At 53.9% G+C, this 137469-nt stretch overlaps 5 protein-coding genes across 16 annotated transcripts; 2 read left to right on the forward strand and 3 right to left on the reverse strand.

The window, feature by feature from the left end:
* Positions 1-17785: 17785 nt before the first annotated feature.
* On the forward strand, positions 17786-71343 carry CHKA (choline kinase alpha). 7 transcript variants are annotated; one of them, XM_058526227.1, is made up of 13 exons: positions 17787-18284; positions 35444-35555; positions 45741-45770; positions 46813-46866; positions 54643-54756; positions 57784-57917; positions 58286-58390; positions 59874-59932; positions 61484-61571; positions 62106-62214; positions 63700-63806; positions 65241-65322; positions 70632-70779. In XM_058526227.1, the coding sequence occupies exons 1-13, from the start codon at positions 17950-17952 to the stop codon at positions 70689-70691; spliced, it is 1389 nt and encodes a 462-aa protein (XP_058382210.1). In that variant the 5' UTR covers positions 17787-17949; the 3' UTR covers positions 70692-70779. The 7 variants fall into 7 exon arrangements, with proteins under 7 accessions (XP_058382209.1, XP_058382208.1, XP_058382210.1 ...); XM_058526223.1 differs by lacking the exon at positions 45741-45770 and having other exon boundaries at positions 17789-18284; XM_058526221.1 differs by lacking the exons at positions 45741-45770; positions 65241-65322 and having other exon boundaries at positions 17789-18284; positions 70632-71343.
* Positions 71344-74033: 2690 nt separating this feature from the next.
* Positions 74034-86625, reverse strand: TCIRG1 (T cell immune regulator 1, ATPase H+ transporting V0 subunit a3). Of its 3 annotated transcripts, none has more exons than XM_058526228.1 (20): positions 86539-86625; positions 84069-84189; positions 83621-83699; positions 82512-82732; positions 82337-82422; positions 81893-82019; positions 81729-81811; positions 81445-81538; positions 80739-80951; positions 80016-80160; positions 77006-77145; positions 76773-76930; positions 76608-76698; positions 75954-76072; positions 75661-75874; positions 75188-75316; positions 74907-75011; positions 74714-74831; positions 74276-74453; positions 74034-74198 (listed from the first exon to the last, which is right to left on the reverse strand). In XM_058526228.1, the coding sequence occupies exons 2-20, from the start codon at positions 84183-84185 to the stop codon at positions 74120-74122; spliced, it is 2496 nt and encodes an 831-aa protein (XP_058382211.1). In that variant the 5' UTR covers positions 84186-84189; positions 86539-86625; the 3' UTR covers positions 74034-74119. The 3 variants fall into 3 exon arrangements, with proteins under 3 accessions (XP_058382211.1, XP_058382212.1, XP_058382215.1); XM_058526229.1 differs by lacking the exon at positions 86539-86625 and adding an exon at positions 85341-85786; XM_058526232.1 differs by lacking the exon at positions 86539-86625 and adding an exon at positions 84565-85313.
* A 2428-nt stretch (positions 86626-89053) lies between these two features.
* On the reverse strand, positions 89054-93240 carry NDUFS8 (NADH:ubiquinone oxidoreductase core subunit S8). Of its 3 annotated transcripts, none has more exons than XM_058526235.1 (7): positions 93152-93240; positions 92038-92095; positions 91898-91948; positions 91286-91375; positions 91022-91194; positions 89323-89451; positions 89054-89237 (listed from the first exon to the last, which is right to left on the reverse strand). In XM_058526235.1, the coding sequence occupies exons 2-7, from the start codon at positions 92093-92095 to the stop codon at positions 89106-89108; spliced, it is 633 nt and encodes a 210-aa protein (XP_058382218.1). In that variant the 5' UTR covers positions 93152-93240; the 3' UTR covers positions 89054-89105. The 3 variants fall into 3 exon arrangements, with proteins under 3 accessions (XP_058382218.1, XP_058382217.1, XP_058382219.1); XM_058526234.1 differs by lacking the exon at positions 93152-93240 and adding an exon at positions 92624-92757; XM_058526236.1 differs by lacking the exons at positions 91022-91194; positions 93152-93240 and adding an exon at positions 92624-92758.
* Positions 93241-94477: 1237 nt separating this feature from the next.
* ALDH3B1 (aldehyde dehydrogenase 3 family member B1) lies at positions 94478-111349 on the reverse strand. 2 transcript variants are annotated; one of them, XR_009216230.1, is made up of 11 exons: positions 111270-111349; positions 106746-106908; positions 103333-103443; positions 103103-103223; positions 102732-102817; positions 102148-102229; positions 99309-99695; positions 98458-98624; positions 96636-96735; positions 95431-95619; positions 94990-95075 (listed from the first exon to the last, which is right to left on the reverse strand). XR_009216230.1 is itself a non-coding variant. In XM_058526233.1 (10 exons), exons 2-10 carry the CDS (start codon positions 106905-106907, stop codon positions 94885-94887), a joined length of 1407 nt encoding a protein of 468 aa, XP_058382216.1. In that variant the 5' UTR covers position 106908; positions 111270-111349; the 3' UTR covers positions 94478-94884. The 2 variants fall into 2 exon arrangements, 1 of the variants encoding a protein (XP_058382216.1); XM_058526233.1 differs by lacking the exon at positions 95431-95619 and having other exon boundaries at positions 94478-95075.
* A 12450-nt stretch (positions 111350-123799) lies between these two features.
* On the forward strand, positions 123800-134258 carry UNC93B1 (unc-93 homolog B1, TLR signaling regulator). The gene is made up of 11 exons (XM_058526237.1): positions 123800-123931; positions 124066-124207; positions 124836-124989; positions 127589-127750; positions 127971-128103; positions 128453-128546; positions 129063-129187; positions 129718-129900; positions 130361-130634; positions 132458-132576; positions 133444-134258. The coding sequence occupies exons 1-11, from the start codon at positions 123836-123838 to the stop codon at positions 133768-133770; spliced, it is 1809 nt and encodes a 602-aa protein (XP_058382220.1). The 5' UTR covers positions 123800-123835; the 3' UTR covers positions 133771-134258.
* The last annotated feature ends 3211 nt before the right edge of the window (positions 134259-137469 follow it).

Raw genomic sequence — 137469 nt, forward strand, 5'->3', positions numbered from 1 at the left:
TCCAAACGCCCGGCCCTGGAGCTGGTCTCCACTGTTGACATGGACGCAAAACGATTCCAGGTCTTTCCTCCTCTGGCTGATGCCTCTATGTCAGCCAAGCCACGCCTCCTCTGCCCACCCGGCACACTGCTCCGTCCCTGTTCCTCTCCTGCTTCCACAGGGGTCTCTCTGGACTCACCTGCTCCCTTGACAACCTTCCCTACTTGAGTGCCAAAAAGGTGCTAGACACTCACAAGGCATGGGGGCTACGGCATGATCGCAACCCAGTCCTCTCCCTCACAAACAGCAGATACACAAACATCGAGAAAGTGTGACAGATGCTTGAAGAGACGTATGTGAGAAGCACTGAGGGAGTACAGAGCAGGGGGACCCAATTTCTGCTGGGGAATCAAGGCAGGCTTCCGGGAGGGGGTGAGATTAAAAAGAATCTTGAGGGATGAATAGGAGTTCATAAACCCAAAGGGCAGAGAGGCAGCCAATAGGTGCAAAGGCCTGGAGACACGGAAGGACACGGTGTCCTCTGGGAAGAATGGTGAGAAGTTCGGTGAGACCAATCCAGAAGTTAAAGGAGGTAGGTGGGGCCCAGCCTGCGGCCCTGAGGAGCCTGGGGGGCGGCGGGGGAGGGAGACAGGGAAATCACTGGGATTAGGGGCAAGGGCTCTGGTCAGGTGCCCTTGGGACAAGTTCTGTCTCCACCTCTTCCTGACTTAGCAGCCTCAGTTTCCTGGTCTGTAAAATGGAGATGATGTCATTTCTACGTCGTTGAGGATTAAATAAAACAGAACGATGCAGAGGCACCAGTCTCACACACGGTGCGTGGTCGGTAACTCTTAGTTGCTTTTATTTCCTGGAGTCTAATTCCAAAGGCTTTTTCCCTGGCTTCACCCAAACACACCCAGCTCCAGCCTGGGCCCCCCACCCTCCTCCTGGTCCCCAGCCCCCTCCAGCCATCCCGGGAGGCCAGAGAAGAGAGGGCCGGGCCTCTCACTGTGTAGAGAGGGAAACTGACCCCTGGGAAGAACAGCGCCTTGCCTGGGGTCCCACAATGAGTGGGAGGCAGAGGGGGGTGGGCCTTGACCCGGGGCAGTCCTGGCCCCTGAGCCCCCCGCCGGCCGTGGCAGGCAGTGCCCAGGCAGGGCGCCCTGCGCTCTGAGTCAGCCGGGCAGCGCGGCCAGCGAGGCAGCTGCTGTTGACACGTGATAACGTGTTCGTTTAGCTGGAGCCACTCACCAAAGGGGTTAATGTTCAACGCCCTCCAGCCCCCGGAGCTGCAGCGGGGAGCTGGGCAGGAGACCCTCGGCAGCCCGGCTGCCCTTCCTCCCCAGACAGCGACATGAGTCAGCTCTTGCCTTGGAGAGGGCAGTGAAGGCTCCAGGTGTCGCTCTTGGATCTTGGGGAACACAAGGCCGGCAGGCCAGCTCCTCATTGCTCCTGGGGGAAGGAGCCCGAGGCTTGGAGTGAGGCGTACCCCGGTGTCACACAGTCCGCCACATCAGGCTGGGCTGGGGGCCTGCGGGCCCCTGGGAGGCCCTGGGGGGTAGTGGCTTGAGGTATGCTGGGGAGCTGCTGGCCAGTGGCCCTGGGGCTCATGGGGTTAGGGGGTCTTCACTTGCTTTTCCCTTTGCCTGGCCCCTCCCTCTGCCCCACCCCTTACCCCCGAGCAGCTCCTTCTCCCCACTCAGTTCTCCCGACCCCCCTTCCCACCCGATCTTCTGTCTGCTCAGCCCTGATCCCTCCAGCCCCATGGGGTCCCTGGGGCCTGACAGGTGTCACACAGAGGGAGGCCTGGGCGAGCCGCAGGCTGATGAGGAAGGGGCTTCCTCCACGGAGAAAGAAGCCTTCAAGGTGCTCCAGGCCCCAGTCCTCAGAGGTGGGCTGGGCAGGGTTCAGGTCACCTTGAACCAAAGCTGCAGGCCTCCACCAGCCCTGGTCGCCCCTGGGCCAGCCTCTCCTCCTCCCAGCAGGGAAGCGGGGAGCCCCGGGGCCATGCTGGGCACAGGGGCTGTGCTCAGATGCCCCAGGACCGCTTCATCCCACCCAGTGACTCCCAGCAGAGAAAGGCTCAGGGAGGAGAGCCGCTTGCTCTGTGTTGGGCCCGGGGAAGCGGCCTGCAGTCCGGGATGGGGAGGGCGGGTGGCCCAGGGGGATGTGGGTGGGGGCAGCAGCCTCTCTCCTCCACCTGCTGCTGCCACGGCCTTCGTGCCAGGGGAGCGTGGCGGACCGGCAAGGAACACAGTGTCCTCTGGCCGGCCCTCTGGCCCACCTCCGGGCACAGAAATGCTGCTTTCCCGGGCCTCCCACGCAGCCCTGAGGGCTGGCCGCATGAACACTGACCTCAAAAACCCAGCCTCACCCAGCCTCAGCCAACCTTCCAGATCCACCTCTGTACAACCTCGAAATACAGAGGGGGAGACTGAGGCCCGGTGACGGGCCCAGGGTGTGCGCCGGGCAGGGGCAGAGCAGGCACGAGGACCCAAGCTTCTCTCCTCCAGGCTGCCTGCCCTCCCTGGGGGCAAGAAGACAATGTTCTGAGGAGGGAGCAACACAGGAGGTGGGAGAGAGAACAGGGCACCCTCAGCTGCTACTGAGAGAGGAGTCAGAGAGGGGAGGTTGAGGGGTGCCCAATGGGAGAGGAGGGGGCAGCCTGCTCGCCTGCCTGCCCAGGTGGGACGCAAGCCCAGCGCCACCCACTTCTGAAGCCTTCCCCTCCACCACCCGGTGCCCCGGGAATAGTGGACGCAGTGAGGGTGCAGAGGGCCAGCCGGGCTAACATCTGGGCCTTGGTCAGAGAAGAGGCAGACCGGGGCTGGCCTGAGTGTGAACCAGAGGGTGATCTACACCCCACGCCAGGCAGCCTTGCAGGTCCCGGGTCAGATAAACAGACTGTAGCCAGGGTGACAGCGTGTTATTGGCCACACAGCTTCCAAAGGCCTCAGTGTCAGCTGAGTCGAGAGGAGCCTGTTAAGATGGGCTGACTTTGGACTCTGGCCATCGGGAGTTGCAGAGGACAGGACTCTTTTCCCCTCCTCCAGATTTGGCAACCCAGGGACCGGCTGTCTGCAGGGCCACTCACTCCGTGATTCGATGCACTTATTCACTCTCTCATTCATTCATTCGTGGGAGTTTGCTGAGCATCCGCTCTGTGCCATGATCTACACTGGGCACCAGGGAATCCCCACTCCCTGCCCTCAGGTTGTCCACAGTCTGGCAGGAGGACACACACACACACACACACACACATACACACACACACACTTTAGCTGGGGCTCTGAGGATGGCAGCCCAGGTGACAAGGACCACAGAGGAGGCATCCTGGAGAGGGTGGCAGGCATGGCAGGGAAGGCTTCTCAGAGGAAGTGTCCTTTGAGCTTGGTTTAGAGGGAGGAGGAGTTGGGCCCTGGAGGTGGGGAAGGGCCTCACCTGCGCCTACCCCAGAAGCAAAGGCCCCACCCACCCTTTTACTGCTCCCCCCACTCACTGATTCACAACAGCCTCTTCCCGGGGCTGAGAGCTGAGCCTCAGACACGGCCCTTGACCTGACGCTACCTTCCTCCACAAGCAAAGCAGCACTGCCTGAACCTGAACGACACATCCACGATATTTCAAGAAGGAAATAGAGAGAGCTGTATGGTGGAATTGTAGAACGCAGGCTCTGGGATCAGACAGACCTGGGTGTAAACCTGGGCTCAGCCACTTGCTGGCTGCAGCCTTCGTCTTTCTGAGCCTCAGTTTCCGCATCTGTAAAACGGGTGCTCTTTGAGCTTTGGTGAGGATTATTCGAGATGACTGGTTTAATGTGCCTGGCATTTGATCAGCTCTCCACAAGCCCCAGATCTTGGCTGCGGAGGAGGCCCCTCCGCCCCGAGAAGGAGGCTGGCATTCAGTGTTAGTGTGGTGGGAGGAGACCAAATACTCCCCTCCTCCAAGAAAACATTCCTTCCTCTGCTGCTTCCTGGGCCTGAGCAGAGGGTCAGCTGCTTCAGCACGGCCCTGCCGCCTCCTCCAAAGCCCACCAGGCTCTGCTGCCAAGGAGGTAAAGAAGAAAGGACCAGTGACAGGCTTGGTCCCTCGGTTCCCTAGTCATGGTCATTTGCTACGTCCACCTCCTGGAGGTCATCCCCCTTCTTTGGAAAAGGTCACTTCCCTATTCTCAGTCCACGTGGCTCAGGGTGGACCAGCCTCCCTAGCCACCCCAGCCTAAGTCCAGGGCTGGCCAATCCAGAGGGCGTGTCCCCTGGGTGCTGTGATGGACATATGACCAGGCTGGGCCAACACAATGCGACTGTGGGGCTTTAGCTGGGGCCTGAGGTGAGGGGAGCTCTCTCTCCGCCGGGATTGCTTGCTCCGTAGGACGTGAGCTTGGAGCCGCCGCCTGCCTTCTTGCCGCCACAGGGCGCTTGGCAGCATCTCCAACTTCTTCTTTTAATGCCTTCCTTACCAGGTCCTGTCTCAGGCAAGGTTCAGCCAGGAAACAGGATTTCAAGCAGAGAGGGACTGAAGCCAGGCACTTAGGGGCTTACAAAGCCGCGGGAAGAGTGAAGAGCTGGCAGCCCCCCTCCTTTGGAAATGGGGAAGTGCGGGAGTTGCAGCCCCTGCACCACAAAGGGGTGAGCCACAGGAAGACTCCTAGAAGTCACTGGCCAAGCGTCACATCTGGCAAAGCCCACACTGTCTCACTGCCTCCCTCCAGCCTTCCAGAGCTCCGGCAAATGCCTGTGATTGACAGACTCTAACCAGGAACCCTGCTGCAGGGGCCTCTGGGAAATGTAGTTCTCGGGCTCCCGGCCCCTGAAATATGGGGCCACCATAGAGTGGCGGAAATGAGGCTGGAAACAGGCCCTCTGGCCCTACGAGGTCTGCACAGCCTTGGCACATTGGTGTCCCCCGCGCGACATGGCATGTTGCCTCCCAACGGTGTGGTCCTGCGCCTATCGCCAAACTTCCCCCTGCCTGTCTTCTCACCGCCCGCCCCACAGGGCTAATGAGAGGGTTCTGTGTGATAACTCGTGTGGAAAGCTTAGCACAGGGGGCCTGGTACCCAAGGGGCCTCAACGAACACAAGCTGCTGTCGGCAGTATGTGACGCTTCTTTGGGTAGGAGCCACTGGCCGCTTTGTTTATGCGCCTTCTGCAGTGTGGAGATCCCCACCGGGGGTCTTGGTAGGGGGTGGGGGCCAGAGCCCTGTCGCCCACTCCCTAGCCTCTAGCTCAGGCCTGGGCATTCCTCCACAAAGAAGCATGGGCCGCTGGAGCTCTCCCCGCTGGCTGTGGCTGAGGCTGCGGCATCCCACGGCCACACTATTCCTGGTGGTGTAGCATCCGTGGTGTCAGCGGTGGCCACAGTGGCCCATAGAGCAGCCTCCTGCCTCCTTGAGCTCCTTCTTTCCAAAACCGCTTTCCTACCCTTCCCCGGGGGCTGGGAAGAGCTTTCCCCAAGAGCCACCCAATCAATCCTTTTGCTTCTTAAGTTAACCTGGATCTGTGTCTGCCATGTCAAGAGATTTTCACATATTGAGGTATATGGGGTAACTATTCGGGTTCAAACTGATTCGGCTTGAACTAAAGAAGCCTGACTTAGGCCTATCAAACATGCATTACACCTGCTTTAACCGTGAAAGTATGCACTCTCTTAAGATAAGAATGCATACTTCCCCTCCTACGCCCTATTGATAATGCCCTATTGATAACGCCCTATTGGTAAAGCCTGTATGAGTCCCTTTCCTGACTTCAGGGTCATGTTAACCTGCTAATTTGTAACTAAACACCTCTTTGAAACTTTGAAAATGTATCCTGGGTGTGTTTAATGTATGTTCTTTGTTCTAAAAAGATATAAGACTGTACTGAAAACCATGCTTCTCTGGAAGGCTTTCTTCCTTTCTGGAAAAGTCCTTCCCAGGTTATAATCCTTACTCTGGCTCAAGTAAAATTTACCTTCTCTCTCTTATCTATAGAATGGTTACTGGTTATTTTGTGTTGACAGCTGTCTGCAGCCAACTGACCCACCTGGAGCAGTTGGTGGCCGTGGGGCTGCGGCTGTCACATCCATTCTGGGGGAAGATGTGAAGGTGGGTGAGAGCGAATAGGGTCATGTCCACAGATGGGAAAATGGAGCCACAGAAGGTGGTATCTTCAAAGAACATTTCAAATGACTTGGGAAAATGCTCATGACAAAATATTTCAGTTGGAGTATCATTTACATAAAGTCCACAAATTTTAACATACAACTCAATTATTTTGGACGAGATATACACCTGTGTAACTACCACCCAGCTCAAGACGTAGGATGTTTCCAGCCTCCAGACAATACTTCCCAAAAGGAAATCATTATCTTTTTTGTGTGTGTGTGAGGAAGACCAGCCCTAAGCTAACATCCATGTCAATCCTCCTCTTTTTTGCTGAGGAAGACTGGCCCTGGGCTAACATCCGTGCCCATGTTCCTCCACTTTATATGGGACGCCGCCACAGCATGGCTCGACAAGCGGTACATCAGTGCGCACCCAGGATCCAAACCCGGACCGCCAGCAGCGGAGCACGAGCACTTAACCACTACGCCACGGGGCCGGCCCCAGAATCATTATCATTATCTTGACTTCTAACCCCATCAAGTAGTTTCTGCTGTTCTAGAACCTCCTAGAAACAGGATCAAACAGTGCATACTCTTCTGTCTGCCTTCTCCCTCACTCCACGTTATGTCTGTGAGATTCCTTCACAGTGTCGTGTGCACTCTTCATTGCTGTGTAGTATTCAGTTGTGTGAATATATCACAATTTGTTCAAACATTCTATTCATGTTGGGCATTTGGGTTGTTTCTTATTTGGGGCTATAATGAACGGTGATGCTGGGCACCATTCACACACGTCTGTTGGTGGACATAAGCACTCATTTCTATCAGGTATATATCCAGGAGTACAATTACTGGTTCCTCCGACACGTGTATGTCCACAATCCAATTGTTTCTCCACACTTTGTCGTGAAAAATTCAAACCTACAGGAAATTTGAAAGAATTGATCAATGAATCCCACGTACGCTCCGCTTGGATGCCGCAATTAGCAGTATACTCTAGATGTCTTATCATCTCTCCATCCATTTGCCTGTCTCTCTAGCCATCCATTAATCCATCTACTTTTGTAGATGCAACAATATAATTTTAAGGGAAAAAAAAGCAGGATGCAAAATTATCCAAAAGCCATAGACCCAGAGAAACTGGGAGGAAATGAGGGAAACCTCCAGTGGCCACAGTGATTTCTGCCTGGCAGGAGTTTCATTTTTCTTTTTAGTATTTCCCAAATTCTCTGTGTGAGCTTCTAGTAATTTTTTTGATGAAGAAAAAATCCATTTGCAGTAAAAAAGGAGGTTTATCTTTTTGCATGTGTGTGTGAGGAAGATTAGCCCTGAGCTTCCATCCGTTGCCAATCCTCCTCTTTTTGCTGAGGAAGACTGGCCCTGGGCTAACATCCGTGCCCATCTTCCTCTACCTTATATGGGACGCCACCACAGCATGGCTTGACAAGCGGTGCACAGTGCGCGCCAGGGATCCGAACCTGCGAACCCCGGGCCGCCGCAGCAGAGCGCGCGCACTTAACCGCTGCGCCACCAGGCTGGCCCCAGGTTTGTCTTTTATAGGATTGGAATTTCTTTCTCTGGGGAAGGGAGGCAATGGAGAGATGCGCGGGGATGAGGTGGGGAGAAGGAAGGAATAGTTGCCCCCCCTCAAACAAAGAAGGAGCCCAGGGAAGAAGCAGGTGCCAGGTGGAGAAAGGAGAGGAGGGGGAGGCTGGGGGAGGACTGTGATTTCTGGGCAGAGCCCCACCTGCCTCTCCAGAAGACAGCATTGTGGTTGCCAGGCACTCCCACGGGCGGAAAGAACGGTGCCCAAGCTGATAAGGCAGCCCGAGGGATCCAGTCACTTGGCAGTTTCTGAGTCCTGCAGGCGCTTGCTCAGTCCTGGAAACGTGGCTCGAGCCCCCTGGAAGAAGAAAAGGTAGGTGTGAAGAAAGGAGAACGGAGGGAAACTGCCCCCAAGCCTCTTGACCCTGAAAGGTGTGAGCTGGATAAAGGTGATCAAGAAAAGGGGGCGGAATTTCATCACAAGCGCCATCTTAGAGGAAATTTGAGAGAAGGTAATGGATGAACAGACAAGAGTGCTGTGTTATGCATTGGTGTTTATTTCTATGAAAAACTTTAATAGATACGCAAACGGCCAATGAGCGCGTGAAACGATGCTCAACATCACTCATCATTAGGGAAATGCAAATTAAAATTATAAAGAGATACCACTTCACACCCATTAGGATGCCTATCATTAAAAAAAAAAAAAAAAAGTGGCCGGGCCCAGTGGCATAGCAGTTAAATTCCCACGCTCCACTTCAGCAGCCCGGGGTTCGCAGGTTCGAATCCCGGGCGCACACTGACGCACCTCTGGTCAAGCCATGCTGTGGCGGCGTCCCATATAAGGTAGAGGAAGATGGGCACGGATGTTAGCCCAGGGCCAGTCTTCCTCAGCACAAAGAAGAGGATTGGCAATGGATGTTAGCTCAGGGCTAATCTTCCTCACACACAAAAAAAGAAGTTTAAAAAAAAAGCAGAAAACAATGAATGTTGATGAGGCTGTGGAGAAACTGGAACCCTTGTGCACTGCAGAAATGTAAAACGGTGCAGCCGCTGTGGAAAACAGTATGCAGTTCCTCAAAAAATTAAAAATAGAATTGCCATTTGATCCAGCAGTTCTATGTCAGGGTATATGCTTAAAAGAATTGAAAGTAGGGACTTGAATAGATATTTGCAAACCGATATTCTTACCAGTATTATTCACAATAGCTAAAATGTGGAAACAACCAATCGATGGATGAATGGACAAACAAAATGTGGTCTAACCATACAATGGAATATTATTCAGTCTTTAAAAAGAGTAAAACTCTGATATATGCTATAAGATGGATGAAGCTCAAGCACATTATGCTAAGTGAAATAGGCCAGATACCAAAAGACACATATTGTATGATTCCACTTACATGAAGACCCTAGAACAATTCATAGAGACAGAGCACAGAATAGTGGGTGCCAGGGGCTGGAGGGAGGGGGACGCGGAGTTGTTGTTTAATGGGGACAGCGTTTCAGTTCTGCAAGATGAGAAGAGTGCTCGAGATTGGTTGCACAACAATGTGAATGTACTTAACGCTACTGAACAGTACACATAAAAACGTTTAAGATGGTAAAGTTGGTCATCTCAGATAAGAAAGAGCAACTTCCTGGGAAAGGCAGTAGGACAGTGTGAGGACCCACTTGGCTCATGGTCATGAATTTCGAGTAAAACCAGTTGAACCAGTTATCCAGCTTTTCAGCAGCCGTTGAGAAAGGCAGGTAAAAAAGAGCCAGTTGGGTTCACCTGGGGTGGGGGTTTGCCTGGTGAATACAATAGAGGAAGGGCGTGATGCGTTAGGCTAGGCCAGCTGCTATAACAAATAACCCCCGGATCTCAGCAGCTGAACATCATAAAGCTTTGTTTCTGGCTCATACAAAATCCTTGTAGATGTTCCCAGTCAGGCATCTCTCCTCCATGGAGTAATTCTGGGATCCAGGCTCCCTCCTTCTCGTGATGCTGTTGTCTTCACCTTGCAGCTCCCTAGGTCACCATGAAAGGGGACAAGAATACGGAAAGGCATACCAGATGTTTAACGTCCCTGAAGGGACGTGTTTAACCTCTGCTCATGTCTTAGTCTGCTCACGTGTTGGGCAAGTAGCCTTCCATGTGGTGATCCAGGGACCCAGGCACCTTGGAGCCACTGTCCTGGCTTCTTCCCTTGGATCCTTCCCTGCTAGTCAAAGACAAGCAAAGTGGGAGGCCAGACAGTCTCTCCCAGGAGAAGTGACCTATGTAAGTATTCACGTGTTCCTAGCCCATTGCAAGGGGGTGGGAGGCTGGGAAATGTGGTCTTCCTGTGTGCCCCAGAAGGAGAAGTGTGCCCCAATAGTGAAAGTACTTATAGTGTCTCTACCAGGAGGGCCAAGTGTGTTTATGAATCTACACTGGGGATGGGGGGAGAGGTGAGGGCTGGAGGGGAGGGACTCCTAAGGCCCTGAGCAGATGGTTGAAGGGAGCTGGGAAATTGTAGCTAGGGAGGGTCCTAGTGGAGAGCCCTAAGCTCAGAGGACGGGAGCTGGTGGACCCAAAGTGGGATCCTCCGAAACAAATTTCAGGACCGGGCTGTTTCTGATGGTGAGAAAGCGCAGGGCATGGCAGCTGGCATCCGTGGAAGAAAAGAGGGTATAGGCTCAGGTAGACGGGATGACAGATGCCTGGAGCACAATGTTTTTTCTCTTCTAACGCTCTGGCTGGGGGCCAGGCCGTTCTCCATAACGAATCCCTCATTTAATCCCCCAACAACCGTCTGACATAGGGACTCATGTTGTCCCCATTTTACAGTCAAGGAACCGAGGCACAGAGAGACTAGGGAATGAGGGGTGGAACCGGGATTAGAACTCAGGTGGCAGGGCGCCACCACCTCGGGAGTCTTCAGTCCGTTCATGCATGCATGCATGCACCTACAGTGTGCAGGCACTGAAGGAGGAAGGGGGACTCAGGGGTCAGTGGATGCGGCTGGCCAGGATAGGAGAGGGTGGGGGTGGGAGGGTCTCCCGGCACGACCCCCAAGAGCGCGGGGCCTCCGGGGAGGGCTGCGCGGATTCTGGGCCTCGGTCTGGAGGCTTCTCGGGAGGATCTGCTGATCCTCGGCTGCACCCAGGATTCGTCCTGCCTCCGGGGATGGGGAACCTTTGCCGAGTCACTAGGGGCTCTCGGCCCAGGGCCCTTCTCCCTCTCCTCCCCTGGCCCCGCCGGTGCCGCAGCCTCGGGCGGTTCCCTGTTGTTGTCGTTGTAAGTATAAACACCAATTGCAAAGGCAGCTTCATCAAGCCTGGCGAAGGAAAACGCTAAAGCCCTTAGCTGCTCCCAACCGAATATTGGGGGGTGACTCTCATCAGGTCCCGAGCATGGCGGGAGGGGGGGACTTGTAGAGCAGGGAGGCCCCGCAGTTGACAGTAGTCGAGCTGGGATGCTCCCCAGAGGCGCTGCTGCTGAGCTGCGTGTGCAGCCTGGGGACCCCCTCCCCGCAGGCCCCGCCCACGTCGGCCCCGCCCGCCCAGTGCGCGGTGGTCCTCTGGGTCTCCCCTCACCTGCCGCTCCGCCCAGCGTCGTCTCTCTCACCCGGAGCCAAGGGGCGCAGGAATCCCGTCGGGCCGGATTCCTTACCCCCAGGGCAGCGCCTTGGCCCTGACAGCGGGGCTGCGGGAGGAGAGGCGGGCCACAGCCTCCCGGGACCCAGCGGATCTTCCAAGGGCGCTTCCCCCGTTAGGCGGCGTTCTGAGAAGCTCTGGGACCTGCCAAAGTCACACAGAGGGTCGCCGGTGGGGCCCCACCGACCTCTGGTGGCTTCTTCAGGCCAAGGTGGGGATGGGAGCTGCCGGCCCCGCTGCTTCCGTGTCAGTCACTAAGGAGAGGTGGGAACAGGGCTAGGGGCATCCAGGCTAGGGATGGCAAGTGCCCCTAGGAAGAGAGACCCTCCCAGGAAGCAGGAGCCAGACTCTGGGTTGGGAGAATGGGGAATGGGGATGGCCTGGTGGGGATGGCATCCTGGGTAAGCAGAGCCGCTCACCCCTGCCTGTGCCTGTGGCCTCAGCTTACCCATCTGCACAAGGGGTCCTTGGGTCCTGATGGTCCTTCTCTACAGAAAGACCAGCCCAAGGCCACCTGGCACATGTCTAGCCTGCCGACCCAGTGGGGTGCAGTGCCTGAACCACGGGTTCCTGACTCCTAGCCCAGAAGTCTCATCCACCTAGTGTGACTTCCGTCGTAACTGGGATATTTTCAAAAACGCATTTACTGTGTTACAGAAGTAATGCATGTAGGGCACAAAACCACAGGACAGGTTTTCACCAAATTTGGAAAGTGAGTTTGGAAGGTCTGCTTTAACACATAGGCTCTGGGGACACAGGAAATGCATTCTGGGAGCTCTAGGGATCACCTCCAGCTGATGGACGGCCATTGCCCAGGGTCTACCACAGGGGTGCCAGGAGGGCCCCACGTGCCCCTAGGGCTCCCGGTTTAGATTTTGGTGTCATTTCTAAATAAGGATAATCAGACTGTCACAGAGATACATGGTAAGGCTTGAAAGATGTTCTTCACATCATACTCCTTCCCACTATTATCTGGTGAACAGTAAAATTATCTTTTATGAGACCTGTTGCACGTGTTTTAAAAGCGTCAATTTGTTCAACATAAGTGTTTCAAATATGCCCCAGTTTTGATAATCCTGTTAAGGTATTTCTTTTTTTTTTTGCGAGGAAGATTTGCTCTGAGCTAACATCTGTTGCCAATCTTCCTCTTTTTTTTTTTTTTTTTGCTTGATGAAGATTAGCCCTGAGCTAAAATCTGTGCCAATCTTCCTCTATTTTATATGTGGATTGCCATCACAGCATGGCTTAATGAGTGGCGTAGGTCCACGCCGGGGATCCAAACCCGTGAACCTGGGCCGCCAAAGCAGAGTGTGCTGGACTTAACCACTACACCACAGGGCCAGACCTGGTATTTCTTCATTTTTGAAAGTCCAGGAGCCTCAAAGAATGGAAAAGGCCCCAGGCCCTGTTAGACCTCTGGGAGGCCCGCACAGCCTGCATTGCCAGAGCTCCTGCAGGCTTTGCTCTCCCAATGGCCCTTGGGATGAACTGCTGCAGGGCCACCCTTACTAACAACAGGTCGTGGCTGCTCTCTGGGAATCCAGCTACCAGTGGGAGAGCACAGCTACCCTTTGTGGTTGTTACCCTAACCCTGTGCCCAGCCCTGTCCCTGCTGGTTTCAGTGACTTCCCCCAACAACTCTGTAGGTTAGGAACAATGGCCTCCATCTGGCTTAGGGAGGTAGGGTGACTTGTCCAAGGTGACACGGTGGGTTGAAGCACTAGCTCCAAAGACAGGTTGTACCCTTTTTTTTTTTTTTTTACCCTTTTCACCCTTAATACTCAGAATCCCTGCAAATAGGGGGTAGGGGGGAGGCCTGTCCCATCCCCTGGACATGTGGGCCTTCCAGTCACCTGCTTTCATGAAACCCTCTGAGCCCTAGGCCCTGCCTGTGGCCTCAAGTTGCTGAGGCTGGGTGTATGGTAGAAGGAGGCCACCAAATAAGGCCGCACTTGGGCTCAGAGACCTCCAGGAAGCTACAGTCTCCGGCTAGCTGACAGGGTGGGCATCCTGGGCCGGGGCCAAACCCCAGCACTCTGTGAAGCGGCCCAGCTCCATGTCACTCCGCTGGCAGAGGCTGTAACCCAATCTTGAGCATGTAGGATTTCAGCCTGTTGGCCTCTCTGTGTTCACCTCAATATTTTAAGGCTCAGAACTGAAGTAGGGGCACCTGGTCCTAGGTGCAGCCTCGGAGGAGGTGGTGAGCACAGTCCACCCAGGGCTCTGCTTCTCGGGCCCTCTAGGGGACCCCCACTGTGCCAAGCTTCTTGGGCCAAAGGTGCTTTTGGAGCAGGCAGACAAGGCTCCCCTGCATTCAGGGAGGAGTCCTGGGTGAGTCGCTGGGGTTCTCCCCTGACTAGCTGCCTGCTTTGGACGAATGGTTTCACCTCCTGGTGAAGTTCAGCCTTCTCACCGGGGAGATGAAGCGCTAATTACATTCACTTCACTGCTGGTTGTGCAAGTTCAAAGATGCTGGATACAGGTACAGGGCTGGGCACAAGGCCTGCTCCGACCAAGTGCTTGACAAGTGGTCCCTCCATTTGGGGGGAGGCAGACTCACAAAGCCCTTTCTTGGAACAGGGCTTGCAGCTGGAGTTAGTGGCAGGGCTGGGGCCCATGAGTGGACCCTCTGTGCCCTGGAGGAGGCCCCTGGTCTGCCCAGTGGCCCTGGAGATTCCCCTGTGCAGCCCCTCAGGCCAGACCAGGGGGACCAGTCTGCAGGAACGCCAGAGTCTGGAGGGACCTCCCAGTCTCCCGGTGCCATCCCTCCTGAGGCCCATCACCAACACCCTCTATGTCTGCTCTCAGAATTCAGCATCATCAAAGAGCTTTAGGAAATTTAGGAAATGTCTCAAAAGAAAAGACTTTGTATTGGAACACCCTCTCCCTAGCACCAGTACCTGCCATAGCAAATTTCTTTCCAAGCCTCGTCCACTTGTGCACAAACGTCATTTGTTTTTGTGAGGAGGACTAGCCCTGAGGTAACATCCGATGCCAATCCTCCCCTTTTTTCTTGAGGAAGATTGGCCCTGGGCTAACATCTGTGCCCATGTTCCTCTACTTTACATGGGACACCACCAGAGCATGGCTTAACAAGCGGTGTGTCGGTGCATGCCTGGGATTCGGGCCTGCGAACCCTGGGCCGCCGAAGTGGAGCGCGCGCACTTAACCACCTGCGCCACCTGGCCGGCCCCAAATGTCGACATTTTGGTGATCAGAATGTACACCCCAGTTTGAATTCTTTTCTTACATGACATTGTCTTCCTAGGCTGAGCTGCTACAAGTGTGTGCATTATTCATTACCGAGTGCCAGCCACCGGCAGAGAAGTCATGCCATGCCACGCACTGCATCTAACAACAATATGGGATGCCTCCTGCTCACCACATGCATTGCATACATCCTCTCATTCATAACAACCCTGCGCCCTGGGATTATAATTCCCATTTTACAGTCGGGGAAACTGAGGTTCAGCCCAATGTCATACAGTTAGAAAGTGCTGAGCCAGGACTTCACCCATTCAGCAAATATTTCTGAGAGTCCACAAACATCAGGGCACTGCCAGAGAGAACAAGCTATTCAAGGTCTCCCATCTCCTGGAGGTTCCAGTCTGGTGGGGAGATGGACAACACACAATAAACAGACAGACAAGGGGAAGGGGAGAAGGAGAGGGTGGTGATGGGGTGGGCACTTGCCATTCTAGATTGGAGCAGGAGCCAGGCACACAGCCAGGCTGTGTTGCTTACTATCCAGTGCAGCCAAGCCCTATGGCTGGCACACAGAAGGGGTTCAAGAAGTGTATGGCAAGTGAACTCTTCCTACCAACTTCAACCTGGTCACATTTGACTCCTGTCTGATATAACAACACGTGGGCCCAACATCTTCATAGCCCAGTGCAGCGCGTTGGACATTTAGGTCATTTCCAGCTTTCTCCAAATCGAGATAATGTGGCAGCGGGCAGTTTTATGCATGAGGCTTTTTGCTTCTGATGACTTCTTCTCTTGGAGAGAGTCTTGGGGAGGGGGTTGCTAGCTCAAGAGTCATGAGCACACTGATCACCCTGGGTCTCTCCTTCTGGATAGTGATGTCTGGCACTTTTCCTGAGCACCTACTGTGTGCTGGCCTGGACTTCATTATATGTCCTCACAGATGACTCTGGAAACTTGGGAACATTATGCCCAATGCAGAGGTAAGCAGCCGAGGCTCTTGACTGCCCTGTCAAGGCCTTCTCAACCTTTCAAAGCCCTGCTCAAACACCCCTGGAGAGGCTCCTCCCACTTCTATGGGCAGGATTAGTCTTTTTTCATGTAAAACCTATTATTTTAGCATTACTATATGCCAAGCTTCCCCAGTCTCTGCCCCAGTGGTTTTGCCCCAGCGCTCAGGGTGGGCCCTGACTGGCCAAGCCAAGGATGGGCCAATGAGAGCCACATTCAGGCTTTAGTTTGACTGTAGGGGAGGGAAGTTGTGGATTCCTATGGATGTGGTGCTCTTTGTAGGAGCCAGGACACCTGCCTTACCCCTCACGTTGCCAAGGGACCTCAGCTGACGCACTCATCCTCTGCGGGACTCGGTCCCCACATCTATTAAATGAAAGCAATACAAGATACAACTTTTCCAACAACTTTAATAACGCAACCTCTTACTCCCACAGGGAACGGCAATCTCATACAGGCGCCTGTGGGTTCTCATAGCCCAAACCAACAGACACCAGAAAAAGATTTCGAATGATAGAGGCTCAACCCTTACTTCTAGTGTCCCTTCCTCCAGGCCAGGTTTCTGTCATTCCTCTGAGATTATCAGGCTGGTGCCAGGGGACAGTGGGACAAAGGGCCCGTCACCTGGGCAGGCCGTGGGGGGTGGACCTCTCCTCCCTGCGGGCTGGTATTTTTAGACAAAGTCCTTGGCTACCTTATCTACACCGCCTGACTGGAGACCTTGATTTCTCAGCTTTTCAAACATCCAATGGGACTCCCACCTGGCCTCCCTCTTAAACACGGGGGCTGCTTCCAGCTCCCTCCAGTACAATGTCCAGGCCCATCTCCACGGCTGTCTTGTCAAAAGCCCGCTTTCTTTACAATCCCTTTGTTCAATAGGACCATTTTTCTTGGAGCAACTTCAGCCAAGTACACACTCTTTATTTTTATTTATTTATTTATTCTGAGGAAGATTGGCCCTGCACTAACATCTGTTGCCAATCTTCCTCTTTCTCTTTTTTTCTCCCCAAGGCCCTAGTACACAGTTGTGCATCCTAGTTGTAGAGTTGTAGCTCTTCTGTGTGGCACGCGCCTCAGCACGGCTTGATGAGCCGTTAGTATGTCCGCACCCAGGATCTGAACCGGCAAACCCCGCGCCTCCGAAGCGGAACACGCGGACTTAACCTCTATGCCACCAGGCCGGACCCAAGTACACACTCTTTAAAACGAGATTTTCGCTTCCGGCAGGCTGTGAAATCCCCGCACAGATGCCATTTCCTGTGCGCCAGGCGCGGAATTTCCTACGCAGCCAGGGAAGCCTCTTATTCAGCTCCTGTCCGCTAAAATAGGATCTGGAATTTTTATATTTATGGTACCCCACTTCCAGGCAGGACTGGGGCGTGGGGTCAAAGAGGAGTGAGCGCCTCGGGGCTGTGTGACAGATGGGAGCAGGGGCCCTCGCCCCCTCCGCGGGCAAAGGTGCATTGGTCACGGCCACGCGGCGGCCTCCAGCGCGGGCGGGCGGGGCGGCAGCCCCGTGGCACTCACCTTTGGCCAGTATCCCCGTGGCACTCACCTTTGGCGACCAGGGATGCCGCCCCGCCCGCCCCGCGGCTCCAGGCCCTCGCGTCCTCAGCACCACGGACAGGGAAACTGAGGCTGCGGGAGGCCTCCCGGGCTGGGCTGGTTGTGCGGCCTCGAACCAGTCGCCTCTTCCCCCTTGCGGGCCTCGGTGTCTGACCCGGGGATAGTAATTCCTCCCGCCCCGGCTGGACGGGGCGTGCCGCTCCTAGCACGGAGCGGAGCCGGCGCTGGGAAATGTTATAAAAATACACCCGCGGAGCTGCAGCCGGAGGCGCCTCGCCCCAAGGTCATGTGGAAAAGCAGCCAGCTTCCAGGCCCCGGCTTCCTGCCTGGCCCCCGCCAGGCCCCGGCCTCCAATGTCCTGGGGTGCACAGGGGTCTAAGGAAAGTTCGGGGCCCCAAGGCCCAGCCCCGGGTCCCCCGAGGCTTGGGAGAAGCCCCCGCCCGGTTCCCGCCCGCTCCGGGGGCGGCCCCGCGCCGCGCTCGCTCCCCTCCATCCCCAGGACCCCGGGCTGCGGCTCGACGCCCCGCCCCCGCAGGCCCCGCCCCCCGCGGCCGCAGCGCCCGGGGCGGGGGGCGCGCCGGGGCCAATGGGAAGACGGCATGGCGAGGGAGGCGGCGGTTGTGATGCGCAGGGCCGGCCGGCGGCGGCCAATCAGCGGCGAGCGCGAGGGCGGGCTGTGACGCGGCGCTCCTCGTGCGGCGGCGGTATAGGAGCGAGCGCCGCCGCCGCCGTAGCTGACCCGCGTCCGCGTCTCCGTGCAGCCGCCGCCGCCGCCCCGCGCCCGCCCGCCGCTTCTGCCCCCGTCCCCGGCCGCCCCCTCAGCGAGCCGGCGAGCGGCCTTCGCGCCCGGCCTCCGGGAGGGGGGCGCCCGGCCGGACCCTGAGCCTCGCCCTCTCGCGCTGCGGCCGCCCGCGCCTCCTCGGCCCCCTGCCCGGCATGAAGACCAAGTTCTGCAACGGGGACGAGGCGGAGCCCACGCCGCTCGGGCTGCTGCTGAGCTGCGGCGGCGGCAGCGCGGCCCCGGCGCCCGGCGTGGGGCAGCAGCGCGACGCCGCCAGCGACCCCGAGCCCAAGCCGCTGGGCGGCCGGCAGCCGCCGCTCGCGCTGCCCCCGCCGCCGCCGCCGCCGCTCGCGCTGCCCCCGCCGCCGCCCCCGGCCGACGAGCAGCCCGAGCCCCGGACGCGGCGCAGGGCCTATCTGTGGTGCAAGGAGTTCCTGCCCGGCGCCTGGAGGGGCCTTCGCGAGGACCAGTTCCACATCAGTGTCATCAGGTCGGTGGCGGCGCCGCTCCGGGGGGTGCGGGCTGACGCCACCAGCCGCTAGCCGGTCAGGTGACGCCGGCGGGGCCTGCGGGCCGGGGGCGGGGCCTGCGGGCGGGGGCGCGGGCCGGACCGGGGGTACCGGGCGGGAGAAAGACTCCTTTCCCGAACCCTTGTGAAATGCAGGCCGAATCCCGCGCAGCGGGCCCCGCAGCCGCCCAAGACCTGCCAGAAGGCGGGCTGTTGAAACAATATCAGTGTCCTGGGAAAACAGGTCGCTTTCAAGGAGAACAGTACCATTCAGTCACCAAGTAAGTTTTGTCCAGAAGCTTAAAATATGTCTAGAAAGTCTCTTTGAGGTTTAGAAACGCCTTCAATGAAGGAGGGATGTGGCTGGCTTTAAAAGAACATCACTTATAACTTGTAGTTGAGTCCACGATTTGATTTTTTTCTCTCTGCAAGCGTCACTTCTCAGTGGTCAAGGAGTGACCTTTGCTCATTCCCCACCAACACTGTTCAGACATGTAGGTGTATTAGTAGCCAAAGCTAGAAGGTGTGGCTCCAAGAATAAGAGTAAGGTAGGAAGACTTTTTTCCCTTTCGTTAAGTTAAAATATTTTTCACCGTAAATTTAAATTACAAAAAATGCATGTGTACATATTCAGACTTAACAGGAAAACAAAGACTCCCTTGATCTTTGTTGCCGCTCGGTTCCCATGAGATAACCGTTCAACATTTAGCTTGCGTCTTTCCATTTATTTTTTTTTAAAGATTTTATTTATTTATTTTTTCCCCCCAAAGCCCCAGTAGATAGTTGTATGTCATAGCTGCACATCCTTCTAGTTGCTGTATGTGGGACTCGGCCTCAGGATGGACGGAGAAGTGGTGCCTCGGTGCGCGCCCGGGATCCGAACCCGGGCCACCAGCATCGGAGCGCGCGCACTTAACCACCAAGCCACGGGGCGGCCCGCGTCTTTCCATTTAGACCTTTAAAATGTGTTGTCTTTTTCTGCTGATTTTCTTTTAACTGGCTGACCAGGTTGAGTGCAATACAGTTGTGTCGAGTAGCGAGGGTTCTGTCAAGAAGAGACTACATATACAACGGTGATCTCATAAGATTAGTACCATCTAGCCTACATGTGTAGTAAGCTCTACCATCTAGATGTGTGTAAGTACATTCTGTGATGTTCACACAAAGGCTAAATCACCTAACAAGGAATTTCTCAGAAGGTATCCCTGTCATTAAGCGACACATGACTGTATCAAGAAACTGGCTGGCTGGCTGCCACCGATAATCCCCAAATCCAATTTTAGTCATTTGATTCCTTTTCTGTGCCTCGTCTTTCACGAGAGCTGCAAATGCAGCAGAATTTACTGAACTCCCCTGCTTTTTTGTGCCTCTGGCCTCTCTCACAGAAATCCTTATGAGCAGGGAGAGGCAAAAAGTAGGAAACAGAAAAGAAAACCACAGGTATTTAAATACTCACTGAATTGCCTATCGAAACTTTTATTTCTTAAATGAAACTGTCTTCAAAACTGTCACATTTAGTTAGACCTGAAAATTCTCAGCGAGAAGGGTGATAGAGATCGTTCTGGACCATGTAATCATCTGTCTGTAAAATGGAGAACCTGGAGGGCAGTGACTTACTTGAGGTCAGTGGCTATGTGCTGACGTCAGAGCCTGACTTACCAGATCTCTGGTAGCCGTCTCCTGCGCCACTGCTCTCACCTGTTGCCTATGAAAACGTTTGGACACCCTGGATCCAGCCTTAAGACATTTTTGTGAACCTTTTCTGGGAAGTGTCACTCATCAGTTAAACCTTTGTGTTTTACTCCAATTCGTCATCCTAAAAACCTTAAGGATGTTTTGTTTCTTTTCTCCAGGAATTAGTCATCTTGGAAGACAGCGTTCCTTTGGTTTAGAGGACTTTTTAAAATAATGTCGTATGGTATGCATTGCCTCTCAGTCCTGTTTTCTGGAATAGAATGTGGTTATGGAATGAGTTTAATAAGGAGAAAAGAGTTGATTTAGGACATGGGAAAGTGGGTGATTCGTAGCTTAAAAAAAGGGGCAAAAGAGGCAGTTCAGAGTGAGGAAGGGGCCTCCTTTTGGTTGAAATTCCGTGGGGCTCCATGGGCGTTGCATTTAGTACAGCTCTAGCCGTCACGTTCCTGATGCTTCCTGACCTGATTATCCAGCCCCAGCTCTTTGCTGAGTGCTGGTCCATCTGCAGCAGTTTATCAGATCCCAGTCCATCCAGTCCGTCCCACATTTATTTAACCCTTTTGCCCCTGCCCACCCTGGAATATGCTGCTCCTGCTTTCCCTCACTGAGTTCTTAGCTGCAGCTGGCGGGAGCCCCAGGATCATTTCTCACTCTTTGCATTCCTCCAGAAGCCCCTCCTCTGCATGCAGTAGCAACTAAGACCTGGTGAACTGCTTTTGAGTCCACACCTACTGTCTCCTCCCTTGGCTGCTTCTGAGGCCAGGAGTCCAGGTCCGCTGTCCTTGCTGAAACCCTGTTAACAGGAGGCGCCTGTGGGTATCCTGGAGCTTCGGGTTCCGCCTCTAATCCATTTTATGTCCAGTTGCCAGGTAGTTCTCAGATGTCGTTACTCCCTTGTTTAAAAGTTTGCTGTGGCTCCCTGTAGCTAGAGAATAAAATCCAAACTTGTTTGCATGCTTCTAACTTGGGCCCAGCCTCCCTTTTTAGAGTGGTTCTTTTCTTGTTACTCCTTTAAAATCATTCCTTCCCCCTAACCAGCAGCAACTGTGAGCTAGTTACACTGGGTCCTGCATTTCCTCAATGAGCTTTGTGTTTTCAGTTTCCAGGGCTTTCTTTGCTCCCACACACTGCTTGGCAGCCTGGTGTCTGCTTTTAAAATTCCTCCCTGAAGGCCTAACTCAGAGAGAACCAGACAGCATTAATTTCTTCCTCATTTATGTTTCTTCTGTAGGGCTTCATACATACACACTTTCATGCCACATTTGTGTGTGTGTTTATTCGTTGGACTCTGTTGTTAGGTTGAATTCCTAGAGGGTGTGTCACGTTCATCTTTGTATCTCCAGCAATAAAATGACTCGCAGTAGGCACTGGATTTTAGTTTAAATCGGCCTCTTTGCTATCCTCCTAATGTGATAACGGGGCTTTGTAATCAGACTCTTGTTTGCCTGAGTCCCTCCAGCTATGAGTGATGTAAGGAAAGATGAAAATTGTCATCAGTGAACTGACCACTTGAAAATCTTGTTCATGCCCAGCTATCGCAGCTAACTAACACTAGCTTCTGTCCATGCCCGTCAAGTCAAGGGTTTGTTATTATCACTCTTATTGCTGATTGATAAAAGTCACAATCATTTGTGAAATGAAATTGCAAATCTTATGAAAGATGCAAGATTTCATGAAGTTTGATGAAAGAAATGTTTGAGAACTGTTAAAAGTTTAACACACATCTATTGACATATTATGTCCCCCAGAGAAACCCTCTAACAGTTGACAATTGATGAGGAGGATGATACCACACAGCCCTTCAAAATAGAATCATTTAAATATCAAAAGACAGAAGTCCTTGAGAAGACTGGCAAAATTCTTAGGTATATTTGCAAAATTATGCAGTAAAAGTCAAGTAGGGAGTGAATTGTGTTTTATGGTGTCATCATAAAGTTTTTTGGAAAAATTATGCCAAAACTCTCTACCTGATTTCCTTTTCATGTACATAGTTGTATTTGTAACCTAAATTATGTTACCTATAAGAACATAAATAATTTTTAGTTTCATTTTTCAAGATAAAGTTTCATTTACACTTTGTTGTTACTATTTGCTATGAAAATTTGGTCCCTTAAGTAGCCTTACTTCTTTTTTTAAAAAATTAATAATTAGAACAGTTTTATATTCACAGCCAAATTGAGCAGAAAATACAGAGAGTTCTCACATCTCCCCACAACTTCTGTCACTACTGACCCCTCCCCCCCCACACCGGAGTGGTGTATTAATTACAGTCGGTGAACCTACAGTGACACATCATTATCACCCATGTTTCGGTCAACGACAGACCGCATATACGATGATGGTCCCATAAGATTAGTACCACGTAGCCTAGGTGTGTAGTAGGCTATAGCATCTAGGTTTGTATAAGTACACGTTGATGTTCGCACAACAGCGAAATCGCCTAACGACATGTCTCAGAACATATCCTTGTCAAGTGACGCATGACTGTGGTTTCACTGCCCTAAAAGTCCTCTGCCTATTTACCTCTCTCTCCCCCAACCCCTGATGCTTCTGCTGTCTCCATAGCTTTGCCTTTTCTAGAATGTCATGTGGTTGGAATCATACGGTATATAGCCTTTTCAGATTGGCTCCTTTTACTTAATAATATGCTTTAAGTTTCCTCCCTGTCTCTTCCTGGCTTGACAGCATGTTTCGTTTTTGCACTGAATCCGTTGTCTGGATGGACCACAGTTTATCCATTTACCTACTGAAGGACATCTTGGTTGCTTACAAGTTTTGATAATGATGAAGAAAGCTGCTATAAACATCCACGTGCAGATTTTTCTGTGGACATAAGTTTTCAGCTTTGGGTAAATACCAAGGAGTGTGATTGCTGGATTGGATGGCAGGAGCATGTTTAGTTTTGTAAGAAGCTGCCAAACCGTCTTTTAAAGTGGCTGTCCCGTTTTGCGTTCCCCCAGCAGTGAGTGAGAGTTCCTGTTGTTTACGTCCTCGTCAGCATTTGGTGTTGACAGTGTTCTGGATTTTGGCTATTCTGATAGGTGTGTAGTCGCATCTCGTTGTTTTAATTTGCGACTCTCTGATGACATATGATGTTGAGCAGCTCCTCTTGTGCTTACTTGCCATCTGTACATCTTCTTTAATCAAGTGTGTGTTTAGGTCTTTTGCCTATTTTTTAATCCGGTTGTTCATTTTCTTATTGTTGAGTTTTAAGAGTTCTTTGTATATTTTCGATAATAGTCCTTTATCAAATGTGTCTTTTGCAAATATTTTTTTCCAGTTTTTGGCTTGTCGTCTTATTCTCTTGATAGTGTCTTTCACAGAGCAGAAGTTTTAAATTTTAATGAAGTCCAGCTTATCAATTTTTTCTTTTATGGATTGTGTCTCTGGTGTTGTATCTAAAATGTCATTGCCGTACCCAAGATCATCTAGATTTTCTCCGATGTTATCTTCTAGTTTTATAGTTTTGCATTTTACATTCAGGTCTATGATCCATTTTGAGTTAATTTTTGTGAAGGATGTAAGGTCTGTCTAGATTTCATTTTTTTTGGCGTGTGAATATCCAGTTGTTTCAGCCCCATTTGTTGAAGACTGTCCTTTCTCCATTAAATTGCCATTCCTTGTTGTCAAAGATCAATTGACTGTATTTATGTGGGTCTATTTCTGGGTTCTGCATTCTGTTCTATTGATCTGTTTGTCTGTTCTTTTGTTAATACCACACTGTCTTGATTACTGTAGCTTTATAGTAAGTCTTGAAGTCGGGTAGTGTTAGGCCTCCAACTTTGTTCTTCTTCACTATTGTGTTGACTGTTCTGGATCTTTTGCCTCTCCATATAAACTTGAGGATCAGTTTGCTGATATTCACAAAATAACTTGCTGGGATTTTGGTTATAGATCAAGTAGGGAAGAACTGACATCTTGACAATATTGAGTCTTCCTATCCATAAACATGGAATATCTTTCCATTTAGTTAGTTCTTCTTTGATATCTTTTATTAGAGTTTTGTAGTTTTCCTCATATAGCTCCTGTACATATTTTGTTAGCTTTATACCTAAGTATTTCATTTTTTGGTTGCTAATGTAAATGGTAATGTATTTTTAATTTCAACTTGTTCATTGTATATTCTTGTATATTAACTTTGTATCCTGTGACCTTGCTCTAATTGCTTATTGGTTCCAGGAGTTTTTTTTTCAGTCTCGTCTCTTGGCTTGTCCAGCTCCAATACTGATGCCCTCGTTCTCCTTCCTGGTTTTCCCGTCCAGTGGAGCCCTGGCACCCAGCCTAGCCTCCCCCTGATCTCAGTATCCTCTGTCAGCAGGCGGAGAATCTGGTACTGCACTAGGACAGCGCTCATCTTGAGCTTTCCATGAGTCTATTTTGCATCCACAGTGAGATTGTAATCTTCAGGTCTTTCATAACATATTTACACATCTCACTGTGCCCAGTACTCCTTTTGTTGAATATCACAGTAGCCCAGAGGCTGATGATGAAACAATAAAAAATCAGGCTTGGGGGGTCAGTGTGAGCTAGAAGGGATGTGGAGCACTTTTTTTTTTTTTTTTTTGTGAGAAAGATCAGCCCTGAGCTAACATCCATGCTAATCCTCCTCTTTTTGCTGAGGAAGACTGGCTCTGAGCTGGCATCTATTGCCAATCCTCCTCCTTTTTTTCCCCCCCAGAGCCCCAGTAGATAGCTGTGTGTTATAGCTGCACATCCTTCTAGTTGTTGTATGTGGGACGCGGCCTCAGCATGGCCGGAGAAGCGGTGCGTCGGTGCGCGCCCGGGATCCGAACCCGGGCGGCCAGTAGCGGAGCGCACGCACCTAACCGCTAAGCCACGGGGCCGGCCCGGATGTGGAGCACTTTAAGGAGAAAGTGGCAACACCCCTGAACTCTGAATGGTGGAAGGACCTTCCAGGTGGGAAGAGTAAGCAGACACGTTTATGTTCCAAGGATGCTAAGGGTAGTGGCTTGAAATGGGTATTTTAGGAACACTTTCTGAGGGACATTTGGTAATGTCTGGATACGTTTTTTTTTTAAATTGAGGTCACATTGGTTTATAACATATAAATGTCAGGTGTGCATCAGTGTATTTTGTGGATACATTTTTGTTTGTTGCGATTGGTGGTGGTGGTGGTACTGCTGGCATCTACTGGCATCTAGTGGGTAGAGGACAGGGATGCTAAGGTAAACATCCTACAGTGCACACGGCAGCCTCCTCCTCTTCCCCCAGCGGAATTATCAGGCCCCAGATGTCAACAGAGCTGGGGTTGAGCAGTCCTGGAGTAGAGGACTGAAGACTAGCTTTTCTGTTTCATCCCTCTGGCATGTTCTTAAAAATTAACCTTGGCTTTGCAGTTAATAAGCAGCTGACCTCTGATGTAATCTTCACAAAAACCCCTATCAGATGCTGCTGCGTTATTTTCTGGTGAGAAAACAGGCTTCGAGGCATCCGGTAACTTGCTCAAAGGTCACACAGGTGTTAGTGCGGAGCCAGCATTCTGTGGATCGAAGGCTCTTCTCTCCACTCTGCCTCTAGGCTTGGGGGTAAGGCCCCTATTCCTGATGACTGTGTATTGATGCTGTCATTTGACTGATTTTTTTTTTTTTTTTTTCCACCTGAGCCATGGTTGTTGCAAGTTGGGTTTTGGATGGTTAGAAAAAATTTTGCAAAAATCCCCTTTCTTTTGCTTCATTTGCTGTCTAAATTCAGTAGCTGTTTTGGTATTATGCTGTTTTCTCTTTTCCATGTATCCAGTCCTGTGTGCCTATGGATCATTTTCCTGCTGAGATACTGGTTATGTTGTGAATTTTGTTTTCTTTCCAGTCCTTTCAACTTTTAGATGATGCTGTTGCAAGTCCTGGATCCAGGCCGTAAGCCTTGGGGAGACTGAGTCCCGTGTGCTGGGCTTGATGCCAGGTTACTTGTGGACAGTTTGCAGGGTTTCAGTGGCTTTTTTGCTTTTCAGCAAAATACAGTTGGTTAGAGGCAGACCAGGGAACTTCCCATCTTAATTTAGCAGATGACAATCTTTGTGTTAAAGGTTTCTCTGGAGCAGGCAGTTCCTCAGTTTATCGTTGTCTGAGCACTGAGCTGACTCACCAAGCTATGAATCCTTTTCCAAATGATTAAATGTATATAGAAGTTTTTGATGGATGAATGGATAAGCAAAATATCACATTTATACACAATGGAATATAATTTAGCTTTAAAAAAGGAGATTCTCATACATGCTGCAACATGGACCTTGAGAACATTATGCTAAGTGAAATAAGCCAGTCACAAAAAGACAAATATTGTATGATTCGACTTCTGTGAAGTCCCCGGAGTAGTCAGATTCGTAGAGACAAAATAGACTGGTGGTTGCCAGGGGCTGAGAGAGGGGAAAATGGAGAGTTAGTGTTTAATGGGGACAGAGTTTCAGTTTTACAAGATAAAAAGAGTTCTGGAGGTGGATGGTGGTGATGGTTGCACGACAATGTGAATATACTTAATGCCACCAAAGTGTATGCTTAAAAATGCCCATTCTGCTGGCCTGGTGGCGTAGAGGTTGGGTTCAGGTGCACTGCTTCGGCAGCCCGGGGTTCGCAGTTTTGGATCCCGAGCGTGGACCGACACACCACTCATCAAGCCGTGCTGTGGAGGCATCTTATATAGAGGAGGATGGGCACAGATGTTAGCCCAGGGCCAGTCTTCCTCAGCAAAAAGAGGAGGATTGGCATCCGATGTTAGCTCAGGGCTAATCTTCCTCACCAAAAAAAAAAAAAAAAAAACCATTCTGAATTGGTGTTAAAATTCTGTTTTATTCTGAAACAAGCTCTTTAGATCAGAATGTTAAAATCTTTTAGAACTTGTGTGTTCAGAGTAACTGCGGAAGCATCAGAGCATTTTCATGATAGGTGTACTTGTAACAGAACAGTTCACATACAGGAGGATTCATAATCCTCTGTGTTTTGAAACATTTTGGTTCACATTTGACCAAAAGGAACCTGTTGTCATCTAGGCTTCTATTCCAAGAAGACCTTTCACACTGAGACAGCGTGATGATATTTCTTGCTGTATGGAACTTTGAGAGGAAGTAGCATCAGATGCCTGATCTTAGTTTTATGGAGTGGTTTTGCTTTGAAATGACTTTGTGGAGTTTGCCAGGGTTCTTTTAAAATTAATTGTTAATCGAGAAGTTGCCTACTGTGACACAGTATCTTAGACTCATTTTTGGGTCAACTAAATTTTTAGATTATCTGCTATTTTACAGTTTCCAATTTTCTTTTCTCCTCCTAGTGATTAATTGTATGTAGTACACTTATCAATTTGGGGAGAAGTTACTTAGCATAGAATCACTAAGGCATATCTTCAAGAAATCCATTTAGATAAAGTTGCTAACTCTCAGTACGTTTTGTTGTTTATTTGAACTTTTTTTCCATATTGTTGTACCTACAAATATTTCCTTTGCAACAGTTTTTTAACTTTAAAATATTTCATGCCATTTGTTAATTTTATGTATATTGTAGACTTAAACTGTTTCCTCGAAGCATTAAAAAATTGTCTTCACTAGCAATTAATGTTTTTAAAAATTATATTTTGATATATCAAGTTCTCACTGATTGAAAAGTCAACAGAGATATGAGACGGGAGTTCTGACATCACTGATGGGTGAAGAGGGAGTGGGTGCAGCTCTCTTGTAGGACGCTTTGGCAGCCGGCATCAAGAAATTTTAACATGTTAATGCCCTTTTGCCAAGAAAACCCAACTTTAACTAAAGGATCTCATCAGATTGTGCGTACAGATTGACATACAGGTATACATAATACAGAGTTATGCATAGAAGTAAAACTTCTATATGGAAAAACTTCTAATGGAAAATGCAGTATCTCTAAGTAGTAGGCAATTGCTAAACCATGCTGTATCTTTAAGATGAAATTCTATGCATGATTAGAAATCATGTTTTTTGGGGCCGGCCCCGTGGCTTATTGGTTAAGTGCAGGCACTCCGCTGCTGGCGGCCCGGGTTCGGATCCCGGCATGCACCGACGCACCGCTTCTCCGGCCGTGCTGAGGCTGCGTCCCACGTGCGGCAACTAGGAGGATGTGCAGCTGTGACATACAACTGTCTACTGGGGCTTTGGGGGAAAAAAATAAATAAAATTATAAAAAAAAAAAAAAAAGAAATCATGTTTTTAATGCTGAGTTGATGGAAAATGCTCATATATAAGTGGAAAAGGAACATTATAGAGCAATATATTCAGTATGATCCCAATTTTAATAAAAAGAAAGAAGTAGGAAGAAGGAGCTTAGGAAAATGACAAGAAAAAAATACCAAAATATTCAAAATGGTTATGTTTTAATGACAGAATTTGGGTAACTAGTTATTCTTTTTTATTTTTTGGGTCTTTCAGACTCATGTGAACATGATTTTGGAACATATATTCTAAAATCCGAAAGTCAAACTATTTAATAGATGTTATAAGCAGTCTACTTTAGTTGCTTCAGCAAAACTGATAAAACTAGTTGAGTTTTTAAAAACACACCCAGGTCACCTAAGTTCTTTGTTCTTGTGGTGTGTAGGTAGATCTTGAATGTGATGAGAGCAGCACTGTGCTGCTAAGGAACTGCTTTGTGGCTCCGTTTTTTTTTTTTCCGGTGAGGAAGATTGGCCCTGAGCTAACATCTGTTGCCAATCCTCCTCTTTTTGGTGAGGAGGATTGTCACTGAGCTAACATCTGTGCCAATCTTCCTGTACTTTATATATGGGATGCTGCCGAAGCATGGCTTGATGAGTGGTATGTACGTCTGCGCCTGGGATCTGAACCTGCGAACCCTGGGCAACCAAGGTGGAACACGGGAACTTAACCACTATGTCACCGTGTCAGGCCCTGTGTCTCCATTTTCACAACTCATTTTCTTTAGCATATAAGCCAGTTAGCCATTTGGTTCTTCAGTTTGGGGTTTGTTCTTTTTTTGTTTTTTGCACATTTTTTCAAATTGTGTGTGTGCTGTCATTGATGAGTCAAGTTATTCTTAGTTAATTTGTTTTTTTTAATTTTATTTTATTTTTATTTTTATTTATTTATTCTTTTTGTGAGGAGATCAGCCCTGTGCTAACATCTGCCAATCCTCTTTTTTTGCTGAGGAAGACTGGCCCTGGGCTAACATCCGTGCCCATCTTCCTCCACTTTATATGGGACACCGCCACAGCATGGCTTGCCGAGCAGCGCCCAGGATCCGAACCAGCAAACCCCAGGCCGCTGCAGCGGAGTGCGTGCACTTAACCGCTTGTGCCACCGGGCTGGCCCCCTATTCTTAGTTAATTCTTGATTAGCTGTATATCAGGAGAAATAGGCATGATTATTTTCATATCTGATTAACAATCTATTACAAGAAGTTCTTTATTCTGCTTGATATTCCCTTGGTATTGTTTTCGAGCCCCGTGGGGTGGAGACTAGTGATGCCCACTCTGCTAGATCAGGAAGGTGCTGGTTGGCATCCCTGCCAGCAGCGACTTCTGCTCTTTTCAGCCTGCTACTTGCCAAGGGTTGCTGACATGTGTTGAATGTGAAATAAATGTTGTTTTCATTTTATTTGATATTTTGCTTACATGAGTATCTCGTGCCTCCTAAATTTAATTATGACATGTATGTTTATTATAAAGCTGTTCTACCAGATGGTAAAAAGTGTGTAGTTTCAAACTTCTTTGAAATCCTTAAGAGTTCCTCGGGTTTTACTTAAGAGAATATTCTTGACAAATTATACGGTACCTTGGGCTGTTGTATTTTTGTTACCGTTTCTGTGGCATGTCTTCCCAACCTATCTTGTTCCTAGTCATATTATTTGGCTCATTGGTAACTGGCTTTTTTCTAGGTGGTTTCTCACAGTTTTTGGGTCATCTGTGACAATGACCTATTTTCATTTATTGTGACTGTCACTAAAAAATAATTGATGGTTTACTTCCTTCCGCTAGGGACTATTGAGCAACAGAGGCTACAGATAATACAAGCGGTGAGGGATTTCCAGGTCGTGGGCTGGGTTCTAGCCAAGCTGGCCTGCCTGCCTTCTTTAGGAGGGCGGGGGTAAACTTCGAATTGAGTTACGCAACTTAGAACAGTGGTTCCTCTGTTTGCTCTTGCTGTGGCTGAGCTTTCCAAGAGTATGTGACAGGAAGGAAAACCAGGCTTTTCGCTGGTGCCATGCCTGTCCTGTTGCTTGGTAGCCGGAAGCCTGTGTTGGCTATGACTGGGCGATTCCGGTAAGTTGGGAAGAAAGGTGGCAGGGCGATTCCGGTAAGTTGGGGAGAAAGGTGAAGATTACTTGGATCCTTCTGTCTCCACACCTTCCATCTGCTTCGCGACTTACTTTGGGCAAAACCAGAGCCTTGGGTTCCCTTGGCTTTCTGTTATTCTTTAACTGTGGTGGACAACTAATTTGCCTTTGGGGAAATAAGTCTTTACTCTTGCGGAGGTTCCCAGATACTCTTGATTACTTATCTTTCAAATAAGCTATTTAAAAAAATTCTTAAATATGACTTTTATTTACATCTGGGAAAGATTGTTTCCATAGAAGCACATTCAAATTTTTTAATGAAGAAAAAATCATTACATAGGAAAAAAGTAATTTTTCCTTTTTTTTGTTGTTGAGGAAAATTCACCCTGAGCTAACATCTGTGCCAGTCTTCCTCTATTTTATATGTGGGTTGCCACCACAGCATGGCTGACAAGTGGTCTGTGCCTGGGATCTGAACCCACGAACTAGGGCTGCCAAAGCAGAGCATGCTGAACTTAACCACTACGCCACGGGGCCAGCACCATTTCACATACCATACAGTTCACCCATTTGAAGTGTATGATTCAGTGGTTTTTAGTGTGTCCACAGGTAGGTGCAACCATCACCACAATCAATTTAGAACATTTTCATCGTCTCCAAAGGAAATCCTGTCCCTTTTATTTATTTTTTGATTGAATAAATTTGATGTGTAACATTAAGTTTAAGGTGTACAACATGTTATTCTGGTACATTTATAGATTATAATATGATTGCTGATGTTGCTGTATTTATCACATTACATAATTATAGTACAATGTTATTGTCTGTGTTCCTTATACTGTGCTTTAGATCTCTATGGCTTAAACCCTGTCCCTTTAGCCCAGGATCCCCAGGACCCCTCTACTGCTCTAGCCCTAGGCACCCTCTCATCTAATTTCTGTCTCTATAGATTTCCTTGTTCTGGATATTTCATGTGAATGGAATCATATAATGTGTGGTCTTCTGTGACTGGCTTCTTTCATTTAGCATAATGTTTTTAAGATTCATCCACATTGTAGCATGGGTTAGTACATCATTTCTTTTTTTAAAAAATTGTGATAAAAAATACACAGCATAAAATTTACCATTTAACATTTTTTTGTGTGTGTGAGGAAGATCAGCCCTGAGCTAACATCCGATGCCAATCCTCCTCTTTTTTGCTAGGAAGGCTGGCCCTGGGCTAACGTCCATGCCCATCTTCCTCCACTTTATATGGGACGCCGCCACAGCATGGCTTAACAAGCGGTGTGTCGGTGCGCGCCCGGGATCCGAACCGGTGAACCGCGGGCTGCCGAAGCGGAGTGCGCACACTTAACTTCTGTGCCACTGGGCTGGCCCCCATTTTAACCATCTTTAAGTGTACAGCTCAGTGGCATTAAGTATGCTCACGTTGTTGTGCAACCATCACCAGCAACCATCTCAAGAACGTTTTCATCTTGCAAACTGAACCTCTGTGCCCATTAGACACTGACTCCTCATTCCTCCCTAGTAACCTCTGTTCCTTGAAGTTCTTCAGCTCAATCAGAATCTGTTTGGTTATTTTGTATGTGTTTCCTGGAATGCGGTATATCCTCTTGATGTACAGCCCTCTGACACCTCGATTTTAGCCCCATAAGACCCATTTCAGGCATTTAAATTCCAGAACTGTAAGAGAATAGATTTGTATTGTTTTAAGCCACTAAGTTTGTGGTCATATGTTACAGCAGCATGGGAAGCAGAGACATTTGTCTTATGCAAGTTTGTACAGACTAGTCCTGAGATAAGGCTCTGTGGTTGACCGTGGGCCACCCACAGCACCTACTATGCATTTAACCTGGCACATGGTGCTCTCCTGCTTTGTCTCTTGTCTCTCACGGCATCAGAGTTAAAAGCAAGGACTCTAGAGCCATACACCAGCATTTGAATTGTGGCTCAGCCACTTCCTTACTCTGTGCCTCAGTTTCCTCATCTATAAAGTAGCGGCAGTACCAGCATCCACCCTGTAGGATTGTTGGGAGGATGAGATGAGCTAATCCTTGTCGAATACTTAGAACATTCTAGCAGAAGGGCTCTGAGCTCTTACAATGACTAAGTGAAATACTATGCCTTTACAGAGGAGAGAATTTGAGGGTCAGAGAGGTTTAGTGATGTGCCCAAGATTACACAGCTAGTAAGTGGCAGAACTGGAATTTGATCCCTGGCTCCGTCTCTGAAGCCTGTGGTCTTTCTCTTAGCATGATGCCTTCCCCCAGGAGGATGAGACTGTCCCTTAGGAGCTTACAGACTAATTAGGGAGCCAAGACTAACCCATCAAATCAATTAGAGGACAATGTCAGTCAGTTATCAAACTTAACAGGGAGGAGTTTGGAAAAGGGAGACTCCGGGACAAAAGTGCTGCTGGTTATTGTCATTTTCAGAAAATCTATTGAGCATCCACTGTTAGGGGCCACTGGGCCTTGAGAGTGGAAGTTAGGCATTACCTCTGCCTTCAAGGAGCTAGCCGGGAAGATGGTGGAAGCTTCTTGAGGAGGTTGGCTTTGAACTTAGTCTTAAATGGTAGGTAGTTTTTAGATGGCAAAGAAGAGTAAGGAGGAGTTTCCAGATGGGAAGAACATGAGTAAGTGGATGTGGTGATAAGCTGTATCAGTTAGTACCAGGTTTAGCTGCTTATAACAGAAAATCCCGGAGTAATAGTGGTTTAAACAGCACAGAAATTTATTTCCCTCTTGTGTTAAAGAAGTCGAGAAGTATGGCAGCGCCACAGGCTTGCTGGGGATGCAGGCTCCTTTGAGCTAACCGCTCTGCCATTCCTAGGACGTGGCCCTTACTGTCGCGATCTGAGGAGCTGCTAAAGCTCTGGCCATAGTGCCAGTCAGGACCCTGGCCAGAAAATGGAAACAACACGAGGCATTTCCCATAGAGAATTTAGTGTAGGGAATTGGGTGAGCAGGTGCTGGGGAACTGAAGAAGCGAAAGGGACCACTGAAGTGATTAAAAGAAGGACTGCAGGAAGCAGCCCCACGCCTGGGGCTGGGGCAGCAAAGGGAAGATTGGGGTTATGGGAACCTGGAAGCCCAGGGGAGGAGCCCCAGAGCTGGGACCCCGACCTCCAAGGAGACGGCACTGCTGGGCTGTTGCTGGCATCTCAGAACTTGAGGAGTGCCCCTGTGGAGCTGGGGCCAGACCTCTGAGCTGGTGCCCCTGAGGGTGCCATGAGGCTGGTTCTGGGGTTCCCCAGAGAAGTGGGGACTGGAACAGCTGCCATCGCTGGGCTGACGGGTTGCTATTGCAGCACGCGGACAGGAGCAGCAAGCAAACAGGAGCAGCAAGCAAACATGTCTCTCCTCTCCTTCCAGCCCCCCTCCGCCGCCCCACTGGCGGAACCTGACCGGGAGTAACTGATGAGGGGACAGGTAACTGGCAGAGTCCCAGCCCAGCATCACAGCAGGAAACTGAAGTGTGGATTTGGAGCTCAGAGACAGTAGTTGAGGGATCGACACACCGTCGTCTCCTTTTCTAAACAACAGGACAGAGGACTGGGAAGAAAGGGGCAACGCACAGCATGTCTTAAATTGGTTTACCAAAAGTCACATAAACACTTTCTTTTACATTTTATTTGCCAGCACTTGGTCTCGTGGGCGCACCCAGCTGTAAAGGCAGCTGGTAAATACAATCTTGATGCTAGGCACATGGCTGCCTGAATACAGTCTGAGTTCTCTTCCCAAGGGCAGGGAGGAGAATGTCTGCCCCAGGAGCAGGGCTTTCAAAACGGTTGTGCTAACGTTAGTATGGCAACATTAACTAACCTCCAGATAAAACCTTCTCCCTGTTATCTCTCCTCCCTACACAAGCTAACCGTTTCTCTTGGTCTGTGTTTCTTGGCAGTGCTTGTCAATGTATGCTCATCATCCCTGTACTGCTGGGCGCATGAGGATGTGAATTAACTTCTCTTTTAGCCTTACTTTTGGGAGTGTAGCTTGCCTAGACCGACTGTTCATGGATGGGACAGGGAAAGAGGCTGGTGGCTCCTGTGACCAGGAGATGTCATTCTAGAAAGCTGTGGTCCGATTTGCTGGTAACTTTTTCTCCAAAAGCTGCGCATATATTGCCAGATGATATTGATGCCTCTGACAGGCAGCTGTAGACTCAGGGTTTGCTGAAGCGTACAGCTTGAGACACTATCCTGTGGTTTTGCATTCTGTCTTATGGTTTTATGTCTGCTGTCTTCATTAGAGCAGAGGTTTCTGGAGGGCAGGGACCAGAGCATATTTCAGTTTTGGGTTACCCTAGCTTCTGGCATAGTGCTTTGCTTACGTAGTAGTTCCGTAAGATGTATTGACTAGGTAAGAGCAGGATTTAGGGACTCTGAAGTTGCTACCGATGAGGCACCTCTTGTCTGTCATTCCTCATTGTACAGGCTTTTGTACTCCTTCACTGAACTCCAGTCCCTACATTAACTCACCTTCCTCTATACCTAATCATTTCCAAGCCAGGCAGGCGATTGGTCCCCACGGCTATTACTTTCCTGTTTAAATGACCCCCGTAACTTGTGTCTTGTCTTTGGTAGTCAGAGTGGAAGGTCTCTCATTTCCTCTGAAAGCTCCAATAACCAGTTAATTTTGCAAGTTTTTTGAAAAGGCTGTTAGTCGAAATCGGTTGAGAAGTTTTTACTACATTGGCATGGAGTGGATAGGTCTTGGAACTATACTCCAAGTGCAAAGTCCTGGAGATGGTGGCTTAAGTATCGCCCCAAGATTTTAACCTGGGAATTATGGGAAAATAATGGAAATTTTGGATCACAGAAGAACTGGGCATAAAGGAATGCCTCTGGGATTTCCCCCGTTCCCAGTGCTGAAGAGAGCTACCTTGGGTCCCTGTCACTCTCTAGGGGCAAACGCCACGTGCGGCTGCACACATGCAATTTAAAAAATCTCTCCTCCAACACTAATCTAGAAGAACAGATTGGGAATTTCCTGTTTTTAATGTGACTTGTGGAATTGGTCTGACAACTGTGAGGTTAATCATTTCTGTTGCTAGGAGTACCCTAAGAGAATAATGAAGATTTGGATGAGAACAGTGCTTGTGGGATCCTGACTTCTCATGGGTAGTTATCCAAGAAGAGTGATTTAGCTTACCTTCAAAATACAGATACTGTCCTCTTGTTTCCGACAGAGGTGGCCTCAGTAATATGCTGTTCCAGTGCTCCTTACCCGACACTCTGGCCACCGTTGGTGACGAGCCTCGGAAAGTGCTCCTGCGGCTGTACGGAGCGATTTTGAAGATGGTGAGTTTGCAGGCTCCTTGGGGATGGGAGGGACCTGTTAACAGTTTTAATCCTCGTTCCTAGATTACATGCGAAGAGATTTTAAATACTTTAGTGGTGTTATTAAAGCTATTTAAATATATTGCTTTAGTTTTAATTGGGCTGCAGAACTTGGTTTTTTGTTTATAGTCTAAGTGAATTCCTGTTTTTACTTATTTATTAGTAAACTAGTACAAATATTCTCAGGTTTATATTCCAGAGAAAGTATAATGTTTAAATTTTTAATAGTGCTTGATGATGCTCGGATTTTCCACACATTGAGATTTTCAGCTCAGACTTAGGTAGTGAAATTCTAATGTGGAGAAGGTATTGTTTTCATAGCATAATCAAAAAAAAGTTTTACAGGGTCGGCTCAGGAGACCAAGTGTGATCTCAGTGAAGCTGAATTTATTAACTACTTCCCTCCCTGTGAGATTTCTTTAAAACTGAATTTGTTAGATTTATAATCTTTCCAAATTTTTATATTACTTAAATAATTGAATCTAATTTTCAGTTAAAGTGTCTTATTTGTTAAATTGTCTTAAGCAATTATAGGATATCCCAAATGTCTGGATTTTTTTTTTACTGTTTATACCATGATTTTACCATTTTACTGACCACACATACAAATGGTTGGTCAGTATATTTCTGTGGTAGAGTTGTTTTTATTTTGAGGAAGATTGGCCCTACGCTAACATCTGTTGCCAATCTTTCTCTTTTTTTGTTTTTTCTCCCCAAAGCCCCAGTACATAGTTGTGTATCGTAGTTGTAGAGTTATAGCTCTGCTCTGTGGGACGCCACCTCAGCATGGCTTGATGAGCAGTGAGTAGGTCCTCGCCCAGGATCTGAACCTAGGAACCCTGGGCGGCTGAAGCAGACCTCGAGGACTTAACCGCTATGCCACCAGGCTGGCCCCTCTGTGGTAGAATTTTGATATCCACTTAAATCTTCTTTGGAGGGGCCCATTTTTATCTTCATGAAATAAAGAATAGTTTTCTGACTTAACTTTTTTAAAGACTAGTCTCTTTCTGCCTGATCTAAGAAGCAGGTCACGTCCCTGTCTATAATTTGATTATCTGTTTAGAAATAGTAAAGTTAAAATTGGCACCCTAGATGTTAATTCATTAAAAAAGTTGTCATAATGTGACTGAACCTTTTCACTGGATCGTTTTTCCTCGACCCTGTCAAGCTGTGAAAGCTGTCAGGATCTGAAAGTGTTGGTGACAAGTTAGCGTGTTTGAGGTTGTGTGCAGTTTGCTGAGGGAACTTGAGCCCCTTTGTCATTAGGTGCCCACAGCCGCCTTACAGCTGACCCTGACAGCCCCTTACTAATAATACACAAGTGGAAAACGTTCTTGCCTTCACCATGCAGTTTGGTTTCTTTATTTAATAACAAAGTTGCAGTTTCAAAGCACAGTTTTTGAAATACCCAAGTAGTGTCTTTTTGGCACTTTTAATGAGATCAGTCTTTAGCCATTTTTTCTTTGAGGTCTTTGACATTCTGTAACAATTAAGTCCCATTTCTGTTCATTTATTTTGTGTGCTTTCATTTAAGTGGTACTTTTTAAATACTTTAACCAGCTGCTGGAATTGCATGTGATACAAGACTCTTGTTTGAATCTAATGTATGAGGCTTTTGTTCCTATTTAATAACTTAAATAGGAGCGTTTTAAATGTGCACTGTGCGCTCCTCCTGATGCTAGACTAAGCCAGGCGTCAGGCCCTGTGCTCCCTCTAGGGCGGCGGTGTGGTGATGGAGGTGAGGGAAGCGCTCTGGATCTGTGCTGTCCAGGATGCTGGTTGCCAGCCATGTGACCGTCAAACGCTTGAAATGTGGCAAGTGCGACCTAGGAATGGAATTTTAAATTTTGTTTAATTTTAATTGAAATAGTCATGTGTGGTAGCTACTGCATTGGACAGCATAGCTCTAGAATTTGCTGTTACTGGATAGGTAACTTGGTAAAAGCCAGCTACAGTACAGCCTGTGACTTAGTTATCTTTTCCTGAATAGATATTCACTATAAGTGGTTAATATTTTGTGTTTTTTGAAACTTTAGCAGTCTAGAATTATTACCTGGGAGTACTTAAGTGCAATAGCAATGTCTGGAAATAGAATTTGTTTTAACAGAATTCTGTGTCCTAGGCCTGGCCTGGTGGTGTAGTGGTTAAGTTCACACACTCTGCTTTGGTGGCCCAGGGTTCGCAGGTTCGGATCCAGGGGCCGGACCTACTCACCGCTTATCTAGCCATGCTGCAGCAGGCGTCCCGCATATAAAGTAGAGGAAGATGGGCACGGATGTTAGCTCAGGGCTAATCTTCCTCACCAAAAAAAAAAAGAAAAAAAAAAAGGAATTCTGTGTCCCTATTTATTTTTTAAAAAGAAAAAAAGACTACTGGGTAACTCAGAAAAATAAAATAGCAGAGTAATTAAAGCCACTTAAAATGGAGTTAACGCTTACGAAACTAATAGAATGAAGTATGTTTTACATACAATTCTAATTTGTAGGGGGACACGTGACGTTTAGCTTCTTGATTATATTTTTTTTTAGGCAAGTGTTAGTTTCCATTCCTGAAACTACATCTCCTGATGAAAGGTGGAAACTATGCTTGAAAGCACGTTGGGTAGAAAGGGAAGCGAGTGGCTTACGAGGTGGGTGGCGTACAGATGTCTGACAGTCTCATAGCCGGCTTGTCAGACAGGAAACTTAGTTTTGTTGGGAAAAAAGCTGTTCCTTTGCTTCAGAGGTGGGAATCTGTATTTTCAATATAATTACTCAGTTGCTTGAATCTTTAGTTCAAGTATACTTTTTTTGTTGACGTTTGAACTTAAAACTATAAAACCTAAAATTTAAATTTAAATATCTGTAAATATTAAATCTAATGTTTAAATTTAGATATTTAAACAAATTTAAATATTTTGGCCTCAAATTTAAATATTTTTGGTTCCCAAGTTTTTCAGGGTTTAGCCAGGGGCACTTGTTGCCAGTTTGAATTTCAGACACGAATGGCCATTGTAGACTGTTGGTCACTGTGGATGCTTTGACAGCACGAGTAGGGGAACCGGATTCAGGGACTCTGCAAAATGACTGTAGTGAGAGTGAAGGGAAGGAGGGGCAGACGGTGGAGCCCGTGAGATGCCGGCCAGGCAGCAGTTGCTGTGTGCTGTAGAAGCTGAGCTTTCACAGCGCTGTGCCAGGGATTTTACCACGAATGTAATTCCCTTTCAAATATCTTCAACTCAGTTTTGAACAATCTATTATTTATCTTTCTGCTGGGGACCTGGGTGCCATCACATTGCTGGTTTATGATCGCCTCTGAGTCGGGACTGTACTGAAAGGAGAGGTGTCTGTAGGCTACAAGGAGGCTTTTGTTCCCAGCACAACAAAATTCCCAGATTGATAGTAACTTGTCAGGATTTACATTAATTAAGAGATGTGGCTGAGCAAATACGGAGCCCAAGTAATAAGTCACATTTCTTTCATAAATGGATGGGTTGAAGACAGAATTAAATATAGTACAACTCAGATGTTATGCTTTCCTTCTTTTACTCTCTTTGAGAGGAAAGCACACACACATCCCCCTACACGTGCGTGCCTGTCTGCAGACAGAGCCGGTACCCCCAGCTCGGCTATATAACATATGCAGTTGTAGCGTCCTTTGAGGGGGGTTAGAATAAGCATCTTCCTTGAAAAATGTTAATTGATGATTGCACGTAATGATAGACCTATGTGTTTTCTCAGAATATTTTGCTGTTTTGCTTAATTACATGATAGACTGGTTTAGTTTAGTACGTCCCTTCTTTCCCTTTCTCCTCCTTGTTTTAAGCTTTTGAATTTTTTACCTCTGTGAGACTCACATACTAAGTAGAAATATTCCTTCGATTTATAATCATTTACAAGTGATGTGGTTTATAGTAATTAGACGCTTCTCAACTGTCTCCCTCTTGATGCTGTGGGATGTCTGCCTTCCTCTGTGTCCTTAGTGGCGGTGAACTGACTGCTCTTTGGTGCAGTTCCCTGAGGATTAAGTACAGAAAGCCAAAGTTAAAGCTTCCGGTTGGGTACGGCCCACAGTTTCTGTCCCACAAACGGCTCCCCTCCAGCCCTTGTTTCTGTATAAGATGAGCCATAAGCAGCTTCCTGCATCCTGGAGGTTTTGTTGAGGATTTGTGTTAATTTTAAAGATTTTATTTATTTATTTTTTCCCCCAAAGCCCCAGTAGATTGTTGTACGTCATAGCTGCACATCCTTCTAGTTGCTGTATGTGGGACGCGGCCTCAGCACGGCCGGAGAAGCGGTGCGTCGGTGCACGCCCGGGATCCGAACCCGGGCTGCCAGCAGCGGAGCTCGCGCACTTAACCGCTAAGCCACGGGGCCGGCCCGATTTGTGTTAATTTTAGAGGGCTTATGAAAAGCCCTGTGTTGGGACAGAATGGGTCCTTTTGAGAACATGAGCAAGATAAGACAGAACTTTGAAAAACAACTAGACAGTATTTGTAGGAAATTATCAAACATAAGGAAATACATGTCAATATAATTTAGTGTCTGTTTCACATAGGCTAGCTTTAATTTTAATGAGGAGGAGGTTCTTTTCATTAGCTGCGTAGATGATGAAAACCAAAATCAACTGTAAAACTCCTGTAACTGAAGTAGGAGAGTTGAATAGATGTTTTGAGAAGTACTAGTTTAGCCTTTGCCATTGTGGAAAGAGATGTAATTGCTAGAAGAGAGCCTGAAATGGTAAAATTAGCTATAAATGTAACTTGATTTTTTTCCTTTCTGATACTGGGAAGGAACATGAGCTCTGCAGCGTCCAGTAGCAGCCTTTTCAAAGAAGCAAGTTTGGCTGATTACAAATAACCAGTTTGCTTATTTATCATGAATTGAGGAAGACACAATGTCAGTACGTATTGTTCATTCAATGTGACCTGTGCCAGTTGGCAGAAGTCTCAGAAGATCGCTTTGTCCCTTCCTCTGTCAGAACAGTGCCTCCGTGTTGATCCCTTCTGCGCATGAATGGAGAGATTTGATCTCACAGGCATGAGCGTTTATAATACACATCAAAGATCTCTTGTGTGTTGTCCTGGAAAATGTTCTTGTTTTGTTTTTTGAGTAATAGAAGGCTAATATTAGTGCTTGTTTGAGTACTAACCATAATAAAATTAAAGGCATCAAGGCACAACGCAGATATGTATTAGTAATGCAAAAGAGTACAATTTGGGACACGGTCTTTTTTGAATCCAGAAAACAAAATCTTATCTTCCCTGTTTTCTCTTAACCCCAGTTTAATTAAAAATTAAGCCACGATAAAATATGGAACAGCCCATAGATAGTTAGTATTAAGCTGTTGGCTACTGAGAAATTGACTGCTGACAAACATTTCTTTCTGGAACTAAGGTCACACTTACTGTGCAGACAGTCTGCCTGATGCTCCATCATGAAGAGCCCTGCTCTGTCCCAAGAGACTGAGAGAGAACATGTCCCTGGTAACTGAACACTGTGAATTCTGTGTTTTTTCCTCCTTGTATTAGGGTCATCATGAGTTTAAGTAGTTTTGTTTCCTCTGCTTTAAAAAAAATCCCCTGGTACTTTGAGTATGATGTAATTATGTCTATTTTCTAAGGTAGTCAAAACTTCCTTCTCGGAAGTAAAACATTTTCCCAGGATTGCGTGTTCCCGTTTGGCCTAACCTAGTATTCAGTTAATACTCTCCAATGATGGTTGCCAAATTACTCTCTATAGTCCTTCCATACCTGCTTTGGTGCCTTCTTTCGATAACTAAATAAATCACAGACTACCGTGTCTAATTTTGACATATGCAAAGCGTCTTTGTCTTGCTAGTCTTAAATGTTTGGGATTTATCGCATGAAGCCATTACAGATTTCTGGTCCCTGGAACGATGGTGTGACCACAGCCCAGCCCTCTTGGGAAGGAATGTCTTTGTGGGGTGGCATGAGGGCACGGGGGGTAATGTACCACTTTAGCTGTATGTGCATGTGTTCTCTGCTGCAGGCTTGTCCATGCGATCGTGCCTGGAGCACTCTGGTTTCCAGGTGACAGACACGATTCACGGTATAGTATGAGTCCTCTGAAGTCGGAGCATTCTCTACAGCTTTAATTTCTTTTGTTTAGTTCTTGGTTTCAAGAAATGCTTTTTAAAAAGAAACTGGTAATGCTTTTGTTAAGTAGCACCAGCTACAGTTTGTGCTGTGCTTAAAGAGGTACAGTGATCAAGATTTCAGAATGTTATGTATTGAATATATCACTTTTTGTTTTTTGGGGTTTTTTTTTGTCCAAGGCAAATCAGATCCCTTTCTTCTGTTTCCTCAGTAGAAAATGACAAACATTTAGTAATTTTAAAAATTTATGGGCCTCAACTTGAAAATTGAATTAAAGTATTTCACTTCTTCCTTTGCTCTGCTTTCAGTGTTAGGAAAATACCATATATATATTGATATTTTGGTCAGAGTTAGAAACAAACGTTCTTCTTTGTCCTTATCAAGTAGCATCCTTTTTCATGTCTTCGCGGGTCCCCGATACCTTTGTGAAGTTCAGCAGTACTGATGGATGTGTCAGCGTACACAGGCTGGAGAAGTGAGGACACTCTTCCTGGAAGTGTGTCGCTTGCGAGTCACCCCTGGGTGCTTGTGCTGATGGGACTTGCACCTTGGGAGTCTTGGGGAAGCAGGTTACCCTGGATCAGACATAAACTTTGAGAACATCCTGGAAGGAGCCTCCTTTACCTGGGCTTCCACTCACCTGTCTTTCTACTGATTTGTTTGCCTAGAGCCTTTTAGAAGTTCTGGTATCTTGTTGATGTTCGTCAGGTCATTCGATTTTGCAAAGTTCAAAAAGATCAAATTGTTTTAGAATGTTCCTTGAGATAATTGAAGATACTCGAGACACTACCATAAAATGTTAAAAATCGTTTCTTTTAATTCATATGTGCTTGGTAGATAATCACATAAGCTATACTTTAAATCATCGCATTGTGATCTCACATTTTAATGTGTTCTATAGAATATTTTCAGAAAATACTATAAGAAACCATAAAAGCAATAAATACAGAATGTTTTCGTAGAAATCAGGGAGAAGGAGAGTTAGGGTCCGTGATAACATTGAAAAGGAAATGAACTTCCAGGTGTTAGTTGAAAGAGCCACATGACTACTGTACGTTCTGTGGAGTTGTGGTTCTCATTTTCCCAGCCCCAGCTCACCTGAAGGATGGAGCATAGTCTCATGATTAACAGGAGTGGTGACAGGTGCCGCCCTCTTGTTGAGAATCTTTTCTCTCCCAGAGAGTAGAGTTTGGTCAGATAACCGGGATGGATCTTAGAAGACAGCAAAGTCACAGGCTACACAGTAAAGAAGCCTATGTCACTCCTGGCCCAAATGAGTATCACGGTTACTGAACATTCAGAATAGTGCGGCACACTCTGTTACTCTCAGGGCGAATACTGATAGTCTGGGAGTTGCTTGGGACTCAGCTCATGAGGATAATCCCAGGTTAGTGGAGAGATGGATGGCTTTCCTAGACCAAATCTTCGATGCCCTATAAGTTGTGTAGCTAACGTTTGGATTATTCTTTCTTAATCACTCATTTTATTTATCCCAAAGTGTTTTTAAAGGCCACAACCAACTTACTGTTTAATATAGAGCCTTTAAAAGAGACAGTAGCTGAATGGTCCATTTAATTCTTTTTTGGTGGGGAAGAGCTGGTGGAAAGAAAATGTCCTCCATGTTTCTATAAAGCACTCTTATTTGTATCTTTTTATTTCTGTAGCCACCATTATATTTAACATAGTGGCTACTTCTTTATTATAACATTATCTGTAATTGATGGGGATTTGATTTCTTAAACAGCATTTCCCACTTATTATGCTATTGATGACATCATTCTTTGTAGCTGATTCATCACTTTTCCCAACCCATCCCACGAGCGACTCACACAGTAGTGGATCTTATATAAGACACAATTCCATCAGGTGAATTTCCTCATCTTATAGCCCCTAAAGGTGTCTTACTACCTTTTGATTTTCATTTTCTTTTCAAAGCGTGAAATAGAACATTTTGAAAAGCAGCATATTCATGGAGTTGACTGTCCTTTTAAAAAGCATATTTGATGCATTCTGACTTCTTAGGTCTTGAAATGTCAGTGTTTATTTTAAAACACTTTGTATTATGGAGAATTGCAGATACATGCAGAGATAGACCAGGAGAGTGTCATGAACCCCAGTGCCCGCTATCTGTCTTTCGCTCTGACTGGTCGTCTTTCATCTTCACCCTCCTCATTCTCCAGGTTATTCTAAAGTAAATTCCAGACATCATATTATTTCTTCCGTGAATGTTTCTGTCTGTGTCTATATAAGATGATTTTTAAAAAACATGACCACAATAATGTTTACATCAAAAATTTTTAATAATTATTTAATACTAAATAACAAATGTTCAAGTTTCAAATAAATGTAAAAAATTTTGTTTGATAACTTATGAAAGTTAATTTTTATTCATATGCAAGTTAGTTGGCAAAAAAATTGGAGTCATGTTAAATATTTGTACAATATAGTTTAATGTCTGCTTTAGATGAATATGTGCCTCTGAAGTAAAATCCCACAGATTCCAAGATATATTTTACTTCCTGTCTTCCTGGACTAGAAAGTTCTCTAACCTGTTTTTTGGCAGTGTGAGTCTCTCTCTTCTTGGCTTACCTCAGGGAGGCCTCTTCTCTCGCCTTTTTGTGACTGTCCTCTTGGTTTGAGATTTCCTGGTCTTACTCTTCTTACAGGATTGAGGGCACCCGAACATTCTGTACTGAGGAAACAGAACAGAGGGCTGAATATGGCAGAAGTCCATCTTGCCTTCATGGTGGTGCTCTCATGGGATAAGTAATGCATTTAATTGGGGGTGGAACGGAGTGGGCAGGGGGAGGAAATTATTAATGGAATCCATTCCCAATTAATGGTGCTAATATGTTAAAAAGGAATGGCCTTGGAACTAAGCCAGTCTGTAAGTTGGGACAAATGACTTGCTTTTGAGAACACCATTAGACAAGGGAATGAAACTTCTGTTGGCTAAATAACCCATTAACTGTATCTCCCTAAGAAGATACAGTTAGAGTAATAACAGCGTAGGAGTAACCATAGTCATTTAGAATCTTGTACAGGTCAAATCCCGTTACAACAAATTTCAGTAGGATATCCAAATTCCTTATTTGTCTTAAAGCTTTTCCTACAAAGTATCAGTATGCAACATATCAGATTATAGAACTTTTTTGTTCTTAACTTTCCTTGGGGAGAAAAAGCACAACAAAGTTTTAATGTTGTGGGGACATTTCAGCCCCACTCAGCATTCTAATGAACACCGTAGCCAGTTTTCCCACTGCCAGGGCATGGATGTGAGTTTGCCATGCCCAGTCGGCTCAGGCGCCCCAGGTTGTTCCCTGAGCTGGCCAGCCTTGAGTTTCACAGCGAGGGAGCGTTCATTTTTCATGCAGTCCCGAAAGTGTAGTAAGCACCAGGATTTGCTTGGTGCTTTGGGCGAAGACTAACAATAAATAAAAGATGGATTGTATTCATTAGGAACTTGTAGGCCAATGGGGAGAGGAGACAAGTAAAGTGTGAGTTTAAGGTAACAGTGCAGTCAGGTGAGTGTCTGCAGCTAAGGAAGGAGTGAAGCTTTCGTGGTCCTGGTTACCCCCCCTGGGTTATCACATCACACATCAAGCCGTCAGCAAGGGTCTGGAAGGGTTTCTACAGCACTTTGATGTTTGTAGCTTTCATTGTGACGGGATTTAACCTGTAACATCTTTCATCAGAGAAACGCAGATTACACCAATGAAAATATCACGTATCCCCCATTTGTACTTCCTGTACTTTGTACCCAATGTCCTTAACTGTATGTTAAAGATGTTATTGAATATGTGTAAGTGCAAGCCTTTTGCAGATAGTTTATGAACATGGGTATTTATTTTGTTTACCTTTGTATTGAGTAATCTAGAACACATACTGTTTATACAAGACACGCATCAAAACATCTGTGGAATGTTATTTCCATGTGTGATGGATGAGAGTGGCTGCTTTAAATCAGGTTTGTTGAACGGTGCTAGAGTAGCTGGTGTTGCTTAACGTGGCATTTTTTTTCCTGTCCACACCTTCCACCCTTGGTACAGGTATTTTTGATAAAGCTGTGGAATGGAAAGGTATGTTTTTCATGGGATGTTCAAGAATCTTTTACCTTAAATTTTTTAAAGAGCTTCCTTTATGGGCTTCCTTCTGTGTCTGGCTTAAGCAGACTTAGTTTAATTGTGACAAATAACATATTTCTAGAGGCAGTACTTGAGTATAAAACTGTGACGTGACCCTTAAGTTTCTAACTTGCTTTTCCCCATCCCCTGGGTAAAGGTAGTAGGAAGGTTTTTAAAACACTTGGGGTGGGGGGCTGCTTTTAAAAGATATGATCTGTGCCATGAAGAAAGAATGTAGCCAAAGAGTTGCTTATGGTAGTTAATGATCTAGTTGTTATTGCTAGAATCCTGGTTACCAATAATTTGCAATTTCATTGAGGAAAGTGATGCAAAAGTATCTCTTAATATATTAGTATGTGAAGTAACTATAGGGACTTTATTAAATTTGCACCATCCTCTCTTTGGTGGAGGAAGAATTCAGATTGAGCTAGTGATAGGCGGAAGGAGCAGGGCCAGTCTGTGGAAGTGGCAAGTTGGCAGGCTGGTCCCCACAGATTCTATGCCAGGTTTCCTGCCTGCACAGGGCTTTCTTCCCTGTCCGAGTTCTGTGCTGACCACGGCTTGCCACGAGCATTCCTGTCCTTGCAGGATGAAAGCCTTCCTTGGGGTAGTATTGACTTGAAAGAACCATCTAGCTAAATTGGTGAGACTCAGCTTGACCATTTGGCTGATCGGAAGAGCACCCTCTATTGACTTTCCTTTCCTCGAACAATGAAATTGTGAAAAGGTATACGGGGATGGTTGTGAGTCCCAGCTGTCTGGTCTCAGCAGTACATCCCTTTCCTTGTAAAGACATGGAGTGGTTCCTCGGGTCTCGGCACTAGTGCCGGCACTGGTGGCGCATTGTAGACTGCTCCTGATGCCATCAGTGGGCTAGGAAACACTCAGTCCACATCTGTGATGTTCTGTAAACCCTGACTGTTCTGGTGGTTGTAAAGTTAGTGTCTGCTTGGTGTTCCCCATCTCACCGGAAGTGTTTGCTTTTTCTCATTCATAGAGGTCCTGTAATAAAGAGGGATCCGAACAAGCTCAGAAAGAAAATGAATTTCAAGTAAGTAATTAAGTCCACTCTGCATCTATGTGAGGTGTCAATTGGTGATGGCAACCTTGGCCGCTCTGGTGTGGCGGTGCCTCTTACCTGTCCCTGGAGAGTCCCGGTCTGTCTGTCTCAGAGAATGGGCTCACGTAGGTTGGAGCCACCTCAGGAAGACTGAGTGAGTGGTGGGTGTTCCCGGTTCCTGCTGCGAGTGTAGCTAGTGGACAGTGGTGTCTTTAGGGCAATCCAGACAGCATTTGGGTGCCAAGAGACGGCAGTTTGGGGTAACGTTTGTCTGTGATGTTCTCATGTGGAGGCGACCTGGCTGTCCCTGCCTGGGTGTCTCAGTGGCCACTCTTCCCCGGGGCGAGTAGGAGTGTTTTTCCTTATGCATGGTACCCAGGTCAGAAAGGCTTTTTAATAACTACGAGTTCAAGTTAAAATGACCCCACTTTCTGAAATGCATATGCAGAAGATCTTGTGGTTGAGAGCACTTACGTATCGACCTGTCCCCCCTTTGAGACTCAGAAGTGGGGATTCTGGAGCAGTGATCTCCACACTCTGGGGAGTAAACAACTTGAGCATACTCTCCCAATATATGCAGGTTTGTATATCGGGTGTGTGTGTGTATGTGTATATACACACACATCATAGAAAACATATCTACACACAGAAATATACTGATTTTACTAACTATACTAATTATTAAAATAATCAAGAAATAGAAATTAAGAAGATGTGAGATCATAAAGGAATAGAAGTGCTGATATTTTTTCCTCACATTTCTGGATTGTTTTGCATGCACCCTGGTCTGGAGGCCCTGGTCTGGAGGATCTAGAACTTGTGCTCTCTGGGGTGACACTAGGTCATTGAGTGGGAAGTGATTGACATCCTGTTTTCAACCATTCTGAGCCCTTTCTATAGACCTTCGTACATCCTGGTGGTTGAAAATGTTGGATCCCTGGGACCTCCAGGATGCTAAATCGGAAGTATATTTTCAGTTCTTGTTTTATCTGGACTTCTCAGCACCATTAGACATGACCCCTGCCCTTTTTGAAGTATTTCCTTTCCTAAGGCAGCCAAGGAGACAGAGACACAAAGTGAAGATCTCTCTTTTCTTCCACTCCTCCTTAGTCTCCTTTCTAGGCTCATCCTCCTATTGTCTTAAGTGCTAGAATTCCCCTCGACTCGGTCCAAGGCCCTCGTCCCATGCTGCCCTCCTTCCCCAGGCCCCCAGATGCAAACTTTGTCTTGCATTTCTCCTGTAGGCCAGAGGTTCGCAGCTGTAGCCTGCACTTCTGTTTGGAACTAACGCCGTCTGCTACCAGTCTCTCTGGGTGTCTCACCAGGTCCAAGACTGAACTCATGATCTCCTCCCCTCCCCTACAGCATCCCTTCTGTGCAGGCCAGAAAGCCGGGCGTCACCTCTGATACCCTTCTCTCCCTCGCCCCACATCCAAACCATCCTTTGAACTCTACGCTGGATCTGTCTACTTCTCTCCACGTGTACCACCCCCTCCCTGGTCCAAGCCAGCACCATCTCCCCTCTGGGCTCCCACAACCAGTCCCTTCTTCATCGCTGGAGTCCTCTTTTTGAATTGCTCATCTGATCTTGTCTGCCTCTTGCTTCAAGTCTTTCAGTGCTCACTCTCTGCTCTGGGCTGAGTGAGGTGGGCTTTGTCCTACAAGACCCTGAGGTCTGACGCTGCTCAGCTTTCCAGTCCCCTCTTACAACATACTGCCCCCATTCCCTGCTCTCCAGCCATGTTGCCCAAACTGGGGGTTCCTTCTTGTCATAGGGCCTTTGCAGATGCTGCTCCTTCTGGCTGGAATGCTCCATGCTTCACCCATTTCCCACTCTCCACTTCTATTTATAATTAGGATCTTAGCTCAGGTTCCTTCCTTCCTGCTCCCTAGACTGGGTTTCTCCTCCATTCCGTGCTCTCATGGCACCGTATTCCTCTCCTTTGCACTTTCCACGGCTGTACATTTTCAGCATTACATGGTGAATGTCCGTTCTCGTGAGATTCTAAACTTAGGGCAGGATCTCGCCGCCTCTTGCTGTCTCACTGCGGCTATGATGCCTAGTGTACAGTGGGGTACAATAGAAAGTTGTTGAATGCTGGCTGCAGCTGGTGCCAATAGACGGCTCTGGAACGTTCTGCCCCTTGCCTGCTGGTGCGCACACTCTTCCTGTCCCTTCCTCTTGTCAGTCTGAGATGCCCTCTCTTCAGGTGGTCACTGCCACACTGCTTCCTCCTGTGCCTGCTGGGTTTCTGCCGAGCAGAAAATAGGAGGTGATCTGATTTTGCCTACGATCCTTTGGGTCAGAAAGTGGGCAGTTGGCTGTCTGAATGGGAAAGGTGGTTTGTCTTCTTTGAGCCCTTCGAGTGGTTGGTCTTTGTCAGCAGTCTCTGTTCCCTCTCTTCTGAACGTTTCCTCTACTGACTGGCCCTCTGTGGAGCCTTGCCATTCCAGGGGACCCCTCTCCTGCAGCCCTCTCCAGGAGGACGTTTTTTCTGTCACCTCCCAAGTACCTCCGGGCCGCTGATGGGGATGGTTTCTTCTTGCTCCTTCCTTGTTTCTGTTTCCAAACCATTCTCCTCTGTTGAAAACCCGAGTTCCTTTGAGGCTTGAGCCTCGGAGCCCTGCCACCCCCACCCCTCCTGATAGCTGCCCTGGTTCAGTGAAGAGTTCTATGTCTCCCTTGATCTGCAAACCCAGCCACCTATTTGCCTTCTCTGTGCCTGCACCCAAGCAACTGAACATTGTTAGAGGAAAAGAACACCATCGGGGGACTGGCTCCCTTTCCATTCATGGTGCTGAGCCTCTGATGGGCGCCTGCGAGTCTCTCTGGTAGGCTGCCTTCCTGACCTGAGATGTGTTCTTCAGACCCTCGCCAGACCTCCCCTTCCTCCCCTCAGCAGGCACTGTAACCTCACCCTTTGATGGCTGCTGTTTTCTTGTCTTCCCACTTCCAAATTCACGAGCCCTCTGTGTTTGCGCCCGTCCTTTCCACTGACTGGTCCTTCCTTGTGCTCCAAACCCCAGCTCTTCTCTCTCCCTGTCTCTCCCAGGTGTGGCCCTCTGCATGGTGACACGGCTTGCTGGACTCATGTTCTCCTTGGCCTCACACTGTGTAGCTCCCTCTCGTAGCAAGATTTCTTGAGAGAGTATTTATACGTGCTCTCTCTGCCTTCTCACTTCCCAGTCTCTTTTTTTGGAAAAAAGTTTTGAAAGTTTGGGACAGTACAAGAATAACGTAAGAAAAACCTTTATTCCCACCATACAGAATTAGTAACTTCTTTTGTCGTATTCCTGGACTTCAATCTTTTTTTGTATGCATTTATTTATTTTTATTTCAAACTAATTGTAGTCTTAGAGAAAAATGGCACAAATACTACAGAGTTCCCAGCTTCCCCTGCTGTTAACATCTTACCCGACCACAGGGCCGTGATCAGAACCAGGTAAACCAGCCATAACAACAACTAAACTACAGACCTTATTTGAGTGTCTCAAGTTTTTCCACTAATGTTTTCTTTTGTTCTGTTCTGGGATTTGGCCAGGATCCCAACCTTGCACTTGGTGGTGGTTTCTCCTTAGTCCTTTTCAATCTGTATGTTTCTGCTTTTTTGTTATTCGTGATCTCGATACTTGTGAAGAACAGTTCTTTTGTAGACTATTCTCTCAAGTTAGGTTTGTCTCATCTTTTCGCACGATTAGAATGATGTTATGCATTTTGGGCAAGAATACCACAGAAATGCTGTTATGTCTTCTCAAGGGTTCATAATCTCGATAGTCTTATTACTGGATTTTATTTTCTTTAAAGAAATAAAACTGCACAGATAAAGTGACAAGTCAGTCTAAACACTTCCACTCCTGCCCCAGCAGTCCCCTTCCCGCTTCTCTTCTCAGCCCCCGTGTGACACCTGTCCCCACTGCTCCTCTGGAGCCGGCCTTGTTTTTGTCACTGACTTCCATGTTGCCAAACCCAGTGGCCACTTTTCTCTGCCCCTATTCGTCCCCTCGGCAGCATCGGACACGGAACACCACTCTCTGTCACCATCACCACTTCCGCCTCCTTTCCTGGTCCCTCTTCCTGCTGCCCTGGGCTATTCAGCTGTTCAGATGGTGTGTGGACACCTCTAATGGGGCATGAAATGTTAGCATTTTTGTTGCTTTTTTAAATGAAATAGAGTAGAAAATATTAGAAGGCATTGCACGGTTGTGAGCATATAAGGTTTGTTGTAGGGGTGTGTGTGTGGGTGAGTGTGTGAGGGATGGGTTGCCATGTAAAATGTGTTTCTCACTGTGGGGACAGCCAGTTGGAAGCCACTGTTACAGATGTGGGGAATTTTCCAGCTCTGCGTTGGTTCCTCTTCAGCGAGTTCACTAGCTTTGCACACCATCCACACGCTGAGGACGTGACATCCGGCCAGACCTTGCCGAAAGCCCCAGACCACTCGGCAGACCCACCAGCCTCTCCAGGCTGATTTGTCTCCTCTTCCTCCTTGAGGAAGCCTCTGCTCCCCGCATGCGCCCCTCCCAGTTCCTTGAAGGTGCCCAGCTCGTTCCTGCCTCAGGCCCTCGTGCTTCCCTGCTGCTCTTTTCTGGCTCCTCTCACCCTCAGGTGTCCTTTCCATAGTGTGACCACCCCGTCACGCTCTGTCACGTCACCCTTTGTTCCTTCCTTGCACTTGTCCCACTCTGCTCGTGGACCTGTGCACTGTCGTTTGTTTCTCTCTCCAGGATGTAGGCTCCGTGCGGGCAGGGGCCGTGTGTGTCTCGTTCTTGTTTCCCAGGGCTTAACATAGTGCCAGGTGCCTATAGGCATCCAGTCGATATTTGCGGGTGAATATGTGAATGAATATTTCTGAAGCCACAGTAAATTGTTGCAAGTTGAGGTATTGATCTTCTCTTCTGAGCAAGTAGAGCTGGCTGTGGTTGGATAGCCTGGGGCTGAGCCCGGGCGGGGTGGGGCGGTAGACTGAGTCATCCATTCGCCCTTCTTTACCATGCTCACTTTCCTCAGGGAGCAAGCGGGAAGGTGTTGGGACACCTAGTGGCTGCGGAGAGACCACCCGTAGTTGATGCACTCATTCTAAGCTACCGCCTGTCCTCCTTAACTCTGTTTTTCTTCTTGTGACTTAGTGTTGTCTTTCATTTTCTTCCCCTCCAGATTCTCCCTTCTACACACATCCGCCCTTTCTCCCCACTGTGAATAAATATGGAACTGCAGTGTTACGTAAGAACAGATATTCCCTGTGTACAATGTTCAGAGCAATGCTAAAGAGAATTGGAAAGTCCTTAAGTCTCTTCCCATCTCCTCTCCACCATCCTGCTGATGGGTTGACGTGGCCCTGGAGGGTTCTGGACGGTGTGGGTTCAGCCCAAGTGCCAGTACCGCCTGTGGGTTCAGCTCCCGGTAGCCTTTGTACTCTGCACACAAGGTGCAAAATGCTAAGCTGACTGACATCATAGAGTAGGGCTTCAGTCTGTATATACAACTTGACTTGTCAAACTTTACGGGCTGTTTAGGACTGAATACACGTATGTGTTTTATACAGTGCCAACCCTAATGCCCTTCAGCTTAGTCCACAGAGAGGAGAGCTGCAAAACCGATTTTCCTCCTGACAAGAGTCTGGGTACTAGACAGAAGCAATCCTGAGCCCGCTGTTCGGAAACGACTGGGGAATGGGTTGGAATTTTGAGGTGGGATGTTATAGATGGCAAAGAGCTGCGAAGAGCCACTACTGGCAGACCGCCTGCTCTGAGCACCAGGTTCAGCCCCTGCCCCTTTCCTGCGATGCCCAGCCTTGCTTTGCTTTTGTGCTTCATTCAGTGCGAACAGCCCTGCAGCCCCTTGAGTGCCTGGGTGCACTGCTCCGTGGGCAGCAGCAGAGCGTGTATCTAAGTGGAGAGTTCGGGAGACGCGCTGCAGACCTTGGGGACACTCTCCTGTAGCGTGTCTCTGATGCTCGACTTGAGGTAAAGCGGGGCCCGCAGGGACCGTACGTCCTGCACAGGTTTGTTGTAAGGTCAGATGAGGGAGTGAAAACATTTGCCAGCTAAATAGAGATGTTAGGAATTAGTTATCCTTCTCTAAGGGTTTAAGAAATACCACCTATCTGATATCAAATCCTGCTCTAAAATCCATTAGCTTGATAGATGAATGCTTTGTCTGTATTGTCATTGTCTTAATCTGCTCAGGCTGCTGTCATAAACTACCCGGGGAGGGGGCGTAAACCACGTTGATTACTCACAGCTCTGGGGGCTGGAGGTCCAAATGAGGGTCCCACCGAGGTCGGGTTCAGGTGAGAGCCCCCTTCCTGGCTTGCAGACGCCCTCTTCTCCCTGTGTCCTCACATGGCGGAGAGAGAGAGTGTGCAAGCTCTCTGGGGTCTCTTCTCTTAAGGACAATGATCCCGTTAGGGCTGCACCCTCATGACCTCATCTGAACCCAGTCACCTCCCCAAAGGCCCACCTCAGATACCATCACTTTGGGGGTTAGGGCTTCAATGGATGAGTTTTGGGAGGACACACTTTGGTTCATAGCAGGCGTATATACAAAACTGCAAATTAGTGAATAAGGATTTGGCCTCATAAGGTGATGGTTAGACCGTAATTGTGGGGATTACACAAGATGGCGGCTAGACTATAATTGTGGGGGTTTACCAACAAATCCATTCCCCTCACAAAATGGAAAAGTGACTGAATTACTGTTTACTCTAATGTAGTCCCATATCCTCTGGAAGTAGCTTTTCCCTTTTTTGTTTTCTTCTCACTAACTTGAGTGTTATGTCTTTGCCTGATGAGTTTGTCCTGTTGAGTCTCAGTTCGTGTTTTGTAACGTGAGTGTGTTTTAAAGAGCTCTGTTTTATTTTGAAGGATGTTTCTCTGGGATGCTGTTCCCCTTGTTAAGCACATTTCTTAACAAGGGGTGAGGTAGAATCACCTGAAGGCGTTTTCAGACCACACCTGCTGGCCCCTCCTCAGACACAGCGACTTAGACACTCCATTTGAGAAGCTCTTTAAGAGATGCAGGGCCACCCCATTCCGCCCCTCACTCCAGCAGATGGAAATTGCTAAGCTATATTTTGCTGTTAAGGGAAAAGGACTAAGGAATGAATTTGAATTGAGACCAAAAGATGGATTTTGAAGGCAAAACGGTTATGGGACTCAAGACAGAACATAGGAGCGTCAGAGATTTTGGCAAGAAGACCAACATTAAATGACAGAGAAGACTGGGAATAAGAGCAGAAAGTAGAAACCTTGAAAGCTCCATGTTAGGGTCTTCCTTGGACCAAACACACAGACCTCGGATCTAAATCAGTAATTCTCAAACCGATCAGACCGGCTGACCCATTTAGTAGCACAGGCCCTTGGCCCACTCGCTCTCACTCAGCACTCAGCTGAAAGCAAATCAGCCTTCACCAGAGTGGCAGGTTGTTGTGGCCTTTGATAAGATGCCAAGGGTGAGCCTCGTATAAGTTTTAAAGTAAATACAAGCAATAAAATACTGGTATTCTTATACTTTTGGAGCCAGTGACCTAAATTAAATTTGAGTCTTACATCTCGTTGATACAGTGTGATGCTTATAAGCATGAATCCTGCAGATTACAAGATCTGCTGACCTCTGTTTCTTCATATTTAAAATGGGGACGATGATGATGCCAACGCCCAGTCGCAGAGCTGCTGTGGGCTGAGATGAGCTGCTCTCGTGAGAGCGCTCTGAAGCCCTGCATGCAGTCCGTCCTCAGTAACCCTCCGGCATGTTGCTGTCTGTTTCAGGGGGCCGAGGCCATGGTCCTGGAGAGCGTCATGTTTGCCATTCTCGCAGAGAGGTCGCTCGGGCCGAAGCTCTACGGGATCTTTCCCCAAGGCCGCCTGGAGCAGTTCATCCCGGTAAGATGTGTTCGGGGCCGGTCTGCTGACGCGTGCCATGGCTAGAAGATGAATTCTTTGTGTCGTCGCCTTGAGAGCCTGAGATGCTGTGGTCTGAAATAGTAAACGTGACCTGTATTATTAAACTCTCTCAGAAATTTAAAAAACTAAATTTTTATTGAATTTACATCAGAACCTCTGTCTTTCCTGCAAAGATAATATCCAAATCAAAAATGTATGTGAAACTTAGCATCCTTGGTCCCATAAAGCCGCTGGCCCTGAGGCTTGCCCCTTTCGCCTTGCTCCTCTCAACTTCGGGGCCTTCTTGGTAGAACTCACCGCGGAGCACTTTGGCCCCCACCACACCGGGAAGCCTCGCTGGTCTTTGTCCTGCAGGAGCCACCGCTCTTCTTTGCCTTATCTCCCTTTGTGCCCCTTACCTTAGAGGCCCCTGCCCCCTATGCCCGTCAGCTTCCTCTCACGTTTCAAGGCTATGCTCACATCCTGTTGCCAGGAGTCAGGACTGTGTTCCCTTTCTTGCTGTCCTGAGGCATTTTTAGTGTTGCTGTAACATCGACCAGTGGGCCTTGTGTAGGTTATGTGTGCTGGCCCCGGCCCCTCCACACCCCATGCCCGCAGAGGGCTTCCAGCCTCAGGAGCTCCCGTTAGGTGAGTGTGGGGCGGCTCTGGGCTGAGCATGGCAGGCCTGGGTTCCCACTCAGATTTGGTGAAGGGTTCCCTCTCTTAACCTGTGTGAGCTCCTTGAGGACTAGAGTCAGGAATGGCCGCCTTTTCATGCCCTGCCTCGTGTGGTGTCTTGGCAACCTGTGTGTGCAGGCAGCACCAAGCACAAGGACACCTGGCTGGCAGGATGCTCTGCTCACCGGGACCGGGGGCTGGAGGATGGAGTTCCCTTATCTAACCCCACAGCCCAAGGGCAAGAGCCGCCTTGTGATCTGTCTCCCCAGAAGGGGTACCGTCTCCTGGTGTACACGATGGCGCCATATGTGCCAGCTGCCATCCTGGGGGTGTGTTGAAATGAACGCATGTTGCCCTCCCTGTACCAGTTACTTTAGGCTCTTGCTTGGCGTTCGTCTTGGCACCTGGCTGTGTTTTTATGTATAATTTTCCCATTAAAGACAGTAACATCTGTCTGGCATGAGAATCAAACAAGATAGTCAAGCATTTGAAGGAATTTTGCAAATATAAAACACTTCATAGGTTACAAGTGGCAATATGGATGCATCTTAAAAACAATATTGAGTGAGAAAATTTGATTGCAGAAGACTACAAATAGTATCATAACATTTTTATAAGCCCAATAAAAAGCGAATTAAAAAATGTTTAATAAATAAATACACATGTGGTAAAACTTCTTTTTAGAGAAGGTGAGGGACCAGTGAACAAAACTCAGAATAATGGGAATGTCTTGCAGAGAACAGAGCTGGGATCAGGGCACAGAGGTTGTGGGTCTGTGGAGTTGGTACTGTTCTAGTTCTGAAGTTCTATACTCTGTTGTATGTATCGTTTACTACGTAGTGAAGATTTGGTAAAAAATTCTCTTAAAATACTGGTTTGAACCATATGAAGCTGCCAATATTTAACTGTTTTTACCCACAGAAATGGCAATATCATTTGGCTTAGCCATCTGTTATTTCCAGGTTTACTCTTGACCGCTGCATAGGGTGAGATGAATTCCATCCTGTAGCTGTCGTTCAGAGGGCACTTGGGGGTAGTGACCTAGGAATGGTAGGTAGACAGCCTCGTATTTCTCTTTCTCTGTTTCTCTGCTGGGAGAGGACCACGGAATCCTGAGATCTGTTCCTGTTGGAGCACATTAGCTTTACATTTTCCATGTTGCTGAACAAATTGCTGGCATTTTTTAACAGAGCCATGTGAAAGCCGATGAGCTGCCTTAAGAAGTCCTAAGTGTCCTGCCGCTAGAAGTCAAGTCCCTTATGGTGGCACAGTCACCTGGTAACTTGGGGGGTTCAGGAGTCGAGAAGGTGGGGTCCCAAGGCCTTCAGTGAGCTCTGGCTCTGGTCATCAGGCCCCGGCCATTTGTCAAGACCCACCTGGTCGGGTGCTGGCTCAGAGCCCTCACCTGTGTTGTCAGCTCTAGTTCAGGGCAGACCTGCCAGGGGCTTAGTGTCGTGGCTCCCATTATACAGAGACCAGAAAACGGGCCACAGACGCATAAGGGACGTGCCCTTGGCCATGTAGCTTTGAAATGAGTGTTAATTAATTTGGTTAATTTGACCTGGGGTTTCTGTACCTCGGGGGCACCCGCTCTTAACCCCTGTGCTGTACCGCTTTGGACTTTCCGAGGAATATCTCTTTGGGTTCTGTAGGGGAGCAGTTCATGTGGAAGAGATGAACAGGTCTTAGGGGATGTGAGCTCCCTGAGTGGCTGTGAAAGGACAGCCTGACGAGCACGGCCTCAGCCTGCAGTAGCGGAAGCTGGAGTCAGCCCTGCTCGGCGCCCCTGTTTCTTTGTTCGTCTTGGCCCTCTGAGAGCCTGCTCTGTGCCAGGCTAGGTGCTGGGGACACCTCCAGAATGAGTGGGAGATGGCTCCCTCTGAGCTCATTCGCCACTCTGATTCAGGCCTGCTCTGAACACCCCGTCTCACCTGCGCTGTGTCAGAGTGGGAGGTCCGAGCTGACAAAGGAGCTGGACGCTGGGTCACGTGAGAAACTGCTGCAGGCCTCGGGTTTCTAGCCTGGAGAAGAGGCCGTGCTTTTAGTGTTGGTCAGAGTGAACAGAGGGCAAAATCATAGATTATATGGTTGTATATGAGGAAGACTTTCTCACAGTTAAAAGGATTCAAAATGAAGTCAACCTTAGGAGGTGGCCTGCCGTGACTGAGAAGCGCCACAGCAGTTGCTGGGTCACCGTCTGCGGGCACAGTGCCTGTTCTTAAGGGAATTTGTGCACCGAGTGAGACTCGGATGCCCCACAGGAGCTGGCTTCTGGTTCCTGCGATGGTGGGATCTCACACTTGGAGGTCACCCGGATACAGGCCATTTGCTAACTCTCTTTTGTTCCAGAGCCGGCGATTAGACACTGAAGAATTAAGTTTGCCGGATATTTCTGCAGAAATCGCTGAGAAAATGGCTACGTTTCATGGTATGAAAATGCCATTCAATAAGGAACCAAAATGGCTTTTTGGAACAATGGAAAAGTAAGTGGTCAGATGGCCTGGCTCTAACTCCGTCTTACACTGGTGGCTCCCAGGGGTGCCAGGAGGGAGCACTTGTCAGCCATGGTGCTCGGCTGGTGTGCAGGTGGTGTCTGTCTCGTGCATAAATCTTTCTTGCGTGTAAAAATCAATTCCTGAACCAAGAAAGAAGGCTATTTGCAGAAATGCTACTGAACAGGTGGATGGGCAGAAAATCCGCTTTCTAGAGTGCACTGAACCCCAGGCCCCACCCTCCCCCTCTGTGGAGATTGGGGGTCCCTACAAGTATCACATGGTTACCTTTAACTGGGACTCCAAGAATAAACCACGATGAGTTAGGCAGTGATCCCTTGTTCCTCCTTTTTTCCAAGGTACCTAAACCAAGTGCTGAGAATTAAATTAACTGGGGAGTCCAGAGTTAAGCAGCTCCACAAATTCCTCAGTTACAATCTGCCTTTGGAACTGGAATACCTGAGGTGAGTCTTCGCTTCCATTGCCTGACTTAGTGAGGACATCTGTCCAGAAATTTAAATCTTCTTGGTCACTAAAACTGTTGCTAAGGCGCATTCATTAAGCGTTGCTGTAGGTCTGGCTTTTCCTTGGGTTTTGCAGGCCAACTGTGAAAAGATGGATTTTGTGAGTGCTGTCACTTCTCTGGTCATCCTTTGTGTGTGTGTGTGTGGGGGGGGGGAAGATCAGCCCTGAGCTAACAGCCATGCCAATCCTCCTCTTTTTGCTGAGGAAGACTGGCCCTGGGCTAACATCCGTGCTGGTCTTCCTCCACTTTATGTGGGACGCCGCCACAGCATGGCCTGGCAAGCGGTGTCTCAGTGTGCACCCGGGATGGGGATCGGAACGCGGGCCGCCAGCAGCGGAACGCGCGCACTTAACCACTACGTCACGGGGCCGGCCCCTCTCTGGTCATCCTTGAAGGTGTCCCCGAGGAAGTAAAATTCCAGAGGAATGGTCAGTGACTCGGGCAGTAGGTTTTTTCTGAAACAAAAACAGAAACCAAAACAAAAGCCATGGGGGCAGGCTGGGAAGTGTAAGCGGATGAGGGGAGCAGTTCAGCCCAAGTGCTGGGGGAAATGGGGTAGGAACCCTGACACCAGTCTCTGAGTAGAGGCTTCCATGGTGTCTTTGGGGGTTGGGGGGCAGGCTACTAGCGCACATCCCCTGAGCGTGAGTATTTACACCTTTAATTACTCAAATATTTGAGTGTCTCCTCTGCCGGGCGTTGTGGTTGGTGCTTTGAGGAAATGGTGACCAAGACATTTTTCAAGGAGCTCCTGTTTTATTAGGAGAGACAGAAAACAAGTCAACAGATGAAATAATGTCAGGGTGTGACAAGTGCTGTGAAGGGGACCAGAGGCCAAAATAGACCGGCATAGGAGGGTCTGCTCTGGGTCAGTGGTCAGGGAGGGGCTCTCTGAGGAGGGACTGCAGGCCAAGACCAGTGGCGTGAGGAGGGGTCGTCCAGGAGAGGAACAGCGTATGCAAAGGTCTGGCCACGGGAAAGAGCCGCGTGTCCTCAGGGGCCCGTGTGTATTTCCAGTTTGAGCTGCCGTAGAACTGTCACCACATTGAGACAGAGTTTTCAGAATTTGTTTGAAAATTATACAATACAAGGAGGCTGTGTGTTGATTTGGAGCGCCCAGTCAGTGCTGGGCACGCTGAGAAAGCCGAACCGTTTGCATCCAACTTAAAAGTTTGATAGGGGGCCGGCCCCGTGGCTTAGCGGTTAAGTGCGCGCTCTCCGATGCTGGCGGCCCGGGTTCCGATCCCGGGCGTGCACCCAAGCGCCGCTTCTCCGGCCGTGCTGAGGCCACGTCCCACATACAGCAACTAGAAGGATGTGCAGCTATGACATACAACTATCTACTGGGGCTTTGGGGGGAAAATAAATAAATCTTTAAAAAAAAAAGTTTGATGGGTAATAACAAAACCTTCCTTTTCCAGGTCATTGCTTGAATCCACTCCATCTCCGGTTGTATTTTGTCATAATGACTGTCAAGAAGGTAAGAATCGCTACTTGTTGTGCTAGAGATGGGGTTTGTGTGTGTACGTGCAAGACTGCCTCGTGTGTGCATGAGAAGTCCCAGTGTCCACGCAGAGAGGATTAGGTGCATTACATTACAGCACAGTGTAATGTGTATAACTGTTAAAGAGAATGAGGTCAAGTTTTATACAGACCAGCAGAAAAATCTCCAGGAGATATTAAGAGAAAACAAGTTTTAGAAAGACATGTAGGGTATCATCCCATTTCTGTAAAAAATATAGTTATGGAAAAAAATCTGAGAATGTTCACTAAACTGGGAGCTGGGATAAAGGACTTAAACTTTCTAAGTCACACATTTGTTCAGTGTTTAACTCTTTTCAGTAAACATGTGTGACTTTGTTAATCTGAGACAGCGTTAAAGAACAGGCTGACCTCCTCCCTCGGCCCCGGGGCCCTCGCCTTCCGAACATGCAGCACAGTGCGGCCATCAAAGCCGCCCCCTGTCTCAGCATGGGTGCACGTGCAGTCCCTGGCAAAGATAAGCCCTCAAAAAGACATTGGTCTGAGCCAGAATACCTTTTACTAATGAGCTGATCGTTGCTGGCCAGGTCAAGTCAGGCAGGGTGTAGACAGGTCAGCCGCGGGCGACAGTGAACTGCGCAGACATCAGCAAACGGGTCTGAGGGAGGTCAGCCGGCCAGTGAGGGCCGACACCGGGAAGGGTAGAGGAGGCCGAGTCGTATGTTGCCTGTGTTCCGCTGCCTTGGCCATCTGCTTCCAGTTCTCCTTTCAGTGGCCCCTGGAACGGGAGGTGTGTGCTGACACGCTGGGCAACTGTGCCTCCTACAAAAACCCTGGGAGGGGAAGGGGCCAAAACACTGGCAGAGGCTGGCTCGCCGGTGCCTGCCCGCCAGCCCCTCGGTGACTGAGATGCTGAGCGTTGTGTAGAGTCGGGGGGTCTCGGAATGGAAGCCTGCAGAGCCAGTGTGGTGGCCAACCCACTTCTGGCCTGGAATTCAGCCCTAAAGGAAATATGATTGTAGGAACGCTGCCTGAGGTCTCCTCCTTGCAAGGAAAACCAGGGGAGGGCGAAGCCGTGGGGCCAGGGGTGGTCCGTGGAGCTCATCAGAGGGGACACCAGGACACAGGTGCCCAGCCAGTGGGCCACAGCCAGCCCACCTCAGGGCTGCCGGGGGTGTCGGGGCAGCCAGAGCTCCAGCGTGCCAAGCAGGCACTTTCTTTTGTGCCCCCATGTCAGAAGTTGGGACGTACTGCTCCAGAAAACCAAGGGAGAGCCCATGCTCTGCTCCCCAGTGAGCCCAGTGCTGTGTCACTCTTGGGCTGCTGTGAACAGGGGCTCTCTTGGCGATGTGCACCGGAGCCCATCTGCTGGGTGCCAGGCCTCTTGGGGCTGTGCTGCTCCTGGGCTCCGTCCTGTGGCTGACAGCCTGTGGTTGCTCAGGATTCCCTGAGAGGATCAGAACCCCTTGGCTCTGCCTTGCACGGACCAGCGCCTTTGATGATAAAATGTGCCCAGAGGACAAGTCATGTCATTCAGACCCCTTTGCAGGTAATATCTTACTGCTGGAAGGGAGAGAGAATTCTGAGAAACAGAAACTGATGCTCATCGACTTTGAATACAGCAGTTATAATTACAGGTAAATGTGTTTATTTTAGTATTTTATTATTTTGATACATGTATAAAACAATTATAGGACAAAATAGGTAGCAATCCTTTTCTAAACTGGACGTGTCTTTAGCTGGAAGCTAACACTTGTTGTCCATGGCCTCTGGTGGCCACATGAGACGGCACAGCCTGTCCTTAGCTCGCTGTGTTAGAGGGGAGCAGTGATGTGAGTCATCAGACCCAGAATTTGGTATTTCCTTTGGCTCAGAGATGATTCCTTGTCATAAAAGTACTGATTGCAGGAGGAGGATTGGACAGTTACTCTGGAGTAGTGGGTCAGGTGGCACTTCTGTAGCTCAGTCGGCCGTGATTCTGGTGATCACCCGGTCGGCTATCCCCTGCACAGCTGGCTGTGCCGGACACTGAAGCGTCGTGCTCTTGGGGTCTCAGGAAATCCAGCTTGTCAGGAGGGATGCTCACAACTCGGCCTTTTTCCTTCTGTAAACAGGGAGCCTCGTGGCAGGCCAGTTTGCCTCATTCTCTGCATCTCTGAACTCTTTTTCAGGGGGTTTGACATTGGGAATCATTTCTGTGAATGGGTGTACGATTATAGCTATGAAAAGTACCCTTTTTTCAGAGCAAACAACCTGAAGTATCCCACCAGGAAACAACAGGTGAGAGACTTATGTTTATGTACCTGCTAATAGGTAAATTACATAAGTCAATTTTATGCAGTTAGAATTGATTACGTCTTCATTTTTAAAGATGCTCTTTTTAAATTGTGTAGTGGTGGTAAATGCTTTTGCTTTGTGTTGTTTTTTCTGTTAAATGTAGACACACACTTGACGCTTGAGTCCAGCTGTTTTAAATCTCTGTATCAGAAATACCTGTATTCAGAGAGGAGAGCACCGTTTCATTAGGCTGTGGATCAGTTCAAGTTTCTGTCTTCATTTGCCAGTTTGAGCGTTTACTCTCTCCCAGAAATTAACCTGCCAGCGTGGTGGTTCAAGCAGGGGTTTTAAAAATTAATCTGCCTGGATGTGAACCCCAGCTCCCGGCTGCTGGCTGTAACTGACTGGATGTTTCTGTGCTTCCGTTTCCTCATCTGCAAACATTTTTCGTTGTCATGAGGAGGGAGCAAGTTAACATGCAGAAACGGGCTCAGAATAGTGCCTGTTCCAGAGACATTAACGGGTGTGAGCAGGCATCTGTTCTGTGCCAGTTTACTTCAGAATGTGAGGCCCCTTCCGGGACCCCATGCCTAGGACAATGCTGAAACTTGACTGATGCTTCCTGGTGGTGGAGGTGGGGTAGCACGTGAAAGCTGATTTCAGAGAAGGAAGAGGGAAGAGGTGATACTGGGAGAGGTGGTGGAGGAAGCAGTGTTGGCATTGCAGCTGGGTAACTAATTAGCGAGTCCTTATAGGGAAGACTGACTGACAGCCGTGTTCTTATGTACAACAGAAAATCGGGGGCTTGCTCTGTCCCGTTTACCTTCTATATAGTACGAAATAGTCAAGAACAAGGGATCTCATACATCCTGATTCACATGTAGCCTCAATGTGGAACCTGCTAGAACCTTGGGTAAACTGTCTCTCCTCTAAACCAGAATTAGCTGCTGCCAGTTTATGAGCATAAGTGTGTATAGCACTGGCACCTTAGAAGTGGAAGGCCCCTTTGCGTTTTCTGGTCCAGCTCCCACTCTGAGGCCGCAGCTGCTGACGAGCATCAGGTTGCCCAGAGCCTCGTGCCTGGTGGGCTGAGGCAGTGCCATGGGGAATGCTGGCCAGTCTGGGGAAAGGTTTGATGTAGGCTTACCCTGCTGTGCGATCAGACAGTGAAAAACCTGAGTGTGGATTCAATTAGAAAAACTGATTCTACCCAAATTACTTTCTCTAAAAATAGTAGCTGGTTTCCTGTACCTGTCTTGTCAAGAGTACAGCATTGGGTCCATTAGCACTCTGACTGTGAGCTGCTGATCACTGCTAGGGAAGGTGAGCTGCAAGTTCCCCATCCCTGGGCAGAGCAGTGGGGTGGGCTCTGCCAGGCTTCTCTGCCGTAATCTGGAGGAGTCACGCTGGATGTGTGCACTTCATGACAGCTTGACCTCGTCTATTTTTAACTGTCATTGATCCTAACATAATTACTTTTTTTTAAAGCTCCATTTTATTTCCAATTACTTGGCTGCATTCCATAATGAATTTGAAAACTTCAGTAATGAGGAAAAGTCCATTATAGAAGAAGAAATGTTGGTTGAAGTCAATAGGTAATTGTTTTCCTTTGTTGATTTCTACAGAATGCTACCTCTCTATAGAATGTATTTGGGATGCCTGCTTGCAGTTATGAGTGTTTTAGGAGCTTCTTTGTAACTGTATATCTCTAGGACTTGTACATTGTCACAAATAGAACATTTGGTGCTTCTCTGCGTGGCAGGTTTCACAGAAGGTAAGGAGAAACAGGGTCGTGTACCAGGAGGGCAGGACGCTTGGATGGAGTTCCGAACTCTGATCCATGCATGAGACTCAGCCATACGAGGCTGCTGCCCCCAGGGCCTGCGCACCCTTGTCTCTGATGCCTCTGGGGTGGTGGGCGCCACCTAATACTCTGTTTCTCCTGGAAAATAATTAAAAATCGTGTGTATAGGTTCTGAGTCTTGCTTTTAACTGTTTTCTCAACAGCTCTCAAAGCAGGGCTGGGAAATTTCCAGATTCTGCAAATCTGGGTACTAGACCACTGTTTATTCACACTCAGTCATCTCTTTAGTCAAGAGTCCTGAGTTATTCCTAGTCTTTGGGGTCTCCTGTGAGATTATTTGGTAAAAACGACTGTTTAGGTAACTTTGGTCCACTTTGTTCTGTCTACTTCATGTAGCACAGATCACCTCTTCATGGTCTTCAGAAGTGTCTGCACCCCCTCAGTGAGCACACAGCCCTCCAGCTGCCCCTCAGCTCCACTTGCAGCGTACATTTTCCCTCTGGTTCTCGAGCAGATGGAAGTAGAAAAGGGAGGTGGAGGACGCCTGGACAGACAGGGCAGCGCCAGGGGTTCGTGGGTCAGGGACCGCCAGAACAGAGGCGGGTGTGGTGAGGGTTCATTCATCCCTAGGTCACAGCTTTACCTTCCTCTGAATGAAGCCCAAAGGTGTTATTTTGAGGAGAATTTGGATTCACGGTGACAGAGGGGCGTGGAACAGCCTAGAGATGGGGACTCGGCTCCCACTCTTCTGGCCTCTGTTTCACCTTCGTGTGAGAGGAGGGCGTGGGGTGAGAGTGTCATCCTGCCTCCTGGGAAAGGCAGCCAAGTGTTCGGAGGCCCGTTGTCCTCCTCGTGCTGATTAACGTGCGTGATGGTTGCGGATGCTTTGCACTCACACGCGTGGCAGAGAGCGTGTCTCGGTATAGCCCGTGCTTTGCCAGCGTGTCCACCAAGGCCTCCGTGGGAGTCCTGTGAATGTGGTTATGTGTGCCAGAAACAGGCAGTTGGGTGTGTTCACACCTGCCACCGGCCAGAGGTGGGGGGAGGACAGCGATGGCGCTCCCGCTATTCTCAGTCGCTGTGGAAAATACCCCCATTGAGTCTGCCAAGGCAGACAGAGTTTACGTCCAGACGAGTTAAACTGTCACCTAGCAGGAAGTGACTGCATTGGTCCTCTGGCTGGTACCACACGTCTCATGTGCGTTTCCTGCTTTTGTAATTACAGGTTTGCCCTTGCGTCCCATTTCTTGTGGGGACTTTGGTCCATCGTACAGGCCAAGATTTCATCCATTGAATTTGGGTACATGGTATGTTTTGGGGTGGTTTTTTCTTCTACTCCCAGGAAAAAAATGCTACAGTGTATGTGAATGCAGAGGGTTACCTGGTCCCCCCAAGTACCTGAATGAGGTCACTGGCATCGGGACAGTGGGCTGAGGGAGAAAGACTGTGTGATTGAAGCTACTGTCACTGAGGCTGAGTCTACCTCTGGAGGTTGCCCTCACTCCAGGGCCAGCAGGCCCTGCCTTCCCTGCTTCGGAGAAGAGCCGTGTGGTCCTGGTGGGGGATGTGGAAATCCTGACCCTAGAGGTCCAGCCCCTGACCTCAGTCCCTTCTGACAAAGGGACACTGGGTGAAGGAGTGTGGGGGTGCCTACCCGTGCCTTGAAGTGTTCATCTGTTACCATTCCATTCTCCGGCCTGCAGTGCCCAGCTTAGAGCTGGAAGCTGGTGCTGGTTGAATTAGACCTCCTCTTGGTTGCAGGCAAGTTTGTACCAAGCCAGGCTGTCATTTTATTCTCACCTTAAGCGCTGTCCTTGACACAGACACTGTTTGAACCTTTAGTTAATACTGAGTGTTGGGGTGTCCCCGGGCAGGGTGCACAGGAGTCTGTAGTGAGCACCTTGCTTCCGGACAGGTGGTGGGAAATGACTAGTTCATTTTGTCCTCCTCAGTCTCGTATTAGGATGATTTCTGCTTCTAGACAGAAGGTTTGGAATGCACAGATGCTATTAGGCAAAAGAAGAAGGGGAAATTTCGATTTTTAAAGCAGATTTGGGTCATGGTCAAGTGCTACTGTAAGACAAAGTAGACTTCAGAAAAGGTGCATTACCAAAGATAAAGAAGGCATTTCCTAGTAATAAAGGGGCCAGTTCATCCAGAGGACGTAAAAGAATACTAAGTGTCTGTGTCCCTGTTTTGCTTTAAAAGACATCATGCAAAAACTATAACAAAACTGAAAGAAGAGAGAGGCAGATTTACAAAGTAGATTTCACCCCCCATCCCCTCTGTCGTGGACAGAACCAGTAAACACCACAGCAGGAAGGATGCTAGGTTTGAACAACACTCAACCGACCTGACCTGATGGACCGTTACTGAATACTCAACAACTGCAGAAGACACGTCCTTTTCCACGAATAGGGAACATTTGTCAAGATAGACCATGCGCTGAGCTATACAACAGGCTTCAACTTTAAAAGGATTGAGATAATACAGAGTGTGTTCTCTGACCACGGTGGAATTTAATTGGAAATGAGTAACAACAACAACAAAAAGATATCTAGGAAATTCTCAATTATTTGGAAATTAAACAGTACACTTCTAAATAAACCCTGGATCAAAGAAGAAATTAAAAGGACAATTAGAAAGTATTTGGAAGTGACTTATAATGAAAACACAACGTATCAGAATTTGTGGGATGTAGCTGAAAGCAGTGCTTAGAAACTTATGGCTTTGTAGCTTAAATGTTTGTATTAGATAAGAAGAAAGTTCTCAAACTGATGACCTAGCTTTCTACCTTAAGAAGCTAGAAAAAGAAAAACCAATTAAGCCCAAAGTAAATAGAACTAAAATAAAAGTAAGAGCAGAAATCATTGAAGTAGAAAATGGACAAAAAATAGAGAAAAATCAATGAAACCAAAAAAGTTGGTTCTTTGAAAAGATCAATGAAATTTATAAACTGGCCATATGAGCAAGAAAAAAGAGAAGACAAACGTACAATATCAGGTACAAAAAGAGGACATCACTACAGATCCAACAGATGTCAAAAAGGTAAGAGAATATAATGAACAACTTGATGCTAGCAGATTTGACAGCTTCCGTGAAATGTGCAAATTTCTTGCAAGATAGAAATTCCCAAAACTGACACAAGAAATGGCCATATATTTATAAAATAGGTTGAATTCATAATCGAAAACCTTCCTATAGAGTAAACTGTAGGTCCTGGTGGATATCATCAAACATTTAAGGAATAAATAATACCAGTCCTACACAAACTTTTAGAAAATAGAGGAGGAGGGAACATGTCCCCACTCATTTGATGAGGCGAGGCCAGCAGTTACCCTGATATCAAAACTAGACAGAGACGTTTCAAGAAAACCGCACCTCGGTGACCTGCATGAACATTACACAAAAATCATTATCAAAATATTGGCAAAAATTAAATCCAACATACATAAAAGGATAGTATTTTATGACCAAGTGGCATCTATCCCGGAATGCAAGGTTAATCTAACGTTTGAAAAAGCAATTAGTGTAATTCACCATATTAACAGAATAAAGGAGAAAAACCCATACAGTCATCTCAGTGGATGCAAGAAAAGCATTTGACAATAATCCAACATCCACTCAAAGTGGAAAATCTCAGCAAACTCGTAATAGAAGGAACTTCCTCAACCAGAGAAAGGGCGGGTATGGAAAACCTACGGCTAATGCCATAATTATTGGTAACAGACTGAATGTTCCGCCCGCCTCTGCCCCATAGAGAGCACGGCGAGGATGTTTGCTCTCCCTGCTGCTCTCCCACAGGGTGCTAGAGCGCCTGGCCAGTGCGTGAGGCAAGAAAAAGAAAGAAAATGCAAAAATACTGGAAAGGAAGAAGAAAAACTGCCTTTATTTCATAAGACTTGATCATGTACATGAAACAATATGAAAGAATCAACAGAGAAGCTATTTAAACTACTGAGTGAGTTTATCAAGGTCACAGGATACAAGGATACAATATACAGAAACCAGTTGCATTTCTGCATGCTAGAAACAATTGCAAATGGAAAAAAATTGTGTTTACAATGGCATTAAAAACACGAAATACTTAGGGATAAATTTTTTAAAATATGTGCATGATCCGTACATTGAACACTATAAAACATTGCTAAGAGAAACTAAATAAATGGAGAGAGATACCACATTTATGGATTTTGGAGACTCAATATTAAGATGTCTGTTCTCCCCAAACTGATCTATGGAGTCTCCACGATCCCAATGAAAATACCCACTGGGTTTTTGGTAGAAATTGACAAGCTGATTCTAAAATTTATGTGAAAATGCAAAGGACCTGGAATAACTAAAACACTATAACTAGAACAAAGCTGGAAGACTTATGCTACCTGATTTCAAGACTTACCAAGCTCAGTAATCCAGACAATGTGGTGTTGGTGTACAGACAGACATAAATCAAGTGGAACGTTCAAATAGAGTGCCTCGAAATAGACTCACATATATATAGGGAAAGGATTATATTTTCAAAAAATGATGTGGGAATAACTGAATAGCTATATGGAAAAACAATAATGAGCCTTGATCTCATGCCATACACAAAAATTAACTTGTAACAGATAATAGACCTAAATGTAAAGCTAAAACTATTAAGCTTCTAGAAAGCATAGGAGAAAAGCTTTGTGACTGTGGCAGAGATTTCTCAGGTTACATAAAGCACTGACCATAAAAGAAAAAAATACAATAAATTGGACTTAAAAACTTTCTCTTGGAAAGACACCATTAAGAAAATGAAGAGACGAGCCACAGACTGGGAGAAAATCTTGCAAATTTATATCTGACAAAGGACTGGTATTTAGAATATGTAAAGAACTCATAACTCAGCAAGAAACCAAACACCCACTTTATAAACGGACAAAAGATTTGGACACTTCAGGGAAGATAAATGTCCAGCAAGCATCTTTTCCTGTGCTTAATATAATTAGTCATACAAGAAATGCAAATTAAAACCCCGATGAGATACTATGCACACCCATGATGATGGCTAAAACTGTAAAAACCAGTGCCAAGTGTTGGCAAGAATATGGAGCAACTGGAACTTGCGTACATCGCTGGTGGTAACGTCAGAGGGTGTGAGCAGTCTGGAAAACAGTTTGACAGTCTCTTATCAAGTTAAATGTACACTTACCATACAACCCAGCAATCCTCTCTGGTGTTTGATCCCAGAGAAATGGGAACATAGTTCTACACCAAGACTTGTATTCAAATGCTCATAGCAGCTTTATTTTTAATAGCCCCAAGCTGCAAACAATCTACATGATAATCAGCAGATGAATGGAGAAGTACACTGTGTTGGATCCACATAATGGAAAACCACTCAGCAAAAAACAGGAATGAAGACTGGATGAGACGACAGCAGGGACAATCCCAGAAACGCACTGCTGAGTGCGAGAAGCCAGAGAAAGAAGGGCACCTCAGGGAGGATTCCACGTGTGTCAGAGCCTTCTGTCGCAATCCGTAGTGACTGGAATCAGGTCAGAGTCCACCATGGCCAGGAGTAGGGGTGGAGTGACTGCAGAGAGGCCCGAGGGAACTTGGGGGGTGCTGGAAATGTTATCACGATTGTGGTGCTGGTGGTGAACTGGCTGTATGCATTTGCGAAAACTATTGAATGGTATGTTTAAAATGAGGTAATTTTTTGGGCTGGCCTGGTGGTGTAGTGGTTAAGTTCGCATGCTCCACTTTGGCAGCCCGGGTTCTTGGGTTCGGATCCCAGGCGTGGACATATGCACCGCTTGTCAAGCCATGCTGTGGCACGCGTCCCACATACAAAGTAGGGGAAGATGGGCACAGATGGTAGCCCAGGGCCAATCTTCCTCAGCAAAAAGAGGAGGATTGGCAACAGATGTGAGCTCAGGGCTAATCCTCACACACACACACACACACACACACACACACACACACACACACACACAAAATACAGTAAAATGAGTTAACTTTTGTGGTATATAAATTATATTGCAACATTAAGTTTTTAAAAAAGTGATTTTGTAATCTTGGCAGTTAGCATAGCAGACTTTTCGATTTGGAGTGGGTCCTTAAGAGATCATGTCATCCACACTCATGGACAGGGTGGGGCACCAGACCCAGAGCAGTACAGTGGCCTGACAGTTCCAGAATAAACAGAAGCCAAACCAGGTTTTCTCCCTTGGTAATTCTTAGTAATCCTGCTGCAGGTGCTCCCAGAAAACAGGTGGCACCTTCTTTCTTTCTTTCACCTTCTTCTATACTTGCTAACGCTCCAGGGCCCTTTTGCTTTAGAAGAAGGCCCTTCGTTACGTCCGTCAGCCGGTGTCGGCAGCATTCCCGGTAAGCAGAACACGCACCAGGAAGCGCCACACGTGCAGCGCGTCCCGGCTGCGTGCAGGACCCGGCCAGGTCCCTTTGAGATGGAGGGATGGCCGTGAGCAGTGCTGACAGCCCGAGAAGACTGTCTCTAAAGCAGGCTCGGTTCCTGGACAACCTGCAGCGGCTGTTCCCTCCTGTGCTGCGGCCTGGGCGGGACACGGGCAGCGTTGGGCCTGCGGGAGCCCTTGGTGAGGCTGATCTTCCTTATGTCTCCTAGGACTACGCCCAAGCACGGTTTGATGCCTATTTCGACCAGAAGAGGAAGCTCGGGGTGTGACTGTGGGAGGACCTGGTTCACTTATCCCTGGCCTGCGCGGGGGCGGCCGAGCCAGCGGCCCCTCTGTGCTCCGACTACTGTACCTGCGGCAGGAGGGCTTGGCTTCTCGCTGCCCAACACAGATGTGTATGATACGAAAGACTGGATTAAAATTGAGTAACATTTCTTCCCTATCTTGTTTACAATTTCACTAGGACCCTGGAATGAGATGGGGAGGCAGAAACATAGTGCAATAGTGCAGTATGTCAGAATCCTTTCGTCTAGAGGAGGCATCTCACATTTGGGGCCTGAGGCTCAGTCAGATGTGGCAAACTGTTACTGTGGGTTCTTTTTTTTTTGGTTAATGTTGATTTCCAAAGGATTTTCATTGGCGTGCTGGTGAACACTGTGACGAGGCTCTCTGTAGGAACCACGCGTGTGGACACTGCTCGCTCCCGAGGGCGGCGAGAGAGCTGAGACAGTTTGCGACCTCGCTCTGCGGCCCGACCTCGAGTCTCCGGAAGCTGCTCCTTCACCCTTTGGTCCAAATGGCTGACACTTGAGACAGCAGACTGCACGTGACAGGCGCGAGCTCTGGTCTGCGTACACATGAATGTCGCTGCTCGGACCTGTTGTACATATTTTGTCATGCAGACGAACCTCACCCTAACTGGATGCAAACCCGGCCGGGCCTCCTAACTGGATGCTCTTTCTTAACCCCAGCTGCAGGCAGGTGGTGAGCTGCAGCCACAGAGGGCCAACGGCTGGACAAGGGGCCGCCTGGGGACGTGCAGACACATGCCTCCCGTCTGCCTTCCCTTTGTCCCACTCTCTGCAGGCTTTTCTCCTCCACCTCTGCTCAGCCTGGAGCCAGGACATCTGTGACATGCTGGCTGCCCCAGGGCCCCTCGGAGCCTCGTGCTGCCCCTGGCGCCGGGGCCTTGGTGTGCCTGGCGGGGACAGGGGAACCCTGGTCTGGGCTCTTGGTGGCCAGCCCTCCCCGCCCTCACTGCCCCGATGTCCCAGACGTGGTCACCAGTGGGAAAGCAGCCTGTACGTGGGTTGGGAGGCATGGTAGAGCGTAGCTGTGAAATCCAGACATGTTCATGTCCTTGGGATACATTCTTTTTTTATCTCTGAACTCTTATTTGAATTGTTTTTTGTGCATACATTTCTGCTCCCACAGAGACTGTACTATACAGACAATAAAAGTAAAAACCCACCCTTAGCTGTCACCCTTGGTGTGTCCTTGGGGGCTCCTGTCACCTTACTGTGCCTCCGGAAGGCTCCCAGTGCGTCCACGCAGCTCCTGCTGCTCCCTGGCTGTCTGGAGCTCTGGGAGGACCTGGAAGCAGCTGGGAACAGTGGTGTGTCTGGGAGGAAGCTGAGCGGCTGGGCCAGGGCAGGCGGGAGACGTGCCACTGCTCACCCTGCTGGACATTTCAAACTTGACCAGGTGAAGGTGTTTTGATAGCTCGGCAATTGACGACACTGCTCTCCTGCGTAAGCTCTCACTTAGAGCGAAGCTCCCAACTCCTTCCTCAGCCCTGCCGGCCTCAGTCCCTCCGCTGCAGCCGCGCTCTTCCTTAAGATGCCGGGCTCACGCGCGCTGCCCTTGGCCGGGGTGCACTGGGGCCGGGTCTTCACATGATGGCTCCTTCACATGCTTCCACGGTGAGCTCAGAAAGTCACCGCTCAGGCCTTTCCACACGCCTTCATCTAAGGCGGTTCCCTAGTCCGTCCACACCCCCCCACCTCTCTGGCCCATCACTTTTATCCTCTAGATGCTGCTTTTCCTGGAATTCTGATTGGTTCGCTCAGTTGTCTCCTGCATTAGACCATAAGCCCGCGTGAGCAGGGATCAGGCCTGTCCCCAGTGCCGGTGACCCACCGTTCCCATGTCTCCTGATGTTGGCCTCCGGGTCCCAAGAGCGCCCCCTCCAGTGCCTCTGCATGTGCTGGTCCCACAGCAACCAGACTTCTGCAGACAGGCTGCCAGCGTCCCAGCGTCAAGGCAGAGCAGGGCCAACCGACGTCTCCCTGGGATCACAGCTGCCTCCCCCAACAACACGCCACACACTCAGCCCTGATGGCTGCTCGGGGTCCCTCTGCCAGCATCCCCACCTGTGGGGCTCTGCCCAGAGCTGGTGTTAGGCTTAGGGCCCTGGGCTCAGTCCAGATCCATCTGCAGCCCTGCTGGGGCCCACGCACAGCTTCCTCTGTTCCCAACCAGACACTGCAGTCAGTGTTTCTTGGAGTCAAGTCTCTACCACGCATGTGGGATGGACACGCAGCCCCTTGGACCCCAGCCCGGCATCTGGGGGCCCTGAGCAGGGCAGTCTCAGACCCGAGGGAGAGGATCCTCAAGCGGCTGGCCAGATGAGAGCCAGTGATGTGGCCAAGCCACTCGCTTGCTGTGCCCAGGGTGTCGCTGGCCTCAAAGCGGCCTTTGTTCCCGGGCCCTCCAGCCGGAAGAACCACTTTGCAGCTCCTTGGCCAGACAGAGCAAGACCTCTGAGAAGCGCTGGCTCTGCCTCCCAGCTGGTGGTGGGACCCAGGCCCGAGAGACCTGCCGAAGGACAGCCTCAGGGGAGCAGGACTGCCTACCCTGGGAGGGATGGGAGAGACTGCAGCCTCCAGTGACGGGGAGGCAGGGCCTGGAGTCCGGCTCAGCTCTCTTCCTGACCCTCGGGGCCCTAGGCAATTCCTGGACTGGCCTGGACAGCCCCTGCCCTTCTCTGCAAGACAGTCGCCTCGGGTGTGTGTGACACCACTGCCCGGCGTAGAGTGCCGGGTCAGGCTCAGGTGTCCCAGGCTGCTCTCTGCTTCAGAGCATCGAGTGCCTGGGGCCAGCGCCAGCTCGGGGTCATGGGAACATAGGCCAGTTCGTGCCAGCACCACCCTCCACACCCAGGGTATCCCAAGCATTCTCTTACAGCCAGTTTGCACACCCCTGAGGATAGGGAACTCACTCCCTCTAGCCTAGCCTGGGAAAACACTCATTGCTAGCTAGAATGTGCTGGAAACATCCCTCCTTGGTCCTAGTTCTGCCCCGCTCTTCTCCTCAAGAGTCTGGGATTATTGCGGATGTGCTCATGGGTCCTCTCCCCAACCTATCAAGTCCCCAGATCCTAGACCAGGCCTCCCACCCTCCTGCACCCCACACCAACCTCAGCTGCAAAGGAGGGTATAAAGGAGATAGGCATAGAGGCTGGCATAGGGTCCGTGAAACTGAAAAAGGCTCACAGGGGCAGGAGCAGCCCGCCCCCAGAGCCCAGGGCCCTGCCAGTTCTGACGCCAGCCCAGGCTCTGCTACACTCGGCCTCCCCAGCCCCTGGCGTTCCACACTGGACCAAGACATGGTTCCTGGGTTTCCTCCTCTTTATTCCTTTCCCACCTCAGTGAGGTGAGGTGAGGGTGGGGGTTGTGGGTATGGCCACAGGTGGGCGCTATTCCTCCTCCATGGCAAAGGTGAACGGGCTCAGCTTGTAGCCAGTGCCTGAGTAGAACTTGTTCTGGAACTCTACCCTGGGGATGAGAGGAGAGCTGGTGAGGGGAAGCCCCCCTCACCACGTGCTGCCCGGGCCAGCAGGTGGGCGGCTCACCAGTGCAGCCGCAGCGCGTGCAGGAAGGCTGAGAGCCCCTCCATCACCAGCAGGATGGCCACAGTCAACACGGCGAAGGCGGCAAAGATGGGGACCAGCACCACGGCCGCCACGCCCATCTTGCGGCCCATGCTCAGGCCCTCACGCATCACCATGGCCCACAGGACCTCCGACAGCTCTGTGGGCGACGGGGGGGCAGTGGGGACCAGGGGTGTGGGGATGCCCACCCAGCCCCCTGGACAGCCTGAAGCCCCCCTTTCCTATGGGGCCAGTGGGCGGCCTCCTCCAACAGCCCCACTTTACAGAAAGTGATACTGAGGCCCAGAGAAGTGACCCGCCCAGGCCCCCCAGCCAGCAGCTGTGTGTGTGTGTGTGTGTGTGAGATGTAGCCAGGACATGACCCGTGGCCGGCCTACCCACTGTGGCCAGGTCACTCACGGGCGTGGGCCAGGCTCAGGGCCCAGAGGCGCAGGTACGAGGCCGTGTTGGAGATGCAGCCCAGGCAGAACTCGATGGTGTGGATAGCCTGGTGCATGAACACCTCGGAGAGAACGAACTGGGGGGGGTGGGCGGAGGTGAGGGGCAAGCCGGGCCGGCAGCCACCCCGCACTCAGGACGGCCCAACGCCTACCTCAGCCTCCTTGTGGTCCCCCGGGCACCCTGCCTTCTCCTCGTCAGAGCCCCAGCTGGCCACAGTAGTGTCAGGTGAGTCCGGAAGCCCGGTCTGGTCCTCATCCTGGGGGTGGGGAGCAGGCAGCATCAGCAGGCTCCAGCCCCACGTGGGGCCCACACCGCCCGTTAACTGCCGCTCACAGCCACCCGGGAGCCCGCGAGGAAGCGAGGGTGCGGTCAGAGCCTGGCAGCGGCCCCACCTCCCGGACAGCCCTCCCGCCGCATGCCCCCGGCCTCTACCGACTGTCGGCCAGCCAGCCTCTTCCGCGAGTGGCGGCGGTGCTGCCTGCACAGGAACAAGGGCGTGCCGAGCAGCAGGACGGGCACCATGGCCAGGGCCAGGACCACCAAAACGGACTGCACCACCTCCTGCAGGGCAGGGATGAGAGTCGGGGCCCCTGCGAGCCGCACACCGGCACGGGCCACACGACTCACCGGGGCCCAGGGAGCCGGCAGCCCACTTCTCCCCCAGGGCCCCTCACTAAGCAGGGACATCACCCTGTATGAAATCTTTCTGGCGGAGAAGGGGCCCCAGGCTTCCAGCTCCCACTGTGTGCCACCCCCGCTGGGAGCTTCGCACTGTCCCCCGACCTCCCTCTCACGGCCTCAGGCCTGTATCCCGTTTCTCAGATGAGGATCCTGCAGCTCCGAGTGGCCCGGTGACCAGAGGACCCCATGAGGAGGTAAGAGCCCGCTCCCCTGCCCCGTCCCACCTGCCCGTGGAAGAGTGGCCGGTTGGTGGGGCTTCGGGAGAAGAGGAACATGTTGATGAAGTGGATGAGGATGCTGGGGGCCGAGGCGGCGCTGGCAGCCGTGACGCACAGCCACTTGTAGACGATCAGGAAGACAAGGTAGCCGAAGAGCGCCAGCAGGAAGACCAGCTCGGGCAGGGTCTCCAGCAGCAGCCGGTGCGGCTGGGCAAAGTGCCTGGGATGGGAGGAGGGCTGGGTCACTGGGCTGCCCTGGCCCTGCCCCACCCGGCACCCCCCAACGCCAGGGCCCTCACAGGTGGTTGAAAACTCCCAGGACCACCCCGAAGGCCATGTGGATGACCCCCAGGATGACAGACATCTTCATCTTGAAAGAGTTGAGGAAGCTCAGGTGGTTGACGGCCAGGCTCCAGACCTGTGGTGGCGGGAGGGGTGGGTGTCACGCGGGAGCCTCCTGGCCCAAGTCGCTCTCCTCAGCCTGTCTGTCCCCTCTGGGGCCTCGGCACAAGCTGTCATTTGCCCGTCGGGCAGCAGAGGGGAATGGCTGAGAGCATAGACTGGGCCAGACAACATGGGCCCAAACCCCAGCTCTTCCTAGCTGGTGACCTTGGGCACACAACCTCCCGTGCCTCAGCGTCCTGGTCTGTAAAGTGGGGACAACGCTAATGTGCACCTCATGGAGTTGTCACAGCAACTAAATACAAGTCATTTCCCATATGGGGCTCAGAACAGTGCCCGGCACAGAGGGGGCTGCAGAGGGGCCTGAGGGCTGCCCCGTTACACTCCCTCCTCTGCTTTTCCAAGTGGCCGCAGTGGGCCCAGCAGGGCAGGGTCCCCACGCCTCCCGCACCCAGAACAGGGCCTGGCACCCAGGGGGTGCTCGTGGAGCGGTGGCTGGAGGACCGCCCTCCTACCTGCCTGCCCCACCCACGCCGGCGGCCAGGACTCACAGGGTCGATGCCAAAGGGGTAGGGTCCCCGGAAGACGCCGGTGACGTTGGGGTCCAGGGCGAGCAGCGGGTGCTGGGCCAGGAACGCGTCACTGTGGCGACAGCAGGCAGGGGTCAGGGGCGCGGGGGACAGCGGGGCGGCAGGGTGGGCACAGCCGGGCCTCACCTCCAGTCTGACAGGTTGGCCATGGCCGTCACGTTCCAGCCCGAGTGGAAGATGACGGTGGCGCGGCTGAAGCACTCGTTGTAGATGAAGCCGGTGTAGACGGAGAACAGGCCCATGAGCAGGAGCAGGTAGCGGCCACCGAAGAAGGTCTGCCAGATCTGGGGGTGGGGACCATGAGGGACTGCCTGCCACCACCCCGCCATGCCCTGCCAGGACCCCGAGGCGCCCCTCACCTCGTTCTTCGCCGTCTTCACAGCTGGCCGGTTCTCAACCAGCACCATGGCCAGAGCGAAGAGGAACATGAGAAGCCCGTGGCCCACGTCGCCGAACATCACGGCAAAGAGGAAGGGGAAGGTGATGATGGTGTAGGGTGCTGCGGGCAGAGGGGCTGTGTGGTCAGCCAGGACCCCGTGGAGAAACCACATCCCTCTGTCCAGGACGCCACAGAGGCTCCGAACTCAGGCTCTGGGGCCCCAGGAAATGCAAAGGTGGTGTGTGGGAGGCAGGCACTCCACACCGCTGGTCTGCTTTCAAGAGCCCGCCACTTACTAGCTGTGTGACCTTGGGCTAGTGACTTAACCTCTCTGAACCTCCATTTCTCCATCTACCACTTCAGAGGGCTATGATCAATGGGTTTATCAGTGGGCAGTACCTGGTGCACCACAGCACTCGGTCTAAAGCTAGCAGTCAGAGCTGTTATCATTTACGAGAAGAGCTTTAAGCAGAAACACATAAAGAACAGAGAGCGCAGTGGCAGTCCTGGCTGACACATGGCAAGTTCCAGAAGGCTGAGTTTGTCACTTAACCCCTGAGGTCTCAGTGTCTCTTCAGTAAAATGGGAAAAATTCCTTGTGGGTGTTAGGATTGCAACACACATCCCTGGGTTGAATTGTGTCCCCCCAAAAGACATATGTTGGAGTCCTCACCCCCAGGACCTCAGGAAGTGACCTTATTTGGAGATAGGGTCTTCACAGATGTAATCCAGTAAAAGTGAGGTCAACAGGGTGGGCTCTAATCCAACACGACTGGTGTCCTTACAAAAAGGGGGAATTTGGGGCCGGCCTGGTGGCGCAAGCGGGTAAAGTGTGTGCACTCCACTGTGGCGGCCCGGGGTTCCCTGGTTCGGATCCTGGGCACGCACCGACGCACCGCTTGTCAAGCCATGCTGTGGCGGCGTCCCATATAAAGTAGAGGAAGATGGGCATGGTTGTTAGCCCAGCACCAGTCTTCCTCAGCAAAAAAAAAAAAAAAGCGGATTGGCATCGGATGTTAGCTCAGGGCTGGTCTGCCTCACAAAAAAAAAGGGGGGGGATTTGGACACAGACACACACCCTGGGAGAACCCCATGAGGACGGCGTCTGCACGCTAAGGAGAGAGGCCTGGAACAGATTCTCCCCCACAGGGCTCAGGAGGAACCAGCCCTGCCCACAGCTGGGTCTTGGACGTCCAGCCTCCAGGACTCAGGACTGGGAGACAATCAATCCGTGTAAGCTGCCTGTCTGCGGTGCTTTGTTACAGTTACAGCAGCCCAGCAAGCTCCTACCTCCCAAAGCTCTTGCTTCGAGAGCTGGCAGCACATCATCAACCGTGGCTACCTGTGATGGGGCTTGCTCCAACTGGAGTGGCATCTGCTAATGCAGAGGCACTATGGGCAGGTGAAACCGGGTGGGGGCCCAGATCAAGCTCCAGGATATGGGCCTGCAGGGTTGGCAGGCCCCAGAGGACCACGGGGGACCCTGGTCACGGCCCACACGGCCTCAGATTCCATCGTCACGTCCTGCCTTTACCACCTTGGGGGCCCCAGCACCCTGCCTCTTGCCCACTGGGTGAGGCAGGACCCCTCCCTGGCCTGTGACTAAGTCCCCTCCTGAAAGGGACCCCACCACCGTTCACTCCAACACCCATTCTTTAGGCTCATCCAGAGACCCCCTGTGGCCCCCACTGGTGACTCGGGGCTGCCGGGCCACTGGCCAGCCCGAAGCCAGCCTGCTGCAGGGACAGTGGGGTCTGGAGGGAGAAGAACCGGGCAGATGACAGACCAGGCACCACAGGCCTCGTGGGCAGAGGGGGCTGGGGGAGGGAGGAGAGCCAGCTCCTGCTGAGCACGTGGGGGGCCAAGCAGGAGCCACAGCCCGGACCCAGGGATGGGCACGGGCCAATGGGAGGGGCTGCCACCACCCAGCTCCAGCCTGTTGGGGGTGGGCGCCATGTTGCCAAATCTCTCTTTTTGTGAAAGTCTGGGGAAAATGCAGACTTCTGTAAAAACTCCAGTTTTAAACATCGGCACCCGTGGCAGACACGCTGATGCTCTGCCCAGGCGCCCGCAGCCTCCTTTGCCGGCTCTGTGCACCCCTCCAGCTCTGCACGCTCTGCTGACAGCAGCCCCAGTGGGCCACCTTCCGAGGAGCAGCCTTGCCAGACGGGTGAGCACCCAGGCAGTGAGCTGACGGCCTCTCTGCCCACCCTCGAGGGGGCTGGCCAATGACTGCGGGTGTGGGTGTGGGTGTCAAAGCCCTGCACATTGGCCTCAAGGACGCACCGAGGTGTCATTTATGCTCCAGAGCCCCTGCAGGGTCATGCCCCAGACTTCCTGTGAGACTGGCCCTGCTCAGCTCTCCCCTCCCCCTCAGCTTCTCCTTTCCCCACCTGCCCCCCCGACTCCCCACCTCCCCCACCCATGCCCTGTGGTCCCCTCCTGGTTTCTCTCGGGACCACCTCTTTTAACAGACCACTCACACCAGAGTCCCCATCTCAGCGTCGGCTTCTAGGGAAACCCCACCTAAGTCAGCGCCCAATTCAAACTTCTTAAAAAACACCGTGAGGCCAAATGCAACACCTTGCAGGCTGACCTCGGCCTCGTGGACTGCTGGTCTGCAAACTCTGATGATCGTCAACACTCCCAGCACTGCTCTGAGGTCTGTGCCGTTATTATCCCCATTGTACAGATGGGGAAACTGAGGCTCAGAGAAGCTAAGACACTTATCAAGGTGAGGGAGTCGGACTTCAGCCCTGGGGCAGTCCAACTGCAAAGCCGCTGTTCTCTGCACAACCCTGCGCTGGCTCCCTTGTAAACTTAACAAACAGGGGTTTGCTGGGGATAAAGAAAGCCCCCACACTGGGCCCGCCAAGGGCATGAAGGGGCGCGTGCCTCTCATCTCAAGAGCGCGGGACAGGCCCAGTGGAGACGCAGCCCCCCTCCCTGAGACCCCTGAGGGCCGGGCGGTGGGGCGCTGTGGCTCTCACCGGGGTTGACCTCCTGGTAGCGGCCCACACCGTAGGCATCCACGATGCCCTGGAAGCTGGCCGTGAAGCGGTTGGTGCGGATGAGCGTGGGGGGCATGTCCTGGCAGGCGATGCGGTGAACCACGGCGCTCACACCCGCCTCGCTCTGGGCCCCCGGCAGACAGACAGACAGACAGGTGAGACTGGGGGCGGGGCCTCCAGGGACCCTAGGGCCCCCAGCCAGGCCCAGTTAGAGGTGGGGCGTGCCAGGGACCCGGGGCAGCCCCTCCCTCCTGTGAAACAGACTGACCCCCACCTGCCCAATTCGGGGGATTTAGGGAGAGGTAGGGATCAGCCTGGGGAACCAAAGGATGCCACCGCCCTTCCAGATGGCCCAGCATGGGGAGCCCCACTGCCACGGGGGAGCACGCACTGTGTGCCAGCAGTGTGGTCTGTGCACACTGCAGCGACCCCTGGAGGCAGGGTCATCGCACCCCTTTCTCAGATGAGAAGCCTGAATTTGAACCTGGTTTCTGACTTAACGCCCCGTGTAGCCTCCAGGGGGCGATGGCCCATCCCAGGGGCCTTGGGAAGTCAGGGGGAGGGCCTGCTGGGCCAGGCCGTCAGGGCAGACTCCTCGGAGGAGGGGGAGCCCCTGCAGAGGCACGGCCGGGAACGGGAAGTGTGCTGTGGGGGACACTGGCGTCTGCCTGGGGCAGGGGCGCGGAGACCCCAGCGGCTCACCGAGCTGTCCTGCAGCGCCTGCTGCAAGGTGGGCAGGTCGCGCGCCGCGCACCAGGCCTCGGCGATGAGGCACTTGTGCGTGGCGCTCACGCTGCACTGGTTGAGGGCCAGGTACACGGCCATCATCTTGCGGATCTGCACCTGCCAGGGCGGCAGCAGCCGCTGCACCCGGCCCAGCACCTGGCTCAGGAAGCGCTCCGTCTCCCCCAGGACCTAGGCCAGAGCGGGCGGTCAGGGGAGCGGGTGGGGGCAGGTGGGGGTCAGGGCAGGGCGGCTGGTGGGGGTCAGAGCAGCGGGCGGGGGCAGTTGGGGGGTCGGCAGCGGGCGGGGGCTGGTGAGGGTCAGGGCAGCAGGCGGGGGCAGGTGGGGGTCAGGGCAGCGGGCGGGGGCTGGTGAGGGTCAGGGGAGCGGGCGGGGGCAGGTGGGGGTCAGGGCAGCGGGCGGGGGCAGTTGGGGGGTCGGCAGCGGGCAGGGGCTGGTGAGGGTCAGGGCAGCGGGCGGGGGCAGGTGGGGGTCAGGGCAGCGGGCGGGGGCAGGTGGGGGTCAGGGCAGCGGGCGGGGGCTGGTGAGGGTCAGGGGAGCGGGTGGGGGCAGGTGGGGGTCAGGGCAGGGCGGCTGGTGGGGGTCAGGGCAGCGGGCGGGGGCAGGTGGGGGTCAGGGCAGCGGGTGGGGACATGCCGGCGTCCAGCCAGGCCAGGGCGCCCACCTCCAGCAGCTCGTGGCTCTGCTGCTGCAGCTGCTGCAGGGCTCCGCGCCGGGCCTCCTCCTGCTCCGCGAACGGGAAGACGTGGCAGTGGAAGCTGGTGGGGGCAGGGGGGCGTGAGGGGGGCCTGGGTGGGTTCTGGGCTGTGCGGCGGCTTAGTCTAAAGGGAGCTCATGGCACAGTGCAGGGACATGCAGGGCCGGTGAGAGGGACAAGGTGGGCTTGGTGGTGACATGCAGGGTCCTGGGCACAAGGGCAGCAGGCAGCCAGCCCCGCAGGGGGCTCACCAGTCAGTGATCTTGCGGATCTTCTGCCCGATCTGCTCGCCCCAGTAGGAGATGAGGAAGGTCATCCATGTGGCCGGCTCGCCCTGCCGGAGCGGGTCCAATTTACCTGGAGTCCTGGCTCCGCCCAGGAGGCGCCCCAGCCGGGGTCCCCCCAGCCCACTCACCGTCACGGGGTCCTCCAGCTGCTGCTCCGTCTCCCGGAAGCTGGCGATGAGGAAGCCGCGGCAGGCCCTCCAGAGCAGGCGCTCCAGGGCGGCGGCCTTGTGGGGTTCCACGGCACCTGCCACGAAGCTGCCGCGCCAGGCAGGGCTGGGCGGGGGCCCTCCAACCTCCTCCCGCCTCGCCCCAGCCAGGCCACCCCCGCCAGGATGGTCAACCAGGCACCCCGGCCCTGCCCCCAGGAGAAGGCAGGAGCCCACCAGGCAGGGCCAGAGAGGAGAAACCCCCATGGGCAAGGAAAATTCCAGGCCTGAGGGAGGAGGCAGGGCCAATCTGAGGGCGGCTGAAGGAGAGCAGTGGACAAGGAGTCTGAGCTGGGCTGGGCCTGGCCCCGTTGGTCAGGGTCTCAGTGGCTGACAGGAAAGAGCATGAAGCTGCCCCTCACTTACTTGACCCTCAGGTCCTGGTGTGGCCCCCCGGGGGCCTGGAGCAGGGGGGTCCATTCTGAAGACCCCTCTATGTCGGTGGCTGCCAACTACAAGCCGAGAGGCACCGTGAGCGCCGGCCCGGATGGGGCCTGGCACCCCCGCCCCCATCCCCCCCTCAGCCCGGGCTGGAGCTGACCGGGGGCACGTGGCTCTGGCCCAGCACGGCCGAGTGGAGCTGCAGCTGGTGCAGCTGGGCCCGCAGGGTCTGCTGGTTGCCCCGCACATCCCGGAGCTCCTGGGCCAGGCGATCTGTCTCCTCCTGGATGCGCAGCAGGTCGCGGGGCGGGGGCGCCGGCACGACCCCTTCAGGCCGGGGCAGCGCCAGCCCGGCCCGCCGCACCTCCTCCTGCAGGAAGGCTGGGTGCAGAGGGATGGGCGTCGGGGGGGGCCACTCAGGGGCCACCACCAGCTAGTGGGCAATGTCAGCCAAGGGCTTGCTAACATATGGGGGATCCCAAATGCCACCCAACCTCCACTGGGCACCAGCTAACTGATTCACTGAGTCTAAGACCCCCAGAAAAACCCCAGGCCCAACCTCCATCCTGCAGGTCCGCTCCCCTACCTCTGAGCTGGTCTGGCTGCTCTCCCTCCCCAGTCCCTTGGCCACCGCCCAGCCCAGGGCCTGGGTCCCACAAGCAGCCTCCTCGGCTCTGGGATGAGGACTTGCACGGAAGCCCACACAGTACCTGCCTGATTACCTAAAAGCTGTCAATCAAGCTAACAGACCATCACACAAACGTGCTGCATGCTCCCACCTTGGAGAAGGTAGGGGGCTCGTTCCCTTGATGCTCCTCCTGGGAGGGGATGCTAGACGGGGCCCAGGGCAGGGGTCCCTTTTGCCCGGGTCTAAGAGGGAGCTGCTTCTTGGGGGCACCCCACCCTAGATCCTGGCCTCTGTCCCCCTCCCAGTCCACCTGCAGCAGAGAAAGCTCCGTCTGTACCTCTCCCCTGCTTAGAAACCACGACTGTTCCCAGCGTCCAGAGGACAAACTCCCAGGCCCACGTGCGGTATTCCAGGCCCTTCCAAGCCAGCCCTGGCCTGGGCCCTCTGCTCAGCTCCCCCAAGGCTGCCCTGTTCCCAAGAACACCCCACAGATCCCAGCTGCTCTGTCCTGGCTCTGTAGGGCCCGGCCTGGACCTCCCTTCTCTGCCTTCCACCTGGGTGACTCTCTTCCTTTCAGACCAAGCTTGACTGGCACCTCTTCCAGGAAGCCTGCCTGGGCTGTGGGCCTGGGGCCAACTCACTGAAGATCTTCTCCAGCTCCTCGCAGCGCCGGACATCTGTCACGAAGCGTCTTTGGAAGGCGCTCACCGAGGCATTGAGCTGTAGTGGTCGCACAGAGGGGTCAGTTTTCTGGGGAGGGAGCCAGGGAGGTCCCCACCCAAGGGCCCAGGCCTGGCTGTCCTCAGGCCGTAGCTGCCTCCCCCAAAATGTGCCAAGCACACCGTGAACCTCCAGGTGCCAGCTGGAGACAGACCAACCCTGAGGTGTCCCGGGGAGGGCGTGGCAGGGCCAAGGAGGCCTGGCTGACCAGGCCAGGGCAGGGTGGCCTCAGCCGTGAAGAGTACAGTATCCATGGCAGAGGCTGCCAGGATTCAAGCAGGGCCGGGGGCCCTTATGGGGGGAGATGGTCCACCATCTAGGACACTTAAGGACGAGGCCCCCTCCCACGCCCGTCCCGGCCCCACTCACGTCTCTGAACTCCACGAGGCCCAGCTCGCCGAGCTGGCTCACGCAGGTGTAGGCAGCAGCTGTGGGCAGGAAGAGCTGGACCAGCGCCACCTCCTCACTCCGGAACATGGAGCCCATGGTCCTGTGGGGCGGGCACGGGGTGGGCGCTCAGGCGGGGGCAGGCCACAGACAGTTCCCTACCAGCTAGGCATTCCGTAGCTCTCAGAATCCTGGAAGGTACTGCTACCACCCCCATCTGACAGATGGGGAAACTGAGGCCCAGGAGGGCTGGAATGGGTGCTGAGGTCACACCGGAAGTAAGCGGGAGTGGAGCCTGGCCCGCCTGAGCCGACAGCCTGACCTACGGCCCAATTTCCAGCTCTTTGCCAGCTGGCTCTGCGCTGTCCCAGACCTCCGTCCCCCACCCCTGGTGGCTCCTGGAGACAGTGGCTCTTCTCACACCTGGCCTCTGCTCCCGCTGTCCCTGTGACCTGCCCTCGCCCTGGATCCTACTCACCCTCGGGGCCCCAGGCCAAGGGCTGCCTCCAGCAGCCGGCCTCCTGACTACCACAGCCCTGGCCACGAGCCCTTGTCTGTCTAGCCCTGAGGTGGGGCCTGTCCCCAAGGCAGCTGGAGCCCTCCTCCTCCCTGCCTGCGGCGTCTGTGTGCTGAGGGGGTGGGGTCTGCACTGGGTCCCTGGGGGCAGAGAGGACGGGCGGGGGCCTGATGAAGGGCTGCCCGGCAGCAGCCACTGTGGGGAGAAGCGGGAACCGCCTTCCAGGTGTCGAAACCAACGAAAGTGAAACTGTGGAAACTGAAATGGGCAGGAAGGGCCCGGCCGGGCCTTGCTCAAACTCTGTCCCGGGGAAGGCGGGGGTGGCCTCCAACGGGCCCTGCAGACGCCGGGCCACAAGCCAGGACTCCCAGCCGCTGCTCGTGGGCCCCGGGCCAGCCACTTCCCCTCTGCTGGACTCAGTTTCCTTAGCTCCCAAATTGGGGGGGGGGGGCAGGCCCGGGTGAGGGCCCCGCTGAGAGGGTGGATGTTAGGCGCCAGAGTGCCCCGCCTGCTGTCCGGGCCAGACGGAGCCTACCCTGCTGGTCACTTCCTCCCCCTGGCCTGGTCTACTTAAGTCTAAATAGGGAACACAGCCCCATCCCCAGCCCGGGAGAGGAGAGAAGGCCCAGAGGCAGCGGACGGGCTGGGCCCTGGACAGGGAAGGGTGGGCAGGAGGGGCTGGGTTCCATCCCCAGAGGGCCTCACAGCCCTGCCCCAGCTGTGATTGGCTGTGTGACCTTGAGGGAGTCTCTGGCCCTCTCTGGGCCTCCACTTCCTCTTCAGGTGAATGGGACTTGGCCACCCCCAGCAGAGACAAGACCTGGTGGGAGAGAGGACGAAAATACCCAGAGCGCCCCTGTAATCCCTTCACTAATACTGTCTCACTTACACCTAACAGCAGTCCTGCGGGGAGAGGGCCCTGTAGCCCTGTTTTACAGACGGGTAAACCGAGACCTGGAGAGATGAGGTCCAAGATCAGAGGGTCAGTAGGTGGCCAAGCCGGGCAGGAACCAGACCCTGGGGCCGCAGGTTTGGAAGTCCCAGCACACAATATGTGCCCAGGGGAGGGCTGTTCTCTGCCCTGGGCACCCCGAAGGCTGGGCTGGCCAAATTGGGGGTTGTAGGGAGCCAGGTCTGAGGGTCCAGGGGGTACAGCAGCAGCTGCGGCAAAGTCAGCCTGGTCCCTGACTCACGGGGCCCTGGCCTGGGCATGTCCCTTGGGTGGGCTGAGCCGTGGGGAGCACAGGTGTGTAGGGACCTGGTCAGAGCCCTCCCCTGGCATTTGAGGCCCCCACTGCCTCACCCCCTACCCCTCATCTTCCCTGGCCCCTGTCCAAGCCAGGGGCCACCCCAGTCAGGTCTGCAGAGCAAATGAAGGTGCTCGGTTCCGTGGCTTTCAGGGTCCTGACTCCAGCCCCTCCTCACTCTGTGCCCCTCTCTTCCTGGTCCCTCGGGAGGCTGGAAATGGAGACTCCTCCAGGAACCAACCAGACCTCCCCTTTAGCCCGTGGCCCACGGCAATGAGCTGGACTGGAGGAGAGGGTCTACCCCCACCCCCATTCCAGACTGGTGGGCTCTGGAGTCGGAATGACCCCGCTGGCCTCTAGCTCTTCCTAGTTGGGTGGGCCTCAGTTTCCTCATCTGTAGAATGGGTCCCTGCCTCCAAGGAGGATGCAGCAGAGAAAGCTCGGAGCTCCACCAGGCCCAACAGAGGCAGGCTTTGTTAGCCGGCTGTTAACACCCATTCTCCTCTTCCTCCTCCTCCTCCGGGTCGCCTCTGTGGCCCCCGACAAAGCCTGACACCGCGGGCCGGCGGACTGAGGGGCATCCACTGACGCCGTTGGGAGAGGACTCCAGGACCCCCTTCCCGAGGCGGGGGGAAGCGGGGATGGCGGCCAGAGCAGGGGGCTCGCAGACCCGGGCGGGGGCACTCACCCCGGGGGCCGCCGCACGCGCCGGTGCTCCGCTCCGCGGTCAGTGCTCTGCGCTCCGGGCCGCGGCGCCCACGCAACTCACTTCCCCGGGGGCGGGGCCCGGGAAGCCCCGCCCCTCGCTGGGATTCCCCTCGCCCCGCCGGGTCCCGGGAGCCGCCCGAGCGAGGCCGCCACCCCGCGCCGGCCTGGCCTCCTGGCCCGAGGCTGGAAGCCCATTCGGGGCCGTGGGGCGAGGAGGCGCGGAGACGGAAGCGGAGCAGCGCCACCAGCGCACGTCTACGCGGCCGGAATGGGGGGAGGCGCCGAGCCCAGGCCCAGCTCCAGGCTTGGGGCCGAGACCCCCACCACCTACAGGGCTCGCTGGGCCTATGGCTGGTGGGACCCCAACACACTCGGATCGGGGGCCCAAGATCCGCGCGTCGCCGTCACGCTCCCCCCGCCCTGGGACCCCCTTGCGTGAGGCCGCGGTTACAGCGGATCTATACGCCTTCCGGTCTGTGACCATCAAGCACAGGGGCCTGGACTCCAGGCCCAGTGCCCTGTGCCCTTGGGTGGGTGGCTGCCGCTCTCTGGGTCTCTTTCCTCAATGGCAGCAGGACATTGAGGGCCAAGCCATGGTCGTGTTGCTCCGCTCAGGGCCCGGCACCCAGCAGGTGCTGTGGTCCACCTGCGGCTGAGGGTGTCTGGTGACCTTGCTCCATGCCAGTCACCCTGTCCCAGCACGCCTGAACTGGGGCTCACCCACTGTCCAGCTACCTGCACTTCGGACAGGCCAGGACCATTCCCACTGGGGACCAGAGGGACGAGGGGACCTCAGCTCTGGTGACCCTTGAACCCCACACTGCAAGGGCCTCTGAAGGGTGGGGGAGGGGTAGGCAAATGGAGCCCCAGAGCGGGGGCTGGAAACTGAGTCACAGCCAGCATCAGTGTCCTCAGAAAAGTGGGGGACACGTTTTGGGCACCGGAGGGCTCCTTCCAAGGGAGACCCTCAACACATCCAGACTGAGCACCAGCGGAGGCCTCGGGTCAATACTGCCAGGTACAGGGGAAATGGAACTCTGTCGTGTTACGAAATGCTGTTCGAGCTGCAGTCCTGACGTGGAAATGCCTCCGTCGTGTCAGTAAGGGAATCGAGGCAGGAGCTGTGTGTGGTCTGACCCATTTTAATGCAAGTATTCTATTTATCGCTGCACAAATACAGGCTCCGTGCGAATCACCCATGCTGGTTACGTCTGGGAAAAGCGAAATCAGACGGGAGTTAGGATTTTCAGGCCTGCCTCTTGGGACTGCCTTGTTGTTACAGAGCTCCCGCGTCCGCAGCCACCAGTACTAGCAGAGGCTGGCCACGCAGACATGGCCTGGGCTCTGGGCTTCCCTTTGAGTCCTGCACTCACTTCTCACCTCTGTACCCTGCTCCTCAGACTGTGGGGGCCCCAAAGCCTTGGCCCCAGCAGGTCCCGGGCCATTTCTGCATCAGATGGCCCAGCCTGGCCCAGATGTCAGCAGTGATAAGAGGCTCCCTAGGAACCAGCTGGGGAAAGGCTGGGTTTCTCATCTGCAGGCCTTCTCAGAGCCTTGAATGTGCTAACATGCAGTGCCTGGCCCAGAGGGGAGAGGGCTCTTGGGGCATTTCCCACACTTACGGGTCCAGAGAACACCCTCCCCCTCTTCTTTCTAAGAAGCATCTGGGGAAATTAGTGTTTTGTAAAAAGTACTTTTGGAAATGATGGCAAAGGCTGGAGAGCTCTGACCTGAGTTAGTTTTTTCATTGGCTGTATGCTTGTGTGATCCTGGGCAAGTCACTTCACCTCTCTGAGTCAGTTTCCCCACTGCTGAGCATGTACTGAAATCCTCTCCCAGTGCCAAGTTCAAGGGGGCTGTTTTTGGCCATTTCCACCATCACTGGGCGTGTGTGTGACTCCAGAGGGAACCACACTACTTTGCTGAGATTGCAAAGCAGGAAGTCCTGAGCAGCAGAAGCCAAGCCAGCAGCCTGGTCTGGGGAACTTGGGGAGGAAAACGGATGTGGCCGGAGGTGAGGCAAGGCCAGCTCAGGAGCAGCAGGGCCTGTGTCACCCCTCGTGACAGCCACCCCAGAGCAGGCCTCCCCTGGCCCCCAACAAGGCTGCTCTGGCCTGAGTTTCTGCCATGTGATGCCCTTCTACCCAAGGCCCTGCAAGGCTCCACGTCCTTAGGGTCTTAGTTGTGGGTGGTCCTCAGGAGAGGGCAGGCCCAGGCCCAGGCCCACCCCTCCGACACCCAGGATTATGGGAACAGCAGACCTGAGCTGCCCTTGGCCTGCTGAGCCTCAGGGAACATGCCCAGGAAGACGTGTGGGCAACAGGGCTGCTGTGGGCTGGGGCCCAGCACACGGAGGGCCTGACAGGTCCCAGAGTCCCACAGGAAGGCCAGGCCAGGTCACGCCGAGGGACCTGGGCCAGTGGAGGAATCCACAGGCTGCCGGGAGGCTGCGGCAGTCCCGGCCTGGCCAGGGGAATCATGACAGAGGCGGCGGGGGAGGTCAGAACTTTTTATTGGGCAGCGGGGCTGCGCACGGCGGGCGGGGCGTCACCGGTAGAGGTAGTCGGCCTGGATGTTGGCGGTGATCTCGGCCTCCCACTTGTCCCCGTTGTTGAGCAGCTTCTCCTTGTTGTACAGCAGCTCCTCGTGTGTCTCCGTGGAGAACTCGAAGTTGGGGCCCTGCGGGGGAGGGGGGTGCAGGCACAGCCTCGTCAGGCCTCTCCGAGGAGCCTCAGCCCTGGCCCCGCACCCGGGCCCCACTCACCTCGACGATGGCGTCCACGGGGCAGGCCTCCTGGCAGAAGCCGCAGTAGATGCACTTGGTCATGTCGATGTCGTAGCGCGTGGTCCGGCGGCTGCCGTCCGCCCTCGGCTCGGCCTCGATGGTGATGGCCTGGGGGAGCGGCTCGGGGTACTGCAACCTGCCAGCCAGGCCCGGCCCCGGGGCACAGGGACCCCGCGCACCGTTCATTCTCACCCCTGCATCTGCCCGCACCTGCCCCTCCTGGGGGCTCAGGCACCAGGGGCCTACAGGGTGGACCCTCCATCATTCACTCCCAGCCCGGACGCGCCGTTCCTGACTCCTCTCCCAGCAGGCTGCCCATATGTCTGTCACGTCAGCTTCTACTTAGCGCTTGCCCTAGCTGATGTTTTTCTTGTTTATTTATTAACTGCCGGGACCTCCTGCCCGAGAACGTAAGTCCCATGAAGGGAGGGCTGCTGCCTGCTCTGCTCACTGCAGCCCCTGGAGCCCCCAGGGTCTCACCCAGGAAAAAAAAAAAAAGGCTCAGTCACTGTTGGTTGTGGGATGAACAACCCTCCCAGTTATGTCTGGTTATCCTCATTTAACGGGTGAGAAGACTGAGGCTCAGAGAGGCTGAGGGGCTTCCCAAGGCCACACAGCAAGCGAGGGGCAGAGTCCAGACTCGAAGGCAGGTCCTTCACTCTAAGTGCCATGTGCCAGCTGGGTGAAGGGGTGGCCTGGGGCCTCCCACAAGTGAGCTTCTAAGGGGCATGGCAAAGGCCCTCACATGTCCCCAGGAGTGTAACGCCCACCACTCACAGTGGGACCTTTGGCTGGTAGTCTCATTGCTTTCTGCCTCATAAAATATATAATATTGTGCCTATAGAAATGGGGACAATAATCTACCTCCTCGAGTTACTGTAAAGACTAAATGAGATAATGTTAAGTCCTGAGCTTGGCACAAGATAACATAAGTCCTGGTCCGGGGACAGCCCTCGCACCTGGAAGCCATGACTGTCATCTGTGCTGTTGTTTCGGGCTCTCCTGTGTTCTCCAGGTCAGCGGCTGCACTGGACATATCAAGGCCACAGCCCACGGCCTGGAGGACCCGGGAGGGGTCCAAGAGACGAGCTAGGACTTGGACAGGAGCCGTCCTGAGTCACAGAGACGTGGCCTGGAGCAGCTGCTGGGAGGGGGTCATTGTGTGGACAGTGAGTAAACATGGTGCCTGCTGGTGTGCCCACGGGTCTGGAAGAGAGCTACAGTCGTGTCCTTCTGTCCCTACACTAACTCCCTGACCCCAGGCAGCCCTCCTGGGACCTTCCAACAGAACCAAACGCTGCAGGCTCAAAGAGCAGCAACCAGGGGCGGTGAGGGCCTCGCCGCGGCCGTGTGTCCCCAGGTCTGGCCCGGTGACGGGCACACAGGCGGGGCTCCTGAACTTGCTGTATCCGAGGAAAAGCAGAGACCCTCAGGGTCACGACCCTGACCAGACCCCAAGGGCAGGACCCAGACGTGTCACGTGGCCAGCTCAGGCCCGGACGCTTCACCCCGCTGACTCACTGACGCCAAGACAGCCCGGCAACATGGCCTCATGGTTCCCATTCACAAGAGAGAAGTGGCTCAGAGAGGGAAAGGGACTTTCCCGGGGACACACACCCAGCAGGGGACCCGGCTTCAGGCCCAGGGCTGCGCTCTGTGCGGCGGGGCCGGGGCTCACCTGGGCGGGGCAGACGGCCTCGCACAGCTTGCAGGCGATGCAGCGCTCCTCGCCCGACGGGTAGCGGCGCAGCGCGTGCTCCCCGCGGAAGCGCGGGCTCAGCGGGCCCTTCTCAAACGGGTAGTTGATGGTGGCCGGCTCCCGGAACAGGTAGCTCAGCGTCATGCCCAGGCCTGTGGGCGGCACGGGCCTGCTGCGTGGGCTCCTCCCCCCGACACATCTGCGCCCACCCCAGCCCGCCTCCCCCCTCTCCCCAGGGCCCACCTCGGATGAGCTCGGTCCACAGCAGGGTCTGAGCCGCCCGGTCGGTCACCGACTTCATGTCCATCGTGGGCTCCCGCACGTTCACGTACTCTGCAGGGGAGGCGGGCAGAGAGGCGGTGGCAGGGGGCTCAAGCAGCCCCTCCCCAAGGAATCCAGCTCAGAGACGTGGGGCCTGGCCCTCCTTCCAGGTGCAACGGCTGCGCCCCCCGGAGGCATGCTCACTCTCCAAACCTTCCCGGTCTCAGCCAGCGCCCTGCCCCGCAAGGCTGGCCTCTGGCCCTGGGCAGTCTGAGCCCAGGAGTCGAGGTGGGAGGGAAGGGGCTTGGGCGCTGGGGTCCAGGTGAAGAGGGACAGCAGCTCCCTCCCCGTCCCACACGGGGGAGCTCTGAGATACACCGTGGAGCCACAGGGAAGCCCCCCGCCCCTGCAATGATGGACTCTGCCCCCATGACTCATATTCAATCTTGATCACCATCGTTTCACAGAGTGGAAACTGAGGCTCAGAGAGGGGGCGCCCCCAGCAAAGCCAGGACTAGAATCCAGGCCTCCGCCTCCGCCTCTGGTGGGACCATGATCAGGAAAGCCTGAGGCTCCACGCGCCCCGGGACTCACTGTAGGTGGCTGCCACTGCGCTGCCGTGGAGGTTCCGGCCACTAGGATGCCCTGCAAGGAGATGGCTTACACTGTGCAGCTGCAACCTCTGCTGGGAAACTGGGCTCCCCCGCGCCCAGGAAAGGCTCCCTTGGGCCTACCTGCACGTGCGGCTTGGGCCAGGGCCCGGAGCAGCGTGGGTGTGGTCAGGCAGTGCATCTGCAGACATGGTGAGGGAGGACGGCATGGGTGGGTCCCAGACCCGTCCTCCCAGGAACTCTGGCACTGCAGGTGCCACTGCGTCATCTTGTGCCCTCCTCACCCCCATTCCTCTCAGAGGCACAGACAGCCTCCCTGTCCCCAGGCACAGCACCCCCCAGCCCTCCAACCTGACCCAGCTCAGCTACCTGTGACCCCAAGTCCTATCTATCTCACCTTCTAAAAAATCTTTAGACTCCATCCTCCTTCCTTTCCCCATCAGTGCTCCCGCCTCCCATCTTTCCCCTCCCCCATTCATCCTCCCCAAATCTGATCCAAACAACACGGCTAGCGGCCACCCGCATTTATGGAAAGTCCACTGTGCCCAGCACTTTGCTAGGGGTCACACGCACTGTCACTGTGTCCTTATGAGGCCCCCACGAGGGAGGCACAGAGGAGACACAGCTCAGTCCTGTTAAGTGACTTGCCCAAAGTCACACACTAGGGGGTGGGAACAGACGTGAACCCAGGCCAGGGCCCTCCCTTTACATTCCCAGCCCTTCCCTGCTGGAAATCCTCAAGATCACATTCCTTCCCCAGCATCAAGGCCCTTCCGGAACCATCTCCCTGCCTGCCCAGTCAGCTTGGGCAGGTGAGGTCACAGAGCCTTCCTCATCCGTGAAATGGGGGTCATGAGAATGGACTTCATACATGCCAAGGGTTTAGCCCGGAGACTGGCGCTTAGCTGGAGCTCAAAAGTGCCCCGCCCCGTGACCTGTGACCTCTAGCGGGCCCATTTCTTTTGACCACTGACTTCAGCGCCAGTGGCCCAGCCCGGCACCTTCCTCGACCTTCCCCATGACCTCTGACCCCGCGGACGCAGCCGGCGCATGCGCCCCGAAGATGCCATCTTCCCGGTCCGCTCGCTGCACGCTCAAGGACAGAGGGGTCGCGCGTTGTGAGCGGGCCGAGATGAAGCCCGGGCGCAGAACCGGCGGGGCCAAGGGGGACACTACACTCGCCCCCGACGCCCCGCCCCCCAGGCTCGGCCTTAACAGCCGACCCCTGAACACCCACCTTGAAGCGCTGCCGCTCTTTACCGTGCCGACCGGCCTGTCCACAGAGAGGCGGAGCCTACATTCTTGGTCGCTGCCATTGGCCTGGCTGGCTTCGCCTTTTCCGCGCTGATCCTTCATACTGTGGTCTGATTGGCCAGTGCGCGGCCGAAAGAGGCGGGATCCAGAAATAGCTTTCCTCTGATTGGCTAGGGCGAGCGGGCGCTTGAGGTTGTATTGAGCGCCGCCATGTTGGATTGGAGAGGCCAATAAGCGGGGACCCCCGAGCCACAGGAGGCGGGACATCCGGGGCGTGGTTTAGGAAGCTGCTCGGGGTCGGAGCAGGCGCCCTGGGCTAGAGGCGACCTGCTGTGCCTCAGCGGGGTGTGTGTGATAGCGGTGACTCGAGTCGCGGCCGGCGGTGTTTCCGCGCGGGAGCCGTGCCTGCTCCGTGCTAAGCCTGCACTCAGCCAGCTTCGTTTAGTCCTCACAGCAATCGTGTGTGGAGGAACGATTGTTATTCTCTCTTTACAGATAGGGAAACAGAGGCACGGGCTTGTTTAGTGGCTTTGCGCAAGCCATAGAGCTGTGAAGTGCGGCCACCTGCCTCGCAGCCGGATCTGTATGACTCGGGAGCCCCGTCCCTCAACAGCCACCAAACCTGTGAATTGTGTGGCAGAGGGTCCCTGGGGGCTGCCTGCCTGTCTAGGGGAGTGGGAGGTAGTCAGGGAAGGCTTCCTGGAGGAGGGGAGTAGGAGTTGGGCAGGCCAGGAAGGGCAGAGAGAGGATGCCAGCGCGTGTGCCGAGGTCCTCCCGACGGGGACATGTCACGTGTGTTGGGAGAGGACAAGGACAGGCCGAGGGGCCTCCCAAGGACGGTTAAGGGTCAGACTTGTGGGCCACAGGGAGCCACTGACGGGGTTCCGGCCAAGGGCTGGCCTGGTTCCATGAGCCTTGGGAAGACCAGTGGGTGTGCTGAGAAGGGCAGGGCCTGGGGGAGAGGGTGGGCGATGGATGGCCCTGGGCGGGGTGATTAGTGAGTGGATTGGGGGAGGCCCCGGGGGGGTTTGGCTGGCGGCTGAGTGGATGGGGGACCACCCCATGGTGTCGGGGCCCAGGAGGATGAGCAGGACAGGGAAGAGGATGAGTCCAGGTGGGACATGGTGAGGGGAAGGTGCCCAGGGCCGGCCACCGGGGGGCCAGGTGTGTTCAGAGCTCCTGAGATGCGCACGAGGGAGGGCAGGGGCATCCTGCTGCGGAGGTCTGTCAGCCTGACCTGGAGGCAGAGAGAGGGAAGAGGGAGGCTGCCTCACCCCACCCAAGTGAGGACAGGATGCTTGGAGCTTGGGGTCAGCGGCTTGTATTTATTAAGCTCCTAAGTTTAATCCTCACTGTGGCCCGGACCAGATGCCAGGGCACCTTCTGCTGCACCCTCCACAGGAAGGGGGTGGCTCAGAGGTGCTCACCTGTGCCTGCCTCTCGTGATACGGTGGCCAGCGCGGTGGTGGGAGGGCAGGTGACTGCAGTTTCCCATCCTCGAGGAGGGGCCGCCGAGGGAGGAGGCTGAGGGCCAGAAGCGGGAAGCCCCAGGAGGGAGGAGGGCAGGCACCGGTCTGGGCTGTGGCCTTGGCAGATCTTTCTTCTTGTGCCCTGGGCCCCAGGCCACGTCTCCACTGGCCACAAGCGGCTGCGGCGGCAGAGGACCCACAGACGTGAGCCGGGAGGGCTGCCCCGCGCCCGGCGCCCCAGGTGGGCTCACAGCAGGGTGCAGCTGCAGCTGCGGGTCTCCATGGCCAGTAGCAGCAGCCTCAGGTTGCGCGGCGAATAGGGCGGGTAGCGGATGGAGCAAATCTTCTCCAGCCCGGGTCTGCGCAGCAGGCAGGCGCGGTGGTGGGAGAAGGTGTCGAAGGAGAACTTGCCGTGGTAGCTGCCCATCCCGCTGGCACCTGTACAGTGGCACGGAACACCGCAGTCAGGCCCCCCCGTGGCCGGCCGAGGCGACATCAGACAGACCTGGGCCCTGCCAGGTCTGTGGGCTACTTCACCCATCCAAGCCTCGGTCGCCCCATCTGTAAAGTGGGCTAATCATGAGAGACTGTGGGTTAAGGCTTCGCCCTGAGCCTGGCACCAGCTCAGTAAACATTGGGGACACGAGGTGCCATGCCAGGCATTAGGGCAAGGTAGGTAGACAGCAGTGGATTCCAGAGTGACTGCCTGGGTTTGGTCCCAGCTCTGAGGTCACCTTGGGCAAGTGACTTTGCCTTGGTCTCCCCTGTGACCTGGGGTGACAATGGCACCCACCTCCTAGAGTCGTGGGGACTGGGCGAGTGTTCAGACCCGTGGACACAGTAAGCGCTGTGTTGTTGAGTCCTCAGCGTCTAGGAGGGAGGGGGTCAAGGACCAGGCAGCTTCTGCACTGGGAAGTCCAGGGGGGCTCCAGCCTGGCGGAGTTGGGGGTAATCAGGGAGGGCTTCCTGGAGTGAGCGAGGCCTGAGGGATGTGGACCAGATGAAGAGGGTGGGTGGGGGCAGAAGGCACCCAGGCTTGGGGACAACTCACAGAGCCCTGGAGGTGGGGGACCTGTGGCATATTAGGACCTGGGCAGAGCTCAGAGTGGCTGGGGCAGCAGGCAGGGAAGTGGAGAGAGAGGCCAGAGCCGGGCCCCACAGCCAGCCCGGGAAGGGCTGGCCTCAGGAAGCTGTGAGTTAGGGGCCTGGCTTGATCCCGAGGGGCCTAGGAGCCAGGGAGTTTTCCATCAGGGGCACAGCAGGATCAGGCTGGCTTCCAGACAGAACCCACGCTCCCTGAGGAAGAGTTGCTAGCACTGGAGATGGGGCAGCCCGGCAGGCTGGGGGCAGGGCGTCCCAGAGCCAGGGACAGCAGTGGTGCCAGCCCTGGGGGCCTGCACTGCTGTGGTGTCAGCTCAGCCTGCCATGTGCTCCTGGGGCACCGGCTGCTCTCCAGGGAGGATGCAGGCCCTGCTGGTCATTTACTCTGGTGCTGAGCGTGGGCAGGTGAGAGACCTCAAGTCTTTGGCCCTCCCATTCCACTGAGGAGGAAGTGGGCTCAGAGAGGGGAAGCGGCGACCCCAGATCACACAGCCGTTGGGCTGGGACAAGCCCTGAGGTTTCCTGCCCGGAGGCCAGGACTTTGCAGCTGTAACGGGGGCTGCTGGGGCTGGGGGTGGGGAACGGGCAACAGCTCCCGTCTCCTGAGGGGTGACACTGAGGGTTGGACTGAGGGGACGGGAGTGGGGTTACAGGAGCAGCGTGTAGCCTCTCCATGGACTAAAGAGGACCCACGTGCTGACGGGCGGCCTGGAAGCCCTGCTGTTGGGAGAAAAGCTGTGGCGGACAGCAGACAGGGATCACAGTGGTGTTTAAAAACAACCTGAACTGTGTATCTGTGGGTCCTCCTATGTGTGTAAACGCAGAGACAGGTCTGGAAGGTTCCGCTCCAGACTGGAGGGGAGCAGGGTGGAGGTGTGGGGCTGTGCTGGCACCTACCCACTCCTCCGAAGGGCAGGCTAGGGAGGGTCATGTGCATGAAGCCGTCGTTCCCGCAGAAGCCCCCGCTGCTGGTCCGGGCCAACACCTGCTCGACCACCTAGGAGAGAAGCAGGAAGCCAGCCAGCTGCTCCGGGGCCGTTCCAGGGTCTGAGGCCACCGGCGAGCTGAGGGGGTGGCGGGACAGGCGTGGAGGTGTGGCAGCCTGCCCCCGAGCCCCCAGCTTGAGGCATGTTTCCTGAGCATGGGCTTGTGAGTGGCCCTTGCAGCGTGCTGGAGACACAGACGCAGGCCCGAGGGTGAGGCGGGAAAGGTCGCCTGGGGACAAGGAGAGTGCAGGGTGAGGTGCCGGGTCGTCAGGGAGGCGTCCCAGGGGAGGGAGGTGATGTGCTTGCTGAGTCTCCAGCGGGGACAGGAGTCGTGCTGGCAGAGACAAGAAAGACGGCCCCCCAGGCAGGTGAAGGGCAGGTAGGGAGCCCGAGAGGCAGGGACGTGGCGGGTGGCCTGTGTGGTGTGCAGCGCAAGGGGGACATTTAGACGCAGTGATGTGGTCAGAGTTGTGTTTTAGAAACACGAGCTTGGCCCTGGCTTGACTTAACAAAGGCCCTTCCTCTCCAATGTATAGGTTTATTTGCAGAACTAGAGGGAAAAAAGATTAGTAGACGCTAAGGAGCCGTTGCACGGAAACTTCACTAATTTAGTTACAACGTGTGGCCCTCAGGTAACGTGGGTCAGGGCTTAGCCGATGGTGGGTGGAGTGGACCCCCGTCCGTGGCTCGGAAATCACCCTGAGACCAGCAGCAACAATGACAGAAGACAGAACAGAAAGCATCGGTGCTTCGGGAGGAGTGAGGGCACGTAAGGAGTGAGGTTCACCTCCCAGTGACGTGTGGCTCTTGTGTCCCCCTGATATGATGGGCAGAGACTGGCCCCGTCTCTGTGAGATTCTTTCATGAGAAAACAACAGACCACTGAGACGGAGATCATTCTGCAGGACACCTGGCCGTTACTTTTCAAACTGAGAGGCCATCACCGGCCAAAGGAGCCATGACAGCTAAATGCGACATGGGACCCTGGCTTGGATCCCACTGGCGAATGCGAATCAACTCTTGAGTGTAGTCGACAGGAATGTACTAATGTCAGCGTCCAACATAAGGGGCCTTAAATGGGGAAACGGGGCGGGGATGTGGGAACTCCCTGGACTGTCTGCAGCTTTTCTGTAAATCTGAAATTATTCCAGAATAAAAACTTTCTTTAAAAAAAATTGTCCAGTCTGAGAAAGATCTCGCAAGAGCTGGATGAGACGGGCGGTGTGTCCTGAACTGACCCCACCCACGAGTCCCTGAGACTCCCAGGCCGCCCCCAGGGGCTTGAGCAGGGTGGAGGCCCAGGGCTCATTCTCGGCCAGCGCGTTCTGGTCATTCAGCCTACCCTGGTCATTGTGTGTGCCTTCCATGAGCCAGGCACTGAAAGGGGACACTGGGCCACCAAGCCGAGACCATGAGGATGAACAGCAGCAGGGGCTGACCAAGATAGGACACTGGACCCTGGAGAAGACCCAGGGAGCTGCCCACCGATGGCCTGGGAGAGTGTGGCCTGGATTGGAGGGGGAGAGGAGGCCCGGCTGCTCCCAGAAAGGACAAGGACAGAGCCAAGACTGCCACCATCCCAGAACTGCCGTGACTGACCCAGAGGGGCCAGGACCTCTATCCTCCCGCCAGGCGCCTTGGGCCACTCTGGTCCTGGAACCACCTCCCAGCTCTGCTGCCACCACTCCACCATCCACTGCTGTCACCTGCCCCCACCTCTGTCCAGCCCCCACCTGGTTGCTGTTGGAGAAGGCATACAGGGCCAGGGGCTTCTCCCGACGCTTGATGAAGTCGATGGCCTCGTCCAGACTCCTCACGTTCACGATGGGCAGGATGGGCCCGAAGATCTCCTCCTGCATCACCGGCTCCGTCTCCTGCACGTCCACCAGCACCGTGGGGGCTGCGGGCACAGGGGACGGCTCAGCCCCGGGGTGGGGACCGAGGGCTCCAGGCTTGGGGATTTCTAGGGGACAGAGTCTCCCCACAGCCCCTGAGAGGTGACTGTCGGGTTCCCCAGCCTGACGAGGGGACCAGGGCCTGCGGGGCCCAGAGAACCCCCCAGCCTTTGTCTGACGGTCAGGGGGTGACAGGATCTCAGAGCCCTGGAGTCCGAGCTCCCAGGTCCCAGCCTGTTAGAGCAGCAGTGTCACCCGCTGAGCCGTGTGGCCCAGGACACAGGCTGCTTTGTAATTACAGCAGAGCGATGCTCAGGACAGGCCGCTGGAGTTTAGAACCCGGGAGTCATGGGCTCATAGGACCCGGGGTCATGGCCCAGTGGAGCAGCGGATCGTGGGACGGAAGTCTGGAATCTGAGCACTCGGGGTAGAACACTGAGGTCCCAGCTTAGAGAGTTCAGAGCTGGGGCCAGAGTGTGGAGTTGTGGGGTCACAGGGGCAGACCACGGCGACGTGGAGCGCTAGTGTCACGGGATCGTGGCACCGGAGCCGTGGACCAGGCAGGGCTCTGGCGGTGGGGCCGTGGGAGCCTCAGGGCCAAGGTTTCAGCCGGGCCCAGACTCGGGGCCCAGCGGTGGCCTCCAGCGTGGAAGGGCCTTAGCCCGGGTGGCGGGGAGAGCGCGACTCACCGATGTAGCGATCGCTCTCGTCGCTCTGGCCCCCGATGGCCACGCGGCCACAGCCCAGCAGGCCCTGGAGCCGCTGGAAATGCTTCTCGTTGATGATGCGGCCCAGGTCTGGGGAGCTCCGGGGGTCCTCGCCGTAGAAACGGGTGATGGCGCTCTGCAGGGCGGGCAGCAGCCGCTCCTGCATCTTGGGGCTGCACAGGACGTAGTCGGGGGCCACGCAGGTCTGGCCGGCGTTGAAGTAGCGGAAGAAGGCCACGCGGTTGGCCACGGTCTGGGGGTCGCAGTTGTCGTCCACGTAGCAGGGGTTCTTGCCTCCCAGCTCCAGCGTGACGGGCGTCAGGTGCTTGGCGGCGGCGGCCATGACGATCTTGCCAACTCGAGGGCTCCCTGGGCGTGGAAGGAAACCCGAGTGGCCCTCAATCACTTGGACCAGGTGGGATGGCCTCAGCCAAGACCCCTCAAGGGGGGTCACTCCCTGCCCTGTGCTTCCCTGGACGGGCAATTGAATCGGGTGGGTGCAGCCCTCACCTGGCCTTCCCTTGTCAGTTGCTGCCCCAGGACCTTGCTCCTGTCTTTCCCCCAGACCAGCCCACACATGCAGGGTCTACGCAGAGTTCTGCACCCAGTACGAGCCAGGCCCCCTGCTCCGTCTCCTGACCTGCCTTGTTAGAAATCCGGAAGCCCCCCGCCTGCTATCCGGTCTCCCTGCTTCTGATCCCGGGCTCACCCCTGCAGGTGACTCGTTTCTAACATGCCACCTTGCACTGCTCCCACCTCTCTGCTCTCCTCTAGAACCTTCAGTGACTGCTATTGCCCAAGGCCGGAGTCTAGCCCCAGCTGGCTGACATTTGGGTCTCCCCTCTCTCTGACCTAACCTGGCAGCCCTGCCCCGTCCCTCGCCTCCCTCCTCTCGGCTCTAAGTGGACGGCCCAGCCTGTCCCCACCTCTCCTCTGGGTTGATCTCCTGGGTCTCACCATCCCCTCCTCCACTCAGCAGCCCCACCTCAAGAAGCTCCTGCCCACCCCTGACCCAGCGTCCTGTGTGGTGATTTCTGATGTGATGGCCCTGGCCTGTCTCCCTGGCCACCACTGTCCGCAAGAGAGCCCACCACTTCTCTGCTCTGGCCTCCTCCTGCTTCCCTGCCCTCGCTCCCTCCCCTCTAGGCCCCGCCGGTATCCCTTGCACCTGAGAGTCCTCCTTCAGGTCCTCTTGTCTCTGCTCAAACATCTCCTTGTCTGTGAAGCCTTCCCCACCCCCCTCCCCTTGTTGAATCCCGCCAAGCACCTTCCGACCAGCGATCACCTCCCACCACCACCCCAGCGCCTTCCAGCGGGCTCTGTTATAATGTGAGCTCCGTGAGGGCAGGAGCCTTGGTCCCCCTGGTCCCTGCTTATCCCGAGGCCTGGACGGTGCCGGGCACAGCTGCCCTCCCAGGAAGCTCTCGGTGAGTGACTGCGTGCATGGAGGCCTCCCCAGGCCGCGTGCTCTAACAAAAGCTCCCATGTGTTCATTGGTCTTCGAGACAGGCCTGGTATTAGGGATTGCCCCTGTCATACATAGGAGGAAACTGAGGCCTGGAGAAGTCAAGGGGTCAAGGCAGAGTAGGTTCCGGCCGGTCTGCTGGCGTCTGCGCAGGCTACCCTGGGCACCTGGCCCACAAGCCGGCCTCCTGCGGCCTGCCTGGCCTCTGCTCCTCGGCCCTGGGGAGCCAAGGCCCAGAGCCCAACGAGCCATGGGGCCCGATGGTGGAGGGGGGGCTGGTGCCCTCCCGGCTGCCTCCTCCCACTCCTGCCACCCCCTAGGAATCCACAGGAACTTCTGAGGCCCCGGCCCCTCTGCTCCCATAGTCGCCCTCCAGTCAGCCAAGGTGGTGGCAGGCAGGCCTTGTCCTGGGCCCGCAGCAGGGTCTGGGAGGAGACAGGCAGAGACGGCACGTCCCCTGCTCTGACGAGGACAAGGCGTGCGAGCAGGAGTGGGTCAGTGAGCAGCTCAGACGCTGCTGTTGGCCTCTCTGCCTTCGCCTTCCTCTAGGCCCCGGCCCCAGAAGGTAGCCACCTGCACCCTTTCATCTCCTCCAGGAGCTCTGTCCTGGTCACTGGAAGCTAGGTGGTGTCTGGGCCACATGGGCATTTGCCAGGATGATGGCAGATGACCTCTGAGACCCATTCTGACCAAGGGCCTGGGAGTAAAGTCCAGCCTGTCCCGATCCTGGCCAGTGAGGTGACCCGGGCTGGGCACTGCATGTCTGTCATCCTAGCCTCAGACTCCTCATCTGTCCAGCCCACCAGAAGGGGGGTTTGGGGTGGTGTAGAAGGTCGTGGTGGCAGCGGGGTCGCGTGTGAGGTCGTGGGGCAGCGGGGTCATGTGTGGGGTCGTGGGGCAGCGGGGTCGCGTGTGGGGTCGTGGGGGCAGCGGGGTCGCCTGTGGGGTCGTGGGGGCAGCGGGGTCGCGTGTGGGGTCATAGGGCAGCGGGGTCGTGTGTGGGGTCGTGGGGCAGTGAAGTTGAGCTCAGTAAGGCCAGATGCTGTGGTTCATGAGTTGTGAGTGGCAGAGGGGCCCATGCCCGAGGGAGGGGACCCAGCCCTGTCGAGGTTCCCGAGGGGTCCAGGGCTGCTCCCCAAGCCTGCTTGCGGAGAGAGGAGCAGGCTCGTTCTGGAGCCCGGGGGCACCACCCAGCACTGCCTTCAGTCTCCATCCTCCCCGGCTGTCTGTCTGCCTTGGTCCTTTGTGGCCTCTCTGAGGGCTGGGGCCAGGACCTCTGAGGGCGGGGCTGGGCGCAGGCCTCCGGGGGTCCCATCCCGTACCCCTACACCCCGCCCCCTGCAGCAGGCTGCTCACCTGTGAAGAAGATGTAGTCGAACCTGTGCTCCAGCAGCTGCCCGGTCTCCTCGGGCCCGCCCAGCACCGCGGCAAAGCAGCTCTGCAAGGCGGACGGTGAGGGCTCCGCTGGGACCCCAGCCTGAGAGCCCAGAGGGCGGCCCGCCGGCCTGAGACCACCCACCCTTGCCTGGCCTGACCCAGAATGGCCGTGGCTCTTCGTGGGACTGGCGGAGACAAGGTGGGGAGCGGAGAGCTCGCCGGGGGCCTGGGTACGGGCAGTCCCAGCCCAACAGGGGTAAGGTTGGGGCCTGGCGGGGTTGGGGGAGGGCTGAGGCCGGGGCCAGGGGAGCAGGGCCGACCAGAAGACAGAAAGGGACCCTCAGGAACCAGGTGTGATTGCCACCCCTCTGTTTTACTCAGAGACATACTGAGGCTGAGAGGGACGGTGACCTGGCCATGGCCACACAACCCAGAGGAGGCAGGATTGAGGTTGGAACGCGGATCTTGCCTGAGGGGCCACGCCATGGCCTGTCCAGGCCGCGCGGGCCTACCTCTCCGGAATCCCGAGTGTATCTGTTTGATCTGCCCCCGGCCCCGCTCACCTGGTCCAGGTACCGGGGCAGCACCTCAGCCAGGACCTTCTCTGTGCTCTTGCTGATCTCCGAGGGCTTCAGCACCACGCAGTTCCCTGCAGGGCGGGGCAGGGAGAGCTGGGAGAGGCGTAGCCACCCCCGTCTGCCTTCAGTCCTCACACCTGCAGGGCAGGCACCGGCCTCACTCCATCTTCAGGGGGAGAATCTAGCTTAGAGAGGTACTGCAACGGGCCCCAGGCCACACAGCCGGGAGATGGTGGACCAGATAGGAGCCAGGCCTTCTAAGGCACCTGGTACCCGCTCCCCGATCCTCCCTGGCTCTGTAGGCAGCCAAGAGGCCACCAGGGAGGGGACGGGCGGGCAGGAGGCTAGGCTCTTACCTGCAGCGAGGGCGCCCACCAGGGGCAGCAGGGTCAGGTTCACGGGGTAGTTCCAGGGGGCGACGATGAGCACCAGGCCAAAGGGCTCCTTCCGGATGAAGGCCGAGTCCAGCTGCGTGGCCTGGGGGGGCCAGCGTGGTGGTGAGCGGCGAGGCACCGAGACCCCCAGCCCCTCAGCGCCACCCTCTGTCGGAGAGGCCGCCCACCCTGAAGCCCGCCCGCCTGCTCACCAGGTTCCTGCGCACTTGCTCATCCCTCATCCAGGCCCGCAGGTTCCGGAGGGCCAGGTTAATCTCCGTCTGGACGATGCTGATCTCGGACACCTCCAACTCAACTGCCGACTGCAGCGGAGGGGCGGGGGCAGGGCTCAGACCGGGGACCGGGGTCAGCAGGTGGCCGGAGCCCCGGGAGGGCACAGCCTCCTCCAGCCATGGCCTGCTCTTATTTACTCATCCGTTCATTCATTCATGCTCTCCCTGTTTGCTGAGTGCTTACAGTACACAGGTGCCATTCTCGAGCCAGGAATGCCACAGCGACCGGAACAGAAGGAAACCTGCCCCATGGAGCTGACGCCGTAGGGGGACCGTGAACGTGATAATGAGAACACTGACGACTATGTTAGGACGTGACAGGGGCAATGGAAAGATGGAACAGGGTAAGGGGATGGAGACTGAAGGAGTGTGTGTGCACAAGTGTGAGCGAGCATGCACGTGAGTGTGTGCAAGTGCAGAAGTGTTTGGATGAACCTGCATGAGGGAGTGAGTGAATGTGTGTGAGTGCCTGAGTGTGTGTGTGTGTGTGTGTGCGTGTGTGTGCTCTATTTTATACAAGATCGTCTGTTTTATACAAGACGGTCTGGTGTCTGGGGTGAGGTGACATTTGAGCAGTGAAGAAAGGGAGAGAGGGAGCCCGTGGATACCTGGTGGCAGTGGGCACGGCATGTGCAAAGGCCCTGAGGTGGGTGCAGGATTGCCATGTTCCTAATTAGCAAGGAGCAGAGTGGGCGAGGTGATGGGGCCAGGCAGCCGGATGAGCAGTATCGCATAGAGCAGGGACAGGATCCAACTTAAGTTTTAACAGGACTGTCTGTCTGGCCCACTGTGGCCCACTGTGGCCCACTGTGTGGATATCAATCTGCAGAGGACACAGGGGACAGGTGTCCCTGAGTAAATGCTATCGGTTCCCACAGCCCAGGGGCCAGGCGTCATTGTCAGATTTCCAGGGCAGGAGGGAGAAGGAGGCAAACATCAACAGGGACTTTGTCCTGATCTCTGCGGGCCCGGCTGCCTGTGCCACCCCCACCAGGAAGGAGAGACCAGTCCCTGGGCTGCGGGCAGCTGGAGACCCATGGCCAGGGAGGCCAGAGCCAGGCTGTCCTGATCGATGCCTCAGACTCGGCCACTGGAGCACAAGCTGTCCCCTGCTAGAGGAGAGGGCGATGGCCGAGGGGTGCCAGGATGGTTCGAGGGTGAACTGAGGCCCAGAGAAGGGGACACCTGCCCAGGGTCACTGAGCAAGCCAGTGGCAAGGCCAGGGCCAGAGCTGAGCCCTGAGGGGAGGGCACTGGGACCTTGGCGGAAGAAGCCACACCCAGCACTGCTTCTATGCCTCCCCATGCCTTGTCCACAGCCTGCGCTCCTGCCCAGTGAGCCCTGGGCCTGACCGCTGCACCTGGAGGTCGCCTGTGACCTGAGTGAGGTTTGGGCCGATTTACGGGACAGTCTGGACCCAACTGAACGCGGTGACTTTGGAAGAGCCAGGGCTGTGTGCCCTTAGGCAAGAAGGTGCCCTCTCTGAGCCTCCTCTGGGGTGACTGGGCGTGACCGCCCCTACCTGGAAGGGCTGTTGGGGGTTAAATGAGAGGATTCACGCAGGCAGGCAGGCAGGGCAGATGCTGCGTGCGGGGAGGCTGGGGGACGGGGCTGGCGAGACCAGAGGGAGGGACCGGATTGGGTTTTCTGGGCTGCTGCTCTCTGTGCGGCCCGGGCTCCTGGAGCCTTGAGGAGTCGGAATGAGAGGCGGGAGGTGAAATCTGAGCCCACGGGAGAAGAGGGACCAGAGAGACAGTGGGTCAGGTCTCTGGAGGCAGACAGGCTGGGCCAGCGGGTGGGCGGTGGCAGAGGCCAGGGGGATGCCAGTCCCCAGGGAGCCCGCTCTGTCCTGGACCAGGCCCAGTGAGCGGGACACTGTCCACAGCGGGACAGAGCTGGCCCCTCAGGTGCAGGAGAGCTGAGGAGAGCATGGTCAGCGGCCCGCTTTTGTAAATGGGAAAAGAGATGATTCCAGAAACGGCTGATGAGGGAGCGCGGGTCTCCCCTGGCTACGGACCTGGAGCATCGTGGTAAACAGAAGGTTCGGGGACACTGAGAAAGGGAGCAGGTGGCGCCAGGAAGCCACGTCCTCAGGACAAGTTCTTGCGGCCAGCCTTTGCTGTCCCCGTGGAAAAGGGGTGTCCCTGGCCCACAGCCCCAGATGCCATGAGACACTAGTCTCGAGGTCTGTGACTGCTCCGGAAACAGGGCGGACACCGGCTGGGTGCCTGCAAATGGGGCGGGTCCCAAGGAGGCTGTGGAGGGCCGCCTGGCCCTGCCGGTGCCGGTGTCACTATCAGGACCTGGGTGGGGCCAGCAGGCCCACCAGAAGGGTGGAGGAGGGAGGAGGGCAGCAAGGGCACCACCCCAGGGGTCAATGTGGGGCCCCGTCCCTGGGCTCAGCTGGCCCCAGGGCCCTCCTGGGATGCACCCCCGGGGCTTGGGGCAAAGATGAGCTCAGCGCAGCACAGGGGACATTTTGTCCAGAGAAGAACCCCCGGACAGCTGTCCTGGGGCAGAGGCAGCCAAGGAGGGCCCTGTTGGCTGAAGAGGTGGGAGGCTGCTTACAAGGAAGTGCATTTCTTGGGGTCCTGCCGTGACTGCTGCTGGAATTGGGACGGGCTGAGCCCCCAGGCCTCCAGGGTTTGGACAGAGGCTGTGACGCCCACCATCTCGAGTGAAGCTGAAGTCCTCCATGGCCTATGAGGCCCTATGTGGTGTGAGGCCCGCCTCCCTGGACCTCATCCTTTATGTTTCTGTGCCTCCCCACTCCCCTCCAGCCTCCTTGCTGCTCCTCAAGCACGAACACACCAAGCACCTCCTGCCCCAGGGCCTTTGCACATGCTGTGCCTGCTGCCATTTCCCGCATGTCCACGTGGCTCCTTCCTCCTCCTCCTTCATGTCTCTGCTCAAATGCCCCCTTCTCAGAGAAGCCTCCTGTGACCCCCACATATAAAACAGCACCCTGATCCTGGCCCTCTCTGGCCCCCTTCACACTGGGAGTGTCTCTCCATGGCGCTTCTCACCATCCAACATGCTATGTAATTATTTATTTACTGTCGTATTGTACTCTCCCCAGAAGGCCCCTCCCTGGGCACAGGGACTTTGTTTTATTCTCTGTTGGATCCTCAGAGCCTAGAACTGAACCTGGCATACAGTCAGTGCTCAATAACTAGCTGTCAAGTGAATGAAGAAATGAGTGACTGGATGAATGCAGAAGAGCGGGTGATGGCTCAGGGAAGGTGGGGCTTTTAGTTGCCTTCGTGGAGGAGGCGGCCATGGCCATCCCCTTGTCCCCGCCTACCGCACCCCTGCCCGCCTCCCTGGCCCACCTTGTGCAGGTCCTGCGCCAGCGCCTCCTGCAGAAGCTGCTTGTGGTCCCGCAGGAAGCGGCCCAGGCCCTCGAGCTGGGCGGCCCGGAACTCGGCCGGCTGCGTCCGCCCCGCGCGGAAGGTCTCCCGCAGCCGCTGCAGCGTGTCCCCGACGGGGTCCATCCTGCCGGGAGGGGGTGGGCAGCGTGGGCTGGGGCTCCCCATCTTCACGGGCGCATTCCCCCTCCCTGCCTGTGCCCGTGTGGGCTCACAGTCACCCCCTCAGACACTCACGCATAACCCCAGGGGGCCGGGGCTGCCCCTGCCTACACGCGCACACACACATGCACACACACACACGCACACTCAGACACAGACGGACAGACCCACAGACCACTCCCCTAGGCCAGCGGAGAGGAGGGTCCTCGACCTCGAGGCGCCGCAGGACTGGGCGTGGGCACAGGGACAGCTCCTCCCCGGCCCCTAAGGGTGGGCAGGCAGCCGGGGGACCACGCTTCTTGCTGCCACACAGAAATTAGCCCCAAGCCAGGGCCCCCATCCCGCCCCGGTGCCCCTCCTGGAGACGGGGCAAACTTCCCGCTGCCGGGCCTGAGGGGAGTAATCAGGAGGGGTTTGATAAGTAGACAAATAAGTTGGGACGGTCCACCAACCGCCACTGCAGCCACCACTTTGGGACATTCCAGACAGAATGCTCTGTCCCCCTGCCCCCAGCCTGGGGCTCTGCCCAAGGAGGCCAGGCTGGCTGGCGGTGGCGCAGAGGGCTGGGTGACTGTGGGCAGTGGCCTCCTCTCCTTGCGCCCCAGCCCCCCAGCAAGACGGGGAAGAACAAGCCGGGCCTCCCTGGGGCCCTGCCACCCACCCCGGCTCTGGCCGCAGTATTGGAGGAGCAGGGAACAGCAGGGGCGAGGAATGAGGGGCAGTCATGCTCCATGCTGTCATCAGGTGGGGTGGGGGCCCCGACATTCCCCCAACCCCGCCTGTTTACTGGAAGCTCACCAGAGGAGCTCTCTGACGCACACACTCCTCGATCTAGTGCCAAGGACCCGTGGGGACCCTTTCCTCCTGCCCTCTCTGACTCCCTTCCCTTCAGGTCTCAGCTTGGCTGATGCCTCCTGCAGGCAGCCTGCCCTGATTACTCCCTCACATTCTCACGGTGGCCCGTGGCCCTGCTCCCCACCACACTGGGTCGTACCGTGGTGTGATAAATACCTGGCTTCATCCCGTCCACCTCCCTGCCCTCCCCCTCGTCCCCCGCCCCTCCCTCCCACTGGACTGGGATGCAGGCCCCTCTTTGCCTATTTAACTCGTCATTTGGAGCTTAGTGCCCCAGTGTCCTCATCTGTTAGTGGGATAGTGACAGCACCCACCAGCTGACACAGTGTTTATCAAGGAGGACGCCACACCATCCAGTCCTGCGCCCAGGGCTGGGCATCGGTGCCCAAGGCTGCCAGCTGTTGTTGTTGGGTGGCTTTTGTCACCACAGCCCTCAGTTTTCTGGGGGGCTCCATGGCCCTGAGGGCCGAGCCTGCTCCAGCCACAGGATGGCCTGGCCCAACGGGCACTGTGCCGAGAGCCTGGCTGGAGCCCTAGGCCCCTAGGTGTGACTGGGGACCAGCCTGACCCCGCAGATCTCCTGCCCCGGTCGGGAGAGACGGGGCAGTTACCTCGGGCTTGTACCACGCCCCCAGATAGGGTGGCAGTGTAGCAGAAGGGGACATTCTCAGAGCCCCTCTCGCCCCAGGCTCGCCCCACCCCGACCCTCCTTCTTGAGGGAAGGCACACTGGCTGCTGGCGAGACCCAGGAGCCGGGAGCCCTGCCGGCCTCTAGAGCCGCCATCTGGCCCTGTCCGCTGGCTCTGCCTCTCCCTGGCCATGTGACCTTGAGCAAGTCCCTTGTCTCCTCTCTGCCTGTTTCCTTGTCTATAGGGCGGGGATGATAAGAGCACTTGCTGTGGTCCCGAGGATTAAATGACAGAACGCCGCCTAAAGCGTTTGCCATTGTGTACACAGCAAGTGCTCAATAAGGGTCAGCCATGGTGATTTTTACTAAGTGATCAACAAATGTTTCTTGCCCTCCTCCCTCTCCCAGGCCTTTCTCTGTCCACCCTCACTTCAGACTTCTGCCCATGGATGCCGAGAGTGAACCGCACTCACCCCTTCCTGCCTCCCCAGGGTTCTTTGCTCTTTCATAACAGTCTCTGCAGAAGCCACAAAAATGTATGGCAGGGAACTTGAATGGTGCATCTCTGGGCAAGGTGAGGGGTGAGGGAGCTCTGCGGGGGGTGGAGGTCTGGATGGAACATTCCAGCAGCCACTCCTGGCAACAGAGGCCAACTCACCCAATATTGCCCCCGTAGGTTGGTCACTCTGGACCAAGGCCTCGAGGGGTGCTGTTGGGAGACAGGGAGCTGGGCCAACCCAGGCCTGCAGAGGAGCCACGGCTGCCTTCCACCTGGGATCTGGGGGACCCTGCACCTGTGAGCAGGGCAGTCTGACCCCCGGGGCTTGGGGCAGCCTGAGTCCTCGGGAGAAGGGACGTGTCTGGGCCAGCCTGAACTGCAGACCCAGGCTCAGGCGGGCAGGGGTGTGTGGCTGGATTTGGGGGGCGCCCAGCAAGGGTGAGAAGGCAGGCTGTCCACCCCATTCCCTCGGCCCCCACCTCCTCATTATTCCTGACAATTCCATTGCTTCCCCTTCTTGCCTCCTTCTGAGCTGCTGAGGTCCCGGGGGCTGGTGGGCGCAGGGGTCTTGGGGGGCACAGGCTCCCACCGTGGGCTGAGGCGGCCCCAGCCTCAACCACCCACTCAGCCGTATCTGTGCTGGACCCACTGTTCTGGGTGGGGTGGGGCGGGAGTTCTAAATCACTTGATGATGACAAGGGACAGGCCTGTTTCCCTTGTCCTGGGGTCCTGGGGAGGACCAGCCATATCCCCTGAGGGCCATGTGCCTGGGGATTCCTCTGATAATAATAACAAGCAGGCGTTGACCATGCCAGGTGCCATGCCAGCATGTGTGTGGATGTGCGTGCAGTGTGGGCTTTAGCACGCTGCCCCCGAAGGTCTGGCCCAACAGGATCGAGGAGGCGGACAGATGGGGTTGGCACTCAGGTCTGCTGGCTGTAAAGCATCATCGAGAATCCACTCCTGCTGAGCCCCCCACCCCGCACCCCCAGCCGGTCCTACTGATGAGCTGCTCAGTGGTACAGGCCCCTCCTCTTCTCCCCCCCAACCTCTGCCCAGTCTCTCATTCTTTCTGCCTCGGTTTCCCCACCTATACCACAGGCCTTCTAAGAGCACCCTCCCAGTCTGACGTGTTGGGGGTCTAATGACTGGGTTCGAATCCCAGCGATGCCGTTTGTTAGCTAGGAGACCTGGGCGGGTTGCTTGGCTTCTCCGCGGCTCATTTCCCCATCTGTAAGCACCCCACAGCGCTGTTGGGAGAATTCAAGTGTAAAGCACTCGGTGCGGGGCAGAGTCCTCTGAGTGCCCATTGACCGTGGCTCTACACGATTGTTATTCAGACAGACTGAAGGACAGCTGTGCCAAGGGGGCTTCAGGGAGCAGTCCTTGGCCCAGCGTGGGCACCAGGGAGGCAAGGACATCAACCTGAGCCCCAGGTGGGGCAGGGATGCCGAGCTGGCAAAGGTGACAGAGGTAAACGTGGAGGTCCGAGGGCACGGGGCCCTCATCAGGCTGCCAGAGGGCAGAGGTCACAGTGGGGAAGGGCCTCGAAGGCCCCACAGGTCCCGATACCGATACCCTCGGGTCTCCAATCTGATCCCCCTCGTGTAGCCTTAACCTGGGTTAGCATGAGGTCTCCTGAAGCCCTGAGCAGCAGCCCCCTCCCTGCCATGGGGGCTGTGGGGAGCTGGGGACTAACCTCTGCCTGTGGGCTGAGCCAACCCGGCCCCAGCCCACGGAGAGGCTGTGCTGCCGGCTCGCCGAGGCCCGCAAAGTCCCTCTGATCAGTCCCTCCAAGAGGACGATCAGGCCTGGCTAGTCCCTGCTTCCTGGACCCTGGCAGAGTCCATTCCCAAGAACACTCGCTGCACACCCCTCCCCAGCATCCGTTCCTGGGCACCCAGCGAGCGCATCCAGCGTGGTGGGGCACAGGAACTACATGTTGCCAAGTGGATGCTTGAACCCCTCCCCCCAGGGATGGCGGGCATTCCCTCCTTGGGTAGCCGGGTCCAGAGCCGGGGCCCTTGGCTTCCTTAAAGGGTGTGCAGTAACCCCAGGGAGAGGACAGCTCAGACAAAACGAGATGCCTGCTGGCCAGCTGGCCTCAGGGACCCCCAAGCCTCTCCTCAGCCCCTCCCTCTCCCGCTCGGATCAAAGGGAAGTCCTTCCTCCTTCCCCTTTCTCCCCAGGCAGGCGGAGGACAAAGCCAGTCTGTGTATGTGGCTGTGAGTGGCCGGGCCTGCCTGGGCGGCCAGCAGCCTGGAGTCCCCGAGCCAGCCTCCCAGCCGGGTCCCGGGCCCTGACAGCTCACTGCTGTAGCCCCAGGCTCCCCAGGACACGGTACCTGAGGTCCTGCCAAGCTGCCCTTCCTCCTGCTGGTTCTGCTCTGCCCAGCTGCTCTGCCTTATGAAACGGCCGAGGCTGGGCCAGCCCCAGGGGCGGGGCTGCGCTGGCCTCGTGCCTGACCTCTGCTCTGGGCCAGCTGGAGGCTGCAGGCCAAGATTTCACCACCACCTCCCTCAGGGCCCTCCACATCCTCTCCTGGACTACAGAGAAGGAGCCAGGGCCAGAGAGGGCCAGCGCCGGGCCAGGGCCACACAGCAGGTCTCCCGGGAGCTCTGAGCTGAGAGGTCCAGCCCGGGGCCTGGTGGGTGAGGACCCAGCTCCAGCTGGAGGAGGAGGAGAGCTCAGGGCAGTGACCCTGGGAATTATGGTGTGGGGTGGGGCCCAGCGGGTTGGAATAGCAGGGAGAGCCCTGCCTGCCACCCCACCCCAACCCCTCTGAGCTTCCCATCTACAAAATGAAGAGGTCAGATCCAAAGATGCGCGGGTCTGTGTCCGTCAGCACCACCCCATCCGGCACCCCGCTCACGGAGCCTGTCGCCCTGCAACCTGAGATTTACAATGTAGGAGTGGAGGCCCAGAGAGGGGACAAGACTTGACCACACAGGGCTTGTTGCTCGGAGCAGGGGCTGTGTCCATTCCCAGATGTCCCCCCCAACCTCCAGGGGAAGAGTGCCGCCCTCTGCCCTCTAGGACTGCTGTTGTGATGGTAAGTGTCCCTGTGGTGGTTCCTGTGGTCCCGCTCCTCAGGTGCCTGAGCTGTGCCAGGGGGCCTGTCCTCTGCCTGACCCCGGCCCCCACCTGGCACACCTGTCGGAGCCGGGACAAAGGGGGATGATTCCTGAGCAGCAGCTGGTGTCAGACAGCAGGAGATTAGATTACGGGGGTGGAGGCAGGAGCATCCTGTGTGCCATCGCCCCGTGCCTGCCGTCCTGGGCCGGCCGCCGCCCCACCGCCTCGGTGCCCTGGGTCAGCCTGGGACGCTGGCCTGGGGCCTCTGGGCCGACCCGGCACCCAGGAGATGCTCTTCACCGCCCCCGCCCTCCTCGCTCCCCTGCCTACCTGGGAGGGCAGGAGAGGTTTCCCAGCCCACACCTGCTCTGGTAGCCCCTGGAGGCTTCAGCCAGTTGGGACAGGAGTAAGGGGCTGCAGAGGCCCCGTCCTCTGTGTGGGATGGAGCCCCCAGCCACTGCCTGTCACGTGGCTCGGCATGTGACAGCCCTGCCCTGGTCTCTGGAGCTGAGCCAGGCAGAGGCAGAGGCAGAGGCAGAGCCAGCGCCAGGCAGGGCTGGGCTGGGGCTGAGCCTAGTAGCCCCCAGCCAGGAACCAAGCCCAGAGAGGGGCAGCCACTGGTCTAAGGCCACACAGCAAATCAGAGGCCCACCTGGGGAGGTACTAGTAGGTGGAAGGGGTGTTGCAGGATCCTGAGGGGCCCCTTCCTGGCCAGGGATCCACCTGCAGGGGCTACTCCTGAACTTGTCATGAATTCAGGAACAACCTGGGAGGTCCCCAAAGAGGCCTGACCTCCTGGCACAGGGGCCGCAACCTGGCCCAGCAGTGAAGTTCCCTAAGTCTGGCCGGCCCTCTCCCCTTGGATGCCTCCGTTGATCCTGAAAGTTCCAGGGGCTCAGTGGGGCCTGGGGGTTACGTCCCTGTCCTGGAGAGCTCAGGATAAATGGGGGGATGTCTGCATGGGGTACCACCAGGAGGCACCCTTAGAGCCAGCTCTGTTGGGTGGCAGGCTCTGCTGAGGACCCAGGTCAGTCAGGTGGGGATGTTGGGGGTAGCACAGAGGCCCTCCCCGCTCCACGTTTGCCTCAGGCCAGGCCCTGCCCTTCTGCAGCTCCTCTGGGTTTTAGTTTGGAGGATTGGACGAGAAGATCCTCGTTATTTTCATCTTTGGCCTCCCTCTCCAGGGCAGAGAGATGGGGTGGGGTGGGCTGGTCATGAGCTATGGCATCAGGTGGGCTCACTCATTCATTCATTCATTCATTCATTCATTCATTCATTCTGTCCCTCACTCAGGCACCTGGCGAGCTCACAGGGCCTCAGACCTGCCAAGGCATCTCACTGCCTGGCCTGATGACACGGATTCAAACCAGGCTCCTCAGCCCACCTGCTCAGTGACCTGGAGCAAGTCACGGCCCCTCTCTGGGGCTTAGTTTCCCCCCCGTAAGTGGGGTTGATTCTACCTGCCTCATGGGGGTGCTGTGAGGGTGACATATGAGGCCATCTGGAAAGCACCCTGTAGACAGTAGGTGTGTTACCGGATACATACCCAGGTTCTTTACCTGCCACACAAGAGGGGCCAAATAAAAACTGGAATGCCAGGCTTATGGCAAGGAAAGAGTTTTTATTTCGGGTGACATCAGCCAGGAGACGAGAGCTCTCAAATTTGTCCTGTATCCCCGAAAGATGGGAGACAAGGGGTTTTAAAGGTTGTGAGGGAGAGCATGTGCTGGGGTTTTAGGTAGGGGAGGGGAGCGTGTGCTGGGGTTTAGGTGGGGGAGGGGGAGCGTGTGCTGGGGTTTAGGTGGGGGAGGCGGAGCGTGTGCTGGGGTTTAGGTGGGGGAGGGGGAGCGTGTGCTGGGGTTTAGGTGGGGGAGGGGGAGCGTGTGCTGGGGTTTAGGTGGGGGAGGCGGAGCGTGTGCTGGGGTTTAGGTGGGGGAGGGGGAGCGTGTGCTGGGGTTTAGGTGGGGGAGGGGGAGCGTGTGCTGGGGTTTAGGTGGGGGAGGGGGAGGGTGTGCTGGGGTTTAGGTGGGGGAGGGGGAGCGTGTGCTGGGGTTTAGGTGGGGGAGGGGGAGCGTGTGCTGGGGTTTAGGTGGGGGAGGGGGAGCGTGTGCTGGGGTTTAGGTGGGGGAGGGGGAGCGTGTGCTGGGGTTTAGGTGGGGGAGGGGGAGCGTGTGCTGGGGTTTAGGTGGGGGAGGGGGAGCGTGTGCTGGGGTTTAGGTGGGGGAGGCGGAGCGTGCGCTGGGGTTTAGGGAGGGGAGGGGGAGCGTGTGGCCGTGCTGGTTGGCACCTTCCCACCAGCCTGCGTTTGGCCTTGAACACTGAATCTCTTTCCCTTGATTGTGGACTTTTCTGGTTAGTTTTCATCTTCAGCCTACGTTTGGCTGACATCTGGGAAAGACAGCTCACTCCTGTGCTAAGGAGGGACAGAAAGACCTGGTTAGTTTTACACAACAGTTGATTATGCTGAATATGCACAGCTGCAGTTAGCGAAGCTTATCTCCAAGTTTTGGCTAAGTTCTTCTAGCCCAGGGAAGATTTTCAACCTCTTTGTGCTGGGTTTCAGGTGCTCAATAGGTATGAAGGCCTTTCTTCCCCTTACCCTGCTCTCCTGAGGGAGTGGCCGCCCCAGGCCAGTCCCTGAGGCCCTGCCCCACCTTCCTCCCCCCTCTCTGCCTTGAAGGCAGACCCATCCTGGCTCCACTAGCAGCTGCCCCTCAGAGACCAGTGTGACCCAACCCAAGGGCAAAGTTAGAGGCCCCTCGGGTGTGGTGCGAGGATACAGCCGGCACTGTACATTTGCTGGTTCAACACATCTTTACTAAGCCCCTGCCGTGTCCTAAGAACCGTGCCAAGGACTTGATACAAATTCTCATATAATTCTCAGACATGATGGGCCGAGCTTTACAGATGAGACAAAGGGCTCAGAGAGGTGCAGTGACCAGGCCAGGGCCACACAGGAGAGGGACAGATGGGGATTCTTGCCCAGCCAGGCCTGACTCCCCAGCCCAGAGCATTTCCAGGGTGCCCTGAGCCCTTGCTTAGGAGCCGGGCGGGGGTCACTCCCACTCCCGGAGCCTCGTGTCTCAGCTGAAAGCTGCAGCCACAGTGTCTTGGACATTTGCTGTGCGGGGCACCGGGCAGGCTCCTTGGCACATCTCAGCTCAGGGACCTCCCACCAGCCTGTGAAGATCATCATCCCCATGATTTTTAGTTAAAAAAATGGTCAAGATTCACCTCAATGCCAGGGAAGTGGGCCCCGTGTACTTCTGTCTTGGATACAATGCGGGGGTGACATGCTTCACAAGACCCCAGGCGCTGTTTCAAGGGTGTTCGAGTTGGGAGCAATATTTATTTCTCTTGTTTGCTTTCTGTAAGGAACATCTATTATTTTCTTTTTTTTTTTTTAAAGATTTTATTTATTTATTTTTCCCCCAACGCCCCAGTAGATAGTTGTCTGTCATAGCTGCACATCCTTCTAGTTGCTGTATGTGGGACGCGGCCTCAGCATGGCCGGAGAAGCGCTGCGTCGGTGCACGCCCGGGATCCAAACCCGGGCCGCCAGCACCGGAGCGCGCGCACTTAACCACTAAGCCGCGGGGCCGGCCCACATCTATTATTTTCTTAATGAGAACAACAAATAAAACCAATTATAGAGAAAGTCATTTGAAAACAGCAAGGGGAGATGTGCGGGTGAGTGCTTGTGGTCTGGATGGGGTGGGAGGGGCCGGCTGGCCTTTTCACTGCCCTGCAGGCCACACCGGCTGCGTTTATCTGGGTCCCCCCATGCCAGCCTCACAGGCAGTCCCAGGGCTGGAGGGTCAAAGGGAGGAAGTGATGTCACGAGCTCCCAAGAGGGTGAGGGTCACACAGGGAAAGCTAGACCACAGTGGGCCCACTCTGGGTGCTGGGACCCTGGAGGAGCCAAGCCACTGCCCACAGGCCTCCCTGGAGAGAAATACCCTCGCTTCTCTCCTTTTCTGCCCCAGCCTTCCCCTAGTGCCTCCCACTGGCCCAATCTAATCAGGGAGCCCGTCGCTCAAGTGTTTGAAAGCTCTGTCTCCAAGAACAGTTTGCCAGTCGCAGACTGATCCGGAGGTGTTCTTTCTTGCTAACTGACCGAGCTACTGAGTATCAGCAGATTTGAGGAGCCGCAGGGCTGAAAGTGCCCGCTTCCCAAATTCATCGGCTCTCACTGCGTGGGAGCACTAACGGGAAGGAAATTAGTCCTGACTCATCCCGGGACAGTCGTATTTGTATTTTTTGTGTCAGTGTTTTAAGAAAATGAATCTTTTTTGTGTGTGTGTCATTTAGATGTAGATGTGTTTCCTTTTTTGCTTTCAGTAAGGTTACAAGTGTATCATTAACCACTGGGTGCCATATGTCAGGTTTCGAAACAAGCTGCCAGGACCCCTTTCTCCGAAACGTTCTGAAATGAATTGGTTTTAATAAATCAATTTAAAATTAAAAAAAAAATTTTTTTTTTTGGTGAGGAAGATCAACACTGAACTAACATCCGATGCCAATCCTCCTCTTTTTTTGCTGAAGAAGATTGGTGCTGGGCTAACATCCGTGCCCATCTTCCTCTACTTCATGGAGGATGCTGTCAGAGCGTGGCTTGTATGGGTGCGTGCCCGGGATCTGAACCCGTGAACCCTCGGCCTGCCGAAGTGGAGCGCACGCACTCAACTGCTGGGCCGCCGGGCTGGCCCAGTAATTTAAAATGAAAAGTTACTGGGCCAGCCCTAATGGTCTACTGGTTAAAGTTCAGCACATTCTGCTTTGTCGACCACGGTTCGTTTCCTGGTCTCGGAACCACACCACCTCTCTGTCAGTTGGGATGCTGGCGCAGCGGCTCACATAGAAGAACTAGAGGGACTTACAACTAGGATATACAACTGTGTACTGGGGCTTTGGGGAGAGGAAAGAAAAAGGAAGATTGGCAACAGATGTTAGCTCAGGGCAAATCTTTCCCAGAAAAAAAAAAAAGTTCTGTATTGATAAGAAAAATTTAAAAGTTACCAACAGACCACAGAAGGAGTCCACACGTAACAAAGACTTGAAAGTAGAGAGTAACCTCTTTTCTCAGCGTGGACCGTGCCCCCAGAGAAGGCACCGAGTATCACGGAAAGTCGGCATGTAAGAAGAGCCAGCTGTGCTGATCAGTGAGAACACACCATGGCGCTGCTGGGGGTCGGTGTGGGGGAGGTTCTGGGAACACGGCTGCACTGGTGTTGTCCTTACGTGGGGCAGATCATCCGTTTCCTGGAGCAGCGTTCCTGCTCCCTTCCCACCTTCTCTTTGCTTTGTGGTTGTTTCTTAAAACACACCCTGCTTGATTTTGTCTTGGGGGTCCATTCTGCGGGGAGATACAAAATCAATGAGTTCTGGGTCTGCCCAAGACATCCGCTGTTCCCAAAGCCTTACCCCCTCTCCCCCGAGCAGACAAGCCTGCCCTGGAGAGCTTTGCCCTTCCTTGGACAACGCACACCCCTCAGGGTGGAGAAATACCTGGCCACCTTGAAATGCGCTCACTGAGTCTGGGAGTTCCTCTCCCTGCCTGGCCCAGGGGTGTGTGGCGGGTGCCCCCTCTGCCCCCAGCCCGGACAGCCAGGTGGCGGGCTGTCTCAGAGCTTCCCAGCCCCTTCAGAGGTCACCCCATCTTCCCTCTCTCCCTTTATAGGATTTTGTGTGCTCGCCCTCTTTCCAACGTGGTGACAACTAAAAATCTCCCCTGTCCTGTCTCTCCAGAAGAGCCGTTCGACCTGGGGCACCTCCTCTCTCCGCCCCTAAAGGTCTGCTCTGTTCCTCCTGGCCCCCCATCCTGTTTTCAGTCAGCAGATCTCCCTTTCTGCGTATTCCTGTTTCGCCAGCTAGGAAATATTGGGGTATGTACAAGATGAGGTGACGGGGCTTCCCACACTAATGCCCAGAGAAGACAGGACACCACCCTGGGAGGATGCCCTGGGGACCCCGCTTCATGGCGAGAGGACCCCTCTCTGACCTTTTCCTCCCTGGCTTGTCCTGGGTTCTCTGTCGGAGGAGCACTGGGCTGAGTTCTTTCTTTCCTCGATGGCCTCGGCGGAGAAGGCAGATGGCGGGAGTTTACAGACCATAGATGCTAGTCCCCACTGGGCCCGAGGGCCCCCTTTCCAATACGGTATTAGGGGGTGCACTGCTGGGAGGGGCAGGGGCTCATTCTTGGTGTCCTCATCACTCTCCTATAGAGCCTCTGGACTCCCTGCCTCCCACCCCCCGCTCCAGTAAGCCCATTCTCTGTGGCCACACACCCCCAGGCCTCCATCTGCTCTCCTCCTGAGTCCTTCCGTCCCGCCCACCAACGGAATCCTACAGGACTGCCTCCTCCTGGGGGCGTCAAAGTCCACTGCCCGCCCCCCCAGCCCCGTGGCCTCTTGGACCTCCTCATCCCTCCCTACCCCACGCCATGGCCATACCCTGGACTTTGTCATTGCCCAAGGTGATGAACCTTGGCATCTCTGACCACGGCCTCGTGGCCTCGCGGCCTCCTGGCCTCCTGGCCTCCTAAAACCCACTGCATTCCTGCTCTCCCGCTTCCTCCTTGCCCCTGGACCTCGGGCCCTGCCCTCTCTCCTGCTCCTTCCATAGCTCCCACTTCTAGGCATTGCCGGCATGACTCCCCCTGTCTGCTTTACCTGTATCTGCACCTGGGTGTGGTCTGGAGAAAATTCCACTGCCTTGCAGCCTGAAGCTCTGCAAATTCCTGCCCTCCACACCCCCAGTTCTCCGCCGTCCCGGCAACCCTTCTGGGGTGGATATTTGTCATCCACTCACTCGTCCATCCATCCACTCACATTTATTGAGCACCACCTGAGTGCCCAACACAATCCTCTGCATGACTGAGCAGTTGCCAAAGGAGACAGACAATTAAACCACAGAAAACAGATGGGAAATAGTTGGGGGTGGAGATAGTACCCCTCAACAGGGATGGTTTCTTATCTGAGAGCCGAGGGTGGGAAGGACACTGTCCTGGGATGAGGAACGGCATGCCAACCAGAAGGAACAGCATGGGCAAAATCGGGGAGAGGGGAACGGGATAGAGATATAATTGACATACAACATTGAGTACGTCTAAGGTGTATCACATATTGATTTGATACATTTCTGTTGCAATATGATTGCCATTGTAGCATTAGCTAATACCTCTATCTCGACACATAATTATCATTTCTTCCAATGGTGGGAATAATTGGGATCTGGTCTCTTAGCAAGTTTAATGTTTACAATACAGTTTTGTTGTCTATAATCCCTGTACTGTATTTTAGACTCCAGGACTTATTTATCTGCTAGTTGCAAGTATGTACCCCTAAAGGACATTTCTCCCATTCCTTCATCCCCCAGTCCCTGGTAACCACCACTCCACTCTGTTTGGTGGGTTTTTTTTTTGAGATTCCACATATCAGGGATATCATACTGTATTTGTCTCTCTCTATCTGACTATCTCACTTAGCATAATGTCCTCAGGGTCCATCCGTGTTGTCACAAATGGCAAGACTTCCTTTTTTCTCATGGCTGCATAGTATTCCATTGTCTATATGCACCACAACTTCTTGATCCACTCATCCATTGACAGACACTTAGGTTGTTTCCATATCTTGGCTATTGTGAATAATGCTCAGTGAACATGGGAGTGCAGGTATCTTTCTGGAATCCTGTTTTCATTTTCTTTGGGTGTATACTCATAAGTGGGGTGGCTGGATCATATGGTAGTTCTATTTTGAATTTTTTGAGGAACCTCCATACTGTTCTCCTTAGTGGCTGGACCAGTTTACAATCCCACCAGCAGTGCACAAGTGTTCCCTTTTCTCCACATCCTCGCCAACAGTTAACCTCTTGTCTTTTTTTTTTCCTTTAATGTTTTTTTAAATTTTTTGTTTATTGCAGTAACATTGGTTTATAACATTGTATAAATTTCAGGCGTACATCATTATACTTCTATTTCTGCATAGATTACATCATGTTCACCACCCAAATACTAATTACAACCCATCACCACTCACATGTGCCTAATTAACCCTTTCGCCCTCCTCCCTCCCCTCTTCCCCTCTGGTAACCACCAATCCAATCTCTGTCTCTGTGTGTTTGTTTGTTGTTGTTATTATCTACTACTTAATGAAGGAAATCATACGGTATTTGACCTCTCCCTCTGACTTATTTCACTTTGCATAATACCCTCAAAGTCCATCCATGTGTCACAAATGGCTGGATTTCATCGTTTCTTATGGCTGAGTAGTATTCCATTGTGTATATATACCACAGCTTCTTTATCCATTCGTCCCTTGATGGGCACTTAGGTTGCTTCCAAGTCTTGGCTACTGTGAATAACGCTGCAATGAACACAGGGGTGCATGTATCTTTACGCATTGGTGTTTTCAAGTTCTTTGGATAAATACCCAGCAGTGGAATAGCTGGATCATATGGTAGTTCTATCCTTACTTTTTTGAGGAATCTCCATACTGTTTTCCATAGTGGCTGCACCCGTTTGCACTCCCACCAGCAGGGTATGAGAGTTCCCTTCTCTCCACATCCTCTCCAACACTTGTTGTTTCCTGTCATGTTAATTATAGCCATTCTGACGGGCGTGAGGTGATAGCTCATCATAGTTTTGATTTGCATTTCCCTAATAGTTAATGATGTGGAACATCTTTTCATGTGTCTGTTGGCCATCTGTATATCTTTGGAGAAATGTCTGTTCAGGTCTTTTGCCCATTTTTTAATTGGGTTGTTAGTTTTTTTGTTGTTGAGATGCATGAGTTCTTTATATATTTTGGAGATTAAGCCCTTATCAGATGTATGGTTTGCAAATATCTTCTCCCAATTGTTAGGTTGTCTTTTCGTTTTGTTGATGGTTTCCTTTGCTGTGCAGAAACTTTTTAGTTTGATGTAGTCCCATTTGTTTATTTTTTCTTTTGTTTCTCTTGCCTGGTCAGACATGGTGCTTGAAAATATGTTGCTAAGACCGATGTCGAAGTGCTTACTGCCTACGTTTTCTTCTAGAAGTTTCATAGTTTCAGGTCTTACATTCAAGTCTTTAATCCATTTTGAGTTAATTTTTGTGTATGGTGTAAGGTAATGGTCTTCTTTCATTTTTTTTGCATGTGGCTGTCCAGTTTTCCCAACACCATTCGTTGAAGAGGCTTTCTTTTCTCCATTGTATGTTCTTGGCTCCTTTGTCGAAGATTAGCTGTCCATAGATGTGTGGGTTTATTTCTGGGCTTTCGATTCTATTCCATTGATCTGTGTGTCTGTTTTTGTGCCAGTACCATGCTGTTTTGGTTACTGTAGCTTTGTAGTATATTTTGAAATCAGGGAGTGTGATACCTCTGGCTTTGTTTTTTTTCATTATTTTTTTTTTGTGTGTGAGGAAGTTCAGCTCTGAGCTAAGATCTGATGCCAATCCTCCTCTTTTTTTTTTTTTTCCTGAGGAAGACTGGCCCTGGGCTAACATCTGTGCCCATCTTCCTCTACTTTATATGGGACACCACCACAGCATGGCTCAACAAGCAGTGTGTTGGTGTGTGCCCGGGATCCGAACTGGCGAACCCCAGGCCGCCGCAGCGGAGCTCGCACACTTAACCGCTTGCGCCACCGGGCTGGCCCCTCCAGCTTTGTTCTTTTTTCTCAGGATTCCTTTAGCTATTCTGGGTCTTTTGTTGTACCTCTTGTCTTCTTGATGATAGACATTCTTACAGGAGTGAAGTGATATCTCATTGTGGTTTTGATTTGCATTTCCCTGATAATTAGTGATGTTGAGCACCTTTTCATGTACCTGTTGGCCATTTGGATGTCTTCTTTAGAAAAAAATCTCTACGGTAGCCCCCATTACCTGCAGTTTTGCTTTCTGTGATTTCAGTTACGTGAGGTCAACTGCAGTCAGAAAGTATTTAATGGAAAATTCCAGAAATAAACAATTCATAAGTTTTAAATTATGCATGATTCTGAGCAGCAGTGATGAAATCTTGCGGCGTCTGCTCCATCCTGCCCCGGACGTGACTTATCCCTTTGTCCAGCCTAGCTACGGGGTATCCGCTGCACGTCCGGTAGTCACTTAGTAGCCGTTATCAGATGACTGTCACAGTATCGATATTGCAGTGCTTGTGTTCAAGTCACCCTTACTTCTTTTGATAACCGCCCCAAAGCGCAAGAGTAGTGATGCTGGTGATTCAGATATGCCAAAGAGAAGCCGTACAGTGCTTCCTTTAAGTGAAAAGGTGAAAGTTCTTGACTTAAAAAGGAAAGAAAAAAAATCGTATGCTAGGGTTGCTAAGATCTTACAGTAACTTTATTACAGTATATTGTTATAATTGTTCTATTTTATTATTAACGATTATTGTTAATCTCTTACCGTGCCTAATTTATAAATTAAACTTTGTCATGGGTATGTATAGGAAAAAACATAGTACATAGAGGGTTTGGTACTATCTGTGGTTTCAGGCATCCACTGGGGGTCTTGGAATGTATCCCCTGCAGATAAGGGGCGACTACTGTATTTAGTTCCTCTTCCCTTCTTTTTTTTTTTTTTGCTGAGGAAGATTGGCCCTGAGCTAACATCTGTGCCAATCTTCCTCTATTTTTTGTATATGGGACGCCACCACAGCATGCTCTGCCCATTTTTCAATCCGATTGTTTGTGTTTTTGTTATTGAGTTGTATGAGTGCTTTATAAGTTTTGGATAATCACTCCTTATCTGATACATGGTTTGCGAAGATTCTCTCCCATTCCATAGGTTGCCTTTTTATTTTAATTGTTTCTTTTGCAGTGCAGAATCTTTTAAGTTTGATGTAGTCCCCCTTTTTGATTTTTTTCTTTTGTTGTTTGTGCTTTGGTGTCATATCCAAAAAATCATTGCCAGGACCGATGCCGAGGAGCTTCTTCCCCATGTTTTCTTCTAGGAGTTTTATGGTAGCAGGTCTTACGTTTACGTCTTTGATCCATTTTGAGTTAGTTTTTGTGAGTGGTGTGAGATAGAGGTCCACTTTCATTTTCGGCATATGGTTATCCTGTTTTCCGAACACCATTTGTTAAAGAGACTATCCTGGGAACTGGATATTTTTAGAAGCTTCCCAGGCATTTCTAACCAGGGCGACAGCCAGCGCTATGGAGTGTCAGCTCGGGCAAGGCAGAAACTTCATGGGCTCTGGCTGCAGCCCGGGACCCAGTACCCAGCTGGGCAGGTGCAGGAGGCTCTGACCCTGCCGCAGCGTGGTGATGGGGTCGCCCCACTTAAGTCCAGCGGCCACCACAATCTTGGCCTCCCAGTGGCCTTGCCAGAGCCCCCACGTGCAGATGCCAAAACTGAAGCTGGAGGGTGCATGGGAGGCGGGAGCCCTCTGTGGGGCTCTTTGCCATGGGGGCTCTTTGCGGACCAGCAAACACCCAAATGGGGCCTGGAGGTGGAGCTAGGGATGACAGAGGTAACACTGAGGGGAGCTCATTACTGGCCTGGCACTCTCCTAAGGCTTTGCATTAACTCAGTAACCCTGCAGTAGCCCTAGGAAGTAGTGCTGAGTATCCGGGTTTACAGGCGGGGAAACAGGCACAGAGAAGTGCAGTTATTTCCCAAAGTCACAAAGCTAGGGAGTGGCTGAGTGGGGATTTGAACTCGCATCTCACATCCCTGAGGCAGAGTCCTGGCCGCTCACGGGCACACACACCCACACACACCCCCGCACCGGGGCCGCCCCTCCCGGAGGAGGAGGTCCGCGGGGCGGGGCGGGGGCAGGTCCCGGCCCCGGGAGGAAGTGCCGCCCGCTGCAGGGACACCGGGGGCCGCGCGGCGAGTCCTCCGGCGGTCGGGCCATGGAGGCGGAGCCGCCGCTCTATCCGGTGGCGGGGGCCGCGGGGCCGCAGGGCGATGAGGACCGGCTCGGGGTCCCCGACGGGCCCGAGGCCCCGGTGAGCGGGGACGGGGACCGCGTGGGGGCGCAGGCACCGGGCGGGCCGGGGGCTCCCCGGCGGGGGTGAGATGCGCCCCGGGGCGGGCCGGGGTGGGCCCCCTGCCGGGTGCGAGCGCCCTGCGTGCCCCGCAGCTGGACGAGCTGGTGGGCGCGTACCCCAACTACAACGAGGAGGAGGAGGAGCGCCGCTACTACCGCCGCAAGCGCCTGGGCGTGCTCAAGAACGTGCTGGCGGCCAGCGCGGGCGGCGCGCTCACCTACGGCGTCTACCTGGGTACGGCCCGCGCCCGGAGCGGAGGGGCGGGACGGGATGGGGGCATGGGGGCATGGGGGCGGGCCGAGATGCTGGCGGCGCTCCTCGGCCCCGGGGCCGGGCGAGGGGGCACGGCCAGGCGGGCTCTGGCGCTTGTACCCAAGTGTCCGTCGTCGTCGCCGACCCCCCCCCCCCCGCCCCGGATCTGGTCAGGGAAAAGAAAGCTTAGGGGCCGTCGGCCTCGCTTCCTCTTTCACTTCCCTGTCTGCCATCCTCGCAGTTGCATCTGCGGCCCCGCACACGGAGGGGGGGGCAGACTGGGCAGAGTCCCCCGGTCCCCGCCAGAGCCTTCGTGCGTGTGTGCGCAGGAGCTGGGCGCCCTGGGCAGGTCTGCTGCCTTGGGAATCCGGAGCGCTGACGTCCAAGAGACCGGCGGAGCAATGCAGTGGGGGTCTGGATTCAAGTCTCCGACGCTGCCGCTGCTGGCAGGACGCTTGGCCCGGCCCAGGCTTCCCCGTCTGTCCTCATGGGCGCTGGAATGGGGGATCCCTTTGGTGACTGGAGCTCCCTTCGAGGCTTGCGTTCCAGTCTCTGCTTGATTGCCCCCGGAGCCAGGCCGCCCCCTCCATGCCGCCCCCTCCATCCCCAGGCCTCCTGCAGATGCAGCTGATTCTGCACTATGATGAGACCTACCGCGAGGTGAAGTATGGCAACATGGGGCTGCCGGACATCGACAGCAAGATGCTGATGGGCATCAACGTGACGCCCATCGCGGCCCTGCTCTACACGCCTGTGCTCATCAGGTGCGACCCTGCTGTCGCCATCAGGGCTGGGCTGCCCCCGATCTTGAAGGGGCACAAGGCCTGTTGGACCACGGGGTCTCCAGCTGCCCTGGTGTTCTGGGGAGGCTGGGAGCTGAGAGAGGCCTTGCCTACTTGGTGGGGTGGGAGAAAAAGGGTGAAACCCAGGTTTGGGGAAGGAAACGAGAGCTTTGCTCCCGAGTACATTGGGTTTCAGGCAACAGAAATTCACTCAGGCTCCTTCCCGCAGCTCACCTGTGCCCCACGTGGCGTCATCCTCATGCCCTCCTCTGTGGTCTGGAGCCCCAGTGACCTTCCGGGGTCAGGGCTGTGGCGTTTCTGGAGAGAATCTGATCAGCCAGCAGGGCCCAGGCACCCACCCCTGGCTCAGTCAGCTGTGGTTGGTGTTGAGGGACATTTCTCACTGAAAAGGGTGTGGCTGGGCAGGTGCCCCACTTCGTCTACTCTCGACCTGAGCCTTGGAGGCATCTGCTCCAGCCTCCCAGCCGGGGGCAGAAATCCCCTCCACAAGCACCCTCCCGCCAGGCGATAGGTGTGTGCTCAGGTGGGACCCAGACATCAGTGGACAAATTGGATGGGTTTTCGTTCCCCTATCTGTAAGAAACCAAAACTCCTTTACCACAGTCGCACAACAGCATTAGAATCATAATCAAAATCAGAAAAAAGAAAATCCCTCCCAAGCTTTCCAATAAATCGGCTAACTCTGTTCTCCCGCTGGCATGCGTGGATAACATTTACGTCCTAGTCCCCAGAGCATGTGTATCACGCTAGTCCCCAGAGCATGTGTATCTGTGTGTGGGCGGGTGTGCAATGATCATCTTTGCTGTCTTTTCACTGCACACATCTTGGCCCTCTCTGGTCTTCACAGTGAGGACTTTGTGACGGTAGCATGTTCTGCAGAGATGGGGGCACCAAACTGTGGCTCGGAGTTGGACATGGCGGCTCCCTCTCATTGTTTGCATGTTCACTTTGTGCTTGTAGCTGCTTCCTTCTTCTTAAAATTAAAAAAAAAACAAAACAACTTCCTAGGATAAATTCTCAGCAGTACCCTTACTGGGTCAGAGGCATATAAAGGCTTTGTGGTTCTTTTTTTTTTTTTTTAAGATTTTATTTATTTTTTTCCCCCCAAAGCCCTGGTAGATAGTTGTATGTCATAGCTGCACATCCTTCTAGTTGCTGTATGTGGGACGCGGCCTCAGCATGGCCGGAGAAGCGGTGCGTCGGTGCGCACCCGGGATCCGAACCCCGGGCCACCAGCAGCGGAGCGCGTGCACTTAACCGCTAAGTCACGGGGCCGGCCCTTTGTGGTTCTTGAAACCTATCACTGTTAATAATCAGAGCTACCTCTTATTGCCTTTCCTGTGTGCTGGGCACTTTATAAGTGTTATCTCGTTCCTTACAACCCACAGTGGGTGCTCTAATCTTAGACACAGAGAAACTGAGAGCTTGAACATCTGGCCAAGTCCCACAGGCAGCACCTGGCAGACTGAGGGTTTGAACCCAGGCAGAGTGACTCCAAACTCGCATGCTTTCACCCTGCTGAAACTACCGGGCTGATTTTCTGAAGGGCCGTGCCAGTCTGCGTGACCACGGGCTGTGTGTTATTTTTTAAACCGCAGCCTCACGAGCAATGAGTGGTAGTGTTTTTACTTTCTGCTGTTTTACTCCATCAAAATGTACAGTGCATTTTTGGTGGCCTCCCCCAAATAGATGAGAGGGAGTTGCCTATCTAGTTAGTCTGTGGCAAAATAAGGATAAGAAAAGGACCAGGGCCCTGTAATAGTAGAGAAAGTTACTGTATAGAAAACCAGGGTCATTTCACTTTTAGTTTCCTGGAACCCAAAAGGAGCTAATCACAAGCACAAATACTCACAAATCCCCCAAAGATCTCGGTAGTGGTTTTTAGCCTGACCAGCCTCTCTGCTCTGAATGGAGCTTATCTTGTCAATTGTCAACACCCTTTGAACATGGTGTGACCTTTTCCCAGAGCCAGCGAGGCTGTTGTCCTAGGAGCCAGTGAACAGGAAACTTCCGGACTGACCACAGTGGCTGCAAGAGCAATATGCAGGGAGAAAGGGACGCCAGGGCGCTGGCTCAGCCGCTGGCCACCAGTGGAGCCTCTCTCTCTCTGCTCCTAAGTTTCCATGAGCCGGCGTGGGACAAGTCCCCTGGACATGTGCCTGGGCCCTGCAGTCGCAGCACAGAAGCTTAGGTGGAGAAGGGGGGTTGGTGAGTCAGCCCAGAACGTGAATGAGGGCTGGCTGGGCCCATGGACCACTGACTTGTGACACCTGCCCCCTGCTTTATCTCCTTCCATCCTTGCAATGGCCACAGGAGGCTCATGGTGTGGGCTCTGTGCCCACATTGCAACCATGAAAACTGAGGTGCGTGGACATAGTGGCTCAACTGAGACCACCAGCAAGACTGTATCTGTGAAACTCTCTGTTAGGGCCCCTGACACCAAGGCTGGGGGTCTCTCCGCACCTCACATAGCCTCGTGAGCTGGGACTTGGATTTGCGGCCGCTCTGGTTTCGGGCCACGGCAGTTGGGGTAGGTGAGCATCCCTCTTACTGCCCACAGGTTCTTTGGCACCAAGTGGATGATGTTCCTGGCCGTGGGCATCTATGCCCTCTTTGTCTCCACCAACTACTGGGAGCGCTACTACACGCTCGTGCCCTCCGCTGTGGCCCTGGGCATGGCCATCGTGCCTCTTTGGGCCTCCATGGGCAACTACATCACCAGGTGAGCCTGGGGGGCAACAGGACAGGAGGCTGGAGACCTGGCAGAGCCTCCCCTGCATTGCCAACCTTGGCTGGAGGACCTTGGGCCAGCCCCTTCCCCCTCTGGGCCTCAGTTTCCCCATCTGTGAGACACGGGCTGGCCAGCCCCTAGCTTGGTGCCGGAAGTGGAGGCGTCTGGCAGAGGTTGGGCTAGGGAGAACCTTCTTTCCTTTGTGGTCCAGGATGGCCCAGAAGTACTACGAGTACTCCCACTACAAGGAGCGGGATGAGCAAGGGCCTCAGCAGCGCCCGCCAAGGGGCTCCCATGCGCCCTATCTCCTGGTCTTCCAAGCCATCTTCTATAGCTTCTTCCACGTGAGTGCCACATATGGGGCCATTGCGGGGGAGTATTTCAGGCCCAGAACCCACACATTGGAGCCCATTCCACAGTCTTTTCAGCCCTCTAGTCCCATTGCCCTTTCTTGAGCCAACCCCTGCTTCCCTACATCTAGCGACTGTGACCTCATCCCCTCCCTGTCTACAGTGCTGACTAGGAGGAAGTCCTCCTGTGTTGGGCACTGCCCCTCTACCACTGGGCTGCCCCCAGAGGTGAGAGGACTCCTTTCCCCCCAAGGCTGTGCCCAGACCCCTCCCAGGTCATGCCTGTGCCCCCAACCTGGTTCCGTGCCCGAGCCTGGCACCCAAGCTGCCCTCCTGCCCACAGCTGAGCTTCGCCTGCGCCCAACTGCCCATGATCTACTTCCTGAACCACTACCTGTATGACCTGAACCACACGCTGTACAACGTGCAGAGCTGCGGTTAGTTCTCCCGGGGATGGGGTCCCCAAGGCCTGCTCACCTCCCCCATTGAGTCACTCAGCAGACACTGGGCCCAGAGAGGATGCCCTCACTCACACGGTTCAGGGCTGAGACCCTGGTGTCCTGTGGCTCTGGTGGAAGAGGCACAGGGCCCTATGAGTATTTAATTAGAACATCTGACCCAGCCTGTGTGTTTGTGGGGGGGTTGCTGTGTCAGGGAAGGCTGCCTGGAGGCCGTGCCATCTGTGCAGGGTGAATGTATGGAGGTGGGAGGTGGACTGGTACCCCCCCTCCCCCCCCCAGGGCAATAGGGCAGGAAGGGGGGGAAAGCCCTCCTCTCCTTGGGGCGTGTCCAGCCCCATTGGCCCTCACCTGCGAACTGCTCCCCAGAGAAACTGCCTTTGCCCAACCCCTCCAACCCTCCCCTCCCGACCACCTGCCCCCTTGCATTTCTTCCTGGCTCAGTTGCCTGTGTGTCCTGCTCCCTGCCTCACGAGCACCCCACCCCCATCTCAGGCACCAACAGCCAGGGCATCCTCAGCGGCTTCAACAAGACGGTTCTGCGCACGCTACCGCGGAGCCGAAACCTCATTGTGGTGGAGAGCGTGCTCATGGCGGTGGCCTTCCTGGCCATGCTTCTGGTGCGGCCCGGGATGGGGGTGGGACGGAGCCAGGGCTGGGGACCGAGGCCGGAAGAAAGGGGTGGGGTCTGGGCGCGTGGCTGGCTGCCTGGAGGTGTGGTCTGAGTCGGGAGCCAGGGCTGAGTCCTGGGGAGGAGAGCCCGGCTTGAGGCTCGGAGGCGTGGCTGGTGCATTTAGTTGGAATCCCAGAGCCGGGGAGAAGGGGACCAGGCCTGGTCCGGGTGGGGCTGGAGACAGGGTCCGAGAGGATTGGCTGTGACTTGGGAGCTAGCTGGGGACGGGCCCTGGGGACGAGGGTCGGGAGGTGTGACTCAAACCCGGGGGCGGTACCGGGAGGCAGAACTAAGACGTTGGGGGCGTGTCTAGGGCGTGACTTAGGCCTGGGGGCGGAGCTTGGAGGCAAGGCAGAGGTCTGTGGCGGGCCTAGGGGCGTGGCTGGGCCGGGGGCGGGGCCTGGGCCTGAGGGGCGGGGCCAAGGCCGGGGGCGGGGCCGAGGCCTGACTGCCCGCCCCTCACCGCGCGCCCCGCAGGTGCTGGGCCTGTGTGGCGCCGCGTACCGGCCCACGGAGGAGATCGACCTGCGCAGCGTGGGCTGGGGCAACATCTTCCAGCTGCCCTTCAAGCACGTGCGCGACTTCCGCCTGCGCCACCTCGTGCCCTTCTTTATCTACAGTGGCTTCGAGGTGCTCTTTGCCTGCACTGGTCTCGCCCTGGTAAGTACAGCCTGTGTAGGGTTGCCAGATAGAATATGGGAAGTCCGGTTAAATTTAGATTTCAGATGAACAACGAATAACTTTTGAATATATGTATACGTATGTACAAGTATATCCCAAATATTCCCTCCCTCTTCCTTCTCTTCCCCCTCTACCTTGGGCAAGTTACTTTAACCTCTCTGAGCCTCAGTTTCCTCTTCCATTAAGTGAGTCTGATGACGATGCTCGCTCCCATAGGTGTTATACAGGTCCTGGTCCCAGGCGGGGTACAGCCTTGGTGTCTGGGGACACTATCAAAGCATTTTCCCATTGCCTGTCCCCGAGGAACCTTCCGACGAGCCTTGGAGGGAGTTAGCCCTGAGGTGGCCCAGAGAGGGCAGGCTGTGGCCTGAAGTCAGACCTCAAGTGGGGAGGGCCAGGGCTTGGCCAACTCACCTCCATCGCCCACTCCGTCCCGCAGGGCTATGGCGTGTGCTCCGTGGGCCTGGAACGCCTGGCGTACCTCCTCGTGGCTTACAGCCTGGGCGCCTCCGCCTCCTCCGTCCTGGGCCTGATGGGGCTGTGGCTGCCGCGCACGGTGCCCCTGCTGGCTGGGGCCGGACTACACCTGCTGCTCACTCTCGCCCTCTTTTTCTGGGCCCCCGCGCCTCGGGTCCTGCAACACATCTGGATCCTCTATGTAGCAGCCGCCCTGTGGGGGGTGGGCAGTGCCCTCAACAAGACTGGGCTCAGCAGTGAGTACTGCCATAAGCACTGGGATGGCCGGGTAGGGGACCCTGTGGCTACCTTGGGGGATTGGGGGGGCACAGACATCCCAGGGACAGACATGGGGTCCCGGGGACACACTGGAGCTCTGTCATGGGGTCCTGTGGACATGGTGGAGGTAGGTGGGGATTCCTGTGGACACTCTAGGGGTGGAAGGAAGTCCCGTGGACACTGTAGGATTGGGGAGGGCTGTGGATACCCTGGGGACAGGTATGGGAGTTGCATGCCATGGATAGCCTGTGGACACCCTAGGGTGGACATGGGGCCCTGTGGAGGCTGGAGGGTCAGTGTGAGATCTTGCTGCTACATGGGGTGGGTGTGGGGCCCTGCACACCCCTTAGGGATAGTGTGAATAAACACATTGAGGCTACCTCGCTTTCATATCAGGGGCCAGGGCCCACCTTGGCAGTCTTCATGACACTGGGGGCAGATGTCAGAGTCTATGCCCCAGGGGGCATGGGAAGCAGGTAGCCCTGTCCACACCCCAGGGTGCAGGTGCAGATATGGCCTTTTCATAGACAGGAGCTGGGAGCAGGCATGAAGCCCCAAACCAGTCTGCAGAGTAGCAGAGTCCAGGCCCCCAGTCTGGGCTGCTGGGGTGGGGGCACTGGGGAATGGGGCCCTGTTTGCAGAAAGGAGGAGGTGGGGCAGGGTTCAGCTGTGTGATGCTCTCTGCCCAAAGGTGGGGGTATGTCAGTGACACGCAGCCGGTACACAGGCACAGCCATTTGGGTCTTCCACATCAGCATCTGTTCTGATGGGCTGGTGCTGTTAACAGTTTTGAACATCACTCCTGGGGATGTGGCGTGGTGGAGGTCATGCCTGCTGCAGGCAGGGCAGGGGCTGGCTCAGGTGACCCCTGCACCGACCATCCAAGAGAGAGTCAGGCGTCTGTGTCTGTTATAGGGGATGGAACCCCACATGCTGGACCATACTCTCTTGGCCGTTTTGTTCAGCTCTGGGCAGCGTCCAGCCTGGGTACCTTGGGCCCCTGATATGACAGGACTTGGGCCTGGGCCTGGCAGCCCCTTCTGTCCAGCTCTGCTTCCTGCCTCCTCCTTGTGTACCCTGGGGACTCTGTGTCCCTTCCTACCAGCCCTGTGGGGTACAGTCACACTGCAAGGCCTCAGGACGGGGTGTTAATGTCCCAAGTGCTGGCGAGGGTCTGACTGCTGGGTGCTGTGTGGGCTTTCTCACATTAAAACCGCATAACGGAACATCATACGCGTCACCTCATTTTACAGATGGGGAAGTGGCTCTGGGGAGTTCACTTACCCCGGTTTGAATCCACATCTCTATACCGCCTCTCTCCACCTTACTTACAGTCCTGAGAGTAGAATCTGAGTCTCCTGACTCCCTGTCTGGTGCTCTTTTTGCCCACATTAGGGAGGACTCTTTGGGAAACAAGTTTCTGCTTTGATTTGCAGAAAGTTTGGAGCTGTAAGCAATTTGCCCTCCCTGAGCACCAGGTGAGCAGAAGAAACAGCCCCTGAAGGCCTGGCACTGCACGCCTGGCATCCGGGAGAGGACAGGATGTGGCTGCACATAGAGCTTTCCACTTTTCAGGCCACACATGTGCCCTCTAAGGAGGCTTGGGGGCTCACCTGCTCCTGCCTCTGCTCAGCTCCGGGGCCGTGTCATAACCAGGGTGTCCACTAGGGGGCGGGCCAGGACAGGTTTACATGGGCTCTCTAGGCCCTCCAGGGTCCAGGGCTTGGACAGGTGGGAGATGAGCCAGCCTGGGCCCTGGGTGACACTTCTCCCCTTCTTGCTCTGTCCTGCCCACCTGCAGCACTCCTGGGAATCTTGTACGAGGACAAAGAGAGGCAAGACTTCATCTTCACCATCTACCACTGGTGGCAGGCCGTGGCCATCTTCACCGTGTACCTGGGCTCGAGCCTGCCCATGAAGGTGAGGCTGGGCTGGGGGGAGGAGGGCTCTGGGGCATTAGGCGCCACCCCCTAGGCCACAGATACTTTCTGAGTGCCTGCCTCACAGCCCCTGAAGGCCACCACTCCCCAAGGGACAGGCCCTGGGCAAGCCCACTGGGTGGCCCCAAACCCAGCACTAGCTGACTGCCTCACCTCTTGCTGGCCTCAGTTTACCTGTCTTTGAAGGAGTTCACAGTGTGCTCTTTCCTGTGGGCACATCCCGGCTGCCTTGTGGGTAGCTTGGTAACCTGTTCACCAGATGTTGGGCTCTGAGCTAAATGCTGAGGGTCTGTCTCCCTTCGTGGGCCTCAGGGAGCAAGGGTCTGGTGCTCTGCTCCCACCCACTGGTGGGTCAGCTGAGCAGGGCCTGACCAACATTTAAAAAAATGAAATAGAATAGGAAATAGCAGAGAGTATGCATGTATGAACTGAGTTATGATGTAAAATTATTTCTCACTGTGGGTTACAGTCAAAACGTCTGAGAAGCATTACTTATGGTCCCCGCGGGTAAGGGACAGAGTAATCAAGTCCTGGTAAAAGACAGCCACGCCTGTAGGAGGCACGTATCAACATCTCGCATCTGCCCCATGAGGCAAAGGAATTTTCTTTACACTTAGGGAAACTGAGGCCCCGAGAGGTAGGGTGATGTAGGGGGCAGAGCTCGAGGGTGCCCAGGAAGGTGGGTGGCGTGGGCGGCTCTCGGGAGGAGGGAAGGACCGCAGAGAAGATGCTGCGTGTGCGAGTACGAGCGCGGGACGAGAGGGAGGCTATCCGGGCGAGGGGCTGGGCCGGGAAGGCGCGGGGCCGGAGGCCCATGAGTCCCCAGCATCCCTCCCTGTGCGCCCAGGCGAAGCTGTCGGTGCTGCTGGTGACGCTGGTGGCGGCCGCGGCCTCGTACCTGTGGATGGAGCAGAAGCTGCGGCGGGGCGTGGTCCCGCGCCAGCCCCGCATCCCGCGGCCCCAGCACAAGGTGCGCGGCTACCGCTACCTGGAGGAGGACAACTCGGACGAGAGCGACGCGGAGGGCGAGCACGGCGGCGGCGGCCGGGGGGACGGCGCGGAGGAGGAGGCGCCGCCCGCGGGGACCCGGCCTGGCCCCGAGCCCGCCGGCGCCGGCCGCCGGCCCTGCCCCTACGAACAGGCGCTGGGGGGCGACGGGCCCGAGGAGCAGTGAGCGCCCCGTCTGCTCCCGGCCTCGGGTTCCCGCGTCTCGGGTCGGGGGCCCCTCTGACTCCTGAGCCCTCTTCGGGAAGGACCTTTTGCGCCCCGTCTCCCATGTTAGGGAACGCCCCTCCCCTCCCAGAGCCCGGGGCCACCTGGGGCTTGGGATCCGCCCCACAGTCCCGACCTCCCCCTCCCCCCAGGTGGAGTGGAGCCTTGAGACCCCTGGGCCAGGCCTGGGGTTCGAGAGACAGCACAGCCGAACCCCCTCCCCAGCGGGCCTCTCTCACGACCCGCTCCCTAGGCCCCCGCGCCCCGCACGTGCCCCAGCCCGGAGCAGGGACGGGGTCTCCCTGCCGCACCCCCCACCCCCAGTCCCGCCCCAGCTCTCGGCTACTGGCCGGGCTGAGCGGGTCGCGCGCTTTGCACGTCCGATCCCCACGGTCCGCCAAGAGGCCCGACTTTTTATAGCAAATGAGCAATAAAGAGATTTTATATGGTGCTTACTGGGAAGTCTCAGGCTGTGGGGGGGACGGAGAGCACCCGGGGTGCGTGCCAGCTGACCTGGTCGCTCGGGCACTGTCATCAGGGGTCTTAACCCTCCTGGGGATGGTCCCCTAAGTCTCGCCCACTAGGCTGTCGTCCCTCCTAGATGCCCCGCCCTTCCCATCAGACCCCTGCTTTTGCCAGTCCCACCTCACACATTCAGGAAACCAAGCGCATGGGGTGGCCTGCGCGGACCTCAGCGGAGGGTGTGACCGGGCTCTCAGTTCTTCGTGGGTCTAGAGAACCGAACGGACTCCAAAGGCCCAGGTCCTGCTCCCCCTCCTGTAGTCTTCCTAAGCATCCCCAGCCTTCTGGTCCAACTCCATCTTTTTTCTGTCTATTGGGGTGTTTTTGCCTGCAGCTCCCCAAGGGACTCCTTTAGGGGCCGGGTCCGCTTCTGAGCTGTGTCAGGGTCACCCTGTGCCCAGTATGGGCCAAGGGAATGGTTGTCCAAACCCAGGTAAACTTGGCCACTAGCCTCTCCCCACTGCAGCCTCAATGCCCATGAGAGGCAGGCCCACTACAGCCTGAGGGTGCCGAGGGAACTGGGACCCCACTGTGAAGAGCTTTGAACGCTGGGATGAGGACAGGCAAGGGGGCCACAGGAGGGTCATGGAACCCTCAACTGCACCCCCACAGATCCTCTGCGGCGCCACACGATTCCTGGCTCCCCACACCCCCTCCATGCCTAGCTGAAGGCTTGTCCACACCCCCTGCAGCATCGTGAACCGTAGCTCCCCTCTCTCCTCTCTGCCCCCCACTGCCTTCACTTGAGTTTCTTTCTAGCAGCCTCTAGTGGGCCCTGGAGCCAGGCTCTGTGACCTCAAGCTAGGGCTCCACCCATCTGAGCCACAGGTTCCTTCTCTGTAACATGTATGTCTGTAAAAGAGAAGGCATGTAAGAAACCCCTCAGCATGGCGGCTCCAAGGTCCCCAAACCCTGGAGGAAACTCACAAGGGTGCAGAGGCTATCTTAAATTCTCTAAATTTTGGAGGGAAACAGCGATACTGTATATCTCTCCACTCTCAGCAAACTGATAGGTCCAGGTGGTTCACAGTTTCAATGTTAGATCACACCACATTCGTTTCGCATCGTATCTTTGAGAAGCTGGGTTTCCTGTGGTTTTGGGGATAAAACGTGAAAACCACCGTGGACCCGGAAACGAGGCTTGGGGTGTCCAGTCTGATTCCAAGGTTGGAGAAGCTAGGCAGTGCACACAGCCGATAGGAAGTAGTGGTGGTTATTAAAGAATGAAATAAAAGTACCATTTTTTCTTCCTATTGATGTGTATTCTATTTTCTAAGTGACCACTAAGTTATTAGAACCTAAATACTTATTAAGTTATTTGGACCTAAAATAATTCATAAATGGAACTGTTAGATATTTCTTTTGGCCTAGGAGCACCATGAAACATTACTGAGATACTGAGCTTGCCAGGAAGGGAGAAAGTTTGGGCAGCTGTGTGTTAGCACAGGGCTGGCACAGAGAAAGCTCTCCATGAATGTCAACCATTAACATTACTTACCTACAGTGAGTCCCTCACTGGATTCCATGGGCTCCCCCTTGCCCAGAAAACTAGCTGTGTCCTTTCTGGGCCCAGTTCCAGGAAAGGTGATTAAACCTACGGTCTGTGGCCCCTGAGAGGGTGTTATGAGAGGTTCGGGGATTTGATTGGACATGTAAAAGAAACTTTCCACTCCAAACAAATGGACTGAAGGTATATTTTATTATACAGAGGATAGTAAAGGCGATAGTCCGCAAACAGATCTGAATAGGTCAAATAATAAGAGGGAAAAAACACTAGCTCGACTGGAAAGGGAAAACACCCACATCGGCTGAGATAGCGGCAGATTGGAATAGGTCATATAATAAGAGGGAAAAACGTCAGATTGATCAGAAAGGGAAAGACCAGATCGACTGAAGGGAAATGACACAAATCAACCGGAAAGAGAAACACCAGGTTGACTGAAAAGAGAACACATCAGGTCAATTACTTCACAATAAATCAATTACTCACAACATCCATGCCCCACTGCCAGGAGAGTCCTGTCAATCGACACGGCTGGGCAAGGATCACACATCCTGGGCAAGGCGTCCCTTCCACAGGTGGAACTGTCACTCGGGCTCAGTTTCCAGCAGTTTTTATACCATCAGTAATTTCCAGAGTAAGCAGTTACAGAGCTTTTTTTCAGAGCAAGCATCTAGTGTTCCCATGCACAAATGATTATCAGTGGCGTACGTGCACTGAGCCCCCTGGCTATCATCACAGCCCAGTAGTTGCGTACGTGCATTGTTTACCCTGCTTATCGTCCCAGCCTGGCACAGATGGCCAGTCCGTCCCAGGCTGCGGTGCCCAAAGGGCCTTGAAATTTTTACACATTGCAACTATCTCCACGGGAGAAGGGCCAGTTCCCACCACGCAGAAAGCAGCTTTTCTATTTCTTTTTGTGCTGGTGGCTGTAGGTCAATGGAGCGGCCAAACATGGCTGTACTCATGTCAAGACAGAGGGGAGCCCCCCGGCCCCCTGAGTCTGCTGCAGCCAACATAAGCCAGTTATCAAGTTGTCTTTGGCAGATTCAGGGGTCCAGCTGTCCTGCAGGGCAGTGAGGTCTACAGCTGTAGTGAGGGCCGCAGCTCGCCTCCCCCACCCTCCCCACGGGGTGGCCTGCACACTCAGGCAGGTGAAGGGCTGGAAGCGGCCTGCCTCTGCAGACTTTCAATAACAAGCCGAGCAGGGACCGGTCTGGACACGACCGGTAGGCTGGTAAAGCACCAGCCCTCTGTCCTCCCGGTTCCCCATCAGCATCTGGTGTGGAGGGGAAAGTTCTCTGGTGGCAGATGTGGCAACGTCCTCGTGGCAGGATTCCAGCTAAACTCCAATCACAGTTGGGCAACGGAAACTCAGATAATGAGCCCCTGAATGCTGGGCAGGGTGCCATCTGGAAGAGTATGGGCTTTGGACGTGCCGGGCAAGGGTGAGAAGGGGTCTACAGTTTGTCACAGTTCAAACGCATTTCTAGTGTCCATCTCGATACTGGGCGAACACTCTGATGTTGAGCAGATGCCAAGGTGGCCCGGGGGCATGGAGCGGCCACTCGGGAGGGGGCGCAGTTTCTGATCACACACACCAAAAAGGACAACCCCAAAACAAAAGGGATGAGGTGT

Source organism: Diceros bicornis, chromosome 31 (assembly GCF_020826845.1).
Source record: "Diceros bicornis minor isolate mBicDic1 chromosome 31, mDicBic1.mat.cur, whole genome shotgun sequence".
Lineage (NCBI taxonomy): Eukaryota > Metazoa > Chordata > Mammalia > Perissodactyla > Rhinocerotidae > Diceros > Diceros bicornis.

What these genes read in the sequence shown, in the direction of transcription:
- CHKA (XM_058526221.1), top strand. Translation starts at nt 17,950, where the DNA reads ATGAAGACCAAGTTCTGCAACGGGGACGAGGCGGAGCCCACGCCGCTC. An exon ending in ACGGAGCGATTTTGAAGATG is followed by an intron (nt 35,556 to 46,812) that starts GTGAGTTTGCAG and finishes TCTCATTCATAG; the next exon opens with AGGTCCTGTAATAAAGAGGG. An exon ending in CTTTTTGGAACAATGGAAAA is followed by an intron (nt 57,918 to 58,285) that starts GTAAGTGGTCAG and finishes CTTTTTTCCAAG; the next exon opens with GTACCTAAACCAAGTGCTGA.
- TCIRG1 (XM_058526228.1), bottom strand. Translation starts at nt 84,185, where the DNA reads ATGGGCTCCATGTTCCGGAGTGAGGAGGTGGCGCTGGTCCAGCTCTTC. An exon ending in CTACCAGGAGGTCAACCCCG is followed by an intron (nt 77,146 to 80,015) that starts GTGAGAGCCACA and finishes CTCTGCCCGCAG; the next exon opens with CACCCTACACCATCATCACC. An exon ending in CCTGAGCCTGGCCCACGCCC is followed by an intron (nt 74,454 to 74,713) that starts GTGAGTGACCTG and finishes CGTCGCCCACAG; the next exon opens with AGCTGTCGGAGGTCCTGTGG.
- NDUFS8 (XM_058526234.1), bottom strand. Translation starts at nt 92,677, where the DNA reads ATGCTGGGGAAGGAATGTGATCTTGAGGATTTCCAGCAGGGAAGGGCT. An exon ending in CGCAGTGGCAGCCACCTACA is followed by an intron (nt 91,376 to 91,897) that starts GTGAGTCCCGGG and finishes CCTCCCCTGCAG; the next exon opens with AGTACGTGAACGTGCGGGAG. An exon ending in AGGCCGTCTGCCCCGCCCAG is followed by an intron (nt 89,452 to 91,021) that starts GTGAGCCCCGGC and finishes CCGCTCCCCCAG; the next exon opens with GCCATCACCATCGAGGCCGA.
- ALDH3B1 (XM_058526233.1), bottom strand. Translation starts at nt 106,907, where the DNA reads ATGGACCCCGTCGGGGACACGCTGCAGCGGCTGCGGGAGACCTTCCGC. An exon ending in CGACTACATCTTCTTCACAG is followed by an intron (nt 99,696 to 102,147) that starts GTGAGCAGCCTG and finishes TTCCACGCCCAG; the next exon opens with GGAGCCCTCGAGTTGGCAAG. An exon ending in CGAGAGCGATCGCTACATCG is followed by an intron (nt 98,625 to 99,308) that starts GTGAGTCGCGCT and finishes CTGTGCCCGCAG; the next exon opens with CCCCCACGGTGCTGGTGGAC.
- UNC93B1 (XM_058526237.1), top strand. Translation starts at nt 123,836, where the DNA reads ATGGAGGCGGAGCCGCCGCTCTATCCGGTGGCGGGGGCCGCGGGGCCG. An exon ending in TACACGCCTGTGCTCATCAG is followed by an intron (nt 124,990 to 127,588) that starts GTGCGACCCTGC and finishes TACTGCCCACAG; the next exon opens with GTTCTTTGGCACCAAGTGGA. An exon ending in GCTCGAGCCTGCCCATGAAG is followed by an intron (nt 132,577 to 133,443) that starts GTGAGGCTGGGC and finishes CTGTGCGCCCAG; the next exon opens with GCGAAGCTGTCGGTGCTGCT.